Raw genomic sequence first — 144,179 nt, 5'->3', positions numbered from 1 at the left:
ACCCCCCACCTACCCCCAGCAAATACGCCTGTCGGTGCAGTGACACTGCAGGGCTTTACCATGTGACAGCAATGGACGTCAGAGCCATTGCCCATTAGCAAGCCTGACTTGCCTGTAATGTTGGCACCTTGATACGCCTGATTGGCTCTCTTACAGACTGTCCATGATATCATATTATCTGAAAGGTCAAGGGGGAGTGACCCCAATGAATGGCAAAAGGATAATCGTATGACGAACGGCACACCGTTTTGTTGCGCAGTTTTGAAAATCTTCCATCCATCCAGATGCCGGAGGAGATCAGGATACATTTAACTAAATGGGAGAATAGTCAGCAACAGGATGATTAATTAGTTAACAATTTATATTAATGTTCATTGAAAGTGCCTCCACTTAGAGCACAATTAATTCTAATTAAAAGAGTGGCAATGGTTATGTTGGCAGTAGAAGAAAAAAAAAAACTAACAATATAATCAAGCTAATTAAATGGGGGTGGTCTGAAACCCTGCAGTTATCAAGAACCGATGATGCCTGAAAATCAAGGGAAGTTGATCCATGTGCTTATTCACAAACAGCTTGTTTTACAAACAAGTCACAGTTACTTTATCAGTTCATTACAAGTGCATGATATTATACAGTGAAAAAAGGGGCTAAAATCAGGAAGAAAGCCTTAATCATCTCCTCCCTGTACTGTCAGTTGAGATAAGTTGCTGGCATTTTTATGTTGTTGTTGTTGTTGTTGTTGATCCTTCTGTATTTCTGTCTTGCCTCTCTGTTTTGTCTAAGTTTGAAATCCCCATAAGGCGGTCTGAGATTGACGTTTGTTCAGCAGAGTTCACAGCAGAGGAGCTACTGTGATGCACTGAGCCCACCCAAAACTGTCAAGGCCAACAAACAGCCCATCTCCTCGCCGATGCCAGCTGAGATATCACCACGCGTGTCAGTGCAAATGGACCATATCCTGTGTGTGTGTGTGTGTGTGTGTGAGATAAGGCCATTCACCTCCATATGACCTGATCTCTCTTTCTCCTGGCTTCCCTCTCTCTATCTCTCATCCTACATCCCGAAGTTTTGTCACTTCAATTCAATATGCCGTCCTTCCTCGCCGCCGCACGCTGCTGCTCCCATCACACTCACATATGCAAATGTTAAAACAGAGAAAAACTCCTAGATAAAACTCGCCGTGCCAATCACCCTTTGGTTCTTTTACTCGCTGTGACAACCTGCTGTGTCAACCACTACAATTGTCGCGTTGCCATCACCTCTCAGTCTGCTGGTGTTCAGTGTCACACACCAGCTTTAGCTTGTCACAGCACATCAGTCTGTCAGCCTGTCACCCTGTGGCCCTGCTTTCAATCAAGCCTGTCACTAGGTTTGTCCCCAAGCCTTCTTTTGGTCTCCCCGTCAGTCAACTGCCAATTTAATTTGTTCATCAGTTTGTGAGTCCTTTCGCCGCCTTCCTCGCGGTGTCGTGGGACATACTTGAAACCAACCGTACGCACATGCTTACATAACGGGGCGTCAAACTACCAGGGAGCTCAGAGCCAGGTAGCTCTGACTGACACCTCATGACTGAACCCATTCGGCACTGACACGTCCCGGGCTACCTTGATCTCGGAGCTGGTTTGGGAAATGATGGAAGTGGGTGGGAGGAAAACTCAACTTCATTCTCTCTCTCTCTCTCTCTCTCTCTCTCTCACACACTCGCTCTGTCTCTTTTTTAATCTAACTTTGCGTGTCAAAATGTCAATCCCACACCGAGGAGATGTGACAAGCTCTTGGGCCCAGGGGGGACGGCTCCGAATGGAGGGCCCTGTTGCAAATTGATTTTGATTTTCCTCCAAATCAGTCAAAGAGTTTAGCTTTAATACGAGCTGATCAGAGAGCCACTTGGAGCACGACAGGACGAGGAGAGCGAGATAGTAACTGGGGAGATTAGCCCTGTCACTCCAGAGATCAGTGCCCTTCACTGTTCCACACACACTCAGCTAGACACATACTCAGCAACTCACACACATCCATTGTCACACGTGAAATGGTAATCAGTTACACTTATGGCGTTGGCTCACATGGACATGCTTATGGAGACCCACTTACACACACACAAACACAACCAAAAATACTGAAGTTCACACAGCCACGCTGCTACCCTCAACACACACTTGTCCAAACACACACCTTCTCTTCTTATCGCTGTATCTGTCAGCTGTGTAGTACAGACAACAAGCACAGTTTCCAAAGCCCTGTTGGATCTTTTACATAACACCGCTGTGAAATGCAAAAGAGTCACGCGCACAAATCTACTCTCTCAGATGCGCACAACTGCCTTTTCCTGTAGATATTATCTGGGAAAATAAGTAAGGAGATAGTAGTGCTGCTGAAGCTGCCATACATATTCAGGGAGTGTTTACGATCACCTTTCCAGCACATAAGTCATCCATCCCAACCCACTCCATGGGAGCGTCTGCTAAAATAGTGTAGATGGTGAATTAGACTGGGGCTGGCAGCGGCACAGACTCTTTCTCGTTGGGGTTAGAATAAAAAGTTATGGACAGACACAATTCGGTCTGGAAATGACTTGGTTAGATTTGACTTTGGATGAAGTGAGACCAAGACAAACAAAGTGACCTTTCTTTCATTCATCCATCTTCTGCTGCTTATCCTTTTCCAGGTTGTAGGGAAGGGGGTCCACCCAGAAATCTTACTTAATCCCATACAGATTAAATGGAAATGACATTTTTGAAAACACTGGTAACTGGCAATAACAATAACAAATTTGTCATAAATTGATTGTTAAAAAGTCTTAAGGTATGTACACTGAATGGGAAACTAGACACCTTGATGCATTGAGTATAGACGTGCAATGCCGCCATGGCTCCACGCCACAACAAACACGTGTGTATGTATATGTAGCATGATTTGTAACATTCCCGTAGAACTCGTGGCACACAAATGAGTCTTGGCCAAATGTTAAAACTTTATTGTTTTGTACCTAGATAGTCAGCGGGCTACTTGAATCTCTCTGACACTTTGACAAAATCTGACAAATGTTTTCAGCATCCTCATTTCTTGAAAGTTGATAGCCTTGAAGTATCCTGAGTGGATGGGAAGTGACAGTATCAAAGCCTGTGCAGAGCCAGTCAAACTTCACAGCCCCACCTGACAGCAAGAAAATCCCACGGGTAGGGTGGTAGGCAAGGAAAGAGAGCGAGAGAGAGCGAGAGACAAAGGAGAAATTTTCTTGGAGGCAAAACAGCTCAACCCATCACTGCAACCCTTTCCCATAACCACAGACCACGCCGCCTTAAGTCTTCAAACACTAAGAGGTAAAAAGCCTCTTGTGTGATGGCAACAGTGATCTATGAATATATATATATATATATATATACCTAAACTGGCATATATTCATGCCAGTTTAGGTCTTGTTATGATTTTTTATGGACTTTCTAAGGCTGGAGAGAGGATGGTCGGCCCACTACCAGTGCGGTCAGCACTTTTCTCCAGCGCCACGGACGGGCTTTAAGGTGCCTTGTAATGTACAAGGAGATGGGACCTAATAGATAGACACACAGCTTTTGACATGCTATTTGAGCTTGCAGGCCCACTGTAATTGGTCACGTCATCATGCATTAAATTAACGATATATAGAGAAGTGCCCTGAGAGGAGTGTCTTGGTCCGATCCGTCAGCCATCAGTGCAAAGTCAATGTGACAGGTCTCTCTGAGAGGAGGAAGAGGGAAAGAGGGTATCGGGGCACAGGAGGGAGGGAGACGCTTTTGTAAACTATTACTCTGATGGACGTCGGAGCTTAAACTCTCCATCTCTTTCTCTGCTCTTTGGCTTTATTTGCAGTCATCTAGAAGCCGTCCATCTGCCAGGGATTCATTCACACCTGGTATTCCAGAAGAATGCACTTAACCAGCTCGCGTGGAGCACTTTTGAGCTTTTAGTACTTCTGATGTTTACGTAGATCACCCTCTCACCGGGTGAGAGATTATAGATGGCACAAACAATCGTCTTCACTATCAGAGCAATGTGTGGTGTTTTCCGTTTCTGATGCTACATGCCTTCTTCGTTTGCATCTGTAACTTTCACCTCTCTTCTTCGACTGAAGTTAAATGCTAACCATTTACCCCTTGTCCTGTCTCATCACGTTCAAATACCCAGTTGCTGCCCAATCTGCACTGAAGAGAGACTGCTCCTCCAACACCATATTGGATGGCTGAAGCTTTTGGCAAATCTCATAAGGACACAGCTGGTAATGTTGCCTATAATTTTTCATTTTTGAAGCTCTGGCCGTTGACGCATGATATGATATCATTCGCAAAAGTCAAGAATGAAGCGACAAGCGTGCAGATTGAGCGCAAAGCCCAAAGTGAGTCTTAATTATAAAAGGAAAAAAAAATTAAGACAGACTATAAAACAGTGAAGTTCAGCATTCACCATCTGACCTTTATTGGTATGTGACTTTTATAATTCATGGTCACTTTTAACAATCAATATACCAGTTCATCTTTGATTCCAAGTAAATGACGCCTAAATAAATTCCCAAGAAATGGTCTTTAGATATCTTTTGTGAGGTCACAAAAGAGAAACTTGATCTTTGATCTTGGACCACCAAAATCAAATAAATGAATTGAACAAGTGCCTTACAGAGTTGAGATCGACTTGTGATTACACAAGGAGACAATGCAAACCAAAAATAAGGAGCGGCGTCTTTGATTTCTGAAGGTTAATGCTTTGAGCTAAATAAAAAAATGTAATTCTTATTGCACAAAAAAGGCCTGGTGATCATTATAGGTGGACACTTCATCCACCAGCCAGTGAGTAGTCCTCAACATCCTACTGGATTGTCCAACGGCTGCGCTGCAACATTTCCTCTGAAAGGATGCTTCAAAGTCAACAACATTTATCAGTCTTATATTTCTTACATAGATGTTTGGCTTGATGCTCTCAACATTTTGAAAGTATCCATTAAGTCAGTTTAACAATCAATAGTGTGGTCATGGAGTTGATTTAACAGTTCTTACATAACCTTTGAAACAAAGCACAAACTAAACGTCTAAATGTCATCCAGTTTGTGAGGTCAAATATGATATTTACTCACCAAAAGCAGGGAAGGTGACACTGGCATCTGTTGATGGAGTTGGAAATACACTGGCAAGTATGAAGTGATCACTCTGTGCTCTCTCAGCAAACAACAGAAAGTGGTCACTCGTGAAACGAAACAACCACCAAACACAGACAAAGGGATATCAACACATGAAGTGGGACATTAAAAATATGAACTGGGGACTTCATCTTTATGAAAGAAATGAAAATGAACCTTCTTGGTCTTATTACATGAGTCATATACACTCCCCCTCTCTCTGTCACTTTGATTACTGGCTTATTTCCTGATGGTTAAATGTCTGAATTTGGCTGTCTGTCTCTATTTATCTCCTGAACAAGAATGCACCAATAGCTCAAATAAACATCTATAAGTTGAGTCTGAACAATTACATTTTGTAACACAGAGCTGTGTCTATGTGGGCATTAGTTTTTTCCTTTGTTTGTTGTTCAGTTGACTGTTGTGTGAGGCTTTAATTTGTGAATACGTCATTATATCGTCAAATATATAGTCATGTGTCATGTGATTTATACGTGTATTCATAGTTTTCACGTGACGTCGCGCCATTGTGGGAACGCCCCCCTGGAGGGCAAAAGATGTCACTTCCTCTGCCTGTCCGTTTCCCGCCAGCTACTTTCTTACTTTTGCCGGATAGTTGCTGTGCAATTGGCTGCACAAATCGATGAGGAGACAAGCCTGGGCTGTGCTTTTCCAGAAGCCCGTCTGAGAAAGAAAACCCAGAGGGGAGGAGATTGTGGAAATGTGCCTTAAGACGTGCCTCCGTCCCTGAGGAAGGCAAAGAATGGCAGCCATGGCAGCGAATATTTCATTACAAGGTGAGGTTTGTTCACAGCTGCAAACAAAGTGCAGAGCAAGGCACCTACATGTGGACACACGTCCCCCAAACCTGCCATACATGTGCACCAACATCTCAGCTGATGTCAACTGTGGGTCATTTAAACCGTAGGAATGGTTTACCTGAAATTTGATTAGATTTGTTATAACCTAACCAAAATATTCACGCATTGTCACTACTGTCCCAGAGTGCTGACTGAAGGAGTGAACTGACACTAGCGACCCATATCAACGTTAGCTAACGTCAACTCTCACCTTTGCTTTGACAGTGAAGACGATTTTGTCCTTCACCTTCCAAACAGCAGCATTATTGACCCATCCACATTGAAAATCCTTATTACTGGCCATACCTTTGCATGCTCTCATCATGGCAGCAGTGTAAGAGGAGGGATTCTCCACAAGATAAATGGAATGGAAACATGGCTGAATTGGAGGTCGGGCAGGGACTTTGCTGTTTTTAACGGCTGAAATACGGCGGAGGGTGCCGTGTACGGGTGGCAAGTGCCCCTAACTTGCAGTTTAATGTTATATCTTGTGTTATCTTCTTTAGAGAGATTATCTAAATATTCGTGGGTTGAAAAGGTTTCCATTGTTGCTCTCCAGCGTTTCCAGTGTTAGCCGCCATCTTGAATCCGTTTTTCATTGCGTTTTTCATCGGGTCATCGCGAATCACTGAAAACCATGAATCGAGTTTGTGTTTAATCATTTAATTATCCTCTTTCTGATTATTGATTATTGATATAAATATAAATTTAAAAAGAGACAGTTGCTGCAAAGCTATTTTGGGCCATTTATAGAGAGCATTTTTTTCTTTTTTCCTCCCCTCATGCCTTTTCTACTTTGGTCTCTGCTGCACTGACACAGCGGGCATCGCATTCATCAGGCGCTACATGCCAAAAGACATGCACATGCATACACACAGTGAAGCTGGAGGGAGTGATCATTCCACACTGAAGTCAAAATACATATATTTATGTACATTATTATTGAGTCACGGCCTTATGAACTACAATTCCTAGTATGTTTGCACATACCTGGAAATAAAACTATTTCTGATTCTGATTCTAAGGATGTCTATGACTCCATTCAGTTCCTGGTTGATCACTGTATCTACGATCTCTGTATTGTTGCCATTTGATTTGAAAATAAAATGGTCTGAAAGTTAACTGATTGAATGTTATGTGCTCTACTGTAACACACCACAATGGAACGAAACCATAAATTTGAAGTTATTAACTTTGTTGGCAAAATGACACATTGTCCTACTTTATGAAGCATAGCGTCAGTTCGTGCACTGCAGTCGGGCTTGCGCTGGCTGATAAGCACCAGCTGTTCCTGCTGAAAGAGCTAATACCTTCCCAAATAAACACTCATGTGAACATAAATCTTGGTTAAATGAAGAACATGAAACGCTAAATAAGGAGGCGATGCCGCAGTGCTGGAGGAAGCTGCGATACCAAAATGGCACCAAAAAGATTTTCATTTTTCGTCTGATAGGAAAGGGGGTGTGGTCTTTTTTTCTGCTTGTGAGCATTTTCCTTAGAGTACCCAGTTTTTACCTTTCCTTGTTGCTCCAAACTGGCAACAAACATGACAACAGTATTCAGGAAAAAGCATGGCATAAATTTATTGTAAGCCGGGTTTTACTTCGTCGAGCAACACAATTTAAAAACTGGTATACAGTTTGAAGTCCGCGCTTCCAACACATGTTCAAACGGCGACTCAGCGAGGCTGCATCTTGCTGATACATCATCTCAGATAGGTCTTGTGATTTGGATGCACCAATGCGTCCTATGCCTCTAAAGGGTTAAAGGTGAATGGCTTTTGTAAAGGATATGTTTGACAGATGAGGATGGAAAAGATAAGATTATACTTAAACATGTGCCATTATCATTTCTGCTTTTCAGTCCAAATTGAATATACTTTGATGCAAGAGGGATTCTGGGACAATCTCTGGGTAGGCAGGGCCTATCAAGTAGATATGCACTGGCCTGTCCCACTTGCACGGTGAGCTCTGACTAACACTCACACATAGAAAAAGGAATTGATAAAGCTTGGCAATGTACTATTCAGATAATTTGGACAATTTGGAACTGCTTCACAACTTCATCTGGCTCTCTCTTCAGTTCCTAATTTTTGGTTCTGATTGCAAAATGATATGCAAGATTTGGTATTTCTCATGTTTTATGAAGGAACGACTTGGATATATAAAAGAGAACCAAATACAAAGCAAGAAGAAATAACATACCTTCATCCATCATCATCTCACAAAATAAAAACCCCTGTATCAGGCATTCAAGCCACGTTACTCTCAAGAATTCTTATATGTAAATATAGTCTTAGATGTCTTGTTATCCATTTTGGATTTGATTCAAAGTGAGCTGGACAGAAACTACTGGGTGGCACAACACAGTCAGATAACTTTAAACCTCTGTTTAGTGAACACTAGCCGCTGAAATCTTCAGTCGGCCCGCGCACGAATTGGAGACAACATCTGGAGCCTCTCAGCGTGAGTTGCTCTAAATGACATTCTAATCTGTCAAACAGGGCTTTGATTCAAAGAAAAGAATGGAAATTGAATCATTAGCTGCTTTGGGAATTAGAGCTGGACTTTACTCAGCTATGTGCAAATGGCATCCGGATCAGTTTCAACGAGTGAAATGATTAAAAAAGTCTCACCTCGGGACCTGGCTCACCTAAGGCCAGGTGCTTTTTATGAGTGTCATATATTTGTGTGTGTGTGTGTGCATACGCTCCCCCAAAGTGTGTGTGTATGAGTGTGTAAGTGCGATGGAAACACTGAGTCTTCTAATCTTTAAATTACCTCTGAAAAAGAGAGCACTGACCTTTACACAGAAGTTATATAAATTCCAATTTAACAAGCCTCTCTTCTCTGTGATTTATTAACCAGAAATCTGAAGTGGAGCTCGTTTCTGTTCTGCCGTGCCACTTGGTTCACGGTGAGAAGCCACGAGTAGGAGAGAGGAAAAGTATCACCTGTGGAGGGTTTCAAGAGTTTGCCGCTTTCTCCGAGTTTGTATCGGTGTGCCTTACACGCTGTCTCTCTGTTTCGTCTCAGCTATTCCCCAGATGAGCATTAGTGCTTTAACGTTAGCTCGAGTGGCAGCTCAAAAATGACTCTGGCATTGAAAAGCAATCATGAGAAGTAAGTCATGCTTGTGTGCCACATGTGTCAGTTCATTTCCTCCTCCTTTGGTCTACGGTTTTTCTTTGGCTGCTGGTGTCATTTCATCCTTTCACTCCTTTACCCACGCCAAAAATCCGAGCTCAAAAAGGTTTGTTTCCCTCAGGCGAGAAGAAAGGCGGGGCAAGTTGTAGAATCGAGAAAGAGCGAGCGGAGACAGACTGAAAGGACAGAGGTAAACAATTGAGATGAGAGGGTGAATGACAGAGAGAGAGAGAGGGATGGAGGAAAATGGGAGGAGGGAGCTCTCCGCAGAGCAGCCAGGCTACGTTTCAAGCAGGAAGCTGGCGAGACAACAGAGGCAGCTTTATTCCGCAGACACAATGAGCAAACGCCACAATGGGAGTCATGCCGAGAGCAGGCCCTCAACTACACCGAGCTGCACACACAGGATTAAAGGCAGCGCACACTTCGAGATCCACCCCTTGAAAGGGAAGGGAGGGGAATATATCTTACACGCAGACAGCAACACAGAAAACAAAAAGCAAAACGCTATCTGCCGCGTTTCTTTTGATGGTGACATTTTGTGAATAGTGTAATGTTTGTGCACCCTTTTATAATAGCTGTAGGTGCTTTGTGTCTGCCAAGCACCTTTTTGCCATTGTGAGAGATGATCTCAGCATTAGGCTGAATGAGGGGGGGAGGGAGGGGTGGAACAAGGGACAAGTAAGAGAGCAAACATCACCGGTGCAGCGCCGCTTGAACAAAGCCCTCGTCCAAATCGGCTGTTTGTCATTTGGTGAAGACTTTATTTATTTATTTATGTTTTGTTTTTTTTTTTGTTTTTTTTGGGGGGGGGGGGGGTTTGTTTTGGGTTTCTTTTTTTTTTTTTTCTTTTTTTTTTTCTTTTTTTTGTACTCCGTCCCTCTGTACACCTGGGCCTTGAAGCCACTCTCTCTGCTCTGTGTGTCTAAAGCTGTCAAGGCAAATTTGCATAGAAAAGCCGTTTGCATATCAAACAGCTGGGACGCAGAGCTCACATCATCTTTCACTGATTTACAGGGAGATGCATGTTGCGCTGACACGCTGGAGTGCATGTCCCCTTTGCCTCCATCTGCCCTTTGTGGGCATATCTTAAACGATCACTGGGGGCTGTGGTGAGAGTGTGTGTTTGTGCACGCGTGTGCAAAACTGCAACAATGTGCATTCGTTTGCAAATTCTGAATGTGTGAATGCTCAACAGTGGAAACACACTCTCACACACACGCACACACACTCCCGGTCAGCCCTCTTCTTGAAAGGGTGCAGCGTGGCTGCTAATAAGGGTATTCGTCACGCCAACAGCTCGCTGTGACAGCGCTCTCCAATCGGCTGCCTCACAATTGTCCCTCAAATATGAACTTATCATTTAATTATACTTGGGGAGGGACTTGATTGCCTTGTCAAGATGCTGGTTAGTTAAAAGGAGCGAGATCTTGGCTGGCAACGACCTCACTGTCCTGACAAGCGCTCAGCTCATCATAGGATCATCTAAGCTTCACGTCCGCCCTGCAGTGAAATCTCATTTCTCCACCTCCTCCTTCCCTCCTGCTCTACAGTCCCCACTTTAATTGCATGGTTTTTATCACACCACCCTTTTAGCAGGCTTTGCTCCAAAGACAAGTTGCCTTCAGGACATGAGGTCAACCAGTTGTGTTTTCCATTGTACTTTCCTGCAGTTTTACATCTGCACTGGTATGCGTGCCGTGGCGTCCCACTGTGACGTCGTAGGACATTGGAAATCATATTTGGAGAAGGTAGCACGTTGGTATAGCGGTTAGCGTTGTTGCCTCACAGCAAGAAGGTTGTGGGTTTGATTCTCGGGCCTGGTGCCTTTCTGTATGGCGCGCATATTCTGTCCGTGCTTGTGTGGGTTGATAACTGTAAACATAAAGTCATTAAGGAAGCATTTACTGAGCAAATAAATCAAGCGAGAAGCTGGGCCATTATCCCATATATTTCAAGGCAACTTCACAACAACTCTCCCCCGATGGTCGTTAGATAGAATACAGGTTTAAGACATTTCACTTCACGGAGTCTACATCCACTTTCCTATCCAGTCTGTGGTTTTGCCCACATAAATGCAGTTCAGTATAAATTCACAGTGCTGCAGTTTACTTGTGGGTAAGTGCCTGCTGTTTTGCATGTTGAAATCCTATTCCTTCGCTTGCCTGAAATTTGTCCGGTGTCTGAGGTAATGAAATCACTCACGACATGAGGAAGTTACTTGGCATCCCTTTTTATTTCCTGTGCATTGCTTAACAGTTCTCCTGGGGGAAACAGGCTCTTGCCAATTAAAGTTCCACCCTGGCATAAGCTGAGCCTTCACAAATGAAGACATATGTCATTAAGAGAGAGACAGGCTGGAGCAAAAAGGCCTGGAGAAGTTTTTAATCCGACTCATACCTCTCTGTTAACAAAAAGGCCTCATAAATTTAACCTTTCCAATGAGACACAAATGAAATTGGGAGCCTGAAGTTTTGGCCGTTTCTCTCCAGGAATGAATATGGGGTAGTTAAAGTTTAATATCCTATTATGTGTGTCTGTTTAACTTGCCTGGTTGCCTGGACTGTCGGGGACCTTTCCCTCTCTCTCTCTCCTACTTTCCTTCCTTGTCTCTCGCTCTGTGAGGTTTTTCATTATTTTCCAGTGTGTATGAGCATTTGTTACTGACCAAATCTGCCTTTTCATTTAAAAAATTTCTGTCTCCAGAGGAAGAATTGTGTCTTTCAGCAAGGCAGAGTCTATAGTAATTGACGTAAAACAACTGAAAATGTCCATCTACAGGCATTGGAATGGATAAATGAAAACAATACACCAAAATAGACCATGCATGAAAATATAAATAAACTGTAATCTTCTTCTTTCAACAAGTTAACTAGAATAAAGCTGGGCTTTAATTGTATCACACTTTCACAACTACTTTCTAAATCTCCTTCACCTTTGTGAAGTGGGACTGCTCATGATCTGTGGTTGAGAGCTAACCATAGACAGTATGGGACCAAGGACATCACACAGCTCTTCATGCTCAAGTCAAAAGTCAAAAATACTGAACTTTGAGGCTCAATCAGATGTAATCATATTACTTATATGCAAATTATTAAAATTATTAGAGTCTATTTGGGCTGACCTGCTTTTGGCCATTCGGGGGAGAGCAGTTTATAGCCCTTCATTTTTGAGAGGCAGACAAGAAGCAGTTGCATATTCAGACGTCTTACACTATCACAGGCCTGGTAGCAGAACTGTCTTTGCATTTGTTGGAATAACTTAATTCATGTCTTTCTTTCTTTCTTTCTTTCTTGTATTTTCTTTTTTTTTTACATGGGCCTTTTCTACACCATGACTGTGATAAACCTGGTTATTAACACATTGAACGCACCATACACACATTCCACATCTGCATCACATTCTGATGTGACAAGCATGGAGCATTAATTGATTATATTAATAGCTAATTGCTGGCTCATAATTAGATCTGGCTCAATTAAAAAACCTCTGGGTGATAGTAATGAAACAGGGCGCTGCGGCCGAGTGACTGCCTGACCACACTTGCTGGTGTGTCAGGCAGAGAGCGAGAGTGAGGGAGAGCAAGTTCTTGATACACGCAATGCTAAATCATAAGTACCCTGCTAGATGGGAATGCTTTGTGCTGTTTTTGCAAGGTTGTAATATTTCACCAGGTGTGCAGCGATGGGAGTGCACACGCAAGGGTTTGGAGTGGGGGGATTGTCGGGAGGGTTGGAGTTGCTGAAATACAGTATCAGCATATATTGTAATTTTATTTTGATAAGGCCATGCTTATAACTTCGTATGGCTAAGCTGAGCAGGGTGCAGTGGGAGTTATTTCACGTATTCCCCCATCTCAGGGACCTTGTGGTGCCATCATTAGCTTAGTTGGTGCTAAAATAGGATGGGCTCTGCAGATTAGGGCAGACATTCAACACAATTGGGTGTTGTGATAACACGAACCGAGTTTAAAGTCAGTCAATCACCAAAAATGCAGATTTGACGCGAGCTGATATCTGTCTCTGTTTTGTGTTTCGTTAAGTTGTACGCTAACAGGTACATGTTAATATTCCTGTACAAGTGTGTATCCTGTGTCTGTAAATGTGTGCGTGTGTGTGAGTGGTCGTGTGCTTTTCTGCATCTATCTGTCCTCCATTCTGTCTGCATGCCTGTGTGTATCCTCCCTACCTCCACCGCCCTGTCAAAATTTCCTTTCAACGCCATCTGATCGGGTCGGGCCTCGTCAGGCTGTCACCGAGGCCGGCGTTTCATTAGGGCTGCCGCTCTCTGTCCGTCCGCCTCGCCGAGCACAAGAGCTCAAACACATGCGCAAATTAAATCGACATCCAAACTCACTCCCATACACAAAGCAATTTAAATGATATTCATTAGAGCGATGACAAGTCCTGATGAGCCTTTCAGTACTGTAGAGAGGAAGGGAGAGGGACTGAGAGACAGAGTGAGGGGATGGAGGATTCTTTTTTTTTTTCCTCTTTTTACATCAGCTTTTTTGGCAACTCTGTTTCGTAGGCACTCAAGCGTGGTGCCCATCAACACACCTCCACTTAAATAAATGAAGAGCTAAAATAAGTAGCAATGATGCAAATAACTTTTCCAATCTGCCCAGTCTACCTCCAGCTGCTCATTTAGTCTTAAAACCGACTCATGTACATTTCCTAAAGACAACAAGGTGAAACTTGCCAACCTTCGAAACGATACATTTATTATACACAGCTATGAAGTGGGCATGAAACAATAAGTTTTGTTATACTATGAATTTGCATTCTAAGGAATTCAGCATGAAGAGGATGTATCAAGGGTAGAAAGCATGTGTAAGAGCTGTTAGCAGCAGGTGCAGCCATGGAAGGTTGAGTACGCTATATTTGCTAAACGTCAACACAAAGTATTCTTATAATCCTATTCATGGTCAAGGTCACAAGTTTCAAATATGGCTGCCAGTTAGTCTGACGACATATAAGGCAAGGAGAGAACGGTTGTCATTTGTATTCCATGAGGTAATTTGGAAAAGAAGTGATAGGCCACTAAATTCTATCAGACCAGCCAAGAAACAAAAAATCTTTGCTCAGCCAACACCAGTGTTACTTTACAGCGAACAGCCTGTGAAAATTTTACCGAGGATTCTTCTAGCTGCAGATAAATCCAAGTGTTATTTTATTATTTGTTCGGTCACTCGGGCGTAATATTCATGTCTGCGTTTTTCAGATTGGGACAGTTATTTTGTCTTTACCAAGTAGCAATGGAAAGAAATAACTTCAACGTTATTATAACATTATTTCCATCACTTTTCCTCCTCTAGACTGGATGCTATCAACATCGTGTTACTTCTTAAACTTCAACCGTGCATGAATCGTGCTCATCACAGCATCCATGTCCAGAGCAATTAAATTAATATAATGTCCATATTTTTCCTAGCTACAAACCTTTGATTGGCAGAGTGGTTGATGCAACTGGAAACAAAAGTCTGCGAGAGAAACAGCGGACACCATCTTCATAAAAACTCAGAGAAGACAGCTGGAATTAATAAAATTGGAGTGTATATGTTCCATCACACGTGAAGCAGATAACAAAGCTCAGACTCTTTCTGCGTAGACATGCTGTAGGACGGATTAGGCTTTGAACTCATCCCACTGAAAGGTATTGTCTTTATATCGCATCCTTCCATTGGATTTACAAGAGATTTCTTCTTGGAATGTTTCTAAATAAAATCATAAAGACCATTTCCATCCTTCTTATTTAACATCTGTACATTGTTTACCTTCAATCAAACCCTCAAGGCAATTGTTACATGTACAGTATATGTCATTGCAAGTCAACACTGTCAACTGATTCTGATTCTGAAAACGCCGCAGCTGCGCTCTCTTCACCCTCAATTATTTTCTGTCTGAAAAAGCACAAGCCAATTAATTCAGGCCTCTCCTCGCAGCCCCTAATTAACCCCTTCAGGACTGAAATTATGCTTAACACTGGTGATTGAGGCCAAGCCTGAAATTACCCATCCTGCTCTGTCATAGCGACAAAAAATTCACATTCTCACTTTGTGTGTGTGTGTGCGTTTGTGCCACCATGCAGACACTTCTCTTTTTGTGTTTGCGTCTCATACCTCTTGATTATCATAGTCCTTTTGTTTAAGCCGCTACCACCGCTCCCTCATTAGCATCTACAGAGGGGACATGCGCAGCATTTTTCTTTTTTTTAAATATGCACACACACATGCACTGCTTGTGTAGTATTAAGCTATACGTTGTGTGGCACATGTAATATGTTTCTGCTGCCATTAGAGGCTTTGCTGGCCCCACTCTGGGCCAATCGCCTTTTGTTCCTGAAGTGGCTAGCCACGCACACACACTGACTCTGATGTTGTAATCAATTTGTGCAGCCAGACGTGGTGTGGACGTGTGTGTTAATTAACGTTCTTGTGGGAGGAAATAATTTAACCGTGATAATGAGCTTGAAGAGGAGCAGTGAGAGGGGTTTGATCTCTGGGCTACCAGGCAAATAGAATAGGGAGCGCCCTAACCCTGCTTTTCTTTACTTTAGCTGGCTACAAAGAGCAAATGAGAGGTGAGTTTGGCAATTAGTTGGGAAGAAAAACTGGCAGTATCAATTATGAGTTGTTTTTTTTTTTTTTTGTTGTTGTTGTTGTTTGTTTGTTGGTTTGTATTTTTTCTGGTCAACATCAATAAGTGTGCTCTGTAAGAGTTAGGGGTGTGCCAAAAAATCAATTCATGTAAGAATCGCAATTCTCATTTAGTACGATTCAGAATTGATTCAAAATGTCCCAAAATCGGTTTAAAAAGAAAATAATAATAATGGAGAAAAGAGAGATTCAACTGGCCCCGTCCACGTTGAAAGCAAATATTTGTACTCATTTTGTACTCAGTCTTTTTTTTGTTTTGTTTTTACCAAATTCCATTAAAATTTTTCCTATATTGGTTTTTTCCCCAGTTTTACATTTTTGAGAATTCCATTTTTAGCATTTTACGCAAATTTAACCATGAGACAGTGTTTTAAGTGATGAAATATAGACAGTGTCTTCAGTTATAATTGAAAACTTTAACGTTTCCACACATTTAAGCAAAAGCATCACAATAAAACAATGAAACATATGTTCCACACCTTTGGTGGAAATATCGAATCCACTGTAAACTTTAAATTTCTTCTATCCCCATGCTCTTTGGTTTTCCACCAATTACTGAATCAAATTGTTTTGAATTGAATCATGAGATTGTAAAAGATTGCCACCTCGCTTTTGTTAAACAAGAGGTTATGATATGGCCATTGAGCTGCACTTTCTCTTCAGGAGGACGCTGGATGAACTCGGTACGGGAAGTGGACAAGACAGGGTGGCGGCGGGCTGCTCACCATGTTAACTAAAAAAAGATTTCTCTTTCATTCAGTGTGTGAAACATTTTTTTTTTCAACACATTGATAAAACAAACAAAAAAAATCTATAATTATTATTTTTATAGAACATTTTTTTAATAATCATTAAGATATACTTTGCTTATTTTTCCATCCTTGATTTTATCACTCATTGTTGATCAACTTCAATTATGAAATAGCCATAATTAGATTCAAATGTTTTTTTAAGGAACAACCTGTGACCTCCAAACTGTAAAACTACTTATCGCAGCTGCCCATCCATTTCCTGTCCGCCAGGCGAATTCAGGGTTATTGTAATCGCAGGCAAAGCAAAATAGCCCACTTGCAGAGCGACCTAATCAAGCAACTTCCACGGCATGCTCCAAGGCAAGATATTCATTCCCTCCATGTGTTTTGTGGGCCGGGCTAAATGACCTACCAGACAGACGCCTCCAGAATACCAACAGGAAGGCGTCAGAGGGCTCGTGTTGAGAGCAGCAGTTCCACCTTCAGCTCCTTTCAGAGCTGGCCTCACCTTGTCCTTTGGGTCAGAATGGATTTCCTGTGAAAAGCACCTCATTTTGGTTGCTTGAAAGAGTCATTTCGTTCTCTACGTAAAGCTGATGATCATTGATGAGGGTCGGAATGTAAAATTGATTCAAGAGTACTAGAGAGTACAACAGTGGTGCAGACACACTGCACATTGATTGTGGATCTCCTAATCTGGCTCATGCTTAAGACATCTACATTTCATTTAACCATACCAGCATATCAAAATAATTCATCTACAGACTGAGATGGTTGGCCCCTGCTGCTGAAAATAAAGTGTTTAACCTTATTAACAGTTCACATTCATATTTTTCGACATATGATAGAAACCATGAACAAAGTCAGCAGTGACCATTATGACTGTGCGTTTCCGCTGATGGCCGTGTGATATAGAAAGATTCAGATAGCCAGGAATTCATACATCATATAATCGAAGGAACCAACTTGAGGGGACGGGAGTTGAAACGGACACCGTACAGAGACTCAGGGTTAGCATTAGAACAACCGCTAGCACTGTGTCAACCTCTGCCAGTTACAAGCTTACAAACCACTCCTACACTTACAACTCACACGTCTGCTGACTCTGGGTCTAACTGAACCTTAAACCTATGGCTGAGTTCCTGTGCCATCCATCTTGTTGCTCTCTGCCCTTTTACCTGTCAATCTAGCACAAACAGCAGCGGCGCACAATCGGAAGTAAGTGTGTGTGTGATTTCTTGTTCACTTTTCAATTACAACAAGCCACTTTAAACAAATTATTAATCTTAGACCATATTTTTACATGTCTAGACAGGCACTTTGACTGCAGCAAACGTTTTTTGGAGGCTGACGTTTTTCTTTTTTTTCCACATTAGCCTTATCATTAAAATGTTGCTAAACTGCTCAGATTGCTCCCTTGGTCAGTGTTGTCGGGGCGAGTGGCTCCTCTCGCATTATCAAACCTCGGATAATTTGCTGAACACACCAAACATCAAACTAGTTTGTTTTTATGCTTTTTTACCTCATGGCTATCTGCTAATAGAGTGATCACAGAACCAATCAATAGCCACTTAAATCTTCTCTCCACCTTCAGATGAACTGCAATAAAAGCAATAGTGCATGCTTCTTCTATGTTCATTTTAATGCACGGATTTCTTTAAATGAGAACTTTCTTCACTGGCTGCTGCTAAGTGATGCTTTTATTTTAATTCACATTAACCTGCTTATATGACAGAAGGCCAGTTTACACATGAAATAGATCTCTGCTGTGTACAGTGAAGGAAAACATCTCATGGGGGTATGATTGGGGTCACAAGTTTGACTTCAAGATGCAGTTTCACTGCCTGTGCCTGAGATTCTGCTGGTGGAGGTCAAGACTCCTCAAGACGCCTCTGGACACACAAATTCATTTTCATTTGTGTGCAGATTCACACGTGCACATAAAGCACGTTGGCCACCTGAGGCACATTTGAAAACACAGAGCATTTTTCCCATTACCGGCGTCAGCCTGTTTCACCTCTGACACGATGAGACACCACATTCTCAGAGGATGAATGGTGCCTTAACAATGCTGAGCAGAGTTTGAGATCCAAGCAGCTTCTGCCCTGACTGCAGAGATGTCAGTGTCAGTGGATGAAAATAAATAACAGCGCTAACGTTTTTTACTACTTGAAAAGTATTAAAGTGCAAATAAGCGGAGTAAATATTGGCGGACCAAAAAGGTACAAACCAAAGAGTGATGCGTAGCAAAAAATGCCCCATACCTGACAGAAAAGGAAAGGTAAACGATAATTACATATGCAAATTTTGGACCACAATGTTGTCACTCTCCTCTCCTTTGGAGAACAACAACAGAGAGGGGTAAAGAAAGGATGCCCTACTTTATAATGGAAATCCTATAAAAATACACATACGCACACACCCTAACCCTATAAATCTATAGAGCGTTTAAACCCTAACCCTACTGTTTAATTCACAGTCTCACACGTTAGTACAATGTAACAGACTATTACACTACTAGCGCTGCTTTTAATAGAATTTTCTCCATAAGCAACAGAGACTAGGAAGCAAGCTAAAAAAAAAACAAAAAAAAACCCAAAACAAAACCCATACACACACACACACAGAGTGACTTTTGTGAAAGTAACTGAGATCCAACATGAAGTAACTTTATTTGATCCTATTGTTGAAGTACTATCTCTGAACAACCTGAAACGCTTTACTTTCAAACAAATAGGAAAGTGCTCTGTGGATGTCTACGTCTACAGTTTAAGGTCCTAAAGTCTACGATCTCAGTACCATTATCCTGAAATGAGCCTCCAAAATGTTGATTGTAATTTGTCCAATCGCTGCTTTTTTAAGTATCACTGCGTGTGATAAGGCTTTGTGGAGTCCTGATTGTACTATATATGCTTGTAGATAAAAGTCACATTATATTACGTACCTGTTTTAGGGGTACGAGGAAAGATTCCCCCGGTGATAAAGGGTCTGGCTACATGCACAAACACACATCTACAAACCTTAATATGGTATATGTGAATCTCCAGGGAGTGACCTGGCTTATCTGATGAGCACCATCGCAAACCAATCCAACAACAACAGTGCTAGCACATCCTCTGTATTGTTCCTGTAGGTCCTGGGGCAGATAGCATCTCCACAGAGAATAGATTATATTTGGTAATGGATATGCTCTGAACTCACTTACCTGCAATTCTTCCTCAATCAGCAGAGCTCTATTCCTGATTGCACAATATCCGCAAGCAAAGAGGCACACGACGGTGGACCATGCAACCCCTCAGTTGAGTGATTTTATTTAAGATCTCTGCAAATGGAAGACACACTTCTACAGTATTGCATTTGTTCATTTATATTATTTATATTGTGTTGTGTGTAAACCTTTTTGTGCACTTTCTCAAATGTGTGGTATTGATAGCAAAATTTTATATTCAGGGCTTTATAAATCACTTATTTAATATTTATTTCAACTTGTGGCATGTGTACTTGTGTCTATGTGACAGCAGCCGCAAGTACGTATTGTACATGTTATAAATCAGTCGTGTTTTTCACAATATTGTTGTGCATTATATATCAGCATTTGCTGAAATTAAAGTGCACATGTGAGCGTAACTGATGAAAACAAAGTTGATTAAAGTTTAATTAAATGTATGAAGTTGATCTCAAATTTCAACTGTGCATGAAATTTTACCTCGCCTTTGCTATGCTTTATTTGATTCGACCAAAAAAAAAAAAAAAAAAAAAAACACCTGTTCAATTAGTTGTTCAGGTCCTCAAAAAGTAGAAATTATTTACCAGATAGAATAGTTTGAATATTCTGTCACTTTAACTCACATTAGATGGAAGCAAAGGTACAAGTTACCTGCACGCCGTTGCTACCCATTGCACCTTCCGCGGTGCTCCAGGTCAGCTATAGGGGCATCAGCTGAGAGCCACCCAGCACTGGTTGTGCAGCGGAACACTACATCTGACCATCGTTTTCTCTCTTGCATCGTTCCATCTGAGCCAGAGAAATTAGCTCCCTCTCTCTGCCTCCCCGGCCAACTCCCCGAGAGCTTTGTTTTGCCTGAACCTGGTATTTACAGGAACACGTCAGGAATCGTTGGGTACATTTTTCAGTGAAGCCTCAGCAGAAAACCTCCACTGGGAAGCTGGATGCCCTTCAACCTGCCTCCATACATGCTGCAGAAAGCTCTCTTTACTCATCTTTGCTCCTTTCAAAGGCTGCCTCCGTACCTTCTTCTCAGGGCATAGTAAATTCAGCCATGACCCCTGTCCAGGCAGAGCTAGACCACAGGATGATGTCTGGCCGCAGCAAGGATGTGGTTATCTCATGTGGGAACTTGAGTTGACGGTCCAGGTAAACTCTCATGTTCCATGCCCCAGCGCCCTTGCTTGACAAAGTGTACCCTCCGTTGGGTTGATGCATGCCTCCAAAACATCGGCCAGTTTTTCACAGTTGATGTTGATGGTGATGAAGCGATTTCACATAGCTTCAGAGGGCCTGCTACAAGGTTAACTGGTACCACCAGACTTTGAAATTTCCATGGAGTTTTGCAGGCTTTGGTCAGCCATTCATTTATCTGAACGATCCTCCCAAAGTGAAATGACTGCTTTACCAACATAGGACCCCCCCCGCCCCAACATAGAAGGATATATTGTCATTCCTGGCTCCTTTTTCTTTTTGGATTAATACGTTCCAAAGTTTTCATCCTCACCCAGGACTGGTAGTCCTCTGATCTTTTCAGTAGTCTGTTCGTGCAAGCCACTACTTGTTTAGGTGTGGTGACATCATCCATGTAACTCCATAGGGCTGGAAGACGCTGTCCTCACTTGGCTCTTAGACCCAAGACCTCGTGCTTTCAATCAGTTAGGAGAATCTTTGAACACTGCTCTGAACTGTATGGACATTTAAACACTAAGATAATAACGTTGCCGTCATTATCCATGTCACAGATGAGGACAAGGAAGTCGTTGCAGTGCTGATTTCATCTGCTGAAGGAAAAAAAATCTACTATTACTATTTCTACTATTTCTACTATTTTATTACTATTTCAAGCAATACCTGTCAGCAGGCCGGAACAGTGCTGTTAAACCAAAAACAGAGGAGCTGTACTGGGAACGGGGAACCATGGCCCCGAAACAAAAACGTATAATCACTGAAGGCATCTCCGAAGAGGGCATCAGGTGACTGTTTCTGGCTGATGCCTTACCAAACACACTCGATATGCGGCATTTGCATAATGGCTGCCCATCGCCTATCCCACCCTCTCTCTCTTTCTCTCTCTCTCTCTCTCTCTCTCTCTCTCTCTCTCTCTCTCTCTCTCTCTCTCAACCCAACCGGTTGAGGCAGATGGCTGGTTCCGCCTCCTAAAGGAAGTTTTTCTTTGACACTGTCACCAAGTGCTTGCTCATCGGGGGATCTGTTGGGACTCTTTAAATAATTTTAAAAAGAGTTTGGTCTAGACCTGCTCTATATGTAAAGTGCCTTGATGTAACTTTGTTATGATTTGGCGCTATACAAATAAATTTGATTTGATTTGATTTGTGGTAAAATTCATGGCTACTTGATTTTGGAAATTGTGTAAATGTCATTATTTTTATTCATTTACATACATTTATTATAGATATATATTAGACTGAAAATCCAAAATCTCTCTTCATACCCGGCTCCTAGAAATGGTTAAATGTCTTATGTGGCATATGTATCATATTTAGCCTGAGATTGTAGTGGAAAGTGTCAGTTTTGTGTAATGATTCCGGTATGACGTAAATATTATATTGGATAGGTCTTTTCTCTGGGCATTTTTGCTGCTCCGCAGTCAAGGCCAGGCACTGAATCTCTGGATCGTGTGACCGAAGGGGGTTAGTCTGCTCTAAATCCGTTAACATTGATGGCTCAGTGAAAACCAAAACATTCCACAGCTGCGACACACACACCACGTGTCCCTTGAGTCCCTGGCAATAAATGGCAATACTAACCATCTGACATTTCTACCACAATTTCATGTGAATCAGAAACTGTTTCATCATGTCTCCCAAGCAGATACACATAAATCAAAATCAAATCAAACCAGATTTATTTGTATAGCGCCAAATCATAACAAAGTTACCTAATACACATTATATACTCTGAAATCCAGGTACTGACACAAAACACAAAAAATTCAGAAGTATATTACACCTATTACTTGAAAAAGCCCTACAAAAATATCACAACAAATAAATGCTACACACAACACCTGGAAATATAGACAACACGTACACACACACACACACATACAGATTAAATTCTGTCACTATATCTCATCATACACATTCAAAAGCACACATCCAGTATGCATTTTCTTGCGTGTATGTGTGTCAGAGCAGGCGACTAGGATCCTATTTGTGTTGGTGACGTGGCTGAGCTGCATTTAGAGGAAATTACCCCGCAAGCATGCCTCGGCCACAATAGATAGCAAGTACCCTTTCTTGCCTGCATGGCATATTGATTTCTTGTTGTGAGGAGTGCTGTTCATGCCCCATTTAAGATTTCCATCCAGCCCACAGTCCTGAGTACAGCAGCCAACCGTAAATTAGGGAAATTGCACATTTATCACTGGCGTTGTTTTAAGATACTTTCGAATCATGTGGGTCCAGACGAGATCTAAGGTGTTGCAGGGAACAATTACACACAATGACTTAATGACTCTTCATCGGCAGAGGAGTGGTCTGCTTTAAAGTTCATATCCCAACATAGTTTGAAACACTTGGTAAGGAAAGTTGAAGCCAAAATGGCAGATTATGTAACAGCTGCGAAAGGAGAAATATAATCTCATCTCCTGGAGTTGATCAGCGTGAAAAAAGCAAATTACCATACAAACCAAAGAAAACCTCTTCCTTTCTGGAACAATTTATCTTTTCATAGTTAGCTAGCCACCAACCACCCTTATTAAAAAAACTATTTTAGAAATCTTTAAACACATTATGTAAAAATACTCCATTGACATTTTATATTAACTTTCCCCACCATAATTATACATACATGTATTTGTTTTACCATTATTATTTAGTCTTGTTTATTTATTAGTTGTTGGGTTTTTTATAGGTTGCTGACAAGTCAAAAATCAGTGTCAATCAAATCGTTGGTAAGAAAATATTGCAGGGACTGAGGCACATTTTAGCCCACAGTCAGAGCAATAACATAATTTGCATATTCTCTCTTTTTTTGTTGTTTTTTTTAATCATTGAACTGGCATTGGCCGACACAGGTGCATGGAGGTGCAATACCCAGAGGTTTTTCTGTCCTTGGTGCACTGTCAGAGATATGACGTAGATATCTTAAGTTAGGCACTGTTTGCTTATTTTTTCTCATCTGTCTTTGACTGCTTAAAAATGCCAACATTTTTAAAAATGTCACCTACATCAGAAAAAGTGCATCACTCAGCAACAAAATGTGAAGTGTTCATTGGTTGACATTAAATAATCCACAAGTTGCAGGGTTTTATGTTGTTCCCCCATCATATTTAATGGCAAAGAGATTTAAAATTCAGGGAAATGATTACGCACCTCATACAAATATCATCACCATGAATATGTTGACAGATTGTATTGATAGGTCTGAGATGATGAAGATACTAACTATATTTTAGTGCTTGTTGAAATGATAATGAGAAATTAGATTGATTTGGGTGTTTTTTACGTTATTTTAGCTTTTTTGTTCATGAATGTGGCTATGTTTATTCCTCCTCCTATATAAAGCGAAAAAAGCACTTGAGTATGAAACCCTAAAGTTAACCCTTGTAAGGATTCTGTAAATATTTCATTAAAGAGCAAGTAAATGTCATGATTCCACCTTCCAGCTGCATCTGATGTATGACTTTGATGTGCAACTTCTCAGTCTCTTAGCACAGTTCCCATCGCTTTCTTAAGGAGTCTGGCCCAAGAACCTGCTCAGACAGAATTTACATATGCCATTGCTATGATCTGAGACATCAGTAGCTGTGCAAATGAATAGCTTTCTCCCAAAGCAATCAGACCCTAGCAATGTTAGAGATGCTCTTGTGAAAGATTTGTTGCTCCTCAAATGCAGTAATTGTTATCTACTCCTGCAAAGTGCTCATCATTATTGTAATCCTTGTATGGAATGTGACCTCACGAGGGAAGCGTTCTGCGCACTTCATCATGGCAGGTACTACGGCAGGTATGTGCAGACACTCCGGCCTTAGCCCGCTTTGTTCGTCGTTCGTCTGCTCAGTGCTTTAGGAAGGGGTCACTCCTCACTCACTCCCTGCTACAGAGTTCTGAGCTCGCTGTGACTGAGTGCCTCTTGCTGCAAGAAATGTAATAAACAAGACACCAAAGTCTCCTAGTGTTATTCTCACCAAAAGGGTTTTGTGGTTTTGCCTTCACCACACTCTGGCAAATTTATGACTGAAAGACTTGAAGACAGAGATTCAGCGATTGATCTTTTGGCTTCATAGTTTCTCAATGTTTTACACCCAAATGAGCTAAATTTGGTTTGTTTGCATGGAAAGATTCTTTTAAGGTTCTCTTTTCTCCAAATGAAAGCCTGCATTTTAACAGCAACGTAACCCATATTTCCAAAACTTCAGTGAAGGGGCCCGAGCATTTGTTTCAATATTCTTGTCCAGTTTTGTTTGATGGTAGAACCCATGGTTAGAGCCACAGCAGCGGCGTGCAATTACTTTTACAGATTGGAACTCTTCATCGTGGCCACAAAGGACCTCTTTACTACACTGACAAGAAAGAATGGACGAAACCAAAACATAGTTTTTCATGACAGTGGCAGTAGGAAATCTCTTTTACTTTCAGGACCTGTCCTGTCTGATTTTTGTCATCTGTTTTGCCTGTACTTAAAGTCTCTCTCCTAAATCTTGCAGCTCTCTGTCTGAGCATTTGCTACCTTTCTGTAATCCTTCCTGGCTGAAGAGGTTTTAAGGATTATTCCTTTGAACTGACAGCAAACATATGTCATGTGCATTATAGTACCTGTTATTGAGGAGAATTATTGAGGGGGGCGTCCCTTTCATGGTCATCTTTGAAATATTTACCATTAACAGTGTTTCAGTGTTTAGCAGAGTTCCCCATCAGTCAAACAAGTTGTTAGTCAACATAATAACTGTAACTTATCAAACTCTAATCCATCACATGTTGGAGTACCGGCGTGATTTTGGCTCTGAAGCCGCATGATACTGATTAAAAACTGAGTAAACTGAAACAAATTTGAGGGTGGAAGGCCCCCAGTTTCACATTGTGAGTGATGGAATCTTTATGTGGGCAAAAATTCTCTTTAAATTTAAACAAACGAAATGCTATTTACACAACTGTCAGCATGTTAATGTGCTCACAAAGGAATACCATGCTACAACCATACATTATAAAGCAGACACAGTGATAACCATGTTCATGGTCTTAGTTCGGCATTGCACGTGTAATTTTTCTGTTTTGTTTGACAGTCACAAGACCAGTGGTGAATCACCCGGTAATTTTGTCTCTGTTAAAGTGAGATAGCAAGCAAATATATGTGGTTCAACCGCTGACAATATGAAAGTACTTACCATTAGATGACCACAATATGAGGCTTAACACAATAAACCAGAAATATGTATATGTATTTTTCATCTTCCTGAAGTCATGAATGTCTGTCCTAATTCTCTCTTTCAATAAGATAATTAGACATTTTACCGATTATGTTTTCTACAGGTTGGTGGTGCAGGTACTGCTAGAACATTATTATTAATCATCAAAGAACTAAGAACATCTCTGCTAAAGTTTATCCACTAATTCTTTCAATCTGTTCGGTGGTTTGACTGTAACCATTGTATTTTTCCATCTCTAAGTCATCTAGCAGACATGGCTCTTAACAATCTACTATGTTTCTTGTTTGAAAAAAAAAACAAAAAACCACAACATCTTTTTATCGAAATTTATCTGGAGATGCTGTTTCTATTTTAAAGTTTCTGCCAAGATAATGGAATTATTCATTCATTCATCCTCTACCACTTATCCGTTTCCGGGTCGCAGAGGATGCTGGAGCCAATCCCAGCTAACTTTGGGGCGAGGGCCGGGTACAATCTGGACAGGTCACCAGTCCATCACGAGAAAATGGAATAATCTTTGGTTTCTATGCTGACAAATAAGTCAATAATATATATTCATACTTGACAGAGATAGGGCCTCCTTTGAAAAAAATGATTGTTTGGGTACGAAGCTCACTTGGGCAAAATATCACCAAGATCTATAAAATGTTTAATTGGAAAATGGCATGTGCAAGGCAGATGCCTAGTCTGCCTACAGGTAGCATTGTGTCTGTGTGACTATGTGTGCAAGGGAAAGAAAGAACAGGAGACAGAAGAAATGGGAACAGAGAAAGAATTCAAGAGAACGTGAGATGGACAGGGCACGCTCCCTGTGTGTCTTTGTGTAAAGAGCATGGTTGCTTGTACCTTGGCTTTATTTATGTTATGCCGTGTGATTCCATTGTGAGGAGCAGATCCACGGAGCTTGTATCCTCACCCTCCCACAGCCCCCTTCTTTAGATAAAGCTATCTGGATCTGCAGCACACCTTCCTCAAATGTGAGCAGCTTTGCTATTGTGGAGGCTCTCTCCGTGTTCCTGGGGGATTCTGACGGTTGCATTGTGTGCGCTACAATGAGGGTGTGGTATGTTGGCACGTAGCTCCAAAACCACTATTAAGATGTTAATGTTCACTGGCATAGCTAGTTTCAAGCAGTACAATCGTTTTACCTTTCCACAAGACTACTTTCCATTGACGTTTTTACATAGTACACAGAATAGGGCAATTGTGTTTCTTTGATATGCATTTTTCAGACAGCTGGGAGGCCCATGTAAACACAACTGCATCTAATCATATTATATGTTAAGTCACTCTGCTTTATAATGGCAGCAATTACATATTTTGGTCAATAATGTGTTCTAGTGGATAGATAAGGGTTGTATTGTTTTATGGACTTTAAATCTATTCAATGTTGAAAAGTCAAGTGAAGTTAATACTTTAAAAATGCATTATATCTAATGAGCATGAGTTTTCTGCCAGTTGTAAAACAGGGTCAGATTGTACTGAAATCTATGGGGAAATGGCCCTACTTGTCACTTGTCTTATTTGCTCAGTAAACATTTGTCTAATGACTTTGTTGTCACAGTCTTGTTTCAGCCAAAAACAAATGGCTGACTTCACCTTGGGTTAACGCTCAGTAGCAACTCAAAGCGTGTAATTCAGGTTAGAGCAGCCTTTTCACATTTGCAGGGGCTACAAAATGAAATGAAAGCAAATAAAACACCGTAAATACACTTTGGATGTGTCGCTGGCCCACACCCAGACTGAAGTAACCTCATTTTGGTAGTTTGCGCGTTCGCACATGATGCACTTTGCCAGCTTCATGCAGCTATCTGAACAGCTGCAGGAAGATCACATTGTCAACTGAAAGTTATTCTATGAGACAGCTGCAGCCTACAACTAAAGTTTTATTGGCATTTGTTGTTAATTCTAAATACAAAGAAAAAGTAAAAGATGTGCTTACAAAAGGTAGCAAACTGTAGGATTTGGTTCACTTGTTGTGGTTAAGCTAACTTTAAATCAGTTAGTCTTGATAAAGAAGGTACTTGTTATGCCATTGCTCCAGGGTTAGGCCAATATTAGCCAACATTAGCATTAACAGTGAAAGGACACATTGTAGAGGAAGGCATCATGGCATTGGCAGCTCTTGTCAAAAAACACCAACATCACCTCAGCAAGAATCCGCATTTAGTGATGATGAAAAAAATGCAAAAAGGCCCTTTAAGCCAGAGAGTATATGCATTTTTTTATATAGCAACAATACCAATTGTTGTTCTTTTGTGCAACACAAGGATCTCTTCAAAAGCGTAAGAATGACCCCACTTTTCCTAAAAAAGAAAAAACAAACAAACAAACAAAAAAACCTTTTTCTCAAATTCATTGTGTCTTCATTTGACTATTTTGGTTTGTCTCAACTTAACCAAATAAAAAAGTGTACAGTCATTCTAGCATTTCTTTTGGGCTCTTGCTTGTTTGCTCAACATCATGTCATTCTCAGATCATTTTCAATTTCCTCTCACACCTGCGGGAGGCGTCTGTTTCTGTGCTGCTTGTGTTGTCATTAGTTGTGTTCGCTTGAATTCTCTTGAAAATGCAATTACTTGGTTTGCCCTAAGTGATGTTGGGCTGCTGCCTGCACAGTAGATATGCATTCACTTGAAGTGCATGTGTATTCATATCAATATTTGTTTATTCAAATTATGTTTATGCTGCAGTTGAGCTTTCTTATGATGCTGTCTTGCATGTGTTGCCCTAGTTTCGAATACCTAAAGTGATAACTGAAGTACTTTTGTGTGGCTGAAACTGCAACGTGCATTACACCTCATGTAGGTGAGGTACAGCAAGTGCAGAGATTATTTGCATTGAATCAAGCCATTGTAGCAGCAGCACGGCGGTTAGCACTGCTGCCTTGCAACAAGAAGGACGTGGGTTGGATTCCCAGGCCTGAGGCCTTTCTGTGAAGAGTTTGCATGTGCTCCTTGTGCCTGCGTGTGTTTTCTCTGGGTACTCTGGTTTCCTCCCATCGTCCAAAGACATCACGTTTGGGTTAACTGCTGACTCTAAAATGTCTGTAAGGTCTCTGCCTGTCTCTGTGTGTTGGCCCTGCGGTGGACTGGCAACCTGTCCAGGGTGTGTCCCACCCTGACCCAGTGTGAGCTGGGATTGGCTCCAGCACCTGGAAATGGATAAGCAGTCGAAGATGAATGAATAAATGAATGTTCTAGGTGGTAATTTTCAGTGGTTCTACTATTTCTTAGGAAGGTTTCTGTGCTCCCTGCTACAACGCATTAAACGGGAACCAATAATTTTTGCGTTTTTGGATTAGCTCTCACACTAGAGTTGGCAATGCTGCTTAAATTCAGTTCAGGTGCTCCCTGCAACAGCAGAGCTTTTCCTGCCAATACATTGTAAATGGTCACTTCCTTAAGGTAGATTTTGCTGACTGAAAAGACGTGTACAGGCTTGTACTGGCTCATTCTGTGTGGCAAGCTGTGTAGCAAGTTACATCCAGTATTCATTCAGGCGTACATTGCAGACAATATAACTGAACACATTTCTACTCTTATCCTGATAGTCACACCCATGCCAATGCGCTGCTTCCTTCAAATTAAATTTACAAAAGTCTTTCCATTGTGTTTTCAAAGGAGCTGAGCTATTCTGATATCACTACGTAGCTTGTGTTAGCATTCACAGCCGTTTACTTACCAGTCTCAAAAACGCTGTATGCTCAGCGTCATATTTCACATGGTTAGTCCCCAAGAGCTATTTCGATCAATGCAAACCAACACTAATGTTGACTCTACGACTTCTTGTCTCCAAACACAATGACTGAAGCTCTTGCCGAGCGTCAGTCACCGCAGGCTCATAGCCCCTTTTAAAGGAAAATGTAGACTACCAGGTAAAAGTATATCTTGGCTTTCTTAGCATGTTTAAAAGAGCGTTGGAAATGTTATATTCAAAAAGAGAATGCCTTATTGTTATCTTTTGTGTTCATGGGACCATCTCTGACGCCAAGAAAAAGCCCCTCATGGTGAAGCGTCAAGAAGAATCAGTCACACTGATATTTTTTATTTTGATGATTCCTCCATTTCAATAAAGGAAACAACAGGTGACTGACATGCTTAAACAGTTCTGTTGTTTTTAGAAAAACATTTCTTATCATACAAGTAGTTGTCATTAACTTCATAGGTTGACGTCGTGTGATATAGCTGGACATCCGATTGCATGCAATATACAGTTTCCTCATTCATTTGAATGTTTTTGTGATTCATGGCAATGCAACATTGTGATCCACACCACTGAAGGACAGGATCAGTGCATAGATAAAAGTTGTCTAATTTATAATCAGGTATGTGTGCTGTTGTTATGCCCTCAAACAAAGGCATAAAAAAGAGTTGCAAGGCACAAAGAAAAAATGTTTTAGTAGATTTTTAAATATTATTAACACAAATGTAATAATCCAGGCAAATACTGAAACTTTGCAATAATGGTAACGATGAGAAAACCGATATGCTCCCTTTTTTTGATAAAATTACATTCAGAGTAGCAAACCATGAACAAAATGAAACAATACACTTGTGTAAAACCGCACGGCTGAAATGATCCTCAGAAAGTAAAAAGATATAAAACTACTACTATCACTATTAGGGGAGCGTATTGTGAGCTTAACTACAGTGTCATTAAATTATTGTTGCTCTCAATCTTTGTCGGTATGAACTGTTGATACACTGAATGGAATTTTCATAAGAGTCTTCTGTGGACATGTCATGTTTGTGAAGAAAAAATATTAACCCACCTGCCCATGGATATAAAAGATAGAACAAATTTCATCTTGTTGTATTGTTTTATTGTGTATTTAAAAACATCTTTTGATCTTTGACCCTTCAGCATAGGACATAAACTGTGAATTATATGTATCCATCTACATTTTTACCGGAAGTGAAGGCCTCTGTAGTTGATCATTCTGTTAGTTTCTGACTATTTTGAGTATCATGATGAGCTAACCCCGACTAATGGAGTTTATCTCACATTGTGATTACACTGAAGCACATAGTAAGTATATGAATGCGACTACTCTTCTTTTGTGTGTCTGTATGTGTGTGTGCTTGCACTTTCCAGTGGTTTTAACCACTGTCTCCTGCGTGTTAGTTTTGAACCTTAATAAGCCTTTGCCTCTGCTCGCCAGAGGCGAAGGCATTGAGAGAGAAAATGGCTTTCTTACACTTGAGTTTCATGCATATTTTCTTTGAGGCTAATGAGAACTTTAAATTTGGTGCCAGTCTTCAGGCTGCACTGTTGAAGGCTGACATTTTCACACACAGTGGCACCTTGTCACAGCGGATGAAGTCCTTCTACCTGACTCTTGAGAGGTGTGTCTGTGTGTGTGCGCGCAATCCTTTTGTACATCTACGTGTGCATGCGTGCAGAAAAGAGCAGAATTTGGTATCCTTGTCTGTACCATTCAGAGTTGTTTTCGCTGTATGCCGGAGTGTGTACTTGGCCATGTATGGATGTTTTTCCTCAGCATGGTATATTAAGTGGCAGAACAGACTTGCTCTCACTTTGCTATCTAATGCGAACTCTGTATGTTTGTGAAATGCACTTAGTTGCACATGTACTGATGATGTGTATATATATGTTAGTTGTTGAGCAGCTAACACCTAACTCTCCCTCCCTTATCTGTGCCGAACACGTACTGATTCTCACGTCGATCTTCGGACAGGGTGCAGCTGTCATGGACCTCTTCCCCTTGTGAGCTTTAACTCCTCACTTCCACGGGCTTTATCTATATCAGCCCGTCGTGTAGCACGTATCATGAAATTGATCGCATTTCCATTCCCGTTTAATCACACGTGAGGAAGGGGGAAAAATATGAATAACTAAACACTTGAAAGGAGCCGCTCATCCTGTCAGCACTGTTGTTATCTCCCATAAAACCTAAACAAATATGTCTGTCAGGTTCCTTACCTCTTTGAGAGCAGTCGCAAAATGGACGTCGGAGGTAATTATAGAGACGGAGATATGGAAGAGAAACTTTGAGTGTGTGTGTTTGTTTTTGTACTTCTATATTCCAGGTGGGAAGTAGAAGAAGCTGTGTGTCGAACTCAGTTGCTCTCTGTTTGTTAACCAAATGACAGTGTGGCATGTGATTTCAAATTGGATATTTGTTGAAATTTAATTGGCAAGATTTTCAAAATCCTGAAAGAAAATATTAAGACGTTTTTTGTTGTTTGTTTGTTTTTTTTTTCCAGACATAAAAAACAGCATGTTTCCTTATAATCACCATAATAACCATCTGCTCCCTATATACGAAAGTAAAATTACTTTTTGTCATTTGATTGTTTACTGTTTGGGAGATCTTATGCTGCACACTCAGCGCTATAGATGAGGTATATTCCTTAGTCCAAACCACTAACGTGACAGAAGAGGCTATTCAAGTGCCCAACAATGATGGTGTCTCTTTGCATGTCTGAATGTCTGTGTGTGTGTAGACGCGGCAGTGTGTGTGTGTGTTTGCCTCCCACACGGACCCACTGCTGCCACTCACTGTAAACTAGTCTGCAGCTCGTCATAGACAGACGTTGACATACTCCCAGTCTAATATGCTCATTAGGGACTGCACAGCACACACATAATTGATAGCCATGACACACACGATGCACACACACATTATTGCAAAAAAGAGTTTCCTTTTTTTAATGCTGCAGTAGAAAACAAGGTTATATGAAGTCATATAATGGGGGTTCATTGTCAAGAACAACAACAACGGAAAAACGAAAGAACGAAATGAAAAAGACTAACGGCACAGAATGCATAACAGTATCTGTGCTGTTTACATGCCAATATTTTACACATAAGTTTTTTTGTTGTTGTTTTTTTTCCTCTACACTGGCAGCTGTCAGTTACTTCAGCAAATTAACTGACAAAAATGTAGCAGAACTTGTCACTCAAGGGGTTAGTGTAACCATGGTTACCTTTCATATCCCAAAAAGATAAAGCTGCAGGGTGGAATCATGGCAGAGCAATTAGACAGAACAAAAAAACAAAAAAACAAAAACCCCAACATACTAATAAAAAAAACAGAAATACAAAACAAACAAAAAAAACTAAACAAAACAAAAAAAAGAACACAAATCAAAAAGGCATTCAACAATATGAAACAACCAAGAGTGCTTATAAATAACAGTTTACATGTGAAATATTTTCATAAAGTAACATCTTTTTTTTTTGTACAACCTTTAATATCTTTTTAGTGTTCATACAGCGGCACATGTAGAGTAGTGTCTGGTAAAAAGAGTCTTTAACCCTTTGAGCACGAGTCAGGAATAAAAAGATTCACCTGTTGTCATCCCTTTGTTACCTCCCTTTTTTTTTCGTATCCTTTGATTAAATAACACATTTATAAAACTATTGTGCAAAACAATTTTATTTACGTCTTCATATAGTGTGCACCAGCAGATAGTCATAATCCTTTTAAATTAAAAATATAGAAATGATGCATAATTTAGACAGGAATTACTTAATATGTTTTTATGTACATATTTTACACAGACCTGAATTAATATAGGTCCCTGATCGACCAAAGTAAAAGACTTAGGATTCCCTTTCTGTTTTCTTTTTTTTTTTTTTCTTCTATGCCTGTTCCTTTTTTTTCTACAATGTTTGTGTCAAGTTCTGTGAGCATCTTTCAGACAGGAAGTACTTCACTTTTGGAAGTATTACGCTTGAGGTGAAAACTTGAACGCACTGAATACAGCATTTTCTAGCTTTCATGTGGTACCATTAGACTCCACGTCTGGAATACAGGCATCGCAGACACAACGCACACATTGTCCACCGAATTCTCACAATCGCTCCAATAATTCTCAATCTCAAATCTTTCGGTCTATAGCGTTTGGATTTTAGGTGTAGAAGTGCTTTGACGTACTCAGAGGGTTAAATTTTAAAATGCTGACTCCAGCACAAAAATCGTATTAAGAAAAAAAAAACAAACAAAAAAAACAAACAAACAAAAAAACTGAGACGAGAATGAGCAGGAGAGTGAAAACATGACGAGAAAAAATCATGGAAAGTGCACCAGATTTAGTAATAAAATGTTTAACTAAACTGTTTCATTATGCATGCAGCTTATCACACCCCAGTGATGCCAAAATATAAAGGAACTTAATTTTCATGTACACAAAATACATACCACTTCATTTTAGAATCTCTTTTTTTTTTAAACCCTCAATTACTGTTTCTTCCCAAGACAACAGCACCCGTCTGCACATTATGAAAAAATTCACTAGTCCTATCAAAGGAGATCACATCACACACTCAGATCATAAAATCGAGTGAGCTGGACCAGAGTGAGTCTACCTCACGCTGAAACAAACAAACAAATAAACAAAAGCAAAAAAACTGCTACAAAGCAAAATTTAAAACCATGTGCCAAAACTCAAAGCAGTAGTTGTATGGCATCTTTGTGCAGTTCCATCACATTAATAATCCTTTCTTTTTTTTCTTTGAAAGAAATGTCTATGAAAAGATAAAGAGAGACAGAGCAAGAAATAGTACGCCATTATGAAAGGGTGCGGCATTGTTCTCAGCCAGTGCTACTGTTTCTCCAGCTCACAGACGTACATGAGATGGTCCTCGGGGGACTTCCCGTGAGTCTTGCTCAGGTGAAGCTTGACCGCATGCTTGCTCGCAAAAGTCCGGTTGCAGAGCTTGCACTGGTACACGGCTCCACAGTCGTCATCGTCTGGGGAAGGGGATGGGGATTTGGTTGGGGGCAGAGAGGTGGTTAGGGACGAGGGCAGGGAGATGGGTAGGGAAGAGGGCATGGACGTGGGTAGAGAGGAGGGTAGGGGTTGGCTGGATGAGTGAAGGTTAGAGAGCAGTTTTTCAGATGGACCTTTGGTGTGGCGTTGTTGATGGTGTTGCTGAGATATCTGGCTGAGCAGCTGCTCTCCAGAAAGCTTGGCCAAGTCTCGCAGACGGAAGCCCAAATGGGATTCCAAGTGGCTGACATAGGTGGATGGTGAGCGGATCTGAGAGGCGCAGTCACTGCAAAAGAACACCGGGTGACCAGAATCCAAGTTTTTCAAGAACTTGGTGCCACCGGTTCTCCTCAGCTGGTATTTGACGTTAGCCAACCAATGGGATATTGTCGTCATTGATAGGCCAGTGAAACGGGAGATATGCATTCTCTCTTGAGGGCTCAGGTCCGACATTATGTACTTGCCATCATTTGTTTGTCTCAGACTGGAGGCAAACTGGGCTTGCAGGATGAGGAGGTGTTGCGGGTTCCAGTTGGACTGGCGGCCTTTACGTTTCTGGGCTGGTGAAACATCCTCCGTTTCCTCCTGTGTGACACCTTCGATGTCGGATCGCTCAGACTGGCTGGTCGGTGTAGAGGACTTAGAGACCACCTGGCTTTCTGTCAGGTTCCTCAGCATGTCGGAGATGTCTGATAGGGCGTTTTCCCTCAAAGGGGAGGTGGACATGAAGGAAGCTACTGCAGCTGAGGCTTTGGTCATAGTGACAGTGGAATGGGGAGGAAGTGAGGATGGGGTGGATGCAGTGGAAGAGAGAGCCGACAAGCCCAAAGAGCCACTACTGCCATTTTTATCAGCGTTCTTGCCTTTGGTGAGATCTATAGGCTGGTCATTGTTAAGATGTTGCTGGTAGAAGTAGCGGTCTAAGTGGTTATTACTGGGCTTTTTGGTCTGTGTCGGTGGGGTGGAAGTAGCCACAGCTGCTTTCTCTGCCAGACTGTTGCTCATCTTGAACAGCATACTCATGGGGTCAAGAGATGGCAGGGCAGGCTTAGCAGCCTTCCCCAGGTGGACGTTCATTACTGACTGCAGGGCGCTGAGAGGGTTGACAAATGGCTGTTCTGGAGGTGGATGGTCTGTGATGATAGCTGTGCTGCCAGTCAGGGAGGCAGGCAGGGGTGATGTAACAGCAGCTGATTCAACTCCATTTTCCAAAGGCTCTTTTATGGAAATATCACCATTTGAATCACCATGACTGGCTCCATTTCCGTCGCCTACTACCTTTTCAGCCCCATTTGTATTCTCTGGAGTTTTACAGCCACCTGCTCTATTTTCTTTGGGGGACTCCCCTCGGGCTGAGTCCCCTGCTTCACTGCCACAGGGCGAGGGTGTGGTACGTCTCAGTGGAGACTCCCTCACAACACCACTGGGCTCTCTCATTTTCTCCTCCACCTTGGCCACTTTCTCGGTCACTTTCTTGACCAGTTCTTCCATTGCGTGGAAATTGTTTTTGGGTAGCGGAGATGTCTGACGGCTTGGAGGGGAGATGAGAGGCTGATTCTTACCAGTGGGAGAGAGGATCTCCCCTCCAGGGAACATATATTTATGGGGAGAACTCTTCCCAGAATTCCCTAGGGAGAGCTTCATTATGTTTGGAAGCTGATAGGCAGCATGGATACTGGGATATCCACCCCAGCTCGGAGCGCCATTCTGTGCTTTGTTGATGGCTGAGGTTACTGTGTTCTCCAAGGACTTAAGGATATCAAGACCCCCCTTTGGACTTTCATCCAGATCCTCTTCTGTCAGATAAGTGTATTTTGAAGAAATGTCAAACTTCTCCTCAGCCTCTTCTTCAACCCCTACCTTCTTCTCCTTGTTGAGATTGGTGCCATTGTTGATGACAAGTTCTTGAGTGCATTCTTCCTCCTTCTCCTCCTTCTTTATCTCAACAGCCATGGCACTTGGCGAGATGCTGGTTGGAGGAGGTACCGGGGCAGGTGGCGGGGAGAAGGTTGTGGCAGCCAGGGGAACAGACTGCACCTTTTCTTCAACTGTTGCATTGGCTGTCGGAACTGAGGTGGACGATTCGATGATGGGTTTGCCTTTCTTAATTGCGGAGTTGGTGACTTTAATAAAGTGTCCAGTCACCATCATGTGAGCAGTGAGCTCTTGCAGTGTGTCATGAGAGCTGCCACATTCCATGCATTTGAGGATCTGGGACTTCCTGGACTCAAACTGCCAGGCATAGCTGGCACCGTTCTGGTGTCCGTAGCGGTTGTTTGGTGTGATGTAAGGGTTGGTTACCCTCTGTAGTATGTCATTGGAATCGTTGAGAGAAGTGGGCTTAGGCGTGGTCCCTCCATTAGAGTCAGGTGAGCTAGGGATATCTAGGTCAATAGGAGCTCTCTTTCGAGCCGTGGAGATAATCTTAGCCGCAACTGGTGTAACAGGCTCTTTCAGAGGCACTTTCTGGTAGTGTTTTGTCTTGATCATATGGACACTTAAGTCCTGCAGGGATTCAAATGAGTGCCCACAGTACATGCACTTCAGAACTTTTTGTGCATCCTCTTTCCCTTCCATCTCTAGCAAGGAACGCTTTCTAGGTTTCGACCACCGTTTGGTACCCTCGCCATCTGTCTCATGGTTATCGTCACGGTAGTGGCCTGTCTCATTCATGTGTACCGTGAGCTCCACTAGTGTGTCATAGGCTGCACTACAGTCCTTACAACGGAATTTGCTGGCACCAGTGAATATTGAGCCATAGAGCTTGGAGCTCTGTCGGTACAGCTGGACGGTACTGAAAAGGTTGGGTTCTGTGGATGCTGCGGATACGGCCACGGTGGGGTGTTGAACCAGGCCCAGTCTGTTGTGGTGGTTTTGTGAGGCTTGTTGGAGGGTTTTAGCCATAGCTGTTTGGTGCCAGTCGTAGCCTCCGCTTCCACAGCTACTGCTACTGCTGCTGCTACTGCTGCTGCTGTGACTGCGAGGGGGTTTTTCCGCAGGGGGCTGGCTCAGGTTGAGATTCAGTGTGGACCAATAGGAGTTGGTCAAGAAAGAGGTGTAAATTGCCTTCATCTTTTCTAGGCTATCAGCCACAGACCCTGTTGTGGCTAATATAGCCTCATCTCCACTTGCCGGGACAGTGGCGTGGGCAGCAGCCATCATGGCAGAAGAGGAAGACAGGGACAGAGCGCTTGAAGGGTCTTTAGAGAGCACATCATCCTCTGTTTTAATCGAGGAACTCTCAAAATCAGACATTCTGTCACTGGATTCGCTCACGTGAGACTCACTGTCCAGCTCCTGACTGGAGAAGTCAGCAGCGTTTGGGGAATCATGGAAGCCAGTGGATCCTGGCCTGTCCTTAAGAAGGAAGTCCTTGTTCTGACACAGGAACTTAGCAGCAGGTTCCTCCCCTTCCTGAGCTGAGTCCTCTTCATCGAGGTCCTCATCCAACAGGGCTGCTTCCTTCTCATCTTCAGGGACATACGCTGTTCAGATAGACAGAATGAAAAACAGAGAGAGAAACAAAAGGAGATTTGTTAGAACCACATTGACACTAAGCATATCAAAGGTACATTCTCAATTCTGTATTCCTTTTTTCATCCCCAGGTAGGGAACTAATAGAAACACAAGAATATGGCATTCGGCCTTTTTCCAGAGGAAACAGAGGAATCATCCATTGACATTCACAGAGTATTTTCTCCCACAAGCTTAAGGAGTAATTCTGTTCTAACTTCCCAATTTTACATTGACATTGCTTTCAAATTGGAATCAAGTTGCCACCCCCTCCCATTCTCTTTCCACCCCCAGGTCCTTGTTCCACATTGCAGAAAACCAGAGACAGTGAGAATGAGAGAGAGAGAGAGAGAGCTGGAGGATGGAAAGAAAAAAGGGAGAGAAGGAAAGGGGAAAATGTGTCTTCAAATAGAACTTCCCACCTTATTCTTCTCAAGGGGCAACAGCTTGAAATTAAAACTAAATTTGAAATTAATGAAGCACATTCTGGCGGTGGCATTCGTTTCTGAAGTAATAAATTACTTGTATCAACCTCGGAGACAGCGGTTCCTGTCTGTCAATTAATATGTCTTACGCTTCTTCTGCAGACTCTAATGCATTCCCTAACAGACACACTCGCCATTTAAATTAAGCATGCATTTTCACTCATTACACTGCTCAGCCCTCGCCTCCTCGTAAATAAAAATGAATGCATGTACGTTTGCCTGCAACAAATCTCTCCCTGCAAAACCCATTTGCTTCAATTACCAAAGATTAGAAAAAGTTTAGAGTTATTATTTACAGTTTAGCTTCGGGGACTGGGCTTGAGGCTTTCAATTTATATTCAAATCCCTGTAGTTTAAGATTAATACAATGGAAATCATACAGAGAAAAGATGTATGAAGACAAATCGCCGTCTTGCCTCTCTGTACATCTATGAATGTTTTCTTTTGTTAATGAGTCTATCAAAAGGATAAAACAACATCAGATAAGAAATGCTGCATGCTCATACTTGGAGATTAAGGCTGGATTTCTGAACAACAACTCAAACAATGCATGCACACAGGCACAGCAATGGGTGCCGGCGGAGGAGATGAGTGTAAGTGTGAACACTAGTGAGCTTGTGCTTGGCATTCCTCTTTGTATCAGGTCATCACTCATTCAGCATGGTATGTGAACACAGGGGGAGCCAGTCAGTGGAATGGGTGAGGCACGGGACACACAAAAAGACACACAAACGTAAAAAAAAATAGAAAAGAAAAGAAAGGAAGAAAAAGTGTTACCAATTGTGAGAATGTTTGGTGAAAATCACACAAACAGCAAGAAGAGGAAAAATATGTCCAAGGTTTAAAAACAAAAACACATCGAAACAAAAAAAAAAAACAACAACTTACAATAATGCCTACAGTTATGTGAGAGAACAGGCTTGGAAACGCAAGCAACCAACACACTTCGGCTCTTGCCAACTCCCATCTATTACCCAAGCAGGGCAAGTTCTGTGTGTGTGAATGTTTGTGTATGCATGTGTGTCTTTTGTGTATGTGCTAGCACTGCATCAGCAGCAACACAGAGAGAAGTCTCTGTCATTGTCAAGCCACTGGTTGCCATCGGCGATGATACGACACTGCCGTGGGATAAACAGATGCACAGAGACACAGATATCCCAGAGCCCATCACAGATCGCACACACACGCGCACACACACACACACACACATACACACACACAGCTGTACTGTAACTGCTGTAGTATAACAACTCTCTGCCTTCAGGCAATCTCAGGAGCTTCTCTGTTGAACATGCAGTCTGATCCAGCGTTCAGTACAACAAAAACACATCCATTTGAAACAGTTCAGATATGTTGCGTTACACACTATAATATACGATTAAAAAAAATTGTTGGGTCACCTGATTCCACGGCCCCCCCTCACCCCAACTCCCGCCGGTGCCACAGCAATCCAGGCTGCGCTTGTAACAGTTGTTTATTTTTTTTACTTTATTCAAGTACAACTGTCTTAAGAACTTGATGATCCATTTCAGCTGTAGGTTTTCATGCACATAAAACACATATACACCCTCTCTATCCCTGTCTCTCTCTCTCGCTCACTCGCTCTCCCCCATTCTGTGTCTGAGACACTTCCACCCACCCGCACATACGTGCAGCCAAGCAGACCCACATGTACATGCCATCTGTTCTAAATCAGCCAAAACGACAGCTGTTTAAGAGAACAATGCTCTGGCTGAGGAAACAGACGAACACAGCAGCCCAGTGCTCTCATCAAGGCCAAACATCAATGTGAAATCTCCTTTAAAACACACCACAAGACAACACAACACACACACACACACACACTCCACTTCAAATTAATTGCCTTTGTGTGATAAGAACAGCATGCGTAGTTGTTTTCGTGTGCTGATTTGTGTACCTGCGTGTGGTACGTATAGAGCTAGATGCAAGAGAAAACAGCAGAGCCATTGTACGTTGAATGAAACCTCGGTGTGTAGGCTACAGCCACCTACAGGAAGTGAACAACTGATTTCTGAATGGCGTTTAAAAAGGCTTGGTGCCTGAAAATATTGATACGATGACCTGTATTCAATCGGCTGCGATCACAGTTCAGGTTCAGCTACAACTGCATGCATCGTTCATTCACATTATACAATATGCATCCCCTTTAATATAAATATCTGCCTCACCATGCTATTTTTTTTTTGGATAATTTGGCTTGTGTCTTCTTTCAGCATGTCACCACCCACCAGAAGCCTGCTGGCAGTCGCAAATGAGAGTATAAACTAGGTGTTATTCCACTTCTTGTCCCGTACATGAGACAGCGATGATGTCTCTCTCTTCACTAGGCTCAGTCACATTTAAAGTCATACCTTCATACATTCACAGTCGATCATTATTCAGAAAAAAAGTCATTGTAATCTAATTGAAATAGCAACATGGTCAAGTGTAATATCCATGTTTTCTTTCTTTTTCAATCAAGGCTGGATGTGTCACAACAGACCGTAAATTTTGTGTTTTGGTGCTACCGATATAAAAATAACCATTCACATTGCGATTGTGATCTCTATCACAATATGCCAAAATAATCCACTTTTTTTTTTTTTTTGTTTTTGGAATTTGATAAGCTCCGATATCAGTAAATATTCTAAAAATCAACTTCACACAAATCTGTAATCATATTTGTGTTTATTTTTATCCTTGGCACAATTCTGAATTTATTTACTTATTAATCATAACAAATTAGAATTTTATTCTTTCCATGCTTTGCTGACTTAGCCCGATCTCCCCTCATATCCCATGATATCTGCATTAAGGCCATATGGAGGGTCACTACTGCTCATTGGGAATACCTGATGTAAATCTCACTCAGCGGCAGGCGCATCAGAAACTATTATTGGATCCAAAAGTGTGGTTCATCAACCGATTCTCCCTTTTTTCTTAAGCAAAAATGATTTCACTGCATTTGTGTGTGTGTGTGCGTGGACTGGGTCACTCCACACCTTTTCCATTATTGTGTTTATTCTTGTAACATATGCAGTCAAATAAAGCTGCAGCAGAATTTATGGTGCGAATCAAAGAGGAGAAGGAGAAAAGAGACACAACATTTATTATGTGCTAGAAGGAGAAGAGACTGCAGGGAGTGGAGGAGGAAAAGCAGCAAGGAGGGGCTTGGAAGGAAGTCAACACTCGGGCCACACACACACACCAACATGCTCTGCACATGCAGAGATGATCCCTTAGGCCTCTGGCTTCTGTCCAGGCTGCAAGGTTCACACTGCTATGACCGAGGATACTGAGATAAATATGGAGGGAACACATCTGCAGAAACGCACACACACACACACACACACACACACTCATGGATACAAAACCAGTGGAGTAGGAGAGGCCAGGGCCAAGCACCACCAGGTATGCAGGTGCTCTTTTAATTAGTGGAGAGAGAGCGAGGGAGGTAGAGAGAGTTCCAGATGAACTGTCAGCAGGGAGGAAGAGGCGGTTTGATCTCGTTTGCTGGGGAACGGGCCGGGAGAGGCTGAAACCGAGGCAAGAAAGCAAACACCACAGCGCTCTCTGAGTGAGGTAGAGGAGCTCAAAAAAGATTCTTGACACCTGAACAAGATTCCAAATCCATCACACAATAGCAGATTGGAAGCGAATTGTGTTTAGTTTTTTTTGCTGTTTTCTCTTTATGTAAAGCTGCATCAAGAATATGTGAGAAAGATTATGAATCTGTGATTGTGATGCGTGTTCCTGTCTGCAAGGAAATGCTTGTGCACTCTGCAGATGTTATGATGTTAGGAAACAGTTTATCATGCTTATATAACCACTTAACAGCCCCATCAGATACACAGGCAGTCAGCACTGTTTGTTTACACTTATGCTTAGAAATCGCAGTTTCACCGCATGCGCGTATGTCTGTGTGTCTGTCTGTGTGATAGAGGGACATGCTGTCCACATCAGTCTCAGGTAGGGAGACTTTTTTGTTGAGAGAAAGATGCATACAAGTCTCTTGGCCCAAGATGAAACATGAAACTCTCCACTTCCGTCGTAATTGTTGCTCAGTGTACTTATGCATTTTTGTGTGTGACATGCATCCACCCCGCTGCCATTTCCCACTTAATGAGATCCTATAATCTCCACCCTCAACTCCCTCCCGTCCTCATTTCCATCCCTCCCCAATCACCAGTGCAGCCCACGTTAATGAAGTTAATTGAATCTGAGATCGATAATGCTTAATTATTGTGATTTGACATGCACAGACAAATTGGCGGGGATGTTGTGTGTGTGTGTGTGTGTGTGTGTGTGTGTGCAGACAGAGTGGTTAAAGGGGCATGTCTGTCTGCACTGAGTACCATGGGACTGGTGAGGCATGCCATTGATCCCCCAGAGGTGTTCGATCGACCCAGACGCCTGACGAATTGAGCTGTTTCTTCAACCGGCTACTGCCTACCAGACTCGCGACATATTTACGGTATCGTCGGAATATGACACATTAATTTCTTCTTGCTTGCTGGAGATGTACAGATACTGTGTAAGATCCACCATCATAATACTCAAGGAAACTACCATGTGCCTGCAATAACAAAAAGTAACATTCTAGCTCCTCTGTTTCAGGGGTATTACCTTAAATTTCAAAATGGATAATAAGTAAGTACATGTATACAAAAAATATAAATAACAACATCTTTCTGTGTAATAATACAACAATCGTATTTTCTTTTTGGTGAATATAAGTAAAAACAACCTAAATTACTTAATTGTTAATTAATTGTGATCAGCGCTGTACAGGCTAGAAAACATGAGCTGCGTGTAACAATCCTGGGTCATTTATAGGTTTAACATCAAGATAACACAACATCGGGATCCAGATCCAGACTGTGGTCAGCCTACGTCTGTAACTGCCATAGTTGGACAACCCACCTGATTCTTTACAGGTGTTTGCAGAAACATTCGTGGCAAACACTCCAGTCTCCGTGTTGATGATAATGAAAATTAAAAAAAAAAAGAAGCGAGATTTATAGCTGTTATGTGTTTTTTTTATTTTTTTTATTTAAGGTATCCCCTGAGAATATTTTTCACGTTCATTTTTTCAAGTCTGTATCTATCTGTGCTATATGTGAATTATTTTATATGGAAAAAGCTCCATGCTGATAAGTGGTAATGAACAGCCCGATAGTCCAAAATATGCAAAATGCCTCTCAAAAAAAGCTGAGATAATATTAGCATATACAGCACATAGTGGAATCAGTGATAGAGAGAGAGAGAGAGAGGGAGGGAGGGAGAATGAGAGAGGCGGAGATTAGATTTAGAGTGGCAACATTTAGTGTGTCTGTCTGTGTCTGCAGCAGCATCACAACACACTGGAAGACTACAATTATTCAGAAACACAGATCAGTTGTAGCACATTTGTTAAATGTAAATGTGAATGTGTGTGTGTGTGTGTGTGTGTATGAACAGTGTTAGCTTGGCTAATCATCTCCCCATGCCACTCAGCTGGGGAGCTGCTGACAGTGTATTTACATGCTGCTGCTACAGTGCCAATACAAGAGTGTGTGCCTAGGCTGGAGAGCTACTGACACACTCACTGATGCGTGTGTGTGTGTGTGTGTGTGTGTGTTTGCTGTATTTATACATATGTAGTGCAAACTGCTTCTAGTGATCGCAGTTACTGTGATCATCTGTTTATATGCAACAAAAAGCTTTGGGTGGAATTATTCAGAGATGCTGTTTAAATACTCGGCTCGCAGTAATCCAGCTGTAGTCTGTCTCCAGTCTACCTACTCTTTTCATGTCTCAACATTTGGGTGTTAAAAAGGTAGAACTTTCGTTGTCATCTACTGCACGCTGTCTAATGTTTAGGCTAATTGTATGAGGTGGGTAACAACCCAGAAACAACCATCCCTGCCTGATCTCACGACATGTAAGCTCAGTGTGTTTGTATCAACGTATGGCTCTGGGAGGTGTTTGGTGGCCTTTGGTGTTTGCTCACATTTGCGGGACTTTTTACAGTTCGTAATCATCATCCCTGCTGTTTCACAGCAGCAGGTTTCTGTTCTTTTCACTCCGGAGAGTCAGACCAGGCTCTGCACATCTTATCTTACTTTATCTTTAAACCTATAAACAGCAAAGTTTTCCTTGATAATTTGCAGAAGAATTAAAGGAAACAAAATTGCTTTCAATAATTATGTGCTTATGGAGACCAATTGGACCCACTGTGATCACTAGAAGCAATTTCTCCTGTATAGATTGAGTGAAAAGGTGTTTTATTTTCTATTTATCAAATGCAGCACCACCTCGAATTATTTTGTTTGTCAAAGTAAAATGAAATTAATTGGCATCTTACTGTGAGAATATGGGCCTACATGCACGTGGGTGTGTCTTTGTTGAAGTTGTTGTGACTAAAAAAGTTATTTATAAAGAATGGTACCAAAAGTGTAAAGAACTGTGTGCCAACTAATTATCAAGTGAGTATTCCCAGCTAAGCCTGACTCTTGGCATCGTACAAGCATCAGAGAGTCAGACATTTTACACCCACACTCACAGTCATATTTCCATCACTTCAGGGAATATTACATTGATTTACATTGACAACACTGTGACCAAATCCACTGCTTTGTTAATCTAAACCTAAATCCAGATTTAATCTAACTTAATCCTAAACTTATGCCAAGTCTTTTTCCGAAGAGACAACGATTTACGTTCTTCGTCTTTGTCCTTTCAACGAGGATGAGTCCCCACAATGTAGTGATGCAGAAAAGATAGATGTTCCCGCAATATGAGTAATACACACAAACACACATACACAGACACACTGCTGCAAAGTTGACCAACCTCACCGAGAATTGTGCGAGGAGCAGTAAAGGTCATTCATTCATTCATTCATCTTCTGCCGCTTAATGAATGAGGAGAAAGGACTGGTTTCGGGTGGTTTTATGGTGTCCAAAGACGGTGGAAGCCGGTGGAAGCCACATGCACAGAGAGCACGCAAACGCCACACAGAAAGGCCTCAGGCCTGGGAATCGATCCCACAGCATTCTTGCTGCGGAGCAACAGCGCTAACCCCCCTTCTGCCATGCTGCACTTGGATTAGATAATAAAAAATAAAAAATATAAATAAATATATATCATTTGGTGGGTTGGCATCGTGAATAACTCAGGACAATACTGGATAAATTCAGTTGATTTATTGTGAAAGCTGGAATAGTGACTGAGTCAGCACTTAGGCATTATTATGCATATATGATTTATATTGATAAGAACCCCCCTGCAAGCCCAATAAAAATTAAATCTTCATTACTAACTGGATGAAATGAACGGGAAGAGGAGTTAATGTGTGCATTAAACACATTTTGAATCTGACACTCTAACAACCAGCAGGCTACTTACAGTATGTTATGTTAACAGAGCAGTCACTTCACATTCTGTAGGAAGCTGACTGTTGAATTTATGTGAAATGAGTACTGACCCTTCAAAGACTGATTTCATTCACCGTTGACGACTTGAATTAATTACCCCCCTTTTGTAGTTCATATTATATCTTTAGCGATGCTAAATGTTGTATGCTAGCCGCAAATTTAATGCTTGAATTGGAATAAAAAGGTGAGTAACTACTCAGAATTATTCAGAAATACTTATATATTATGCATATGATCAATAGCAATCAATGGGATATCTGTGATTTGTTACCTGACATCTGTGGAGGGGTCCCTCGGCTGTGACTATTTTATGGAAAAATCCAAATTGTTTTCCAGCAGCTTTACAACTGAGTGAACGCAAATTATACAGCACCTAGCCCAGGAGGAGATGGGCCTTTTTAACCAGACATTTACATTTCCGTCTCTGTTCATTAGGGAAATTGGTGGTCATATTCGCAATAACAGTATTTACTCTGACCAAAGTTGAAACGCTGCCACTGTTCATGGTTGAGATCTGATCTAGCTGAGTGTAAAAAAATACGATGCAGTCTGTAGTTTTTACCTAAAAACTCACACAAGGCAGGCCAAGCTGAGATCGTCTTGGCGTTTTAGAGGACAAGCCAAGAAATATTCATACATACACACATACAATATCTTCACAGCATATCAGTTGGTGAGTGTCAGTAAATAATTCCTCTGCCTGTCCTTTGTTATTCAGATAGCCTTCCACTTCGAGGAGCCACACTCTCAAAGCCTACAGGGGGGCCTACGGTCATGAGTTCTCATCCCAGGGGACATGTGTGTGTCTGTGTGTGTAGGTGTAGGTGTGTTTGAGTGTGTGTGCACAGCAAGAAAAACAGTGGGGTGTTTGGGTTAGGTTTGGCAAGCCACATCTTTTATTTCCCAACTCCCATTTGAACTGGGTCCATCCTCATCTCCTGCTCACCCGGTGCCATTCCTCTCTCTTACCACCATTTTCTGCCCCTCGCCAGCCTCGCTCTATCTCATGATACCTCTCTAGCTCTGTGTCCATCATCTCCAGTCTGCCTCTCTCACTCACATAAACAGGCTCACACTTATAGCAAGTCATTCCATTATTTTAATTCTGTGACCTTTGTCACAGGCCGGCATCAGTCTGACTTGCCGAGCAGGCAGAGCGGCTGATAAGAGGGGGAACGCAGCACAAGAAAGCGCTATAATGTACAATACAGGAAGTCAAATAATAAATGCAACGCACGCACACACACACACACATTGCAAAGGAAAATAAAGCTGCGTGCCGCCAACAATTCTGCAGCAATGTCGGTGCTTTTGCACTTTGAGCAAGATTTGCTGAAATAGAGAGTATCCTTGTCAGTGTTCTCCATTTCCATGCACAAGCACACATGCACACTGTCAGAAACACACACAGTCACACTCTCTTTGCAGTGCAGTCTGGTTAGTTGCTGGGTATCTATTACCTGACAGTCTGCTCTGATCTCTTTGGACAGCTCTGATCAAAAGATGTCATCCGACCTACTCGACAGGGCTCGCTAGGGAAGTTAGCAATGGAGAACATTTGTGTATTCCTGTGTGTGTGTGTGTGTGTGTGTGTGTGTGTGTGTGTTTTGGAGTAAATCACACAGTGGTCTGGGTGTAAATAAAATGACAGGATCACTTTAAGGTCCTGTCAAGTTGGCAGGAGGCGATTATGATAACGCCTGCTCTGTTCAAACGCAAACGGACACACTTAAATTCACTGGCCAGAGCTTAATATACATGATATAGCTCTTTTTCTGTCTCTTCCTGCCTGCCTGTTTGTCTCTTCTTTCTTTTTCCTTTCTTTCCCTCCCCATCACTTGTGCAATAATGCTTTTTTTTTTTTTTTTTTGCAGTTTTTTTCCGCTGAGGTGCATCTGACAGAAACTGATAGACAGCAAATGAGACTCAAAGACGGTTTAAATCAGTTTAAAACAACTGTGTGTGTGTCAACTCATCATCTGAGCACATATATTTACACACACACATGCTAAAATCTCCTGCATCCAAAAATTAAATGCCTCTTGTCCGCAAAGAAATGTAGAGAATTTCCAAAAATGGATTACTAAAGACAAATGAAACACAGATGTAAAAAAAAAAAAAAAAAAAAAAAAAAAAAAAAGCGGCAAAGCTCTATCTAAACAATAAAAGGTGTGAAATGTGAAGGGGTCTTAGAGGGGGGAAAAAAAAAACAGTTGGCAATAAAGCTGGAAAACAGCACTGCTCCAAGGCAATTTAGACTGCAAAACACAAACCATTAAGTTTGTGCATTATCTTTTAATTTAATCTTGAATGATTTATAATCCATCACGCAAGGCTTCAACCATATCCAATTATTCTCTGCTGCTTGATTGACAACAAAGGTGATTTATTAAGCTAATAAAAACTGATGTGCTCTCCACTTGCTCTGAAAATAACCAGCCGGACTGAGGGCCTCAAGATACACGCACACACACGGACACACACACATGTGCACTCACCTCTTTCCTAAGAGGTATGGGATCAATACCTTCTTTGTCCATACATGCTCACATATAAAAGTGTGTGCTTATTGCTTACATGGCTTAAGTGTGTGTGGGAACCCCATTTCTGAACAATCACTGAAGTATCTGTTCACTTAAAAGAGAAATCAGTCTCCGTCTGTCCCTGCGTGTCCTCATGCTGCGCCAGAAATGGTGGAAATCAAAATGTCAGGCGTAGTGACGCACGATGGTTTCTCTTTATGCAAGGCCAAGTGATTATATTAGGCTTTAATTCCTCCATCCACGGCATATATGTCATCTTAGCCTCCGCTTTATCTGCTAATGTTACGCTCAATCACTTGATATTAATGGAAAAACAGGGAGCTTGGGGGCCCCCATAATGGTGGCAAGTGTGTATGTGTGTGTGTGTGTTTGTTGATGAGGGGAGGGGTGGGTGGTATAGAGGGGGTTAACGGTCCAGAGTTCACATGCATATTAATGTAGGAGAGTGCCATTAAGAAATATTAGCATGTTTACAGCGCCAATGCCGTGTATGGGGCTCATTTAATGAGGCTTAGAGTCACACAGGCTTCAATGTGGCCATGCACAGACACAGACACAGACACACACACACACTCTGGGGCCTGTTTTCACTGGCTTTCCAATTCCTTCACAAAAATGGAGGTATGATTGCCGTTTCTGCTGACAAGTTTGAAAACGTGGAATTTATGAAGCTGGGGTTTAAGGCGACTGTCCGAATTAGAGATGTAATTCTATATTTATTAGAAACAAATGTTCTGAGGAGCAGTGGAGGATAAGAACGATCATATGAAGGGGGGACGATTTGCTGTACACTTTAAGGTAAGGATACTGGTTTAGCAAGGTTAGATATGCAGGTGCCAGTGTTTTAAGTCAGCGTTAGAATGTTGTCCTATATTCAATATTTCCTTGTTGTTTTATTTTGAATGGTTGATATCAGCAAGATACATGTGCTGTGATAAGGACTAAAAAAAAGGCATTTTGCTTGCACTTTCTCAGGCCACTCTTTAGCAACAAGAGGTCAGTCAGCCAATCTCAAGAGACAGTGTGTTCATTTCTTCTAATTGGCTGTGGTCAAATAAGAACATAGCAGATTTTAAGTATACACTCAGAGAAACCAAATCCTGCAGGCTTGGATGGTGGATCCAGGTGGAAAGGCCAAAGTTGGTGACAAGTTCCAGAAATCTGGGCAGCTGGTTTTAATGTTCAGTTTCTGAATACAGACTGTGAGCATTATCACAGATTTCACATAGAACCTTATAAAAGGGACATCTATCTTTAGACTATATGGGACCTTTAAGGAATAAATGTGATCAATGGACTCATAATCCAATAACAATGATGAATGTGTTCACGTGAATGCAAGGCGTAGTCACTGTTTCTCTGTGTAAAGACTGTATATGGAACATGACAGACCCAGACCCAGAACACAGTGGACAGTTCTCAGCTCACTGCATGACACACACACACACACACACAAAATCACAAATAAAAATACTATGACATGCTCCATGGATTTCAAAATAAAACTGGAAAATGTGTGTTAAACTGGGCGACAGCAACAGAGACAGAGAAGACGGCCCAGAGCCCCCAAACACAGCACACCTCCATGTCTTTATCAGTGGCTTACATCAGCTGTTGAATTGGCTCATTTTAACTGTCATTATCACCCTCGCATTTATTTTCCAAATATATCATATGTAACTTCAGTTCTATTTGTTCACATTGCAATGACTTTTCCTGTGCTTTGCTTTGGCAGCAAACACTGCAATGTCCCATGCCAATAAATACATCATGAATCAAAGAGAGGAGAAGAGAACAACACGGACAGTGAATATACATATCGAAGCACATGGAAGCAAGCACGGGGAGTCATTTTGGACAAAACGCTCCCCGGCAACAGCATTTAAATCTCAAAATAATTGTTTACATTAAAAGCAGTGCTACGAGATCTCTGCCATTTCAATTTGTTCCACTGTGTAAAAAACAAACAAACAAAACAAAGAAAAACACTTCCATTTTCCAGGTTCCATTAACCCCTTAACGCTGACTGCCGCGAAACAGTTTCCATTACAGAAACAGCTGAGATAGCGTGTGTATTCCCCCAGTGCCGGTATGTGCGTATATCAAATAAACGTATCAAATGTGCCTGTTTTGTTTCCTGTCATTGTTATGAGTCATTCATTTTAAGTTCTACACGAAAAGCTTGAGCTCTGTTTGAAATTAGATTATGAAATAGTTAGAATAGTTGGTGTTATAGTCAGGACACTGAAAATGATTTTGTGGCATCAATAAAACTTAGATCTTCATCTCCTGAGACGGGAAAATCTGTTTTATTACTTTCTCATTTCTATTGTCCGTTATGGCCTGTTGTCACAAATTTGCAACATACCCAAATTATTATCCTTTTTATGTGCTATAGTCAAATTAACAATCTCCACTTAATTTAGCATCTCCTTGGAAGCAAAAACACAATTAGGTAATTTTTTTTAATACACTTGTATATATATTCAGGCGTCAAGGGGTTAAATATTGATTGTGAAGCTTGCGGATAAAGCTTTCCATCAAGGGCCACAGATCATAAACTGTAATTTCTTCCCCTTTGCCATCGTTATAGTAACATGCAATTAAAACGCAACTTGAGAACTATGGGTAGTTTCTAAACAAGGGATTTCCTTGGCTTTGATATGCAGTTAGCATGTTAGTTGATCTGTGCACATGCTGCATGATGGATCAAGCCATCAGCACGTCCCCTCCTGGTCATGGGGCTCAGTGTGTGTCGACTTGGTCGGGGCGAAGGACAGGTTTTTAGTTTCAAAGCACTGGATTCGTGTGTCTGCGAGTGTGTGTGTGTGTGTGTGTGTGTGTGTGTGAGTGTGTTTCTACCGGCGCAGTAAATACACAAACAGCAATGAATTATGTCTTGAAGGAAATTTCCATGTAATTAGGCCTGAAGATCAGCAGGAAAAAGAAGAAAGGTCTTTTTATTGTCAACAAAGTCAGAAAGGATGTGTGTGCGTCTACGTGTGGCTGTGTGTGTTTGTCTTCAAAAACACCATGCTATATAAAAGAGCCCACAAGACATCGCCCAGGCTACAGGTAGAACAACGAGGCAAACAAGGCCTTGGCTGACTACACAACCAAAGAGTGCTGTTATGGCAACCGTTGCAGTCAGTCTTTAGGTAGGAAATAAACAGACGCATGCTAACAAACAGACACACACACACACACACACACACTGTACAAATCATATCAAATCAAATCAATTTTATTTATATAGCGCCAAATCATAACAGAGTTACATCAAGGCACTTACACATTGAGCAGGTTTAGACTAGACTCTTTATGGAGTGGTAAAAGGGATACATAAGAAGAGGGGGGAAAAAAGAGGTGTATCGAAATGAAACTGACGAGGGATGAATCGGCTTCTTTGTTTTTCATTTCTGGACAGTGAGTATTTGCATATTTGCTAATATCTAACTGGCTAATTAAAGGAAAAACATACATATGAAAATGTACACCTCAACCATATAAATGACTTCAATCAGCAAGTCTGAACGCAAGCACTTTCTTTTTAAATTGAAACAGTTTGAACACTGACAGATTTGCAGAACAGCACATGAGAATAATTTGCCACCGACTGGACATCACTACTTGTTAGTTTTATGGCAGGAAGACGCAAAATAATTTTGAACTATTATGAACTGAAATAAATAAATAAAATAGTGCACGAAGATCAAGGTTTTTGATCGTGGGTCTAGATTTTGTATTAAAGGATAAAACACATTTTGTTGTCTGGTGTTGTGATTTGTTATGTAACCGCTATCGCCATGGTAGCAGGTTTACTTAGAGTAGAAGAGCTGACTTTAACTAACCACAGATTTAAATGTTAGGCTAACTTCATAAACAATGTTGCTGTGTTCTCAATGAGACACAGCAGCCAACCAAACACCCGGCTAATTAGTGTTATACAATATACCATGGACACAGTTGGTTGTAATTAGTGTTGCACTAGGCAAAAAAAAATATATAGGACAGCAGACATAAGAAAATGCAGCTACATTGAAAACATTCATTCTGAGCAAAGGAGAAATATGCCTTTTCACCTTAGTTAGCCATCACTGGCTAAGATAAAAATTAAATAATGTTTTAACTGAGCTCAGCTAAATAGCTTTGGGCTATTTAAATCTGGAGTGTTACTCAATGCATGGACTGACTTTGAGAACCAATCAATACTTAAATGTCAATATGACAACTTTGTTTTTATTACCTCCTCGAAATTGGCTTTAATATAAATTTTAGACAGATCATTTCAATTTAATCACTTCTATGAATACATATTATAACTCATATAAGATTCATATATATATGTATATTTTTAATAAGGTTTAAAAGCCTAAAAGATATGACTGATGTGTCATAGAACAAGAGGAAGCTACTGGAAGATGGTTATCACTTTATATATTTAACGGCTGAACCCTTGCGCAAGCATGTGAAGCCTGAATGGAGAAATACGGACGGGGATTGGATGTTCATGCCGAAAGATGAAAATTCAAGCCTCGGTATCAAATCAAACCATTTCACCGCTGCACCATAACACAAAGAATATCCACATTTCATGTTTGCACATCACACACGCAAAACAAACAAACAAACAAACAAACAAACAAAAAAACAAAACTGCACCATCAGGGACGCATGTCTGTGATCTGTGACAACTGTGGGCAGGAGGTTTGCCATGTGTGGCATGCTTTGACACAGGCTACAATTGATTAGTGTGATTTACAACGTAACTCCTACACACACATATGCAGCTACTCCTCTGTCACTGTTTCCACATGTGTAATCACGCATACACACACACACACACACACACATCTACATTTGTTTCAAGTTTATGGAATCCACAAACATTCAGTCTTATTCAGACTGCGTGTAACATTATTTCCTCTTTTAAAGGAAGAGACTAGCTATCAGTGTCTCTCACACACACTCACCGACACACACCTCCACACGGATACAACCCGAGGAAGATGATGCTTATAAAACTCAATTCACGCCTTGATTTAAATACAAAACTAACTACCTGACCCTAGTGTGCTTCGTAATCACAGACACAGAAATGCCCTGCACAAAAAAGAATTCAGCTACAACAGTCGAGGAACTTTTTGCAAGCGTGTGAGGCAAAAAAAAAAAAAAAAAAAAAAAGAAAAAAAAAGAAAAGAAAATCGAAGCAATATAAATCTGTACCCGATCACCGTGGGCAGTGGGAACAAAACAATAGGTCACATTAATATGAAGAGACAGCTTTTGAAAAATGCATGAAAACCAAAAAAAACGAGACCATTTCCAATAAACTCAAATTGAAGGGTTGTAAAGAAATTACATGATTTACGTTGCAGTATATCATGTTACAGATGTTGAGAATTAAGATTTTTTATTATAAACCAAACTTCTTTTTTTTTTTTTTTTTTTTGAAGGGAGCGGTGGTTGACATCGGCTAAAACTCTAAAAAGTACTGGGGGGTACTTTTAATTTAATGCTTTGTGCACTAGCAAACAAAACTACCACATAGTCAATGCTCATTAATTTTTAAAAACAATATTAACAACCGCATTGAAATTAACACTTGACTGTGAGTCTTTTTTTTTTTTTTCACTGTGATCCAATGAGTCAGTGGAGGTCAGAGTGCGATGAATCTATCAGTCCTAATCTCAGAAATTCTTCTCTGTGATATGTAATGGTTGTTTTGGCTTAAACCATGTGGTGATCATTCATGCTGCACAGCCAAGTGAAATGAGGCCCATGTGACATAAGGGAGTTATTTAACGTTTGACCAAAAAATGCTGAGACTTTTTTTTATTTTTCCTTCGAGTCTTTCGAGTTCAGGAATGCTTAGCAATTAATTTATCAATATTTCTCAGAAGCACACACTCAGATTATACTCCGCTAGATCTGTCAAGAAGTAGATTAAAGATTCAGTCTAAATAGAAGACGTAAATGAAAATCGTAAATCTATTTTCAGGCCTTTGAGTGTAAACGTTTCAGAGCAGATTCAGCTCATACAGTTGCAGCTTTTCCATGTATGGTCAGGTTGCTTAACACCCTTATGCTTATACTAGTCAATGAATCAATAGCAACATGTTAGCCAATCAAGTGTCTATTGACTAGTTTATAAGTGCTAATGGAAGCCGCACATGCACTTAACTCTTTTCCTTCACTGTTTACCCCCGGGGTGGGGGTAAGTTCACTTGTGATTCTGCGGTGCCCATGTGCCTTTAAATGTCACTTAATTCAATCAAAACAACTTCTTTCATTCCTGTGACATGCCCATGTGTGAATGTATGTATGTGTGAGAGAGAGGCTGAGACTGGATACAACCTGGGGCAAGGCCTGAGGCTAAATCTTTCCTGCAAGAGAGCCAGAAAAAGGTAGAAAGCAAAATGTTAAATGCTGACTGATGCTCTGTCTGCCGTTCCACCACCGCTGCTGCTGCTGCTCTCCGTCTCCCTCCGCCCGTCTCTGTCTTTCTGTAGCTCCATGTCTTCCTTCATCACTCTCTCTATCTTTCCTAACTACCTGGGTAAGTATCTTTCAGTCTGTTTAGCCTAACTATCTGTATTCATATCTACCCCCGTCGTCAGCCTTCACTGCAAAATGTACGAGACATAAATTAGTCTAATCACCTCACTTACACACGCACACGCACACACACACGCACGCACATAAATGTATGTAGTTATTCTGAATCAGAAGTCAATAATGTATGTCAGAATTCAGTCTGGTTTGATTAAAACAGTCTGTTGAAAAAACTATTTGCACATCATTGTAAAATCAATAGCAAAATAACACATAAAAAGTAAAATAAAAAAAATAAAGTAACTAGAAGCAAATATGACACCGTAAACATTGAAACTGACAGGTTTTAGATCTGTCTTATATATATACATATAGTTATTCTTTTCTATGTTTGTTTGTTTGTTTTTGTTTTTTTTTTTTACAGAACTGATCGTTTCCAAAACCTACAGCTCGGCTAATATCTTCACTTTGTTCCCTGTTATGTAATTGTTCCTTCGACCACTGATTTTAGGATTTGTTGCTTTAATGCTTCTGTAACAGGTAACAGGTAAGCTAGACAGTTTCTACCTAACAGATAAAAAAAACTGACCTATCAGGACTAACCTACCTCCCGCGTCAGTAAATTCCACAACATAAACTGCCAAACAGGTGATTTGTCTCTACTCCTGAAAATGAGCCACAAGACATTACCAGTCGCAAATGCACTGGACTGCTGTCACCACGGTAATAACAACAACAACAACAATGCAACCTGTAGGAGTGTACCAGCCAAATCTTTACTCTCATAGTAACAATGACAGCGGACATCCTGGACCTTTATCTTCATGGTAACGATAATACAACCTGTAAAAGCGTACTTTTTTGTTAATAGAAACAAACCAATCACAGGTTGTGTAACGGCCGTGTGTTGATCAGGTTTAAGCTGAAAGTAAGTTCTTCCTCGAGGTTCTTCCCAACAGACACTACAGATGCTATGCCACCTGAGGTTTGCACACATTAGAAATACTACAGTCGATTAGCAGTACAACTACGACAACTACAGACTATACAGACTATGCATGATAATGAGCTGCTTGCAGTGACAGACAACTCCTTATTTTATCTGCTATTCAAAACGTCTGATACGATTGTGTGAAACATTCCTTTAACTTAGTTGTGTATTGCTTTTCTCAAATCCTTTAGTAGTTCGTAACAGTCTAAAAAGATGGTTTAGACGCATGCATCATGATATATTTTGGAGGTATTTCATAGAGTAACATCAGATCTCTGTTATTTGGTACTCGAGATATTGTGATTTAAGACAGCATCCTTTTCAGTTAAGGTCTTATAACTAATTCAGAGACAAATCTCACATGATCTTCTTGTGCAGTGTGACCGGGCGTCCTACAATGAGCTGGATCAGTGAAACACGAGTTAATCTCTGCGTGTCTTCCTCTCCGTCTGTGTGTTTCTCTCCTGTGCTGTTGTTATGTCTCAGAGCCTGGCTGGTTGTGTGTACAGAACATTTGGTTCCATCGGTCTGCTAGCTCTGTGTAAACTCCAGATAATAAATGGTGGTGAGAAAATGAGGGATGTCAAAACACGCGGGGACCCGGTTTGGGGAGATCAAAGAAGTGACACTGAGGAGAAAGCTAGAGATCCTGTCTTATACTTCACCACTGTTGTAAAATGCACGAATGACGGTCGAGATGAGCGAGCAGGAAGTCTACACGCATCAGAACAGGGAGATGATAAATTTCTTTTTTTTTTTTTATTAATTTTTACTGGAATTAGTTTCTTATAAGGTAATATCGCTAAGAAATAACCATTCCCGTACTTGTGAATAAAAAAATATACTAGCCTATACTCAGGTTTCTATTAAACCATGACTCACAGGTCTTTATTACAGCATCCTGATGTTCCTAAAGTAAAAAGCAAACAAAAAAAAAAACAGAAGGGTCTTCTTTCTGCAGGACATCAAACTCACTAAAAAACTACAAAAACTCCAACCTTAAAATAAAACCTTGGACCAGGGACAACCTTGGACAAAAACAACAGCAACAAAAAAAAAAAAAAAAAGAAAATTTGTGGCCTTATATTTAAGGACACTTTATTATGGAGGCCTCATTCACACACATATACAGAGCTTTTTCTACATTTTAAGCAGTTTTCTAGTATACAATCTCTCACACACACACACACACACCAATGATGGGGGGATGGGGTTCAGTATCTTGCCTGAGAACACTTTGAAATGTGGACCGGAGGAGAAGCGGCCCAGAAACAAACGAGGGGCCTTTGGATCAGCGTGCCACCAGCCCAGGCTCCTCACCTAATTGTAAGTAGCTTGATGGTTTTAATACACATTACATCAGAAACCAACACTTCCAACGACCTATGACACGTGTGATGGATGGAATGATTGAGGTTTTTTTTTTTTGTTTGTTTTTTTTATTGAAGGTGAAGGGCAGCGATGGTCTCTGCCCAGAGACAGCATCACAAAAACATCAGGATTCGATTCGATTGAGGCTGATCCCCAAGCTCTGCTTCACGCTTTATTTGTCTGAATCAGACATCAGACTTCTGTCTCATCATATTCGTGCTTTGTTTTGTTTTGTTTTTTCTTTCCCATTTGCCTTCTTCATAGTAAAACTTTCCGGGGAAAAAAAAAATTGAAACACACCAAAAATAAGTCATCTATGAAACAGTGACAGAGCAGGTGGTTATCACTCGGTCCCATCTCTGCATATATCTGCAAGTGTGACTCGAGCTGATGGATGAATCCACGCTAGTTTGAAGAGATCTGTCATTATTTCTCTCTCTCTCTCTCTCTCTCTATATATATATATATATATATGTGTACCCTTTTACTGGGTTTTTATGCATACAGTTTTTTTTCCAGCAGTTCTCCTCCTGATTAATTAGAACAGAGCTGGCGACTAACAGCAGAGCTTGTTTTATCAGCATCCACTCATTCCGCTCCTTGGTGTGCTGTACCTCTGATGGTTTGAGGGAGGAAGGGGAAGGGTCCAAAATTACTGCATAAAAAGAGAGGAAGAAAAAAAAAAAAAAAGCAGTCACCTTTTCTATGTCAGCCTCTTCCTCCTCCTCTTACTGAGCTCTTACCAGGACCAAGTACCAGCGAGGGTCATATCTTTTTAATTATCTTTCTCCCCTTTGATTAATTATTCGGCGTGACAACGGCAAGCTCGTAATGCCTTTCACCTGCCGCCGCTGACTGACGGCCCCTCTGTCGAACTCAAAAGCAAACAGCTGCTGCCATGATCGCCTAGCAACCGGCCGGTGATGGATGAGTACGAGAGATGGATGGCCACAATAAATCACCACATCTGCCTTGGTGCAACAGAAACCAGTGTGGGGGGGGGTGGGGGGTGGGGGTAGGTGGTTGGAAGAAAGGGTGCGAGGGGAAAGAAAAGGCGGGAGTGGCGAATGAGCACACTGTGTTTAAATGGTTACACACACATGGAAGGAGTTTAAGGAACGAGCCACAAGTTTGTTGTTGTTCCGTTCACTTTCACTTCCTTTCTTTACTCTTCTCATTCACGAGGATTCAACTCAGGAAGAAGTGCTTAGACGATCAATAAGGCGTTCAAACAACTGAATGGGTGAAAAAAACCACTAAATTTAAAATGGAAATGCAGAATTTATTCAGTCACTATTTCTCGTCAAGGAGGAGAATACCCATGACTGTATAAACCAAAATGCTGTTTTACATCAGGGAACTTATATTAATTTTTATAAGCCATAAAGTCTTCCAAATAAAGTGCTAAAATAATCGAAGTTTTCCAACTTTTTCCCACCTAACCAGTGACTGTGACATATTGAACACAACTCCACAAGTTATTTACTACGTGTACATTCTTATCAAAGGGGATTTGACATTTCCTGTACTGTTTGAGCGGTGAGGCCTTTGTGTTATCAAGGCAAGGTCCTTTTTTTTTTTTTGTTAAATCTTAAACTTAAAAACTTGCTGTTTCAAGGTTCATTCATTGCCTCTTTCAGATTTAATAATAAATAAAGCCCTTAGCTGTGAGTGTGTGTTTCACTACTCCAGTGATGTTTTCGGCCTAAATCGGCTGAAACAATTATATGAAATGACAAGATCCAAAATAATTGCGATGAAAGAATTTCACTCATGAGGTTGAATAAAAAACTATGTTCAGAAATACCAGCCATGGTTTGCCAGCCTGGCCTAGTCTCCCTTGCCTCTCTAACACACACGCACACACTTGTATGGACACACACTCACGCACTTATTGTACATCATCATTACCAATTTGGTGTTCAGCATCTTCTCCCAGGGCGCTTCGACAGGCACCAAGGTCATTATATTAAGAATGGACAGTCAAAAATATCAAAGAAAAGTGATTCAACAGGATCTTTTTTACTCTGCTTACACAACTTTCGCTACACATGCTGTACAACATCGACATTGTATGGCTTTGTGTGCCATACAACTTTCTTGTTCGACATCTGTTTAGTCGTCCTCAGTGAAAACACGAGATTCCTTAATATTTCTTAATTTAATTCCTGTAACTAATCAGTGTTTCACCTTACATTTCAATGTACCTTGACTGAAGAGAAGAAACTGGAGTGTTAACATCCCTCACCAACTCCAACATTTGACCTTTTGTGACCCCGATTCGTTGTTACGTCTTTAATGTCGCTCTCTCGTGTTTTTACTTGGTGCACAATTTTGATCTTTTCACTTCATCTCCGCTGTTGTTCTCCTTCTTTCCCTTCCTTTTGTTGAGACCCCGACTGTTCCCCCTTTTCCTCCCACCCCCATTCCTTCTACTTCACCTGCCGTGTCCTCACACACATACGCACATAAACACACACATGCACACGAAGCTGGAGCTCAGGTTACAGCTCTGTAGTGATCCAGTCTAAATAATATAGCAGTGATGAATGGCAGGGCCAGATTCATATCCATCAACGGGCTTTTTTTTTAAGGAGCATCCATCTTCTATAAAGCCTCCCTTTGAATCAGGGAAAAGTGAAGTGAGAGAGATACTGCACTGCCCGAACCCTTGGGAGAGCCTTATGCGCCGTTGTGAGGAGTTATGTACGTGTGTGTGCGTCTGTGTGTGTGTTTACGCATTAGATAAGACATTGTGACTGATACGCGGCTGCAAGCCGCAGCCCCTTTAACACACCAACACAGGAGAGAGACATATACAGATTGTAGATGACACACAAACACATATGCATTTCTGAATAAGCACCAAGGAGATTAATGATGGTGAGATTTACAATCTACACGTATCTATCATTTGAAATGTGAGTAATTGTGTGTAAAATGGTATTTAAAGTTGCTCTATCAACATCACATCCTGCAGGGTTCCTCCCAATCAGGATGGAGATGGAGAGCAGCCGAGCCAAAACATTAGTGAAACTAGTCTGGCCTACCCCCCCCCCCCCAACTTCTCAACACACTCACTCTCTCATTCAACACAACTGATCCCCTCTCTCTCTGTTTTTCTCTCTCTTCATCCCTCACTCCTTCCCCTCCTTACTCCCCCCCTCCCTGGAGGACCTCAGAGGCAGAAGGGAGGACTCCCTCAAATACTGAAACGCTCACATGTCCTCACCAACGCGCACCACCGTGCTTTTCCCGCACACACACACGAGGCCCTGGCAAAGCCCCGTTTGATAAATGACACACGTCATTGTGTCAGGAGAGAAGGGTGGGTCTGTGATGTATGGCGGGGACAATGAGAAGGGGGGAAATCGACTGTTTGGCAAGTGAGACGGTGCTCGTCTCCTCTGGTTTCTGGAAACCTCCGAAATCACGCGCCACATGCACAAACGCATCCATACATGTGTGCTTAATGCACGTTCCTGATGTGAAAGTGCGGGGCCAGCACGTGTGCTCAAGGCTCCCGTCTGGGCGAATGTGTTTGGTTGTCCTGCTTTTCTGTTTTCTCCCGCTTTCTCCTTTTGTTTCCTTTCTCTTTTTTGCTCAAGCCCTTTGCCTTCCCCGACTGAATTATAGAGAGGAAGAGTTCTTCAAGGAAAAAAAAAACAAAAAGAAAATAAAAGGAGAGAGAAGCAAATGCTGCTTTTTTTTTTCTTTCTTTTTTTTTAGGGAGGAAAGGGGGGTGGGTCAGAGACTCAACGATATCAATCACATTCCCGTTTGGCAACAGAGATACTAGTATTTCAAATAAAACAGCCAAACCTAGACAAATAGCCTTAACATGGGGCTGTAACCTGAACTCCCCCCCGCCCCCCCCAGCACCACCCTGAAACTTCTCATAAAGTGGAGAAACAGAGAGGCTTCTGCTTTGTATTTTTTTTTTATTTCAATCTTCCCTGCCGACTATCTTTCTCCTGCCTCTTTTCTCTCTTTGTCGTTAGCAGGCGAGGTGGCTGACATCTGCAGAGTGCATTTAAAGAGAAAAAAATGTGTCAGAAGAGTGTGATGCACTATTTTGCACGCATGCACACACACACACACACACACACAGGCGGCCCCCCTTGCTCGGTTTCATTAGCTCCCTGGCAGGGTGGCACTTCTCAAGCTCATTACTGAGGAAGAATTTATGGTGCGGCAGCCAGTGGCGGAGAAAAGGCATCTGTCAATAATTGCAGGGAGCAGCAACTCCCATCTCCACCAGCTTTGAAATCTCATTAGGTATGCAGTTATCAGGCATAAAGATCAAAAACATTACTCAGCTCCGACAGACACCGACCAAGAAACATTAATTAGCAACAGGCCCTTGCAGTATAAAATAAAACAGCCTTCTTCCCCACTCCTCTCATCTCTCTCACTTCCCTCTCTCTTTTCGGCATGGCCGCCCCTCTCTCTCTCTCTCCAGCTATCTATCTGTCTATCCATCTGTCTCGTCTCACCTGCCTCTTTGCTCTTAACCCTCTTTGGGACCACACACAAAATACACAGACACACACACACACACACACACACACGTGAGTGAGTGACTGCACTGGTTTATACACACAGTTTCCTACCACACCCTTGTAAGATCAAACCATATCAATCCGTGCACTTCCTGCACGCAAACCTTCAGACAGACGCGGTGTGCTGTAACTCCCGGCATCTGAAACTGATCAGGACATGAAATAAGGAGGAAGGCTAGGAGGGCTAAAGGCATGTAAGACTGTCTTCTGGCAGTGACTGAGTGAGTGGTGACCATTCAGCCAAGTGTGTGTGTGTGTGTGTGTGAGGAGAGAAGAGGAAGGCGCTGTCAGCCTGAGAAGGATGTCAGCTCAGGCTGGCCCTGATTACCAGGGCCTGAAACGGGTCCTCACTGGCTCCCATGCCTTTTATCACTGCCATCGTCTCTCTCTCTCTCTCTCACACACACACACACACACACACACACACATGCATACAGTCTCACACACACACAAGACTGATGGCTGCCAGTCTTGACTAGGTACAGCCAAAGCCTCCGTGGGAAAGGGAAGCGAATGGCGCTGATTGTGTGAGCATGCACACAAACACACTCACACACACACAGGCTCACACACACACACTTTGCAGACATAAAGGCAACCCCCACTGAGGGTAAGAAGAAACCCAGACCTGGAGCCAAGCCCAGATGACACTCAAAAGATGTACACACACACTCCCACACAGAGACACACACACACCTTGTCTTGACACTGTCTCATCCTCCTACTGGGCCTGCAGTTCCCTACATGACACAAGACCCCTCTTACACACACACACACACACACACACACACACACACACACACACACACACACACATTATCCTCTGTCTCCTAAACATGACAGGAAATACAACTGGCTGTACACGATATAGAAATATAGCTAACCATAAACAGAAGCAGAGAAAAGCCCTGACTACGAGACCGACTGTGAGACATTTCGCTCTAAAGTTTCTCCACTTTTTTTCGAATGACTGAAGTCATCATTTATGGTCAGAGGATTTTTTCTTGACCATGTGGTCAGAAACACAGAGGCATTTTCCACAATACATCAGATCTGGTCTATAAACTTGCAGAGGATCATTGCATGCACGTGCATGTGTATCTGCCTTGTGTCAGCACAGAAAATGTGTGTGCATAAAAGGGGATCTCTCTCTATTTACTCAACTTCCTGTTGTAGCTGCTTTCCCAGGGTACCTTGGTACAGGTCTGTCAGCTAATCAAATTTTACCTTAAATTCCTGTTGGTTGGATTAGGATTATTATCTGTAAATCTATGATACCTGTTAACAGTTACACATTTTTTGTTTGTTTCGCTTTTTTCTTCCCTGACACTTTAATCCGCTATTCACTATTAAAACCACATCTTATGCATTTCCACACTGTTTCCCTTGGGCCGCACACAATTTAAGAATTGCTTTTCATTATATGATTTTACAGTTATCTTATGTTTTTTAAGTTTAAATTTGCATCCCTTCTATTAATTCCACATTTTTCTCTTTATTGCAGACTGACCTGATGATGACTCCTTACATTGCTGTACCCATGTCTCTCATTTTTTGAGAAATGCTCTGGTGTCTAATATATATATTATTAATATATAGAGAGAGCGAGCGAGAGCCAGAGATCTAGATAAAGATTTCTCTGTGTGCTCTGAAAACCACTTTTGCACTCTTTGCACCCACACAACTATATGCTCTCTCCTCACAAATTCATCTTTAGGGAGAAAGAGTGAGAATAGGGGCTAGATATACAGAGAGAGGGAGAAGAATGGGTGGGTAGTTTGGGGTAGGGGGAGAGCCGGGGGCGGTGGGGGGGGGGCATGCAGGATGCAGCCTTGTGAGCCAATTTAAGAAATAACTGCTGATGCATCAGCTATTGACTGTTTGAGCGCTCGTGATAACGCTCAAGGCAAAACTGGGAGCGAAATGACAGCATCAACTGCCTGCAATAAAGTGCAGCGCGCCCGACCAAGGGAGCTCTAATTGACAGCTGTCAACCTAATGGGAGCCATGACGGAAGATTCTGGGAGAGGGAGGAAAAGAAACAGTGTTTATAAACCATCAGCCACTTATCCTCAAGGAAGCTCGAGCTCCCCTCCCTCCATCCATCCCCCTCCTTCCCTCTTCCTCTCTCTCACTCTGATTGTCATTTGTCTACTTGCTTGCTTTTTCATTCACTTCTACTTTCTCCTGCCCGTGCTCATAAGCTTTTTTACAATCTCATTCCCTTTCTGTCTTTCGCTATGATAGAATATTTAACTATGCAACAGTTCTCCCACTTCATACATTCTCTGTCTCTCTCTCTCTCTCTCTCTCTCTCTTTCTTTCTCTCAGTTCATTGTGGTGGCGCGTAGTGGGCTAGGAGCACTGAGAAAAGCAGAGGAAGGCCATAACTAATCACAATGTCAGTTAGCTGCCTGGGAAAGACTCACTCTGCACAAAGTAATGCGGGGAGCAGGACTGAGCCCGGAGACACAGACAGTGACTGGAACAGAAAGTGTTGTCGGCTTAGCATGCTTGCGAAAGTTAGGAAACACGGTACGTTTTAGGCAGAGGCAGGTTAGAGAGGACAGAGACGGGTGTTTCATATCCCACCGCCTCCTCCATGCATGAAAATAAAACAAAAATCATGTAGCTTCTTATCGTGCTTCTTTTGTTTTCTCATCCGAGGGAGTTATAAGGTTCAAATTATATCTGAGAATCTAAAGAAAAAAAAAGAAATGGCCGACTATGTTTTAGTTGAAGTCAGGACACGAGCAGCACCTTTCAGATTAATGGCCTGCAGACGGGAGAAAAAAACAGCTCTAAGGCTGCTATTCGAATACATCCACTTGACGAGAAATCAGGGAAGATGACTTTTGCTTCAAGGATGAGTAGCCTCTGAATTTCATCTTTCACTGAATGACACGGAATAATTTTTCAACCATGTCTTATAGGTCACTTCATGGTGACCTTTCACAGGTAGAAGGGTGATAAAGATGGGAAAAAAAAAGTCTTTGAAAGTTTAAAAGCACATTGTCCAATTGTTTATTAAAACCAAAAGGTGCAATTATCAATTTACGGCAAAAAAAAAAAAAAAAGTTAAATTATTCAAAGAAGCCGTTACACACTTACATATAACAGAAAGGAAAATAAACAGGACCATTTTTGTTTACAGTGGCTGCCTGAGATGATGTAGCGCACGGTGAGCACAAGCATTTTAACCCTCTGAATCATTAATAGATTTATCAAACAAAGCTAATTAGCTTCATTACGCTGACCTCTTTCATTAGATGCTGTTGCCTTCGACTGGACAGGACTACAGGCTCTGACAAATGGTGCCAGTACATTACAACACTGTTCACCTCACACACACACACACACACACACACACACACACACACACGCAGTCTTTAGAAACAGCTCCACATTTATTTCAAATTCATAATATCCCTGCTCAAAATGTTTGCTGAACAATGTGAACACGTGCACAGCTGCATTGTGAGTACGTGCAAGCGTATCCGCAGCCCTGCTGTGAATTTCTCTGTGCGTGTGTGTGTGTGTGTGTGTGCGTGCGCATTTGTGTCTGTGTGAGTGAGTATATTTAAATGGGCCACTGCATCTCAACTTAGATCCACCGCGAGTGCAACGTTAACACACATCAAGCGTGATTAATCTCTCGCTCTCATCTACAATCAATCACACACACTCACAGACATACAAACACACACACACAGAGGCAGAGAAATCACAGAAATCAGCTGGTTTTCCTCCACGGCTCCCATCTATCTCCTGTTGGACAGAACCAGATCTGTCTTGATGTTAATATTTACATAAATCATGCTTAGCCTCTTTGGACACCGCACTGATGATAGGTGTTTCTAAAAAATCAACTCGGGTGAAAAATCCTCCCACTCCGGGAAGGTGTCATTGAGTAGCTAATAATGACCAGTGTCGATGTCATCAATCTGCAGTAGGCTCCTCGGAGGACAAAACCTTCACACACACACACACACACATAACGCTATGTTAACATCTCGCAGCTGCTGCTTTCTGCTAAAAATCATTCATTTAACATAACCCATGTGGCTTTCAAACAATAGCTCGCATGTAGGTATAAGTACACAAACTATCACAAAACAGACTTGTTTGATGTTCCAGCTTCCTGCCCTATAACAATGATCTGTTTGGTCTAACGAGGCTTTGAAGGCAAGAGACAAAAGCCCCCTGCTCGTCTGAGCTTCGTCCTTTCCTGATGTCAGCAGTCCTGAAAAAATAAATACCTCAGAACGTGCTCTGCGTGTGGGCACATATACACGTGAGTGTGAAAATTTGATTTGTTTTTCTTTTTTTCTTGTTTGAATAAACACACACAGCACAGTACACACCTTCTTTTTTTTTTTCTAGATCGCTCAGTGAAACACCCCAACTGGAGAGGATTCATTTCCTACCGTACCCATTACCCTGCCATCACTACTGCCCAAAATCTCACCTGTGGTGTGTGGGACGAAGATGTGAAGGGGGTGAAGGGCGGGAGGGAGGCGGGGGTGGTGGTGTTGGTGGGGGTGAGGGGGCAAATGAGGACGGTGTAAGATCAAGTTGATTACATCCAGCTACGCCGCAGACCTAATTGGCAAGCGTGACAGTGTGCGGGACTTGTCATCTCCAATCATTAGGCCTGTCAGAGATCCATCAGATGCTCGGTTAATTAGGAGAACGCTAATGAAGCTGGCAAAACAACTCCTCTTTTTAGACGGCTGAGCGCGCCGTGTCGCCCGGGTGGGAAGTGTTTGCGGCGGTGGGCTGATGGAGGTGGAGAGGTTTGTTGGAAAAGAAAGAGGGAAAAGTGCGTGGGATCATGGAGAGGATGGATGTAGATGGAGACCTGACGGAGCTCGCCTGTGACAAAGTCCTGTAGAGGAGTTCCGCAAAGGGGGTCGTGTCCAAGTGGATCAGTACATGGCCTGCTTCCACTACGAAGACCACATGAGACGCTCCAAATCAGCAGACATGAAAGGAACTCTTCAGTAAGATCACTGACTTTTAACCAGATTTACCAGTTTCCGTCATTTGAACAAATATGATGGGTGAACGATTCACTGCCTTTTACTGCCACTACCTCAAGGACGCCTCGTTTTGTGAAGGCCAACTAAATCATGAAAGTGAGGAAAAACTGAAGAGATTTTTTTTTCTTTTTCGGTAAGAGGGGTGGGAGGGACTAAACAAAACAACCCCACGACCCGCAGTTCCTCCTCCTCCACCACCCGGTTCCTAATCAAGGCCTATCATTTACCATCCTTCCCATAAGTCTTGCCATCACTATGGCGCAATCAATTTGTCATCACTTTTTCGTGTGTGCCATACAGTTCCCTTCAACCTTATAACTTGCAGCTGTGCAGTGGGGGAGAGGAGGGAAGGCGTGAAGGATGGTGGTGGTGGACAGAGGATGAGGAGTAAAAGGAGGAGTGGGAGGAATGGAGGACTATGGAAAAAAGGAGGAAGTTGCCAATAAAATGTAGTGAAATGAAACTTTGCCTGCATCGTGTTTGTTCTTGTCCACTCATCAAAGAAATAAATGCCTCATTTTCTCTCCAGTCCACACTGCCGGCACACTCACTCGCTCGTTCCGGCTGAATAAAAAGGCTCTCAGTCATCCTACTACACATCCATTCATCCATCCATCCATCCAACCATCCATCTATCCTTCCATCCACCCATTGCTTCCATTAGCTAAAACATTTTGATCAAGTGAGGCCCTGGTTTTAGAATACATAAGACTCTCTCTCTCTCTTTTGCTCTTTTGCTCTCTCTCTATCTCTCCCTCTGCCAGCCTCTGATTGACCATTAAGACCATTGATGAATGTGGCTATGCGAGGCCAGACAATTAAATCAAATATGAAACAAAGTCTCTCTGACGGGCCCTTCTGATGGAGCGAACTAGTCTTTTGCCTCACGATTAGGCTAATAGTTACATTTTTCATACCGCTCCATGTGCATGTGTGTGTGCACAAAAAGCATTGCATTCTTGTTTATATGTACTTTAGACTCATTGCAGCATATCTTGTGTGCATGCACCACTGCGCCAATGTAATTATGTGTTAGATTGTGTGTGTATGTTTGTGCGTTTGCGTGTGTGCACTACTAGACTGTTGGAAATATTGTAGACTTTACTTGCACGAGAGTTAAAAGAAAAGTTGCAAACATGGATGTAGTTGGCTGAAAATAAAACAATAAAGGTCATGAATAAGTCATCACCAATCCACCCAACAAATATGAACAATAATTAGTGATTCAAGACGGATAACTACATGCTGCAAAGAAAAGCTACCCCCCCCTTCCCGAACTGAACTGAAACTATTTTGAAAATGAGCGCAGATGATCAGACCTCACCGGAGACAAACGTTTCCCTCCCCACTCAGTGGGAAGATTCAAAAAATGTTTGAGATTGGCTCAGTTGCACCAAATCTGAGGCAAAAGTAGAAGAAAAAAAGTGAGAAATTTACGTAAAAGGATGCAATTAAACAATGCCTAAAAGTTTTAATGCGATTTTAGCAGGCCCTGCTCTGCACCCAGAGTGATTGTGTTGGGGGGGGGTGATTTATTGACACTCATCGGGAATGAACAGATCAAAGGCTCGGCCCAGATGACAGGCGATCAATCAGGCATCAAATCAAAGATGGCAATTGTCCATTAAAGCTCTCTTCCAGCACTTGCTGCCTCACCAAGCTGAGAGAGAATCTTTAGACCAGAGGAAAAAGTCTTTTCCCAGAAACTGGAAGTGGGAAAGAGAAAACACACCGAAGCCTGATGAAAAACAAGCGAGGTCAATCTCCAGAGGGGTTTCTATTTTAACGTCTCACTGAGGTAGAGAAGACTAGATATGTGTGTGCAAGAAATATACGGAAGTAATGGGGGATAAAATACATAAGGAAATTAAATTAGCTAATTTAATAAACCTAATATTGTGGTTTAAAAGACATTAGGGGGGCGGGTTCTTAACGACAGCATAGTGGTGTCATAGCGTCACTGGTGGACCGAGAAACACACCCTGTTAGAAACAGTAGACTGACATTCCACTGAGAACCCAAAGAAAATAAGACAGAAGGACAGTGACCATGAGACAACAACAAAAATCTGCCTCTATGACTGTCAGCTGACTCTGAGCTTCCACCAAACCTCCACAGCACGGATCCTTAATCCCACAATCAATATGGACAATCAGAGGAGGAGCAGAGGGAGGCAGCGTAGAGGAGTGAGGGGAGTCAAAGAGAGATCTATGAAAGAGCAAGTTCTCCGAGTCGAGGAGAAAACCGAGAGAGTGGGACCTGAAAGGATTTTTCCCATCGAAAACTCTCTCTCTCACACACACATTTCCCTCTGCTCACTCTGCGTCGTCCGGCCTGTGATATGGTTTCAGAGGCAATAGGATGGTCCCTCTGACCACCGTGTCACAGCTATAAACCACCAAATCTCCTCATCGCTTGACTGTATTAAAAACACATTACCGGCCTACTGACTAAAGCAGATTTGCTCTACCCATCAATCAATCACAACATTATTTTCTTCTTATGATTATTAGCCTGACAGGGGAAAAAAAGGAAAAAGAGTCAGGCACAGTTTCCCTAACCCTCAGTTGACATCCTATGTGCTTCCTAGTTTGCAGTTATGAGCAGCAAAAAGACAAAAGCACAGAAACTGGCTGACAGCTGCATGTCCGATGACATATTTTTGGAGTGCAATGGCCTAATTAATTATCAGATTTTCCGTCAATTAATCGAGTAATTGATGAATCGATTACTCTCCAAGGCAGTTCACGAGAAGAGGATATTTGTGCAGTTTACTGAAATGAAACTGTGTTGTCATGTTTTCTTTGTAATCGTGAGAATGCCCGGTGAGATAATATAGCAGAGGTGTTGTAACCATCTGATAGCAATAGTAATAATTATGGCAGAAATTACAGTGTCAAGGAGAGGTCAAAAGTTGCGTTCAGGGCAGCGGAGATATGATGAAAAAACCCAACGCAGTGGGCTTTCTGCACCGCTTCCCTGTTGCTTTACAGCAGATACAAACCAGACGGATGTTGCCGTCGTCACACAAACGTTACTATGCGGGTGACGGATATATCAATGAAAAGTAACTGAATGGGGGGAGGCGGGGGGAGAGGGGGGTACAAACAGAGTGCAGGGAGTTATGGGGTAGGGGGGGGCGAGGGGGGGGGGGGGTGAGAGAGAGTTAGAGAGAGAGGAAGAGAGATGTAAAATGCATGCAAACCGATGCCAGTGCGTACCTGCGGCGCGCCGAGGCGCTTGCTGCTTCCTCCGCGGCATGTCGGTTTCGAGGAGCCCGGCAGGGAATTTCTCTGGCCCCGGTGATCCGAGGCTGCCTTAGGGGGAATCCGCTGAGCTTTGATACACAGTTTTGCCCCCTGGGTGCGCTCTCAGGGCTCCCACATAGATTGGGGAAGGGTATGCGTAAAGGGAAGGAGGAGGGGCTGGGGTGGGTGGGTGGGTGGTGGTGGTGGTCGGGGGAGTGTGCAGTTTTTGGAACACAAAAAAGAAATCAAAGGAGGAATAGCCAGTAGATGCGAGGATAATTAAAAAAAAGGAGAGGAGGGAGGAGAGAGAAGGGTGAGGAAGAACCAGCGTGACTCCCTGGTCGGTCGGCTGCCTGCAGGCTGCTCTCCGCTCTCTCCTGGCGGTCGCTCGGTCGCTCTCTCGCCCTCTCCGACACTTGGATGGACGCGGTGAGGGCAGGAACAGATGGGGGTTGGAGGGGATGGGAGGGTGGTAGTGTGGGGGGGGAGAGGCTCTCCGCGGTACAAAAACACAATTAAAAAAAAAATAAGAAAAAGAAGAAGAGGAGGAGGAAGAAGAAGCAGAAGAGAAGCGCCCCGTGTTTCCGTGTGATCTTCTTTTATTTGGCGTCGGAGGCTGCAACAGGCAAGCTTGAGGAGATAAAAACCAAAAGGATCGCGTCAGTCAAAAGTCCGCAAACAAGGGGGACAACACATCAAGAGCTGACACAACTGAAGCCCTGCGCCTCCTCTACGGTTCAACCTCTCCGCCGCTGATAGGCGTCACGTAGCTCCCTGTCTCTCTCTCTCTCCCTCCCTCTCTCTACCTCCCTCCGCCGCCGCCGCCGCCGCCGCCGCCACCCCCTCCTCACCCCTCCTCCCCCCCCTCCCACCACCACCACCACCCTCTCTTACCGCTCTCACTCCTTCTGTCATTCACTCCCTTCCCTCTAGCCCCCTCGTTTATTCCGAGCGAGCGTGTAGTTCAAATCCCGCAGCCTTTTTTGGCGGATGCTTTGAAATGTGCAGTAATATTGTATCAGTTACACTGCAGATGGAAGGAGGTGAGGAGGGGCGGGGGGGAAGAAGGGGGCAGACACGCAGCCACATGGCTGTCTTCAACAAAAACACACACGCAACATATACAGTATCAGTTATAACCAAGCGCGCAACCTCTCTCTCTCTCTCTCTCTCTCTCTCTCTCACACACACACACACACACACGCGGGCTTGACAGCTCGAGCTGGAGCGGAAACGCATACTTACTTTCCGGGCTGATCCCAGTCCATGAGCTTCCCCTCCCGGTAATCACGCTCAGTTCAAAGCCAAGAGGTGGACCGGCTGAAACGTGCCTGGAACCATCTCAGAAAAAAAAAAATCCATTCGCCTCTGGCAAGTCCTGTCGGCGGTGTTGGAGGTGGGGAGGGAAATGATCGAAGAAGAAAAAAAAAAAGTGAAGCCACATGCGGCTTTTTCAGTTTTGTTAATTCTCAGGACCGACAGCGGAGGAGGAAGAGGAGGCTGCCCTGCCTTCGCCTTCGCCTTGTCTTGCTTTTTGCCCGGCACGGCGTACGTTATTTTGTCCGAGAGCGCTTTGAGAAATCCGCTGAGGGCAAGTCACTCAGTCAGTGTGTGCACAAACACGCTTGTGTATGCGTCTGTGCGCATGCCCCGCGCGCGCGCGCACTCTTGCATGTGCGTGCTCGAGTGTGTGTGTGTGTGTGTGTGTGTGTGTGTGCGTGTCTGTGCGTGAATCGATGAGATACGTGCTTGATTGGGTCTCCCTTGTTGTAATAATGTACATGAGGAAGAGGAGGAGGAGGAGGAGGAGGAAGAGGAGGAGGTGACGGGCTCAGGCTGCTCCCATGCATGCGGGCTTCGCCGGAGCGCACGGATCAGCCGAGCCGAGCTCTGGCCGCCACTGCCAAACACTTTCTTGGCCGCCGAAGGTACTTTTCTTCTCTCCCCCCCCCTCTTTTTTCGTGTGTTGCTTTCTTTACGTGGCCTGAGCTATTTAAATCAACCACGCAGCGAATCAGATGTGTCTCCCCACACTGCGCTCCGCACTCCTTCCTGCGCCTCAAAGTGACCGGGGGAAGCGCAAAAAAATAATAATAATTAAAAAAAAAATCCACCTGCAAGCTATGTCCCTTCTTTATTTGGCGCTGGATGGAATAAAGTACTTTTTTCTTTCTTTTTCTCTCACAGGTAAGCTTGACATGTGTAAGTTATTCAGATGTGTTCTTGGTGATGCTCCACTTTTCTCTGACAGTGAAGGAATAAAAGTTTTGTTTTTGTTTTTGTTTTTTTGTTTTTTTGTTTTTTTGGCTTCAGCTGAATTGGCAAAGTACATAAATTAAAATCAGAATATGTTATCCTGTGTTTTCCAGGCGATCCTCGGCTTCCCGAAGGGGAAAAACAAAAGGATAAAAGGTGCTCGGAGAGGAAATGGAAGAACAAGGGAGGGCACTAAGGGTGAGTTGCCAAAGGCTTGTCTTCCTCTCTTTCTCCTCCTGTTTTCCTCTGCGCCAGATGTGGTGCTGCTGCGCCTCGTCTCGCCTCTCACGGTAGTCAAAAAAATAAATAAATAAATAAATTTTAGAAAGCCGGAGAAACAGCTTTTTCGCGTCGGTTCCGTCGAGGGAGTCGGATCTCCTCCGCGTTTCTCCGCTTTGCCGGTGCGATCCGGGAAGTCTGTTGGTTTCCCCTCCCCTCCTCCGTTCACCGGGGCTCGGTGGGGGACCGGGATTGATGATTTTGGTGACTCTCCGCCGTTCGAGGATGTTTTCGCCCTAATCTCGCCGAGACTGTGTGCGCCGCTCCACCACTGCATGCCGTTAGATCCGCCCAAGCATCTGTCCGTCTTTCCATTGGCGCATCCATCAGTGTCACACACACACAACCACACACACACACACACAAACACACGCACACAGCTGCCGTGTTCACATTCCTTGCGATGCTACAACCCCCCCCCCCCCCCCTTCCTCTTTTTTCCCTCCCACCACACAGTGTACAGTCAAACACAACACTCGTGCGCGTCCGTGGGCGGCGGAGAGCTTTCCTGACAGAGTCTCACTTCTCAGGAGCTCATCAGTGCCGTTTGACATCACCACCTAATAACAGCCTCTCTTTTTGTTTTTCAGCTTCTTTTTCCTTGATTCACTTTGTTAAATATTTTAAAGAAGGAGATAAAACCAAACGACTTCTCTCAGTTCTCTGACTCTTCTCACTTTTATTTTCTTGGATGAAAACATTTTTAAAAATTCCATACAATACAAGTCTCAGCTGGGGGTGGGGGGTAAGACTATTTCAGTGAAATTATTAAAAAAAATAAAGGATATGGCACAGGTATGTTTAATATAAGCGGCGCTGAGGTTAGTTGGGGGGGCAGGTTCTGCATTTTGGTCACCAGCAAATCATGTCATAGCTTCTTTTAATGCTGAATTGAAAGTGACGAAGTTGCTCTTCAGTCTCTAAACGCCGAGTACAGATTTAAAAAAAATAAAATAAAATGTTTCGAACTGAATTAGTCTAAAATCATAAACCTGTCACACTTGCATCAGAATGCCACTTTCACTTTCATGAAACGTCACTCAGGCTGAATTATATTTTCAATCAATCTTTATATTTTTTACCTTTATTTAAAATTATTTTCATTTGGAGACATCAGGTTTATCTTTGCTCTTCTCTTCTCTGGCTGCATGTGTGTGAATGGGGCTCATCCAATTCAATTCATGCATAGACGATATAGACGCACAGACACGACCCACAACGCCTACTGTAGAGGACAATGTCTGGAAGTAGAGTGTGTGTGTGTGTGTGTGTGTGTGTGAAGGGGTATTTTCAGGTGCTGCCAACAATTGCCAAACTTTCCAATACGAATGTTTTGCCACAGAAAAGAAAAAAAAAAGTGCTTTTCTCCTGAGGGGTCAAACGACTTTAGTGGTAAACATAGGAAAATAAGAGAAATAACAACAATGGTGATCACAATAACAGGAAAAAACTTCGACGTTGTTGTGTTCCAGATGGAACCGGAGAAAATGAATCCAGCGTGCGCCTTTTTCTGGGCCACATTTTTCGCTTTTAGCTCGACTTTTAACGGGAGTATTTGAGGCTTAGCCCCTCGACGTCTGAAATATAATCACTATGTCAAAGTGGGACCTGAGACTCGTGCATAAGCGTGACTTATGGAAAAAGCAGCGTGAATGTGATACACACAAAAAAAAAAAACTCAAAAGGGACCAGAGTTTTACGCTTAAATTCTTTTCATTTTCAAGACTATGGCTCCTCTTATTTTCAAATTAGAATCATCATTTATCTACATATAATGTGTGTGTGTGTGTGTGTGTGTGTGTACAGAAACAAAGTGATTATGTTCGAGTGAAAAGAGAAGCGTTTTTTATTATACAAAGAGAGTTTATGTACGTGCACGCGCGCACGTGTGTGTCTGCGAGAGACAGAGAGAACAGCACTCACGTAAAAAAAGGAGACTCACATTGATCTTTCATCTGTGACTCATGATGTTAAAAAAGCTCCCATAAAACTTTCCCAAACATTTTGTGAAATTCTTGTGAAAACGGCGGATTTGAAGCTGTTCTCCTAAAAAAATGAAATAAAAAAAAAAAAGCTGCATTTCATCTCGTGAGCTGTGTGTTATTTAAGAATCGTTTTCTTTTTAAAACTCCTAATATAACCCAATTGCTAGTTTGTATCAAACCGTCAGGAATCGAAATGTGCAGTTTTGGGAAACCAGCGGACTGATTGTGTGTCAGATGCTGCAGGTTACTCCAGCTCTCTCAGAAGTGAATTATATATTTTTGAACTTTGTCTTCATGGTTAGATCAAAACTTGCGAATATGTTTTTGATGCGATTCCTGTTTTCCGCATATGTATAGATATATATTCATATATAAATATATATAAAATACACAAGCAGCTTTATGAATGTGCCGCACATTAAAACCCCAGAATGACCAAATAAAAAACATCAGTTTCTTGTGTAGTACATTACCGTCAAAGGGCCTTGTAGGGTGAAAATCACGGCACGTCTTCAGACTGTCACTTCTATTAAAACTAAAGATGGATTGAGGAGATTTACTTCCTCCGTCATAAAACGACTTGGTTCACGCAGCGAAGTCAATCTGTGGTGGCACGTGAGGCTCTGCCGGGGCGACGGACTCACGCACTGGGGGACGTTTTGACAGCCGCGTGCGTGGCTCGTGTTTTTGGTGCGTTCGCCTCAGACCCCCGAAACGAAGAGACTGGAAGGAACAACCCGAATATTGATCCCCGCCGGCGGTTAAAGGACTGGTCTCACTAGTCCTTTAATTTCACGCCACCGGCGTGAAATGCGCGCGCACATTTCGGTCCAGGTTCCTGCTGGTTTTTGCGGGGTGCAGTTACCGTGTGGTGCTGTGCGCGTGCGCGTGGAGCCTGTGTTTCGCTCTTCGGGTCGGTATTTTGCGTGGTGTTCCCTCGACGTCCCCGCGTGTGTGTGACGGTGTGTGCGTGCGTGTGTGTGTGTGTGTGTGTGTGTGTGTGTGTGTGTGTGCGTGTGTGTCTTGCCTCCCCTGTCTCCTGCAGCCGCTGCCTTTACGCACGTGTCGGTCCTCCAAAAGCTTCCTGGCGCGGACACACTGCAAAAACACGGCCCGGAACGGATTTGGGCGCGCGCTTTGAAGGGAGCGAGTCCAGACTGGCTTCGGTTATTTTGTTCTTGTTGCTTTTTTTTTTTTGTTGTTGTTGTTGTTTTAGCAAACAGCAGAGTAAAGTCGAAATCCACAGCATCAACAGCACAGACAAAAAGCGCACAGACGCACGGTTTAATGCCCTTTTTCTTTTTAAGAGTTCTTAAAGAACAACATGAACTTTATCAAACGAAATTTATCACACGAAAAAAAAAGCATCCTTTTAGGTTTCATTCACACTCTTTCTTGCCAGAGTTATAATCAGTAAATGCGAGTTTTAAAGTTGACCTCCCTTCTTCCGCTCACTGCGGGGACTTTGTCACAGTCCGGATTAGGCTTTAGTCAATTTCTGCCCCCTCCTCAACACGCAAATAGATGCGCTGTGTTCAGCCGAAACAGGCGGGGGGGTGGGGGGGTTAACGCACAACCACTGTGATTTATCTCTGAGCTCCACCACTCTACACCATCCGTGATTTACCCCCCCCCCCCCCTCCGTCTTCTTCTTCTTCCTGATGATCACTTTGGCATGGACAGGCGGAGTGGCGCACCGGCTTCACGGCACGCTGGTTTCTAGTAGAGTGGATAAAGAGCCAGAGGGAGGGACAGTTGGCAGAGCAGCCTGAAACACCGCAGGAAAATGAAAAAAGGAAAGGAAGAAAGAAATGGTGTGATACACTACAGAGTATGTCTCCCTCGACGCAGAGCAGCAGCGCAGCCCCTGGATCCTTCTGCCCGCTCTCAGACTCTCAGTGTGGATCCCGGGGCAGAAAGTGGGGCAATGACCGATTGATACGCGAAAGATGAAGAAATAGTACGTTAGGCATCAAATTAGAGTGCACGTAGAGATTCAGCAGGAGCCTGAAGTAGTGATATTCTTTTAAAATCATCCCCTCTTTTATCTTAAAACACTTGAAAACCCCTTTAAATCTCTTAGTGCAAGAATCACACACTTACTAAAGAAGACCCTTCTACTGCTGGAACAAGAAGTCCTTGAGGGGGGGTGGAGGGGGGGATTACAACCATTTCATTTTTCTGATAGACAATTGAAAAGGAAGGGCCCACGAGCCTGCTCCAAACTGTTTGTTTAGTTTTACATGTAAAATTTTTCTTTTCTTTTCTTTCTTTCTTTTTTTTTTTGACCCTGTTTTTGATTTTCTTCATCTCAGCCTTAGGCCATGCCTGTGGCTGTTAGCCAAACCCTCCTACCTAGCCCATCTCAATTTGAGACAGACTGTTTTACTATATCGTGTTGAGGCCTTTGCTGACGTCTGAATGACCTCCAAAGGCTAACGCTGAAAAAGAAAAGAATAGACGTTTATTTGCATGGAGAGAGAGTAGCGTGAAAAAGGAGGCCAGGGTTAGACTCTCCTCAAATAACCTTAAAAGTTACAAACTTTCAACAGAACCAAGATGAGCATTGACACGAGAAGCTGAAAAAAGATGGAGTGGATGTTCACTCTCTCTCTCCCTCTCTTTCTCTCTCGGTCCCTCCCACAGTAACCCTCCCTAGTGTCCTCCCTCCCTCCTGCCTTGTTGGGTGTGCGGAGCTAGCAGGGTTTAGAGGGCAAGTGCTGACCAGCCCTCTTTCTTTCTCTGTCTGCTGTTACTAGGTCACCACACACACACACACACACACACACACACACACGTAACACAGACATGCACACACCTCTCCTTGCGGTCAGTGTTGCCACCAGGGAGAGGGGTAATTTAAGCCCTCCTTGATGTAGCCTATTCATCACTGTCCCGTGGCCGGCGCTTCAAAATTAAAGTCTGATCTACAAAGTTAGAGTGAAATGAGATAAAAATTGGCAGAGGTCACCGGGGGCCAGGCCAGTCACAGCACAAAGCTCTGACCAGCTGTGGTGCTGCTTTTCTTTATTTCTTTTTTTTTTTTTTTGTCGCCTTTCCCTCTCTCTTTGTGAAGTTGCTGGTAGTGAATTTTATTTATTCATTTATCTTTTTGTTAAAATCAAGTCAGTTTAAGCCAGAGAGAGAACATTGTGTGAACTTTTAAGGATCTCCAGTCATCTTAACTGATGCCTCATGGCCTGAAGCAATATGGAACTATTACCAATACAACTAAATCACATATTATGAAATGGAACATCTGACAATTCTGTGATAAAAACAAAAAAATAAGAATCAACCCCGGAAGGTTCAAACAGACAGTCTGAAAATGATGGGATTGTTCTCAGTTATGGTCATAAGAATGATATTAAAACACCCAGTCTGGCCTTAATTATGGCCTTAATTTCATTGAATCCTGTGAGCAAAACTACAAAATAAAATACCAGGAAAAGGCAGGTTTTAGACCTTGGGAAACTAAAGTCTAATGATGCTTTTATTTAAAATAGCTTTACCTTATGTCACCCCCCCCCCCACACACACACACTGTAAAAGCAAAAACAACAATAATAGTAATAGTTAAAAGACTAAACATAAATTTCAACATACATATATTTTTTAAAAATAGAACAGTCCGATTTTGTTATAAAATCATATTAAAAAAAGCTGACTGAAGTTTTGATCATCTGCGCTTTTGATACAAATTGGGCTTTTACATTTGATGGCCAAAATATAGTTGCAATGTCATTACATTCTGTTAGGAAACGGGGCTTCAAAGTGCTGTGAACGTCGGAAAGTCTGTCTACAGTCAGGTGACCCAAACAGAAGTACTGCGTCATTTTTAGAAGCCGATCACAAGCATTTCAAATAATATTTTACAAGGAATTCTTAATAAATGAGCAGATCTAGCTAATGAAAAAGGCTAAGTTTGTTGAGCTGTTGCAGCCTCTTTTTTTTTTTTCTTCTTCTTCTTCTCTCTATTTTGTTGCCCGAGGTCTCCAGCGCCGCAAACAGACCATCAGGTTTAAAAATGCAGTAAAATGTCAGAAACTTTTACCTCCTTCAGCTGGATTATTAGATGCAGGTGTATGGGACATGGAAGAAATTAATATATTACAAGGTGATTACATATCTTAGGAAAGTTTTTTTCTTCCTGATTTCCAAGCACAAATTTACAATTTATGGATTACAACTTGACTGGATGGATTGATGGTTATGTCATTTAATGTAGGATGAGGGGTGGAAACCCTGTTAAAGAAAAAGCAAGGTGGGGAATTTTCATGTGAAAATCCTTATAAAGGCACATTTTACATGTATCTGAAGCATCTGAAGAAGAACACGCTGAATTAATTTTTCGCTCTCATTGCGAGTGTTAAGTGGGAATCAGTGTGTTTTCAGTTGTATCACAAATCATAAACTGAGTAAATTCACAGACAGATATTTTTAGAAGGAGTAGGTATTTCTGAGGAAATGTTTGTGTCGAATGTCTGATGCAAGTCAGATGAGTTCTACTGTTTATTATCAGTGTACAGTGTGATGGCGCACTGCTGAGTGAGTCACTGCTTCCTCCTCACTCCATGCATGTGTGTGTGTGTGTGTGTGTGTGTGTGTGTGTGTGCGGAAACCACGCTGACAGCTGCAGCTCATTACAGGCACTATTACTGATGGAGACTGTTGGGGGAAATTCCTTCTTCCAGAGAGCAAACCACCCTGTTTACCACACACACACACACACACACACACACACAGGTCTTGCTTATTCATAAACTAGAGCTTCAACATCTGTAAATGGAACAAAAACAAAAAAAAAAAAGAAAAAGAAAAAGAAAAAGAAGGATAGGAACACTCAGGAAATATTTCCTCCTGATTGAAAAATGAAGATAAAGAGGTGAAACTGGTTTCTATCAAAGGGGGTGAAATGTGTCAACATCCTCTCAGGTGCTTCAGAATGAAAGTCAAACCTCACCTCTTCACAAAATGCACTCCATTACAAGAAGCACCATAGATGTGTAAGCCCGTTAACACAGATGCGGACACGTACGCACAGCCAAGGGGTAAGCAAACTTGAGATGAGATCACCGAAGCACTCTAAGCTTTGGTATATTGGCAAACAAACACACACACACTCACGCAGACACAGCAACAGCGTACACAGTGTCCAGTGATGTTAATGAGAGGGCTGAAAGCCAGACACACATGTGCTAGAGTCATTATGGAAGATTTCATAGCTACACTTCAGGCCACCACACTCCATTACTGTACTTCATTGGTTACACTGCTTGAAAATAGCGGTTTCTTAAAGTCAGGTTTAAGGACCACCAGGGCTTCTCTGACAGCCCCGGGGAATTTTCCTTTAAATAATAATAAAAGTAAAAAAAGACCAGTTAACTGTTTTTCTTGATGTTATTTATTTCAAGCGCTATGCTAAAAGAAAACAGGAATCAGCCTTTATTAACTTACACAGACTCTGACCGCACAAGAAATATACACAACCTCTAACTGCACCCATTTAATGTATCCATGCAAAATTAGGACAGAACACTATTCTTTTCTTCAGTTTTTTTATTTTTAATTTTTTTATTACTGTTCTGGTCTGGTGGCTGTAAGAGCAGCAGAAGTAAAAGGTGTCTTTTACACAGACAGCTGAACCAATGCAAGTCACTTGATCCAGCATCGCAAAAAAACAAAGCACAACAATACACAAATGATAGCTTGCTCAAAGAGTCAGATGTTCTTCGGTTTCATATTCACTGTAAAGCGCTCACTCACTCATCTCCTACCACTTAACTGTTTGTGGGTCACGGGGGGTGAGGGTTAGGGTTAGCCTAACCCTCACACTGGGCCAGGGTGGGGTACACCCTGGACAGGTCAGCAGCCCATCGCAGGGCCAACACACCGAGACAGACAGAGACCAACAACCACTCACACTCACACTCAGACCTATGGACAATTTAGAGTCACCAATTACCAATTATCCTGAACATGCATGTCTTTAGATGGAAACCGGAGTATCCGGAGGAAACCCACACAAGTATGGAAGAACGGGAGAAAGGCCCCAGGCCTGTAACTGAACCACGACCTTCTTATTGTGTGGCAACAACACTGACCACTATGCTGCCGTGCTGCCCCCATTGTAAAGCAATCCAATAAAAAAAGCTATAGGTTACTTAATCTCTGAATAACACTCGACCCCAAACCTTTTGGTTCCTAATGTGACCTCCTTTTTTTCAAGTGTTAAATACGTACAGTTCATTTAAAATTAGAGAATTCTTGGGAAGGCTCTTGGTTTTTAGAAAATGTTACTCAAACTGACAATTACTGAATGTGTTGGCAGGATATAGTATAAAACATAGCACCAATATTTATTGCAATAAAAATACTTGCAACATAGTCTTAACTAGACTTTGGCTAATCAGAAGTTTTCTTCTTCTTCTTTTTTTTGGACAATGACAGCAAAAATTTGAATCAAACAAAAGCCTCTTTCCCTCTAATTCGAGAGACTTTAAATTCAATTCAAATAAAGTAGGCAAAGAGAGGGAGCTTTTTCTCAGGCTGATTGCCATTTTTGACACATCGTTGGATCACAGATAAGAATGGCAGAAAATACACCTTCTTTATTATTTTACCACCAAAGATGAATTATCTCTTAAATTATATTGTTATATTCACATTCACTGTCATTGGTTTTTCCAAAGTCTTTCTTTGGTCCCTGCTATCACACTGGTGAAAAACATCTTTCAAACAGATGGAGTCTTCAATAAATCCTGGAAATGAAACATAACTAAACTTTACATTAATTTGATGGAGTTAAAGTCATCGATAAAATGTAGTTTTCATTTAATTTTCATTTGAAATTCATCAGCGGCTTTTACAAGGGCTACAGCATGGCGCTAAATGAGAGTATCATCAGCATAAAGACAACAACAACGGAACTAGTGTTCATTTTTTCAGGACTGCAACTATAAGACTAAGGCCGTGTTAATCAAAAAGTAATTAAATAAGGAAATAAAAGTCTGTCTGGAGAGATTTATTATAAGCACATTCTGTCATAACCTAATAATGCCATGCTCTGTCTCAATCTTTTCATGAAGGGAGGAGGAGAGATAGAGAGATGGTCCACTCCATGCTGTGATGTATCTGTTGCATTAATCAGCCTCTTAAATTGGAACGGGCTGCTTTTATTAATTATGTTCAGCGTGAAGATGATGGGGCCTCTCCCAACCATCCCTCCCTCCTCCTTTAGAGACACCAATCACTTTCAGGAAGATAGAAAGACAGGATGGAGCGAGAACATCATTACAAGCAAAAGAGAAAAGGGGACAATGCAACAGGGAATACAAGCGTATGATGCACAAAAAAAAAACGAAGAACTGAATAAAAGTCAAAGCTTACGGATGGCTGCGTGATGGATGTTTAAGTATTATTGGCATCTTTGACATTAAAACATAAACACAAAACCTAAAACCTACCCAATCCTATTCCTGCCGAGAGACACTCTATTTGTAGTGTAAGAAAACGTTTAATGTCATTATTGCCCTCCCATTAATGCATTTTTTCCCCAAATATTTTTTTAAAGCTCTACCAAGATGCCTGTGTTCAAACTCTTAATGATTTCTCAAAATCTTTTCTATTTTCTCGCTACAAGCAGCTTTCGTCAGCCCAGTGTTTTTTGTTTGTTTGTTTTTTTAACATTTATTTTATTTTCTCTTGTGAGTTCTGCCAACTTGCAGGTCACTGAGACCGCTGTAAAAATAAAATAATGACTAGTATAATGAAACCCTTTTAAAAGGCATTCTTGGTTGTTTTGCTAAACTCATCTATTTGAATAAGAGGATTTTACATTTTAAATCTAATCATGTTGAACGTAACAGACTGTGGGCAGATGCTGGTGAAACTTTTGGGGGGTGGGAGGTGGGGGCTTGTAAATAATTCAAAGTAATTGGAAAAGTTTCTTTAATGTTTTGAAACTGTCTCAAATTTCATATTTGCGAACATTTACATGAACTTCCAGTTTCAGTTCAAACTATTCAAAGTTGCAACGGAGAAATTGTGATTTGAGTCTAGGCTGGAGATGTGTAATCGTTATCACGCACCAACACTAAAAGTGTTGTGTCTCTATGCTCAGGTCTGAACCTCTATATACATCTGAATTATAAGTTGTATGTGAGTGGTGCACCTTTCAGGCCATGATGATGTACTGCACACTAACACAATGTGCTGCTGTTGACTGTAATTGAAGTAATTTGTGCTTAGCTTTGAATTCAGAAGGTTTGCACTTCACCTGCTTTGGTTATTGTGCTGATGCTTTGTGTATTTCATACAGTAAACACAAATTTGCCACTTCACAAACGCACTGTATCATGAAAGCACAAGAAATTAGAAATGACTCGAGGAAGATAAAAATACTTGCAGCAATATGCAAAAAAATGACTAACACAGACAGGCGGCGAAAGTCGAAACTATAAAACACACGTCAGTCGTAATTTTTTATTTATTTATTTATTTTTAATTCTGCAGGCACACAGGCTAACAGGAGCTGAGACTGCTGCCTGGCTTGCCTGAGATGTAGTGCACAGCCACAGGAAGCACAGTGGGTCAAAGTTTAACAAGAGGGGTGGGAGCTTTGGTGGCTGTTTACAGTGTGAACTTTCGGTTATAGCATAGGTTATTCATGCTTGCTTCCTCTTTGAAATGAATATGTAAATAACCAACCAGGTTATTGTCTACCTGTTATACCTTTGACTTGTCATCTGACTTCATTCCCAGTGGCTGTAGCTCACACCTGCATGCCATGCATGGCCAAAAACTGAATACTATCAAGAAAATCGAACTCAATACTCCCTTTACAATTACAATTCACATCAATAATGTTAAGTTACTGAGGTTGTAATGCATCAGGTGTAGCATTAACAATCCCCAGTTTTAGCTCCTCTGACTTATGACCTCTCGCAGCATCACTATAATGCAGTGTATACAAAAAAGGGTGATCCACTAGGTTACGGAAATGCTCAGCAGTCTAAAAGTATATACTTTAAGATGTGTAGAGTGTGCGGGAAGTTCCATTCACTTCCACAGCGTTGCGGCCTGACTGAAGCCAGCTAAATGTAAAGAGAGACAGATGAATTTAAGTGTGGTCAAGAGATAGAAAGAGAGTGAGATCGTAAAGAGAGACTAAATCTGAATACATTGGCGATAAGAAGACATGCGGAGTGTGTATGTGTGTATCTATACAGTATATGTGTGTATGTGCATGGCACCTGAAGAACGATTAGCAATATTATGGTGTACTTCTGGGAACTAAAAGCACCAGACAAACCAGAAACAATGCGGTACCCCTCTGAAGCCCCTACACCAAAACGAAAGATTGTTCGTCGCCTGACGTGTCCACAAGGGAACATGTTGGGGAGAGGAGCGTAAAGCATGGCTCCCCTTTTCATAGCTAACTACACCAAACATCTAATGAACATGGGCGTCAAACCCACAGATGCTAAGCTGGCAGCAGTCAAGCTAGCCAGTTACTGATGTGTAATTTGATTTAAAAAAAAAAAAATAAATTCTGCTTGATCCAACAACTTACTTCTGGTTTATTAGCAACAAAAAGTCAACACGTTTCAGCAATATCTGGTATGTTATCCGAAATGCTTGCTGAAAGAACGGATGCGGTGCTTGCTGTTGCTAACAAGCAATGACCTCACATTAGAATTGCTGACGCGTGACGATGGTGAATGTAGGCTTGTCTCGAAATTATAATTGTTTTGCACACCAAAATTTTCCGTGATGAGCGCAATGGTGGCTGGTTGAAGAGGAGCGGCCCTCGGTCGAGGGTGAAGCACGGGAGGAAATGGAGGCTGAGGATGGGGAGTTGGGTTTTTTTTTTTAATGATGCTGTAGGCAGTAAGAGAATGTATATGTTTATTTCTAAATCGGGATTATTTGTCCTGATGTTTTCAAATAAAACCTTCATGACAATCAAGCCACTGCATTTATTATCTTTACAAGCAGCACGCAGCGCAGGAACATATGTAGTTACCATTTAGGTTTATACACGTATAAATGGGCATTCGATGCATGTGTGCCAATAGTTTTGTGGAGTCTTGCTTCCAAACGTAGGTGAGCAGTGAATGGCAGAGGCTGTGCATGTGGCATCAAATGGGTGCTACAGCAATCTTTTTCTGTTTGCCAGTGATTGTCCTTTAGAGAGAATATCACTATATATCTGACAGTAATTACCACATTTCAAAGACACCCACATTACTGTCAAATACCTACAGCTGGATTTTATGCACTGACAAACATAACAGTCTACAATCTCATACCTACTGAGGAGGGCAACTGTTATTTCTCTTTTTTGTTAACTTTTTTTATTGGCTAGGAATAGGAGTAAGCCTCTGTTGTTTAGCATTTAGCATTTAGGGTGCTTGCTCTCCTTTCACATGCTTCTGTAACAGCTTCTGGTTGGCTGGGCCAGGGACACACGATTGACCACATGTTGACCGGGATGATCAGGACTCATGGTTCCTGTTCATGGTGCCCCCTTAGTATCGAACAACCTCCGCAGGATTCCAAAATAATTTTCACTAATGGCAGAAATTACCTTAACTGTTATGATGGCATGTGAATAAATACATACGCAATGTGCATGTAACAAACAAAGGAGGTATAAACAATAGCGCTGCGCGCATACAAATGCTGTCCAACTTCAACGCAGACACCAGTGATATGAACACACATAATGTACCAGGTACGTCTAAACATAGCTAAATAGTCTTCAAGCCAAGGCTTATAGTGTAGCAAATATGATGCTAACACATGAGGTATCTACCACAATAGCTAGCTAAGATGGCTATTGTCTATAGTGGCGATAATACAGTATACATATACCTTACTCTTGCTTTAGAAGCATGTCTAGAATTGAGGGTGCCAGGTCCAAGAACAATCCAATAATTTCATTAGGGCTGAATTCAGTGATAGGATGGGGTCATTACAACCACGCAACTGTCAAAACCATTTTCGTTTTGTGGCCATGGCCATGGCGTTCGATTTATTGGTAGTTGTTGGGATGTGGAAAGAACTCAAAATAACAAAAAATATAATACGTTTCCTCCCATCACCAAACCGAAACAAGCAAAGACATAAAGATTCTTAACTGAATGGCCTCGTGAGTATGGTTTTTCATATTTGTCAAACGTGGAGGTGTTTGCAGTCACCTATGGGAGATGTCTACCTTCATCATCAAAATACCGAATAAGGGAAGACCATCCTCCCTGTAAATTTCCAAGGAAATCTATGAGCGGAAGCATTTTTCCGTGTGAGCGTCTCTATAAAAGAGTAACAGGAAATAGGGACGTCATATCTGAGTAAATCCGAACTAATGTATATATCTCACATTTGCAAGTAACAACGCAAATATTTTTTATTTAAAATGAGCATAAGTATTTCAATTATTTGAGCTTTTTGTATGTCTGTGTAGGCATGCTTTCACTCTCCACACACACACACACACACACTCTTGTTGACCTCACGTTCAACCAACATCCATAAGCTCTATGTGCACAGTAAATAGGATACTGTATTAAATGTGTGCACCCTGGGGTGCATTGGCCACAGGTGCCCCTGGGCTTTGTGAAGATGTGAGCTGACTTGACATTCATGTTAGACCCACGTCTGCTCCACGCCTGCCTGAATTAGTGCCTCAATGCCGGGCTCAAGCGGCCAGCAGACTGCTTCACCTCGAGGGAGGGTCAATATGCTCAAATGATTTTCCACTTCTGCAGAGAGTGAGTTTTCTTAGCTTTAGGATATTCAGTGACACAGTGGATTGTTTACTGCTGTGATTTTCTTGACGCCTCTCCTGCACCTCAGATGCTGAGATGTGGATTTTCGTCAGTGCTAGTGATGAATGATGGTTGAGGAAATAAGAAGCAGCGTCCTCAACAGCGAACAGATGCTGACCAGCAGATCAACATCCACAGACATCTGAAGTTTGGGACTCTGAACAGTCTTCCAAAGTGCGCGTGTGTGTGTTTGTGCGTGTGAGTGTGTGTAATCCAAAGGAGTTTGTGAAGGCTTTCTCTCTGTAGTGTCAACCTCCCAGAGAGAGGATCAAGTGCTAAGCTGGGGACTCAGGGACTCAGGGACTCACTGTGTGTGTGTGTGTGTGTGTCTCCAATCGCCCACACTTGTGGTCTTAGGGATTGAGAAAGTGATGTATCCTTTTATCTGTTACTGTGGATGACCACAGGCCTGACCAGAGCTGGCCCTGCAAAGCTAAATCCACACACTCAAAGGCTGGATCAGTGTGTGTGTGTGTGTCCACGTGTCTCCATGTGTGTGTTTGGATATTCAAAGGTGCTTCAGAGAGCAGGTCTTTTCCCCTTAGGGGGAAGCAGAGAGTTGAAAGGTCAAACACACATGTGGGGGGTCAGTGAGCAGCCTGGCAAGCGGAACAGAAACCTTATAGAAACAGAAACACAAGGATCAGTTACTGTGTGTGTTTTTTGTTGTGTATTTGTGTGTGTTTGTGTCTCACATGTTGTATGTAGTAATAGTGCATCATTTAATATTAACGTCTCAGCTTGTTTGTTTGTTTGTTTTTTTCCTTAGATGTAATTAACCTGAACAGAACTTTAGGAAAGATGAAGAGCTCATACTGTGACATCTTTATCGGGAACATCTGTGCACCTGCTTATTCATGCAATTTTTGTTGTTGGTGCAAGACAGGCGGGTCGCAGCATTTCTTAAACAGTTGATCTCTTGGGGTCTCCACACAACTGTCTCTTGAGATTTTTTTATTTTTTTTTTTAAACACAGGACAGTGTCGTAATACAAAAATAAATAAATAAATAAAAATATGCAATGAGAACACTTCCTGCTAAAGGAAATTCCTTGTTAATGAGAATGGTCGGACTGGTTTTCACCTTCGGGGAGGCTACAGTAACTCAGACAACCACTCCTTACAGCTGTGGTGAGGTGGATGGCCAACAACAGAGACCGCATCGGGTTCCACTCCTGTCAGCCAAAATCAGAAATCTAGTCTGTATTATTCCAAAGAGCAATAACTGTTAATTAAATCATTAATAACCATTTATTTTATTAAATGAATCTATGATCTCAGTTTCTAGTTTTCAGTCTTCGATAAAAAATGATGCAAATTTTTTCAATGATGGGGGCACTTGGAGGAAAATAGACCACAAAGCAGCGATTGGCTGAGGGGGTGTGGCTACGTGAAAGCCTGTAGATAGATAGACAATCAGGACAGAGTGCAGAGCAGGTCGGATGGTCGCTGCTGGGGTCAAAGCACCGTGGGCGTGGCAAAGGCTGTCACATACTGTGCCATTCAATAACACCGATGACACCCTTATTTTTCTCTGATGTAGAGAATGATTGCATTATCTTGTTTTCCACTACTATGAAGAAAAATCTTCGATCAGATATTTACATGTAACTTTTGTTTTTGCTTCATTGAAGATTTGGATGGGGTAACTTTGGAGGGATTGGAAACATTGGGGCTCGCCATGCTTGCCAGTTTCATGGGATGTGATTCTGTTGGTGGCAGCATAAGTAATTATCACAGTATTATGCTTTTCCTCACCTGGTAAATATTTTTCTTGTTCTGAGCAAAAATATAAATATAAAAGTGATATCCCTGTTACAGACTTACAGCAGTCTAATATTAATGCCAACGTCCTCTTCCACCACTAGCGCAGGCTGTATAAATAAGGTATTGTTTTAGTTATTGTAACCAAGTGAATACTACAGCGGGAATACTCTACATCCTGTCTTATCTTTTCTGGATTTATGAATCTCAGTGCGCTTAACATGTTCGGCTGCACGGCAGCGACAGAAGCATGACTTTCATTTACACTTTGGATGAGGCCACTCTCTGTTCAGGAATATAATAATGTAAAATCGATGGGATTTTACCACTCAGGATGTATTATACAGAGGTTTATAGCGTCACAGTGGGAGGTGCATGTCGGTATGGCTTCCTTACAACGCAGTGAGAAATGTGTTAAAAGCCAAACCGTGTTTGTTGTTGTTGTGTTTTTTTTTTCCCACAGCTGAGCACTAAACTACACAAGTAGGTGTTACTGTGAGGACGAACGCTCGACTTAGATTGGTGCCTGGTTGGTAACATCTCATCTCCTGCTCGCTCTTCTTCTTTGTCTTTTTTTTTGCAGGTTGGTGCAGAGATTTGCCAGATCTTTCACTGCCCACCGCCAGGACACCCCAACGGAACAAAAAAAAATCTGCCTGGGTATGAGAGACCACATTCATACACACACACACACACACACACATAGGTGCAAAGAAACAGTCAGCTGTTAAGAGGAGCGAGCACATCACTCTTTTGCAAAGTAGAGCTTCACTCATCTCTCTTTCCATCTCCTCTCATCTGTTCATGTCACTCCTCACTACTTCACTTTCATATTAACCTTCAGCTAGTCTCTCTCTCACTCGTTCTCGCTCTCTTTCACACACACACACACACACACCTACCTCTTCACATCAGCCATCAGTTTGTCCGACATACACATAAATGTACAACTTCACATTCACCAACCCCTTTGCATCATCACATGTCAGCAGATCACCCAAGAGTCACTCATACAAACCAACACAGACACGCACACACACACAGACACACACACATAGACACAAACAGAATGCATCACACATCAGTTATATCTTTTAGGCTGAAAGAGAGAGGGGTTTGTTGGCAGCGGGGGGGGGGGGGGGGGGGGGGGGGGGGGGGGGGGGGGGGGAAGAGGGAGAAGAGGAAGTACACAGGAAGTACATTAGTTATCACTCCCATGTCCTCTCTCCCTTTTCACGTCTTATCACCACCCGACGTCTCAGGCCCCAGCCAAGCTGCTTCTCCTTCTCTTCCCACCCCTTTCCTTTTCTCTTTCTGCCTCTCCCTTTCTCACACACACAGCTCTAAAAATGACTTCCGTGCTCCACTTTAGTGTCTGGCTCTGGAAACTAGATGACACTTGGCAAGCCACAGAAGCCGCAAGACAACTGGATGAAATATTTAAATGAAAGACGGCAGGGGTAGAAGTGGTGAAGAAAGGATGGGGGGGAGACTAAGGACAGAGGACGGGGGAAGGAGAGTGACGATACTCAGATGGTGAGCAGAGTGTGAGGGATTTCTTGGCAAAGTCAGGGATGTGTGACAAGAAGTGCAGATGAATGAGCCTTTACGTGCAAAGCAGCCTGAAGAGAAAAATTCAGATATTTTCTGTGATCATGGAATCATAAGGAAGTCCCAGGACATATCAAATTGCACATCTTCCATCCACATCAGCTGCTTATTGGGCATCAAATCTAAGCATGCATACTTTTTTTTTGTTTGTTTTCTTTTTAATTGTCATTGTTTGTTTTTTTTACTTTAAAAAGAAGTTCGATCTGACTTTTGTAAACATGTATGGCTAACAAATGCTCATGTTACTATGGCAATATGCTCAGTGACAGAGCTAAAATGCACATTTAGCTGGTTTAATTTGTGCTACATTCATGGTCTTAAGTTAGGTTACAATAACAATCTCAGACATAAAATATTTGTAAGTAATGCTTCACAAAATAATGCAATTCTAATAATGATGCACCAAAATGCAAATTTTTCCTCTGGGGATTAAGGCGATATATGCATGTAATTTTATATAAATATTAAAATTTTAATCAAGGTTGGTCACAAGCATGATTGTAGCATGGCTAAGAAAACGCAACACAGAGCTTGTTTCCACAATTCGCAATTCTATCTCCAGAATCATCATATAACTGGACTGATAACAATTTTAAATAAAGTGAGAGTATTTTTCTTTTATACTGTTTCAAATTGGTGAAAAGCAAATTGTTACACATACCAATACCTTAATTTTACTACTATGTCAACACATGACAACCTTAAAGCCAAACTTTTAATAGCAGGGTTCTTGCCCTCTTGCCACGCATCTTCTGCAGCATATGCAAAATGATGATTCAGAGCTCAGACACAGACAGTCATGACCTGATCCTGCCCAGGCAGAATAAAGAAGCAAATGTAAAGAGCCCAAAAAAAGAGAGGCAGTAACGGTGGCAGAAAATGTACAGCCTTGCATCAGTAATCAATTCCTGTCTAATTTATTTAATTTGAAAATTAGCACTAGTTGTGTATGTAAAAATATGGTATTTTCTATCATGTTACCGATTGATTGTTAATAATGAAAACAAAATAAGACTAATTCAATCATTGATTTCTTCTTTTCTGTAGTAGACTGGATAATAACTCCAAACAGAAAATTAGTTCCTCAGAATTAGAGGCTTACGCTGTGGAACATTCTGGCTTTAAATATTATGCGACGATGTAATATTATTGATCCTGAGTGCCATTTTTCAAACGTAAAACTCCAGCGCTAATAATTCAGGCCTTCTTTTTTGAGACGTTGTTTAAAACTAGGATTTCAAAGAGAGCCCCAATATTTTCATTCCAGTTTGATTCTATCTCAAATGAAAGAAGGAAATGTGTGTGTGTGTGTGTGTGTGTGTGTGTGTGTGTGTGGTTCAATTGCTGTATAAGCTTTCTTTAATTATCTTCCTAACCAGTCATGTGTGCAGAGCTGCATGCTGGTTGTGCAAAAGCTTACTTAAGGTGCATGCATATGTTTGCCACTGTGTGGATGTGCGTGTGTGTGCCAGTGTGTAGGCCTTTATGCATATTCTGTATATACATACATTATTATATTGAACTGAACATCTGCATCATGTGTGCATTGGTTGGTGTTTTCTGGATAATTCATGCCTTTTTATGCTGCGTTACCGACTTGTGCAGCCCCATCGCTGTTCCAAGTCCTGCAAAGAAACTCATTCTTGCTTATTACAAAGCTGGAGATCAGGCCTGTGTGTCAGAGATGTGAAGCAACTCACTAGGAATGAAAAGCAACAAGATAAAGTGTACTGTGTCCTGTAGTGTTTCAATCAACTGAAAAAAAAAAAAGGAAATTCAATAAAAATTAAGATTTGATATGAAAAGTGTGTGATATCCTTTGTATTCCACATTCATCCCCGCATAAAATACTACACTGGCTGCAAACCTTTCAATGGTTTCAGGAAATGCTCCCACTTTTTGTGACCACAAACACATCCTGCATCATACACTGATGAAGGTTAAGGTTTTCATAAATTGTAAAAAGAACAGAAAACAAGACAAATGTATATCCCATGGTTGCATCATGAGAAATCAGAGCTTTTAGACCAGCCTTAGGTCGGAGAGAGCAGAGTGAATGACACATGCGGAAGCAAACCGGAGAAAGGGGGGAAAAAAAAAAAAAAGTGGCAGCGTGCATATGTTTTGCATTCATGCCATTTTCTGGTATTGTAGCAAAAAGAGAGAGTGCGGGGGAAAAAAAAAAAAAAAAAGGTTATTCATTACTCTCCCGAACAGATTATGTATGTTGTAATGAAAATGCTAACGTATTACCATCCAGTAGTTCAGAGTAAAGTATTACTTCAAATAAACATTCTGTTTCCCAGTGCTAGGGGTTTTTGAATAAATGGAACAGAAGAGGAACAGAGGGGTTTTCTGCTGTGCTGATTGGGTGCAGATGTGAGCTCCAGTCTGGGTTTGGTTAAAGTCCCGCTGCCAGGAATATTCCCTAGAATTCAATAAATAGAGCTGTTAGGAGCGAGGCATTTCCTTGTCACCATGTCAGGGCTTCGGAGCGGATGTTTCACGCTGGGTGTTTTCACTGTGTCTGTAGCGTATTCAGTGTTTAACTTACACACCCAGCTCAATTTAAAACGGCGTAAGCGGAGACCGGAAAAACTCCAGATTAAATAATGAAATTTAGACTTGGATTCGTAGATGCGTGTATTATAAAGACAGCCATGGGTAGTGTGGCATGTAAAACTGTTCCAGTGAAATAACTTCAGACCACAGGCCATCGCACACAGTCGACACTGCAGGTCACCAATCATTGTATTTTCTATGTATTTAACCCCTATTAGACAACATCAAGGCTTTCCCATTTTTTCAACCCTTTGTGTTTCTCCTTGTGGGGTTAAGTTTTTAAAGATGTCACCAAGTGTCCGGATATTCAGAAACAGCGCTTCAGCTAATATATGTCTCTCAAATAAAACTCTGCTCTTTCTAATAAAAGAAACAAAAACCTGACGTAGCATTTTCCCTTATTTTTGTGGTTAAAAACAGCCTAAGCAATAATAACCAAGGAAAAGCTGAACACAGAAAGTTCCACATATGCACTTACGTTGTTCTAGAGGTGATTTGAAGTTTCTAGCTTTATCTGATAAGTTCTGCTTCTTCTTTTGAGCAGTAATGATTAAAGAAAAGGTTCCAAAGCCTGTAATGCTCTAAATATCAAATTGCTCAGATGCCTCTGTCTTTATTCCGTCATTACAGTAATCTCAGACCAACCTCACTCCCCTGACATCAGAAAACACAGTAGATTTAAAATCTCTACCAACAGCTGACAGCTAGGCCTCTGAATGAGACGTTGATGGGCTGTGACATCATCAGCCGGAGCCGAGATTTTTACTTTGCATCAAATGACACTGTACTGCGTCTGGTCATCTACACCGAAATTAATCTTACACACTATATTTAACGTTGGTTGTGGTGTTTTCATTTATAAACAAGTGGTCAAAATTCATGGTGTCCTGTTTAAATAAGTTCAGATAAAGCGGTGTTTAAAGAACATGAGACGAAACCTATAATTGCTGAAAATATTTTTCCTTTGAGTTCGCACACTGAGAAATTCAAGCCGACCTATTGAACCAACTGAATAATCAGTCTGTGCTACAGTATATACGTGAGAATCACATGGGGGGGGGGGGGGGGGGGGGGGTGGATAAAATGTGCAGAGAAAATAATCCACTGCACGTTTGGTGGCCAGTAGGAGTATTTAGGGGTGACTTCATCACTTCCTCATCTCCTCCATTTCTCCACACAGCTCCCTTTTCTCTCACTCGTCCTCCCCCGCCCTCTTTTCCTTCTCCTCCCCTGTGCCCATCTTGCGAGGTGATCAAATCATCGTATGGAGAAATCCTGGTGATCCAGGAGGGCCGGGCAGAAAGGTCACGGAGAGAGTCCGTAAAATGGATGAAGCCTAATGATTAGCTCAACCTTTGCCTAATCAATAACCATTTATCCAACAATATCACCGGCAGCCATAGCCCCATTTGCCATTAACCTCATTGGTGAGGAGAGAGGCAGTATTGTTTCCTCTGGCAGCTTTATGGCACTCAGATGAGTGGTAGAGCCCTGGAAGGAAGCTTAAGGTTGGATCTTGATGGCTCAGATCCTATTAAGGGACTGCAGGTATTTTAGCGTAGGAGTGTCATATAATTACCTCTCTGAATGATTGACTGTGACACTGGCCATCGTGTTGAAATGGCCAGAATACAACAGCCTTTTATATGAAAGGATATGATGACAAAAGAGTGTCTGACATTCGAAGGATGTGCTATTTATGAGATTATATTAAAAACATGAAATTCGAAAATGTGTAATTTGACTCCTTTGATGGAGTTCAAAGAAGGAAAAGGGATGTTTTTGTCTAATTTAGCTTTAACGTTAAAACATGTTTCTGCGACGTGGAGACTATTTCTCCACGCACTCTCTCTCTCTGTCTCACACACACACACACACACACACACATATGCTGCAGCAGCAGCAGCAGCAGCGTCTGTCTCCTCTGTGTCTTTCCATGATGCCATCTTCATCATAACCTCTCCCTCTTTATTGCCTTTAATGACTCCCCCTCTCCTTTCATTAATTCTTTATCGATTCTTCCTGACGTTGCCTGAATTATTTTCCAATTACAGCAAATAAAAGAAAAGGGAAATCTATTGCAAATACATGCCTGCGTACGTGTGAGTGTGTATAAGTGTGTGTGTGTGTGTGTGTGTGGAGTGATGTACCTACACCAACGTTACATTAAACGCAGACATACAGAAGATACATAAAACACTGGGTACTTTTGTAGGAACGCTTCTGTTTTGCTGAATGTAGCATTTATTTATTTATTTGTGTTCAAACACACCCACACACGTGCACACACACACACACACACACACACACAGAATGTGAATGTGACGGCAGAAAGAGTGGTAAAGGTCATATGAAGCTAATGGCTGCAGTATCTTACATGGAATAGGCTCAGACACTTTGGACAGGTTTGTGTGTGTGTCAGAGAGGAGTAGACCTGGAACGTGAGAGGAAAACAACGCGTCACGCACACGCACACACACAAACGTTAAGTGTTTGTGCAGCAACAGAAACTACAGAATCTTTTAATATGCTGTTTTGAGGGTGTGAATGATGATGATCCCGATACCAGATAGATTCAGTTGTGCAGTCGGCCACTGAGGTCCATCAGATGGCTCTGCTTAATACCCACAGGTCATTAATTACAACAATTATTCACCCTCATATCGCAGACACATATCGACTCTTGTTTTTACGCCTCGGCCTGGCCTGTCTGATGATGCACCGAAAAGGCTCAATGGGAAAATAAAGTAAGCGCATTAGGCGTGTGTGTGTGTTTGTGGCTGTGTGTGTTTTGTGAGGTGAGTGTGTTGAGAATGGAAATAGATTTTTACCTGCATGGGGGAACCTTGAGTTGTTTATTTCATACTGTACAGCGCGCTGGCCCCTCTGTTGCCCAATTAGATTATATTACTTTGAGGCAGTGTCAGAGAAAGTGATGGTTAATGATGTAAAACATGATTTAGATGCCCCCGATTCAAATGCACAAAGCACAAATGTGCATGTGAAGGTTTTTTCGCTATCAGACACATTACTCTCATGACTTGGAAACGAATGGCGGGAGGAAATTAAGTTAACTTCCATTACACACTTACCTGAGAAGTGTTGTTGTTTTTCTGCTGCTTCCTCTGTTTGCACAAATGAGAGCCATGTGTTATCTGCTTTGTGTTCACATCTTATGTGCAAAAGCAGCAGGTATGACCTGATTCCTCCAGAGTGCGGCCATGCTTTTATTTAGAGTGTATGTTCACCGCCATGCATGCCTGTGCATTGTGTATATATATATATATATATATATATATATATACATATATATGTGTCCATGTGTGTGTTTCTGTGTGTGTCCTGACCTCTCCTGCCCTCTCGCTCCCATCCCTCCTTTGAGAGTGTGTGTAATATATAGAGCTCTAATTGTCAGGTCTGGCCCCGACATTCCTCGCCTCAACCAGCCTACCAACACTGTGTCACTTTAACAACCGCAAATTATCACCGCCATGGAGATCTCGGTTTCACAGTGGCTCTATGAGAATATAGATACTTTTCCTTCAATAAATTACCTCCTCCAACCACCAGCACTACCAACACACACACACGCACGCACACACACACACACACACACACACTATTCACTACCTGTCCACCACCCTGTCCCTCCTTCTCCTCCTCCCCACTCACAGTCTCCACTATTTTGACTGACATTTTTACCACAACATTACTGTGTCTGCCTCAACACGGGGTGGGAGTCATCACTGCACCAAACGATGCTAAAGTATCCGGCTAAAAGGAGACGAGATGAATCTCAGCTCCCTCTTTGTCATTTGACCGGGGTTATTGATTCTCACAGGACTGAGCTGGATCGGCGTGGGTTTCCCATAAAGTCGTCGGGGGTGGCTGGGAGCGCAGAGGACGGAGCATAAAGAGGACGATGATACAGTACGTATGCATGTTCAGTGACTGAATGTTTGCATCTGGTCTTCCTTAATCTATCTTTGGCCACAGTCTGCTTCATATCCTTTCATTTAGCTGGAGTGTATTCAAAGAGGATGTGTTTTATGTTGTGCATTTATTCCTTTTCCGAGATTGTGACATAACATTTTCTGCTGAGGCAATAAAATTTGAGGTGAAATCAAACCACATTTTTTCCCCCCTTCAATCCCAGCCATCCACCATAACGAGACAGATATCCTAAATTTCTCATTACAGCCCCCCCCCGCTCCTTTTTAAGGTTTACAGTACAAATGGTGAACAAAGTCATTATCAAACTGGGGCCCATTAAATCCCAGTCTGCCATGTGGTTCATTTTTATATCAGTGCTAAACAAAAATAATTCCAACCACCCAATCGGATGCAGGCCTAAATACTTCAGCATGGCCTTTGCGAAGCGAAGCAGTCATCTTCTCCAGCAGATGGGATGCCACGTAAGTGTTTCAGTCTGTCTTTATAGAAGTCCAGGCCAGCTCCGCTACAGGCGCAGCCAGGACCGGGGGTTCAGCTTAATGAAAGGCAGATTGAAAAAGGCTCTTGATTGATTTCCTACATCTTGATTTGATATCCTGAATTAATTACTTGAACTTGAATAATATATAAAGGAAAAATAAATGTAAAACACTCGGGCGAAACAAGGAGAGGGGTTCAGTGTCGCTGCAGTGACTGTTGCAGATACCATGTCCCTCGGCCAAAACCTTAATTCCCTGTTGCTGTGCAGGAACACTGTGTGTGCGAGTGTGTCACGTGTGTGGTGGTACACACAGCTGTGCTACATGTGTAAGACGCGGTGTAGTTTTTGTCCGTACATATGCGGCTGGGGAAAGAAAATGAAGGTTTATGTAGTTTGCTGCTCACAGTACCAGTTCATTTATAATTTAGAATGAAGTTACAGCTCCATTAAAAAAAAAAAAAAACAATCTTAGATCCTCTGTTGTGATGAAACTAAATTTGGATGCAAAAATGCAGGTAAAAAATAAGACGTGTTCTCGTTGAAGTCCAAAATGCATTAGAAGAATGTTTTACGTGCTGTCATACCATTGTTTATATGAAGGAAATTAACGAACAGCGTTCCAATGCTAGCAAGGTAGGTGATCAGATGTCATAGGAAAAAAAAAAATAATCTAAATATATGAATTATTTTTGAATCAACTATGGATCGAATAGCTGTGCCTAATGTCAACATTGTTGGCCAAGGGTCTGACAGAGTTATCACTCAACTGGAGCAGCTTTTTAAAGTCTTTTGACTCGTTGAAGTGATTTTATCACTTTATAATATGACAACTTGCTCTGATATTTAATAGAGAGCTGAAGGGAGAGTGAGTACTGACCTTCTGTTTGTCAGAGTGAACGGAAATATGATTTCAGATGAATGATGATGATGTTCTGTTTTCTAATGTGTTTTCCTTTCTAACTACTTTCAGAGGTGTTGATTAGTCACAGTTGTAATACACTCTCAAGTTAACGCCTCACCAGCGGTAGCTCAAAGTTCAGTTCACACAAAATTCAAAAACAATTTTTAATTTGAACTTTTTTCACAGTCCAAATACTGAAAACTGAAGTTCATGTTCATGCTCATTCCTTCTGTGTTTTTAAATCCTTTTTTAGAAGAACCTCCTTCGAGCTCATTACAGTCATTACCACTTGATGTAGAATTGTGTAAACATGTGTATATATGTATGTGTTTCTCAAAAAATTTGGCAAATTAGATTTCTTTTTTTGTTGTTGTTTTTTTTTTCACTATCTTGGTTTTGGGAAACCAGAAGAAGCCATTTTGGGAGAAGAAGTTGGAGCTAATGAGGAGTGAGCGCTGAATCTGAGCTCCTCTGCACGTCATCCCTGTTGGGGCGCACAGTCTGTCACAGTCCGCCCCCTAATGCTTAGTCTACGTTTGATACATTTACCTGTAAATCATTTCAAAATGAATGAATAAATCAGGTTGCATTGACGACGACTTGAAACGAAGCACCATAGCCTCACTGTGAAAATGTTTACAGAGTAAATAAATTAAGTTAGCAGTAGGGCAATAGGACTTCAATACAATCGGACTTCTTCAACCAAAGGTGTCGCCCCATGATGGAATTCCATCTTATGCAGGTTTAACCCTAACCTCACATTACAGACCCAGAGTGAACGCCCACTTTCATACACAGTGCAGCCATAAAATGCATTTGTTCTTCTTTTTCCTTCTTTCTTCTAATGTCTTTTGGCTGTTTTTAAATGACTTCTTGATGCAGTACTGCAGCCCGCTGATTATCTCGCTTATTAGTTGCGATGTTTTAGCATAGTGATGCACAAACAACAAATCTGTTAGCGTCACTTTGGTTTCTAAAACGTTGACACCATTCGAAGGTTTGTCACATTTAATTTACAATCAGAAACATACAAAGACACTCAAGAAAGAATTTGACTTGGGTTGACTGGAATGCACATATGTGCGTGATACTCGACAGCAGTTGTCTTATTAATGAAATGAGAAATTTCATTTCCAACACCAATAAAATATTACAAAACTCCAGTATCATCGGCATATGGCTGATCCCCTGGCACAGGTGCCCAGGGCCCAGCTCATTCTGTTTTGGCATCAGAGGAAACATTAAACACTCTTACTGCTCATCTTCTCCTCTCAGCCACCAGAAGAAAGATGAAGGGAAGGTGAGAGATACTGAAGGAGGGAGGGATTCCATCAGCCGAGTTCAATTGGACGACTGCACCCCGCCGCCTTCCCCCACTGCCACCTATTTTGTTCTCCCTGTTTCGCAGCTGACACCCAGATTATCATAAAAGAAGACGACCGCCATGCAGGTGCTGATTTACAGGGAGCTTGAACCAATCAATCTGAAAAGTTAAGATTAACAGTAAAGGCTTCCAGCTCCCTCGCCTTTGTCCCTCTCACTGCCTCCTCCAAGCTTCACTCCTGTTCTGTTGTCTCAATTTCCATCCCTCCCTTTTCTCCTTTATATTTTAATCTGAGTGAGAAATAAAAGATGGTGGAGAGGAGGGCTCTAAATTTCATTGCCCAGGTGAGACATCAAATTTTTTTTTTTTTTTTCTTTTGCATTTCAACCTCGGCTAGAGGTCTCGGTTCATGAAGACTTTGTACTCCCCGTTCTCAGAATGCCACCGATGCCTTCAGACCCTCTGATCTTGGGAAAATAAAAACACCCCTCAACGCTCACTAAGATAGGAATCAGCTGGTGCAACTGCCAGCCGCAGCCTTCACTCATCTTGTCACATTAAAAGCACCTGCACTGAATAAACTAACACAACCATAATTATTCATTCATTCATTTAATTTTTTACCACTTATCTGTTTCCGGGTCATGGGGGGTGCTGGAGCCAATCCCGGCTCACACTGGGTGAACGCGGGGTCGCCCTGGACAGGTTGCCAGTCCATCGCAGAGCCAGCACACAGAGGCAGACAGAGACCAACAACCACTCACACTCAGACCTACGGACAATTTACAGTCACCAGTCAACCCAAACATGATGTCTTTGGATGTTGGGAAGAAACCCACGAAGCAGGGAGAACATGCAACCTCTACACAGAAAGGCCCCAGGCCTGGGAACCGAACCCGCATAGTGGGGCAACAGCGCTAAGCGCTCTGCCGCCGTGCTGCCGCAGGCATAACTACTCCCTAGCTATTTTAGGATAATGGTTATAACTTATGAAAAACACTTTTCCTCCTCTTTTTCCACCTGTTTCGTGGTTAGGATCAGTAGTGTCATGGAGAATTAATCATCAGGACAAATACACCATTAACTTTTCCTGAATCTGCATCGGATACGGTAAACGTGTCCCCATTACAGAAGCGGACGCTTTAAAAGCTAGACTGGATGGGATCAAAGGCCAGAGAGGGAGAGAGAGCAACTGGCTCCCTCGCACGCTGCTTTAGCTCATGTTCATTATCATCCACTGCCTAAAACATCTATTGCATTATGCATTAACAGTTTAAAAGCTCCTCTTTTCTCTGGCTTTGAACACCTTTTCTGTATTAGAGGATGTCATTGTGGCCAAAGCGTGGCGGAAAGGCTCACATCAAGTTGATCAAATCATCTCCACTAATAAAGACAACTCTAGGTGAGAGTGGGTTTGACGGTGGGACTGTCATGCACACACACACTGCGAAGCGACACAGTTGTTAACCATTTTCCTTTAGCAGCCATAGAGTAAAGCTATGCAGGAGTGTGTGCAACATATGTATGTGCCTGCGCGCTGGGCAAGGCCGGAGAGCCGTGGAGGCTCATGGTAATGTATTTTTCTCCAAACAAGAAAGATTGCTGAATCCCTGGCTCCTGGAGCAGAGGTGTGTGTGTGTGTGTGTGTGTGTGTGTGTGTCTGTGCGTGTGTGTGCGGGGGGTGGCGGGGAGGAGAGGTGGGGGTTTGCCTCTTGATGCCGGGGATTCAGGTTATATGGATGGCCTAAGGAGGTTTCCATCATTCATAAAGTGCGGCTGCTGTATGTGCCCTGACGCCGAATTGATCTTGCAAAAGAAGCGGGGTGGCAGAGCGACCACTTCATTAGTCTCCCTGAGCCACAAATCACCTGCTAGCACTGTGGCACTCAGAGGCACTGGTGTTACCTACACTACATTACTAGACTAAAGTGACCAGCCGTTCACACAGCCATTATGAGTGAGTTATGTGGCAATGCAAAAAAATATTCTCTATACATCTGGTATTACTGTTGGTCACCGTCAACGCTTCCAGGATGAATGTGCTAGTGCTAAGTGTTAGCTGTAAGCGGCGTAATCTGCAAAGTGAAAAAAAAAAAAAAAAAAGCTCTGCAGGTAGAGGGAAAGAAAAAAAAAGTGAAGAACGACACATGGAAGACTGTACCTGAACCACATGCGCTATGTAGGAAATGATCTAATTAGATTTTGCATGATTTTGCATATTTAAGGAGGACAATAGAAAAGCAGCACGCGTTTTAATCGGCCTTTTGTTCACATCGTGGCACAGACGACCAATGAAATGTGCAAACTAGGCTGCATGGGATGACTGAGGGTTGACATATTCCACTAGGTTGGTCGGTTTAATCGTCCTATTAATGTCTTTCTCCGTCATTCCGGACTTTCTACTGTTCTACTGCATTTGACAATCACTATGTAAATTTAATTTCTCTTTCCCGCTCACATACACACACACAAATCTAAATCTTGCAGCCATGATTGTACTATAAAATGAATGACTTGTAGATTGAGCCTGATGCACTGTTGACCTTGCCACACGTTGCACAGCAGACTCTTATGTTTACTTGGTGGTTGCAGAGACAGTCGTTCTCAAAGAGGTGAAGGCTACCGGTGCTTCTCGTTTTTTCCAGGTTGTTTAGGGAGCTGGTCTTGCTGGTTTGGGATACACTAAGAACTTCCTATGCACATTAGAGAGAAAACTTGGGTCCTGAGGGTAGATATCTTCATGTTAACCCAATTAAACCCTTGGAAGTGTACATGCTGTTGCTCTGCAGTGGTTTGAGCTCGAGGCCTGCTTTTTGATTTCAATTTTTCTTCTGAAAAAATATAATCACCACAGGCCTGACTTGTCGATAAAGTCGATAAAGTCTTGACCAACATTAGTTCAGATTTAGATCAGTCTACCTCTGTGACTTGAGCTTTGCTGTGTGTGTTTATCCACTGATTCTCCTCTGCTAGGGACGTCTAGAGTCACGTCTCCACATTGGACACTCCTATTGGCTCCTGTAGGTGACGTCACAGCCAATGAGAGTGTCTCATTCAGAGGCCTAGCTGCTTGTATGGTTTACATAACAAAGATAGAGAGAAATAGACAATCAGATATTCACAGTAGAGCATTTGAGCAGAACTCCTGATCTGATAAATATAAAAACGTAATATCAGCTCCAGAACAACAGAAACACTCGTGTGGAACTTGCTGTAGTTATTCCAGTTTGCAATGTTTTTACATACAGTGAACTGAGGCTGTGCTGAACCCTTAACCCTAACTGTAGCTACCTGTGAAGTGATTTCATATAAATATATATATGTATATTTATGTCTGCATTTCCATGAAAAAATAAATTGAGCAAAACAATCTTGGCGTAGGTCCTATTGAATCTATATACACTTTTTTTTTCTCCCAACATGGACATCACCCGCACAGTAAAAGCATTGGCAGATATCAGAGTTCGAAAGCGGGACAATGAGTATAGAACATCACAGAGAAAATACCTGGGAGCAGAGACCTTGTTCCGGTCACCTCTCTTCCCTCATGACATCGTCTTACAGAATGTTATAGCGAGCCCACAGCCATGATCCAGAGGTTCTCCAGCTGGCAGGGGGATGGCTGCAACAAAAAAACTTAAGTCAGGAAAAAAAAATGATGTCACCATCCCCGGTCACCCAAACACACACACACACTTACACACAGGCTAATACGAGCTACAGTGTGGCAGCTGCAGAGGATGTTTTATTTCAAGACAACTGAAAAAAAGCACTTGAGCTTTCATGGGTGAAAATCGTTACCTTGATTAGCTAATGCAGGTCATAGGTAGTGCATTAGTATACATGATGGCTCAAACCTATCAGAAGGTTTCTAAACTGCCCTGACAGAAGCCGCATCTATTTGGTATTTCAAGGATGTTAAAACCAATGCCATGCATTACTATATTACTAAAAGGCACAGAGAAAAAGAATTACCACTGTAATTAATAAGTGACGAAAAATGGTGAGAAACTGATTCAGATAGAAACATTACACAAATAATGTTATTCCAGCATTTAATCATCACCTCATGGTATTTTTAATTTGGTAATTTCACATTCAACCCTTCCACACTCATGACCCTGAGCTCCATTTCCAATATCCGCCATGATCCTTATTCAGGAAGCTGGGGGGCTTTGATGTTATCCAACACACACTTGAAATGGCAAACAGGAACATGGTTTAAAGCATCTCATCGTTCAACATAACAACGTGGTTCAGCAGCTTGAGGGTGAAGCTTCAAAACATGCTCTTCAAAATGGCTAAAGTTGCAAGGAAGGCGATGGGCAAGTCACAAAAGCAATTTTGCAAAGCATTGGTAGAGCCGTACACATGAAAGGTAAACAAATAATTCCGGGCCGCCATTATGATACCTGCTTTTTCCGTCTGGCTGTGAATTTCGGGGCCCACAGGGTCATACAGAAGAAGGAATTTATTCCTGGTGCTGCACCGACATTCAACACATTTATCTGTTAGTCATCTTTTATTTCTTTAACCTGTCAATCAGTAAAGAAATCTTCAGCAATGGTGCGCAAGGTGAGATGACCCTCCATGACTTAATGGCACTTAAAGTTAGCTTCTTTTTTTATTATTGTTTTATTTGTATTGACAAATGAAACAATAAAGGATATAGACAATGTTTGACTTCAGTGACTTCTGTATCTTTCACTTGTCCACAGTTTTTAAGACATGCGAAAAATGCAACAGCAACAATCAGTTACAGTTAAGGCCGCAATTAATGCAGTGATTTCTTGTGTTATTCACATTCTTTGCATTTTCTAGCAGTGTATTTGCAATTAAATATGTATACGTACAAGCTCCCCACTGCAGTGCATTATTACAAATATGAAATTTAGTGTGTAACAAAGAAAAACATCCAATTCAGAATTAAAGGTAAAATGCTGAATAAGCTAATAAATACAACCATCTGCCACTGTAACTGCCCCGACTCTGAACTTTAACTTTGGCATTACAATTCAAAAAGAATTCTAAATGTGGAGTGAATGCTGCAGGCCCATTACAGCTTTGTGTCACACTACCAAGCCACATAATTAGTCCAATATCCTTTTCAGAGTGGAGGGCTGAGAGTAATGATGCCAGGCAGTCAGAGGGAAGATGGAGCACTCACCGAGGACTTGCTTTGTGATCTCAGAGGAGGCAACTTCACAGAGGCAGGGCAGAGTGAAACAAAGTGCGAAGGCCTTCCATGTACACAAATCTTGTCAATGGTAATTGATCGCAGCTGGTCACCAGCACAGGACCTGGGACGAAATCAAGTGGCTTCTCCATAAAACAATGTCAAATATTGATGATATTTCTCTTCTCTGCCTCTAGAATAAATAGCCTCATCCTCCCTGTAGTTTTGATGAATGTTTGTTATTGCCTTCCCCTCTTGTCTTTCTGTTGTCATTTTGGCCAGCTGCTTGCTGCGATGGAGTGCTGTTATTCTTTTGGGTCTTTTCACCACTTCACAGCAAACTTTAGTTTCCCGTGATAAATCCCTGAACCATTTCAAGGGCATAGCCAAATTTTGGAATAACTTCCTGCCATCTCTTCGCACTTGCCTGGGTTTTTTAAAGTCCCTTCTTGTTATGGCAATCTTCTCCCTCAAAAAAGACACAAACTCAGTTTCGCCACTACAGAGACAAGTTGGTGGAGACATTTGACTTGGAAATATACAAAGTGAATTCAATACCCCCCCAGCTCATCTCTGCCTTTTCTCTCTGTTTCATCCGTCATCATCCACCCCCCCACCCACCCCGAAACCCATTTTTTAAATCCTCATTCTTATTGTCTGTTTAAACTTGCATGCTCGTACACCCATGCAAAAAAACACATACACACACACACACACGCACTCCCACACTCTATTCTCTCATCTGTCAGTGTGAGGGGTCTAAAAGCTCGTCTGGTCCACTGTTTCACATCAGAAAGGGTTTGTGTGGTTGTCAGTTCTGGGTCTTTGGCAAATGCAACGAGAGAGACAGAGAGAGAGAGAGAGAGGGGAGAAAAACAACATGTGGAGTTTATGATGAATGTTGGAGGGGACAGTACATGTTTTCTGTGATGATGTGAAGGATTGTGTGTGTGTGTGTGTGTGTGTGTGTGTGTGTGTCTGTGTGTGCGCGTGTGTGTGTCAGGGTTGGGGTAGGTTGGAAAACACACAAAATATGATGAACATGAACATGAACATGCTCGAAGATGCGCACTCTGACAGCACTCTGTCTGACGTGTGCGGCTTAAACTCATCAGAAGACACATCAATTATTCAATCTTGGTTAAGAAAAAGTGTGTACCTGTGTGCATTTGCGCATATGTGCAGTCAGTGGGGGGTGAAAGGTGTTGTTGTGTGTGTGTGTGTGTGTGTGCGCTCAATAATGGGGGGGGTCCCTGAAGGTTAGGCCCATTTGGGAAGTGAGGTCGGACTAAACAGAAAACAATGGTGATGCGAGCACAGCGCTGGTCCGAGGGGAATTTGGACTTAGAATTGATTTGCACCAAACACTGCAGGGCTGTGGGGTGGGCTGGGGTGGGGTGGGCTGGGGTGGGCTGGGGTGGGGCGCGTTGGGGGGTTACTGGGTTACAGAGGTGGACGCTTACATTGTACTGATACTGCATCGAGGGAGAACATTAAAGGCCAAAGCGTTTATTAAATCATCACTGCAATGGAAGAGAGCAGCTGCACCATTAACAGATGAAGAGTCAGGTTAGGGTGATTTGAAATCTACTGCCATCTCCATTGCATTGTGGGATTTTTAGGAAAATAAGCATTAGTGTTAGTTTTAACAGCTTCTTTTGACAGTGGCATGAGCGCTGACATTGTAATTCGGATTGCTGGCAAAATAGTCACCAAGTTAAAATAATGAAATTTGTGAAATTTGATTTTTCAATATATCTCAAAATTTTTTAAGTGCAGTTTATAATGATAATAATAATAATAATAATAATAATAATAATAAGAAGAAGAAGAAGAAGAAGAAGAAGAAGAAGAAGAAGAAATAAAAAGAAGGATATTGATGGTCTTGGCCGTCTGGGTTCACCACAGAGGCTAAGCCTGCAGTACCATCTGAACCACAGCTATCACCAAACACCATCAAATCCCACTCTGACAAGAAATGTTTCAGTCCTAATCTTTCCCTCAGCCTGAAAGTGATCTGCAATCACCTTAAAGAATCATCCTAACATTAACACATAAAGAAATCTTCATTTCTTAATGTGGACTTAAAATAACCTTTCTTTCAGGTTGTGTATATCATTCCAGATTATCTCTATTGTCTAGTCAGATTGTGTTTATAATTATCTTCAAATGGCATGTAAAGACTTCTGAATAACGGTAGTCACATTTTTTGCATGAAGCAAAGTATTAATGGATCAGATCTACCAGTTTTCGCCCCCCTCATACACACACACGGAGATGCACTCACACAGTGATGCCCTGAGACACATTTTGCTAGGACACAGGCACCAAAAGTGGTAGTAAGCTGTCTTGTTTGTGTAGTGTATATATTTATGAGTGTTTAAGTATGTGTGTGTTTGTGTGTGTGTGTGTGTGTGTGTGTTAGAGTGATAACCCGCCAAAGAGACTCAAAAGAGGCAGCTAATGGACTCCAACCGTGGAGCGCTTGTCACACAAACATTTCTGCTGTCACAGCAGTTTATCACACATAACACAATGAGACAACCCCCTGCACACACACACAGACACACACACACACATGGATACGCACACGCACACACATTAGGAGACAAACACACACATGCACACACTGTCCCAAAGCACCAATTTGTCCCAGCTTGCAGAGAGTGGATGGGAGGGGAGCAGGGATGAGAACAAAGGAGAAGAGACAGTCAGAGAGAGCAGTTGTGTTTTCACACTTGTTTTAGCAAATCTGATGTGACAAAGTAAGGAGAGAGGGTTTCTTGGCACCACACCGCTCCTGACTGAACACATACGTGATCCTGTGTGGATCTGGTGTGCACATGGACAGACGTTAACCCTTTTATTTTACAGTTTTCACCGGAGCCAGATAAATGTCAGCCATCAGAAAACTGCATCAGTTGAATTTATGCATATACATGGGTGTCTCTGCGTGTGTGTGTGTGTGTGAAGTCAATTTTAGAGATAGATGGACACGCACAGTATCTCTCTCTCTTTCACACAAATACAAAGACACTTATGAAAAAAAAAACTAATGAAAAAACAAAACATGCTTTTCAATTAGCTGTTAAAGCTGGTAATTGTGAGATGAATTTGACCGGGAATGGCCGCACTTCTTCAGCATGCCATTTCTGCAGCAACTACATCAGCGCCATAATGAAAGTAAAGATGACACTCAAAATCCAGCATCCAAACTCATCCACCCTCATCCACCTCCTCCGTTGCTGGCATCAACGATGGAATTTTGTAGGATGTTTTGATGAATCTTCATTTATTAGTGAAAGGCATGAAGCGTCTTCTGTGTCAACATCTGTGAATAAAGCACTTTGTACCTTTCTAGTTGCCTTCATTTTTTTCCCTCATGTTCACCAAGAGCCCTAGTCCAGAAAAATATAAATAAATAAGTGAAAAACAGAAGGAATTGGCTATCAGTTTTATTGTTTTCTATTCTGCCCATTTGGAATGTGACTGTATTTCAGGCTGGTACTGCAGTTGAGTGCCGTTTCCATTCAAATACAAGTGAGTGGAAAATGGTCTCAGAATTTTCTGAGAGGGTCCTTTGAACTCATCCCCTCACAATACTCATCTTTTCACAGCTATGTGAGAAGACAACCACAAACTGGAAGTCCAGCTGCTACTGGTCACTTTAGCATATGATACAGGTCTACAGGTGTTCCTCTTCTCACTCTCTTTTCCTCGAGGCTCTCGCTTCCCTCACACCAGTTTGGGCCCCTCTCTCTTGATTCCTGGATCCTCTCTGGACTTGGATCATCCTTGGTCCTCCCTTTGATTAGCTCTTCTGACTCGGAGGTTGGCCCTGACCTCCTTTGCAACTCTTCACTTTGACATGGTCCTGCCCAAGTGTTCTAAGAGTGGACAAACTGAAACACCAGCAGACTTGCTGCAAGATCTCCCTGCCGTTTCCTGCAAACAACGAGCCTCAAGTTAGCTTCAAAAGCTAACTTAACTGCGACGCCAGCAATGCAACCAGCTTAAGGAACTAAGGAGGAATTCAGCTACTCAGACCTGCAGCTCTGGACTCTGGACTTGAACAAACTGTAAGGAAGGACAGTTACATATCCAAGAACTTATCCAATGTACTGTTCACAGGGCCAACCTAGCATAAAACAAGCACAGCTAAGTATAGGAATGTTAACCCTTTGTACATGCAAATATAGATTTGGTTACTTTCTCTGTTGGGCTTTCTTGTATGTGCTTCTGTGCCTCCACCTGCAGAGCAGAGAGAGAGAGAGAGAGAGAGAGAGAGAGAGAAGGCACACACCAACCAGGCCTCCACAAAACCAAAAACAATAAACAGAACAAAATACCTCTTTGAACCCCCCCCCATTAACCCAACTTCAACCGACGCGTCCTTGGGTCCCACCAGGTCTCCAAGGATGGTTTGGGGATCCAGGATCGCTCCTCTGGTCCAGAGCCCTCCCAGTCGGCCAGATACTGTAGGCGTCTACCCCTGTGCCTGACATCCAGGATGTGGCTCATTGTGTTAGCCGAGTGGTCGTTGGCATTCCGGGTGGAGGGGTATTCCCGGCTGACAGCCAGACACTCTGAACCGGTGGATGTGGTGATGGAGTTTTGGGCGTTTGTTTCCATACTTGGGAGACAAACTGTGGGCCTCTGTCTGACACAATGTACTTGGGAATCCCCAGCAAGGGGAACAGGTGTTAGGCGAGGAGGCCGTCTGTTTGAGGTTCAGGGGACACAGAAGGCCAGAGGGGGACTGATTGGATGCTTTTCCTCGAGCACAAACTTTGCAAGCAAAAGCCCAGCTTTTGGCTTCTATTCCCGGCCATCAGAACCATCTCTTAAGTTGGTAGAGTGTGCAGATGGCTCCAGGGTGACAGGTCAGACAGGAGGAGTGTCCCCACTGTTCCAACACTAGTTGGAACAGAGAGTCTGTTAGCGGAAACGTTACCTGGGTCTGGCTCTATCTTCAGCCCCTCCTGGATTTCTGCCTTGATGACCCAATGTGCAGCCAGCACACAGGACAAGGGAAAGATGGGCTCCAGGTCACTCCCCTCCAAAGAGCGTAAAAACTGTTGGGAGAGAGCATCTGATTTTATATTACAAGAGCCAGGTTGATACGTTAGGTTGAAGTTAAATCTGTAAAAAAAAAATAAAAATAAAAAAAAAATCATTTCCCATTTGGCTTGCCGGAAATTGAGCCATTTATCCGACTGAATGTAGGAGAGGTTCTCGTGGTCGGACCAGACCACAAAAGGTTGTTCTGCCCCCTCCAGCCAGTGATGCCACTTCATGGCCAAAATCTTCCCATTGCCATCATAATTTCTTTCAACTGCAGTCATACTTTTGGAGAATAAAGCGCAGGGATGCAGTGGGTCCTCCTGATCTGATTGTTGCAAGAGGACTGCCTGTTAAGCTTGTTCAGACCAATCGAAAGGGATCTTGGTGGAAGCGAGTCTGGACTGGACCTCTCGTCTAGCCGATGCATTTCCTAAGTGGTCTGAGTGGTCAAACACAGACTTTACACTAGCAGAGAAAGTCTCAAAAGTAACGTCTCCTAGCACATATGCTACGGAGCACATAGCCATAGCCCATGCCAGCCCGCTTTCCTGAAGCAGCCCCATTACATAATAAATCTTGGCCTGATCTGAATTCAAGGTTTGCTGCCAGTGAGCAAACACCAGTCTGCACCTGAGCAAAAAAAAAAAAAAAAAACACTTATTGAGCTCACCTGAAAATGGTTCTGGGGCTGTAATGAGTGACTCATGGGGGGAGAAGGCATCCGTGTGGCAAGAGGCTGGTTCCACCAGAGGAGGATCGGAGGTGGCTGTGGATGGGGGGTTTGGTAACGGGAGTAGTAAACCTGGAGACTAATGAGGAGAGCTGTTGGAGGATTTGTCGGTTATCGTCTACCAATGATCTCAGCACTTGGTCACGTCAACAGTACACCTTGCTGCTGCAGGATGGCATAAATGTCCGAAGAAGCCTCTGCTGAGTCCAGTGCCAGATTGTTCTGTCAGGGTTGTAGATGCACCCACATATTTTCTTTTAGATTCATATGCCAAGACAGGCAGGACAAAATACAGGGAGGCCAGGAATATGATAATTATTACTATATTTAAGAATAACACAAAATCGCTCACGAGAAGGAAACAAAGCCAGTGGAACACTTTGTTTGCTTATTTTGTAAGCAAATAGAAAGTGTCCCACAAATAAAGAGCATACTAAGGAGGCATGCAGGCAGGTTCAGATAGGTCAAAACACTGCAGCACACTTCAGGAGCACACACAAGTCTAGAATCCTGCAGACAACGCACACCTCAGTAATCCACCAGCAAACCAGGAGACCTCTGATACCACACATGGCGGAACAATGATCTGGCAACCAGAGAAGGAAACCTGATGAGTATAAGTACAGTGTGTTTCAATACAGAATGACAGTCAGCTGTGCTGCCTGCTGATGCCAACCCATGCCCGACCATGCCTCCACCTGCACAACAGAGAGAGAGCGCGCCAGCCAGGCTCTCACAAAACCAAAAAAAGTAAACAGAACACAAAACCCCCTAAGAATAAGCACCAATAGGTGTTGTGAATTTTTGATTTGAGCTGAATATTTAAACAGTGAGTCAAAACATACACACAGTTGTCATGATTTTGGTTTAATATAAATACAAAGGATTTCGTTGAAACATGCCCATAATGTTTCTCAAAGATAACAAAAGCTTAAACGTAAGCAGGTGGCAGCGAGGACGTTGTCGTTAAAATCGACATCTTTGTGAAAACATTGTTTTTTTTCCTCCCCAAAAAATGTGACAGCTTTTTTGCCCACACAATGATTTCATGACTCAGTAGTGGACCCTATCCACAAGTTGGGAACCTCTGATTTAACAGGTATGGATCTTATCTTCTGACACCAGAAAGACAATTCCATCTGATAGCTGATTTTAATTGTGAAAGTACTTGAAAACAAAAGGCACAAGATCGACACAGGATGAGGACTGCTCAGTGTTTGCTGCAGCTTGCAACAAACGTCGGAAGATGATAATTGTACATAAGTTGGAGACAGCATCACCCCTGCATGAAATCTGCACCAAGCAGTATTCCCACCTCACTGTCGCTTAGTCCGCCCGTCTCCTCTCCCCATTTCGTGTCTCCCCAGTTTCATTCAATCCCTCTCTTCCTTTCCTGCACCCCCTGCCCCCTTCTCATCTTCCTCCCTGACCCTTCATCTCGCCGTCCTCTCTCATACAACGAGCTTTCTCTGTACCTTTCTCTGCATGGCTGCGCTAATTGAGTATCTAAACAAACTAATTAATCATGGGCATCCAGCAAAGACGGACAGGTCCAAGGAGGTGATGTTCATCAACACCCCCCCCCCACCCCCCTGCCGTCCCCTCTCACACCCTCTCAGCCCCACCGCCAACAGTTTTGTTTCCTTAATTCCCACTTGCAGTTTATTTTGCTGAATGCGCACAATCAGCCCCTCCCACCCCCCCTCAAATCTCTTTGCAACAGCCAAGGTTATACTGGTATACACACTCATTCACTATTTATGATTTTGCATAGGGGATAAGTGCCCCCCACCCCCCTCACGCCACCCCCGTTTTGCCTCTTTTTTCCACTTCTTTTAGAGTCAGGGTATCTGGGTACATTAATCAAAAATAATGAATAAAATGATCAGCCTGACAATGTGGCCAAACCTCCCTCGGTTTCAGGAGAATAACCGACCAACTTTATTAATCAACATTTCCTGATTAATTGTTACAAAGTGTCATCCATAAATTTCCCTTCATTTTAATAGTACTTTGGCCAACACTAACAATATCCCCTGTGACCACAGATTTATTGAGGCCTTGGCTGATTTGAGAGAGGGGAAAAAGAGAGAGGGAGAGAAAGAGACTGATAGAAGACGAGGTAAAGAAAACAACATCCCCTTTAACAATGCTTTGAATGCACGACTGAGACTGCGGGTAGATTTGCAGTTTCCGAACACTTAGTCTTCAGAATTGGCACAATGGCAGTTTGGTAGCTACAGCATGGCCCCATGGAGCTCTCTCTCTCTCCCTCCCTCTTTCTCTCCTTCCCTTGATAAGGTGAGGCGGCGGAGTAAACCATTACGGGTGACAGTTTCACTTTTCTCCCCCTAATTACTTGTTCCTGCCCATGTGGCATTTCTTAGAAAAATTTGTTGAATAATGACCGGCATTAAAATGGAGGCTCTTAAGAATTTATATGCACCAGCTTAATTCATCATGTACTTTCTTTATCTCCTGTGTAGATTTATATCCTGGTGTGTCACAGGCCCCTCTGCCTTGTGACAGGGGCCGTCATCTCCTTAAGGGCACGGCATGTATATCAGGGGCTGCACCCCCTCAACCCACCCACCGCGGCTTTCCATTAGTGGGCCATGCTAGGCAGGTAGAGCGGTGACTGTTTAGGAGCATGTGTTCCTCCTGTCATTCATCTGTTCAGATGAATGGAGAAAGAGCTGCGTCATGGATTCTTATTTAGCAGTGCTCATTTTGTTGGTGACTCATTCTCTCCACTCCTGGGAGGACGCTGTTTTGTGCAATTTATGTGCCAAATTGTTCTGTTTTCTTACTTTCATCATCGCTACTTCTTTTTTTTTTTTTTATAGCCTCTGCACTGGACAAATCATTAGAGAGGGGGAAGGGAAACAGAGGGCATCCTGGGAACATTTACTGTCTTCCATATATTCAGACTTGAAGAGTTTTTAGTCTTACGATGAGATTTTGTAAAAAAAAAAAAATGTAGCTTGATCAATATTTAGAAAACCAGTGCAAGATTTGTTTGAGATTTCCCATCATGCTTCTGGCGAAAAGGAAGAAAGCTGCTTATTGGGACCCTTCCCTAAAATAACAAAATAACAGACTTTTTATTTCTAACACTGTGTTTTTCTATCGTTTTTTGTTTCCCTGTATTCCTTATTTGCTCTAGGGTTAGGCTTAGCCAATAAGGTTGCTACCAACTTACTTCCTGTTTGTTGCCAGAGAAGTCACTGGTTATTATGATAAAAACCTTTTAAACATAACTCATTTTGTCAAAATGTTAGGATGAAAAGACAGAAAAAGGAACCAAAAATTGGGTGACAGGAATGCACCACAACTTTTTAAAGGTGCTATATGTCAAATCATGAACACAGCGCAAATAACAGTTTTTCATGTCAACGACTGAAATGTATTCTACAACATTCAACAGCACCACTGTTGCTCACTTCAGCAGACCACAAACCTTGGCAGTGGCAGAGAAGTGGAGTTAACGTTGGGGTTGTTTTCCTCTGCTGGAGTCAGATCTTCGAGGAGGGAATGACGACACTTGTTGTGTTAACAGCTGTTTACATCATAACCGTCTACACTAAAGTGGTCGTGAATGAGAATATATAGATTATCAGCAATTTGGGGTTTTGTTCTGTTGTGGAAGTGTCAAGTTTCTCTTGAGGTGAACAAAAGTAATGACAATGTAAACAGGTGACTTTTGTGAATCAGTGTCCTTTACTTACTAAACAGTAAATGCCACGGGCATGTGTGTGTGTGTGTGTGTGTATAAATGTCCCAGACAAGCTGCAGAAGCCAAGATTAATACCATCACAAACACATGCAGTGCAAGTGTGGAGTTCGTCCTTCTGACTCCAGCAGAAGTGATGAGTGTTTTTTGTGGGCTAAAGACATCAAAATGGGATACAAGCATTTCCTAAATATTAATGCTCAGTACTCAGGAATTCACATGCATCCGCATGCTCGTGCCCCTAACTTTAAACACAATGCATCATACATGTTTTGTATTTGCATGTTTATTATACCCCCACCTCCCTATTTAAATATGCAGAGTTTTTAAGTCAGGCATTAGGATGATTAATGTACAGTAGCAGGTGAAGTGTTCTGAGAGCCACCCACAGCTTTGCCTTTATTACTGTTGTTTTTCTACCTTTTCCTAAGAGTAATTTACAACACGCTCTCTGGAGCATACCCACTTAGGACAGCTTTCCACTTTCAAGGGCGTCACGGCAGGCATCTAATATGCACCGTGCAAATGTCAGAATGGCATGGTGCGGTATGGATAGCAGAGACAAATACACCCATCCATTCAGTGTTGGAGGCAACGCTTTACTATTTGTCAACAACTTCCATGCTAACGTGTCAGAAGAGGACAGTGGGATAATTTCAGCTGCTGACACTCATTGACATACTAAACGCACTATTAATACTACAATGAGCTCAGCAGCAAAATAGTCTAACCCATACTTAAAATAATGGTCTGTGTACATATTCCGCATCACACCATTTATGTGTTGAATCTTGTGCGTATGATCGAAAGTCCAGACGGTATTAATGCAGGTAAGTAAAGTTCGTATCCAGTCACGCTCCGATTATTAATTAATGTTAACAGTGTTAATTGTTTGTTTGGGAAATCTTGTGAAACTACTGAAAAATGTGACTCTATATTGCCCGGTTATTAGTCGTACAACATAATGCCTGAGGTCATAACGCAGTGTTGGATCAGAGGCCCCAGCCTCGGCTTGTGCCGATCCCAAGCAGGAAGGGCATCCGGCGTAAAAACCAGAGCCGACTTGCTGTGGCAACCCCAAATAAGGGGAAAAGAGAAAAAAAAAAAAAAAACACAACAAAACAGTACAACACAATATAATAATATGACAAAATCTACAAAGATTACAAGCAGGAAACGCTCACACTGGAAAAGTTGGAACCATAAATCAAATCATTTTAGCTCCAACTGCATAAACTGTATTTCAATTGAAAACATCTGGCAACTTTAACTTTTTAATGCCACCAAATGGGTGAATAATCATAAAGACTGACATATCTCAGACCAAAACACTGCAGAAAGCTGCGGCCATTGTACCATTATTCATGCTATCAAACGTCTACTATGATTTCCACCTTTGTCTCGGAGTCCTTAGCAATTCTCAAAAATCCAGGCTCAACTGTCCGAGTCCATATAAAGCACATATGTAAATTTTACAAACCGTCCTCAGGTAAAACCAAGTACACGGCGTCCTGTCCAATTAAAGAATCCCTCCAGTGAATTCATTCATCTCTGTGCTGAATGTGAGCTGTGATCTGATCCAGTGTGGCTTCTCCACACCGGGTGACCACAGGCCCTCCTGGGCATTTCTATGATAAATGAATTTAAATTACCTAACAGCCAACACACTTTCAGATGGGAAGATGAATGAGTGACATTGTAGATGTGCGCAAAAAAATAAACAATATGACTTGAAAGTTAGCAATGACCTTTGACCACCTACCTGCCGTCATTTTCCTTTGTAGAGCTGAACAAATCTAAATTCATGACCTCAAGGGAATTGCTAAAAATTGATAAAACGATATAATGACAATACTGGAGGTGGTGGACAAACTGTGGTGATAAAAAAAAAAAAAAAAGTCATCAAGTGTACTTGCGTGTGTATGGCCCCTAGGACATACGCACACACACAAACACACACACAAATAGCAGTGTTGTATGAATCAATCAGGTATGACAGCATTTAAGTGTGAGGCTGTGACATGACAGGAGTTTTCCTGCCAGGAGGCTTGTCTTTCTAATGACAGCCACTGCTCTGGAACGAAGACTATCTGGGAGGTGCGCGCGCACGCACACACACACACACACACACACACACACACACACACTCGGCCTTTGCCTCGATCTCTCTCTTTGATAACTATCACTGTCAAGGAGAGACAGTGCCCGATGTATGACAATTTGTTCATTATCATAGTGAATAGATTTTCACAGGCTCCCCCGCCAGTCCGCCACTGGCGGATAGATGAATACCAAACAGGCCTCTCTTTTGTCCTAGGGGCCAAATTTAGGAAATAACATCTCATCCTACTCTCTCTGCCTTCCTCTGTCGCTCTCTCTCTTTCTCTTTCTCTCCACCTCCCACCCTCCAAGACACACACACCTTTAGAAGTACTCATGACACCTCAAGGACCCGTGTGTGTGCGTGTGCGTGTTTGTGTATTGGAGAGGACAAACTGGGGAGAAGCTGAAATTAAAAGTAAATGCTCCAACACCATGAGACAGAAGAAGACCCCATTTTTGCAAAGAACATTAGAATATGTTTGAGCTCATAAGAATTCAAATATAATGATACTATCGTAATTTCTGTATGTGTATACTGTGTATTAATTCAAAACTTTGACTGAATCTTTTATGTTTGGCCTCAAAATCCATTTAATTTCATATCCTGTGGGTTTGTAAGACATTGGACACGTTATCAACCAAATCTGTCTTTAGTCCATTGAAAGGATTTAGCAAATTGGTATTCACTTGTCTTGTTCATTGCCAACGGAAACAGATGAGAATATATTATTTCATCAGGGCCACAGCATGTATTTCATTTTTTTTTTGAGTTTAAAGATGGCTAGCATTAAAAAAATACACCTCGATCTTTATTATAAATCAGTCCTGTCCATGTTAAGAGAGACAAAAACCAGTTTACATTTAAAGTCCATAGAATAATGTCTCAACTAATAATTTTTCTTGTCTATGTCTTATTTAAAAACATTTATTTGCTGGATATTACGATCTACTCTTCTCTCATTGTGTACAGTGAATATTTGGATTCGGCTAGCGGTTAATTGGCTTAGCATAGCAACAAAAGCATCAGGATGTTCTTTTGTGTTTGTTCAATTCATGCAAACATAGGTGGAGCGACTTCAAGAATCAGGTCAGCTGTTTCCCCTACTTCAACTCTTTGTCCCAAACTAAGCTAACCTGCTCCGCAACGCAACGTCTGAGTATTAGCGGAGATGCTAATATGTGTCTGAAGCTTGCTCAGTAACAGAATCACTTTACAAATTAAAAAGTTGATTTATTAACAATAAATTTGGTCTCGTTATGGCTGAAATCCAAAAATCTTTTTAATGTGTTAAGATAATATTTGTTTGACTAATATTGAGTTGCGAACTCCAGATCACTTTTACTGAAGCTGAATTACAAAAGCACCATTTTGGAATAACAGCTTTTTTTGTGTGTGCCTTTTCCAGACTCAGCTGAAACAGTTTTTTAATAACCAAACACTGCACTGTGTATGTACTGTTTTGTATTGGGTACTGTTTTGTAAGGGGAAGCAGAAATGTGCGCATGCATGTTCAGCCCTGTCCGTTCTGTTGAAGCACACTCAGCGGACTGTGGTGGCATAATTAAAACCTCTGCCAGAGAGGTCCAAGACCTGTCAGGACCTGGCAGCACAACTATACCTGATTCTCTCTCGCACGCACACACGCGTCGAGCCGTGAGTCTCTTTTGCTTCTGCTACTTTCACTCACGGAAATACTGAAGGGATGGAGAACAAACAATTCATTCTCCGTTCTCCTTTCTTTGCTTTAACTTACTGCTTTCCTGCCTGTGTATTGCATGTGTGCATTTATGACTGTTGTGTCTTGAAGTAGCACATTGTGCTCATATAAAGGGCAGGCCAACAATCCCTTTTTACCTACAAAGTTTTTTTTAGTATGAGTTAATTTATGAAAATGACTTTTTGCTCATTTTGTTTAATCTATGCACTTTAACAATTAATAACCCAAGCGCTGGGAGATTTTCTACTAAAGGCCATTAATTTGTATAAATCTGCCAAGCCCTGACAGCAAGAGATTTTTTAAACTGATCTGAGAGAAAGTGAAATTATTCTCTAGCCTCGGGTTAAATATTACTTTTCTCCAGGACTTCTTCAGGTCTGGGCTCCTCCTGACCTTGTCATTGATCTAACTCTCCCTCACTTGCTCTTTGTGTCCTTTCCTCTCACCGTGTTATCTGTTTGCATTATTTTATTTTATTTTATTATTATTTTTTTTTTATTTCTTTAGTTATCAGGGAGAGATGTGTTTTGTATGTGAGTGGCCTCAAGGCCTTTTGAAACAGCACCACGTGAATCTGAATGTTCCCTCTACCATAGCTGACGGAAGGCCAACATCTGCACAAACCTCTCAGGAAAAAAAACAAAACAAAACCCAAAACCCTTTATGAGTGCAGAGCTGATCTCTCTGATAAGATTTCTAACGGCAAGCCAAGTTTAGCCTGCTAAAGATTATTGTCATCTTCTGATAGAAGATCTGACAGGAAACATGGTCCAATTCAAACATGTGTTTGCCATGTTTCCCCTGAACTTGTAGTGAAGGTGGCTGGTGTGAGAACCTTGTTTTATGAATGCTGATGGCAGTTTTGTATCGTAACAAGGAGAGTTTTTGGTGTTTGTAACTGCAGATTGGGCTTTTTTTTTATGTTGATAGTAATGACATACATTTTTACTTTTGTAAAATTTAAAGCAGACTGTGATCTTTCCTGACCTTCACCAAGTGCTTTAAGTGCCTTGGAATAACCATAAATATCATCAGCTGCTGTCATTACTACGAAAGGATGCTGTATTGCAGGGGTGAGTTTATAGCATGTTGTCAGTAAACAGTACGTGTGATCTGCATTAAATTTGCATCGATTTTGCCACTCAGCAGAAATATCCTTTTACCTGTGATGTTGGTAAATGGCGGCATTATATATAGATACATGTATGGAGCACATCTATTTATTGCATATAGGATTTGGTCTGAAAGAAATGTTGAACACATCACGAATGGCCACGGTGTAAATGTTTCAACACGTGTTCTGAACAGCAGGCAGCCTGTAGTCATTTTCAGCGGAGAGAAGAAAAACCAAAATGCACCTGACTGATGTGTTTGAAATGTGCAGTTTGCTTGGAGTGAAGAGATTAAAGAATTTTCAGTCACATCCAGCGCTGTGATGTTCAAGCAGACATCCGAACTAAAGAAGACAAAGAGATTCAGATTCAATATATGAGATCACCTGTTTGCATGAAACAACCACTGGATAAATATCACTTCATTTCTGAAGCGTTTATCGATACATACAGTTGTTGCATTTCCTTCTAACCTTAAACTCTGTGCTCATTCCCTAGTTTCCTTGTATTTTTTCTGCTCTTCACTTGCTTTCTTTTGCTGGATTTGTTATCTAGATCACAGAAATTTAGTGCCCTTCATTCATCATATATGCCAGATTTGAAACGAGGCAACGGCAGCACCAGGTCCTCCCGCCAAACACCTACGCTGTTCTAGGTCAAGGTCGTGGTTTCATTCTCGCAACCAACTGCTGAAAGACATTATTGTTGAAGGACAAACAAAATGGGGGAGGGGGGGGACTAACTACAACAGACACAAAGAAACATTCGTAACAATATTGAACATATATGTTGTACATCATACATATACGTTTTTAATTGCTGAATGGCAACACATGATCATTTAAATAATGCTGAAACATTCAACAGTTTTCTCATTGTTGATCTGAAGCGTCATTTTGTATGGGTTTATAGATTTTTTTAGCATTCTACTTACCAATAATGGAGGAAAATCATGAGAACAAAAAAGCGATCTGTTACCCAGCAGAACTTTCTCTATCTTCAAATTCATTAACACAATTTCTTTTCTTTTCTTTTCTTTTTTTTTTTTACATTCCCTCTCCCAATTTCCGTCCATCTCCCTTCATCCAGTTTTCTTTTCCCTCCCTCCATCTCTCGCCCTCACCTCCTAGTGGTAGGTTTTTAAGTTCAGACTCTGAGAGCATGTCTTCATTAGCTGCATTAACATTCACAGGCTGTAGTAAATTCTGACAGTGAAAAGGTCCCCGTAACCTTTAGTTGTGCAGAAATTTACTTCCCCAGAAAATTACAGCTGGCACTGTCTTAATTAATGCCCGCTTTCTTCTCTTGAAAAACCAGAGCCTGTCATCTGGAAAAGAAGTGGAGGAAGAAGAAATTAGAAAAACAGAGAGTGGAGAAAGGAGAAAAGAAGGGGGCAGAAGTGGGGGGGGGGGGGGGGATCAGGACTGAGAAGAGAATCTGGTGGGAAATTTGAGTCGATCAAATGGTTTTACTTACAAACATGGGGGTGGTGAGGGTAAAATAAGAGAGTGAATGGGTATAAAAAAAGTAAGGGGGGGGGGGGTCACTGCAGCTTTTCACAATATTGCTCTTTGTTGTGGTGCATGTAGTGTGGAGTTGTTGTCACATGAGCACTTACTACACCCCCCTCCCCACTAAGTAGATTCAGTAGATTCAAATCTATACTATCTCCTGCACAACTCCCATTTCCTCTCTCCCTCGCATTCGCTGCTTTTTGTCATCCAAAGTGGTGTGTGAGAGAGAAAGATGCAAGAGGATGGTTATGCTGCTGGTGGTGATGGGCTTGGTGGGGGGGGGGGGGGGCTGCAGGAAACTAATACATATTTTATCCCAGGCTATCTCCTGGGTGCAGATGCAGCTTTGTTCCAGGCCCTCAAAGGAAGAGAAAAGCTAAAGAACCAGAAATCTATCTTCACACTGGGGAAGCCCAGCATCACAATCCTGCACTGATTCCGCCGCAGACAAATTAGAATAAACGCCAGCATGTGTATCGCAAACACAGAGCTGAACATTAAATGTGTGTGTGAGTGTGTGTGTTCCTTTCTGTTGTGGGGGGGGGGTACATTCTCAGTGATCGTTCCTGTCCCTAATTGTCCAAGTGAGCTACACTCATGGTTTGATCATCTTCATTTCTCAGCCTGAGTTTCTTTTCCCCTCTTTCTTCCCCCTGTCTGTGCTCTCTTCCTCCTTCCATCTCTGCAGACTCTAATTAGAGAAGTGAGTTGTGGCTCTGTTGATAGACAAATGTCAGCGAGCGTCTCCAGTCACTTGGTAATTGCCCGAATCAAAGCCGTCGGGAGAGCAAAGACGGCATGGAGACAAGATACTGTTACACCCTGAGGGGTGTCCGTCTGCCTGTCTTCTCACATCTGAAAGTCAAATTGTCCAGGAAATCACAGACTTTGCAGTAGCGGCCTAAAGGGCAAATTGTTGTTTTCCCCTCTCTGTTGACACCTTTGTGAAGCGTACCTGGCCAGCATTTAAAAGCTGAAATTTGTATTTATTTATTTATTTAGTTAGTCATAGCAAGCACCTATGGAGCCCAAATGTCCTGACATGAGTATGGTCCCGTACCGAAGCTGCTTTTGTCTCTTCTCATGGTTGCTCCCATGGCAAGTGACGCCATAAGTAGATTATAGTGACCTCATCCTACCACCCATGCACGTGCGTGTCATGCATTCTTAGCATGTACACTACAGCCCACCCTCTCTTCAAAGTGCTAGTTGTGGTTATTTGGCGTAGGGTTGTGACTTGCTGTAGCTGTCAGAGTTTAACCTGCAGCGTTGTGTTTAGCTGAGCAATCTGTTGCTATGGAATAGGACATCAAGAAAAATGTTTTGGCTGCTTCAGGAAATGCCCATGGAAAAAGTGTCCGCTTTACCCCCCCCCCCCCCCACGCCACAATCAAACAAACTGACCTTTCCCTTGAGAGAGTTGCTGTACTACTGTGCAAACACAACCGGTGCACATTGTGCTGCTGCCGAATGTGCGTTTGAGCCCGAGTTAAGCACACGTGCACAGCTTGTGTACCAGTGCTGGTGCTGGTGCCTGAAGCAGGCTGATCTGTATCTGCTACAGGTGATACACGGACTTCAGAGAAGTACTTCACACAGCTCCACATCAAATAACCCAACTCCCAACTAGCACTTTGAACAAGACAGCTTGTCTCTGACAATAATCGAAATTTTGATTCCATTTCAATGCCCAAAAACTGCTTCAGTCACTGTATATGTATATATGTATTAGGGCTGTTAGCGTTAACACGTTGATCGCTGTCAGTACAAAGCCCACAATTGTTTTGTTACTATTTTTATCCGCCTTATTCTCACACTGCTATCACGCTGCAAGCTGTCAACAGTTTCCTTCTTCCGAATGCTGCATATATTATGGAGGTGAATGAGAACGATTTGCTTCCAATGACTTGTACTTTACTTCAAAAATAAATAAATAAATAAATAACAAGTCCCCCCCAAAAAAACCCAACAATCACTCATCAGATGAGACAAAAGTAATGAGCAGGTAACGTCAAGCGGAATTAAAATATTTTATTTTCCATATTTAAGCTTTATTTCTGATGTAGACTTTGTGTTCCCCGTCCACTCCTTTTGATTTTAAATAAATCTGAGGAAACTTCATGAAGTTATTTTCTCTGAATCCCAATCAAGATACATTGGTGAGAACTCAACCATTGTGAAGTTTCGTCAGTTCATCCATTGTAGTTTGACTGAAAAGGAGCAGTTGCTCTTAATTTGGATTTTTCAAGAATTAAAAAAAACAAATGTACATATGCCTCTCTTGTAATTTATATTCTGTTTCAACGATATACAGAAAAATTTTTAATTGTTCAGTTTGTTCAGGAATATATTATATTAAGGAAAGTGCTTAACTGTGGTTAATCAGATTCCTTCCAGATGAACGTAATGGGAACATTTGGAGCTAATCCGGTCGCCCTTTACATCAACAAATATGGTTATCCTACAAAATTAGCAGCCTGGCGGCTGGTGTGAGCGGGGTGGCGTGGGATGGAGTCAAACTTGTCTGAATTACTGCCTCAGTCCGCCCTGGCATTTGGCCCCTTTCAGAATACCTCCCCTCGGCTTGAGAGAGAAACTAATGCACTACAAGGGGCTCTGACTTTCCTCACAACAAATGATTAAAGTATGAAGAAAAATTTATCATAACACATGGGCTCATTTGATGAAGAGAGCGATCCGTGCACTCTGCAAGCCACTGGTCATTATTTTGTAACACATCATGAAATTTGGGGGGTGTCTAACGTCAAGTTGTTAGGACTTTATTTTTAACAAATGGGCAGCAGGCTTCAGGCTACTTGTTTCGCAGTCCACATGTGACACCTCCATTAGAGGAACACCCTGACCGCGCCGCAGTAAATTCTCATGTCTCCTAATTATAAAGGTTTGACTCAGGCCTTAGTTAGAACCACGAGAGTCTCTTATCTAAATAACATCTCAAGCCACACCATCAAATATCTTCATCTCATTTACAAAAGAGCTCCCTCTCTGTCTCACATCTTTTTTATTTTGCCCTCGCCCACCCTCCCTTTGTGCGATTTGGTGGCTTTATGCAACTTGCACACATTACCATCACTCCAGCAGCACAGTTAGGTATACCAATTATATCAGCTAATCAAAACAGTTAGGAGATCGAGGGGATCTGAGGCTTCCATGTCAAGCAGGGAGTCAGGTTATTAAAATCGGTGCCTAATGAGTGTTAGTTTAACTAACATCTAGTGTGTTGTTTCTGTGGTTGTATGTGTGAGAGATGGTCTGTGTGACTTACACTCCTGTTGCAAAAGAAAGATGGTACAAACTTTCTTGTTTTGTTTATGCTCTCATCGATGCTTGTCAGCTAACATGAAAAATTCTTTACTGCGCAATGAAGCCACGTGATCCCGCCAGGTTTTTCTGTGTTGTGTGTGTGTGTTGTATGTGTGTGTGTGTGCGCTTCTTATCACCTTGCACTTAAGTCTTTACAGTGAAGGAAACTTAGATTATGCTGTGCCCCTGAAATATTTTCTCCACAAACACACACACACACACACACACACACACACACACAGCCTCCCCTGTGTTACCTGAGATGATAAACGGCTGCAGATTTTAAGATTCCCATTTCTAATTTTCTGAGTGGAGAGGCAGGACTATGGCGATTGATCAAATTGGGCAGTGAGTTAAACTCGACCCCCACCCTCTAACACCCCCCCATCCTTTACCTTCCTTCCTCTCTCTCCCTTTCTCTCTTCGCTCTGTCTCCTTTCCCTCCTTCTCCTGCCCAAAGACCCTCTTAAATTATTAAACTAGATTTATGGTGACCGCACCTCAACTATTAATACCTCCAAAATTGACAAGAAATTATATATTTCCATTTAGTGAGGGAGAAAAATTAAAAACTTGGTTTGTCCAAGGAGCCAGGTTTAATGGATGTAAATTGCTGCCTTCACCTGAATGACAGTACTTGCTCTGACATTGACACTGATGGACTCACAAAAATGTGCTATGAAAAGCTGGATATTTAGGATGAATAACAGTGTTAGAAAATCATTGTTCCATCCCGGCTTTTGCCTGTCACATAAATATCTATATTAGCTATTTAAGTTCATACTGTTGTTGGAAACACTGGGATCACCAGGATTAATAATTAAGGTGTGTGCATTTGAGTGAAAATGTTAGCCATCTATTAAGAAAAAAAATTAACAATAAATGAACTAGCCAACAAACGATATGATCATTTTGTCTGGGGTGTTGTTATTCTAAGTATTATGTCATTTGCAGTGATATCACTGGGGTTGTACAGTAAAATATATTAATAATATTATTATTAGATAATGAGGCAATAAAAATATGGAATGCAACAGTATTGATATTGCAATAAAATGAACAATAGTTATAAACATTAGATAATATACAGTAGTGTTATTAATGTGAAGCATATGCCTTTATAGCTATTACTGTAACACTGTGTTGGGTTTTAAAATAAAGACAAAACCCTGCAGAATGTTTAAGACGTAATGTGTCTTTTCATGTGTCATGAGTTTCAGATTCAGGTTATCGATGATCCTGTCATTACACAAATTAACAAATTAACACAATTTCCACCATGTAGTTATACTGCTATAGAGTGTTACAAAAGTAGTTTGTTTTTTTTTGTTTTTTTTTTGTGCCAGACACAGCTGCAGCAAAAGAAGTTAAGGGCTAATACTGCTTGTTCGCATTTAAATGTATGCCGTAATGAATCTCTATAAACGTGATCATTTAAAGAAGTCTCTTAGACTTAGTGTGATTCTGACCTGCTTTCCACAAGAATATATATTTGAGCCCTTTCACTGCCAATGTCATGAGATAGGCCAAACAAAATCTGCCATCAGTGCCACTGTGAGTGACCCTAGCTGATGTTGACATTTTTTATTTAGACGTCTTCCAAATGTCTCACGCAAATGATGTATTGATGTAAAAAATACTGACATAATGGTCGTGAAGAAGCCCCAACGCCTGCACAGCCTCACAGTGTGACTTATCCAATGCCAGGTTGCTTTTTTTTTTTTTTTTCAAGTCCAGTCTCTGCTGGGTAACTTCCTGTTCTTCTTCCCTTTCACCAGCTTCAACCAGCAGTTAAGTATTTAACTAGCGTGAAATTGAATTTTGTGTTTACTACAACTCACTGAGGTTTTAAACCCCCCCCCCCCCCCCCACCCCATATGTGACGAGGCGTGCTGATTTGTACGCGTGTTGCTCAGATTATACATTCATACACAAGTTCTCAGCACGCAGTCATTTGTTGAGCATGAACCTCACTCACAGGAAGCTGTGAGTGTTCCCCAGTGAAGTTGGCGGAGCACGGAGAGGGGGATAGAGTGAGAAGGGAGGGGGGAGGTTGCAGGTGGGGGTGGGGTTTGGTGGGGGTATCACTGTAGCGACTAAAGCGACTTTGTCTCAGGAGAGGAGCCTCCTTCGATCTGATTATTTGGGAAGGACAAAGTGCTTTTGTTGATGAAGAGTCACTGTGATATCTGGGAGTTGGGAAATCGATGGGACGCACAGGGCTCTGGCACATTGATCTTGGCCCCAGCATTGACAATCCATGGCCTGGTTAGCTATGCGAGAGAATGAGGCAAAATGAGCCGCTTGTGGAAGTGCTTCCCTCTCTTTTCGCCGCGTGTTGTAGTTGCAGAGCTGTTATTTGTATCATTTGTATTGACAACCTTGCTTTGCAATGATTAATAATCACCCACTAGAAAGTTTGAGCACTTGTGTGTGTTTGTCTGCACGCATGTATGTTTGTGTGTGTGTGTGTGTGTGTGTGTGCGTGTTACAGGAAGGGAAGCCTTATGTTAATATGTATACTTGTCTCTTTTTCCTTTTTATCAGATCCCCCTCTCTCGCTTTCTTTTAAAAGTACGAACAAAACTTAAAAAAAATAAAAAAAATAAAAAAAAGACAAAAAAAATTGGGTAAACGTGGAAGTGCATATTTTGTACAATTTTTCAATGCAGGAAGAAAGAGAGAAAGAGAGAAAGAGAGAGAGGGAGAGAGGGAGAAAAGACAGGGAGAGAGACTCAAATCACTCAAATGAGGGCCTCTCATTATTGGGCCCGGACGTTGTTTGTCCAGGCAGCCTTTTCTTGGCACCTTGTTAGAGATGTCCACGGCTGGTAATTGGATCCGTCTTGCTGTTAGAGAGGAGCCTCAGCTGACAGACGCTCAGACCGGCGAGATGCTTAAATGACAAATGTTCCCTCTCCTTCTAAAACCTGAGTGTAAAGCTGTGACGTCTCGTTATCTTCTCTAAGATGAGGTTTGAGGGCTCTGGCAATCAAGCGGGCTGCTTAAATCCTGCAGCCTACAGTGGCGGGGAGGTGGGGAGGTGTTGGGGGAGGTGGAGGTGGGAAGGGGTGGCTGACGCCTTAAGGATGCTCTGAGTCAAAAAAGTTAGGAAAGGAAGGTTTTATTTTTTGATGTTTTGTTTTCTTCTTCCGCTTGTTTCTGGGTGTTCGGCAATAGAAGCGAGCTATTTAGTTTTTCTTTTTAATCAGGGCGCATCATCACCTTGGTTGTCCACTGGCCAATCTGACAATATGGCTGAAGTAAACCCTGCCAACCACAGATATATGCAAATTTAACAGAAGCTTTCACACATCAAAAATGTGTTTAATGAAGCAACATTATCTAAATGGCTTTTGCAGTGCGCTTTTTTTTTTTTTTTTTCATGAGATGATGCATATGATGTTCTGTATCGACGCAGTGCTCACAGTTTGTGTTTGTGTTTGTGTTTGTCCTTTGTGTCCTCCAGTGGGGTTCAGCAGTGTATTGTTTATGTAAGGTTTTGAGTAATGTATTTTATATGTAAGTTGTCTGCCGACACACAATACAGTGTGAACACAGTAACAGTGGAACGATGCTCCTAATTAAGAAAAATGTGTAATTTGACACAAATTTGCGCAGGACTATTTATTTATGTAGTTAGCATGTTGATATAATTTTTTATTCATCATTTTAAAAGCCTTGTGATTTGCCTGACTAAAATGTGGACGAGAATGATGCAAAGTGCAACAAGTTGCTTTTTTTTTCCTTCTTTTTTCTTTTACTGAATGCAAATGAACATGGGAGAGAGAAAGGGTGTGTTTGACATTCATCAAACATGCATTGCTGCAGGAATGGGAGTCCAGGGTTCAAAGTATACAACCATTTCCATACGGTTCATGGATGAATCCCAGAATAGTTTAATGTGATTGGCTACTCTAAGAGATCTGAGCTTTTTCTGTGTGTGGACCATTTTGAGTTCAATGAAAAGTGTTGATCGTATGAAATCGTGGTTGGCCTTTTTGCTGTGCAGGGAACATGGAAGGCACGTGGACAAACGTGAGAGGTGATTTGGTAATTATATAACTATAGTTTGAAATGCATCAAATCTCTGGTCATAGTATGGTTCAAAGGAAGCTCATAGTTCTTGGTGGAGAGCACGGGGAAGCTCCTCCTGATGTCTATGAAGGGAAAGTGGAGCGCTTACTCTACAGCAGGATTTTTAGCTAAAGTCAAGCTGAGTTCAATCCCCTGACATGTTAATCGTCACTGGGGGAATGAATGTGAATCAATAAAGTGCAACAACCTGAACAGCTAATCTTCAACCCTTAAGAGTGTCTCTTAAAATAAGGTCAGACGTACTGAACCGCAGGCGTCATGGCGCCTACCTTTATCACCATGGCGACCGTGATAACAGTCATGTTTTGGTTAGGTAAGATGGTGATTTGGGTTCAAACCATCAGATGACCCTTGTTGCCAAGGATGCAGGAGCAACAACACGGCTAATCATATGGAACTGTCATTGATAATAGAAACAACATAGACCGCTGCCACCTCATGGGAATCGAACGCCTCGCTCCATGGACTCTGTGGCTCCATTAACAAGGACACCGCACTCTTCTCTTTCCTCCAGTCATAATTACAACAATCACGTCAGCAACAAAACCAAGCAATGGGTCATTATAACCTGCCCATGTGACAGATAACTTGTGGGCACAGAAGAATCAAAAGTTTAAATCTATTGGCATGCTCTGGTGGCTCACCTCAACCCTGCATCTGGGTCTGGCCGGCACCGATAAATTTTTAAACAACAACAGTTATGTTAAAAAAGTGAGAAATACATCTATCTCTGTATCCATATAGATTTAGATGTAGATATATGTATGCGTGTGTGTGTGTCATTAATTGCATTTTGATTTTGATCTGCTTCTTCTGGCATAAAACACTTCCGACCAAAGTCTTGGCCCCCTTTTGGAAGTAGGAATTTACAGAACCTACAGCAATGACTTGAGAGGCAGGTCGGTCCAGGAAGCAGGTGTCCGTCTGGTCCTCTTCCTGTAGTTGCTCTAGGGTTATTGCCCTCCTCTCCAAAAAAAAAAAAAAAGAAATCCAGCTATGGTTCAGATTAACATAACTGTCAGGGCTGTTTACATCCGCTGTAATTAAACCGGGTGCTGTAAGCAATGAGTCATGGCTCCATCTGCAACATGTCATCAAATGAGAGACTGAGATGCCTAAGGTGAAGAAAAACACGGAGACACGCAAAAAGAAAGAAAAGGATAAGGAGATCGTTGTCAGAAAAATGAGCTTCACTGAATTTGAACTGTATTTAAACTCTAACAACCAAACCAACTTCCTCCTCCCAAATTAACTCCACATTTCCAGACTTTGATTATATTATGTATATTTGGATACAAAGTTTTAAGATGATTGACCCAAATCCCGTTTTTACCTGCACCTCATATAAAAAGTATAAACTTTTTCCAATGCTCTGGGCAGGGGCCCGGGTACATCCTGGAGAGGTAGCGGCCTATCGCAGGACCTTCGGTGTAATCTAGATTTAATATTATTTTAAAATTGAAGGTCAGTACTCACATCGGTGTCATATTTAGTTATGTCATGAATCTTTGCCCTCCCCCAATGTTGTACACTGAGAAGTTCAGGCAATGACAGGTCATACCAGCAGGTCATCCATCCATTCCATTCTAACTTCGAGGATCTCAAAAAGTACCTGGAGGACCTTCAGTGAAACTGCGTAGAGAGTCATTGGTCCGCCTCAGTGGGGGTAATTCTTCTACAAATTCGCAGTCGGGGGTTTCTGTGTCTTTACGTGAGGTCAAAGGAGGTTTATAGTTGATGCTGCTTCATTTATACACATGCACAACTTGGGCAGCCATCTTCCTTCCTGTAAGAGCTGGAGGTGAAAATCACAGCATGAATGTTGTTATCATGTACTGCTGTCCCAAAAAACTTTGCACTCGCTTGGTAACCTTTTAAATGCCTCCATTCATGCACATCTGTCCGCTTTCAAACCTGTTCCCTTTTCCCTCCCTCCGTCCCTCTAATCACAGTCCCTCCCTCTCTTTTTCTCCCCCACGCACTGATCATAACTCTTGCGTTACACTCCTTGTTGTTACTATTATCTGCTTTATTGAGCACAGTGCAGTGCAGTGTCCACAACTAACCCCACAACTCAAAGCCACGTTCATAAGGAAGAGGAAAGGGGAGGTATTAGTTGAGCAGCAAATGAGTCATGACTTAGGAAGTATTGGTGGGCTGAGATGGAGAAAAAGGGGGGCGGAAGGTTTTGGGGGTGGGGTACCACGACTCAACCCCCCCCCTTGTCCCATCTGGTGCTCTTACACCTCCACCGGCCTGCATCATGATATTCTCTCTCCTGCCTCCCTTCTTCCTCTTCTCCTCCTCCCCCCCCCCCCCCCCCCCCCACCACCCCCCCTCCACTTCTTCCTCCTCTCTACCTCTGCATTGCAAACTCCAACATTAAATTGTGATAAATGAAGAGCGGAGGGCATTCATACAAATCAATGACTTTAGTGTATGTGTCATTAGCCTGCACCACGCAGCCAGCGGTCAGCGTCATAAATCACGCCATGATCGGCTGTCGGCCGTCCGGCACCGCAGCTGCACAAACTGCATGCATTAGCCCACACTGACGTACCAACCCGAGCTGCTTACTTTAAAACAAGTAATAAAGCGAGGGGGAAGGAGAGGTCCTCTGTGCAGCTTCCAGTTCATGCAGGAGTCTTTTGTGACTCAGTGAACTGTGGCTGGTGACTCAGCTGCACTACATTTTGTGCACCACTGCAGCCATATAATGATTCGATGATGTTTCAGGGCATTTATCGCAAAATGCACTTTGTTTATTTCTGAATGTGATTCGGTTGAGGTGGAGGACATCGAAGTAAAACTCGTAAGGCAAGTCGTAACACAGTACGCCAATTTTAAGTTTATAAGGAGACACAGAGTAGAGGTGGAAACAGCAACCTCATCCGTAGAGACTTCTTTAGCCACATTGGAGCCACATTGAGGCTTTTCTGTTTCCTGATGCATTTGTGTTTTGTCCCATAAAATTGTCATAAAAAAAAACAGAACAAAAAAACAAATACACTCATTCTCAAAGTTGTCGACAGATTTTCCAAAATGGTCAAAATTATTCCTCTCCGCAAACTACTTTCAACTAAAGGAACCATTGAAATCCTCCTTCCTAGAGTCTTTGTCCAATTTGGCTTCCCAAAATCCATCTCCGACCGTCTGTCCGACCTGAGCCTTCAATTTATCTCCCAATTGTGGTACGTTTTCTGTTCCCCCGTAGACGCCCAATCCAACCTCACGTGCAGTTACCACCCTCAGTCCAATGGTCAAACAAAAGACTTAACCAGGACCTAGCAGCTGGTCTCCGCTACCTTACAGCCTAAAACCCCAACGCCACCAACACTCTCCCCCAGGCATCATTGTCTTCAGGTAACAGCCTCCTCTCTTCTGGGCCCTGAAGAAGGAAGTCTCAATACCGTCGGCTGCAGCTCTGATCAGACGGTGCCGAGGCATATGGGCCCGGAAACCTCAAGTTTCCTGCCTTGTTGATTGTTCGCACCTGTGTCTCATTGTCTGCCCTTCCCTTCCAAATCAAATCAAATCAGATCAAATTTATTTATACAGCGCCAAATTATAACCAAGTTACATCAAGACACTTTACACATAGAGCAGGTCTAGACTAAACTCTTCATGGAATTGTCAAAGAGATCCAACATATCCCTCCAAGAGCGGGCTTTTTTATTTAAATAAATAAAAAAGTTAATAGATTATATCTGAAGACATTCAAATGAATCCTGGGTTTTTCATTATTGGCTGGACTGAAAAGGTGCAAGCATGCCAAAAGTGAACAATAAATGTGTCGCCCTCCTCCAAAAGGATTAGTCACAATGTTTTTCCAAGGACCATGTTGTAGTTTGTCGTTATAAAGTCCATGTTGTCAGAAAAAAATGATAAGCACTTTTTCCCTTGAAAGTGTGATTTATATATGTTAAGGAAAACAGCATTTGCTGGAAAAGGTTTGGGGACAATTTCTTGCTGTTGGAAATAACAGATAAATATGAGGAATGAGTGTTGCTTGATGAAAACTCCACAGTGGAGTGGTTCTACTGATCTCAATCTGGTGAGGCTGATTTTATTTTGATTTGCATTTGGAATTCATTTGGCGTTCACGTCATTTCTGTGTGATGTTTTTTCTGGGTGATGAGGCACTTCTGTCAGAACATAAAAAATTTTTTATTATTACAACTTTTACGTCTTTTTCATTTGATATTTTAAATCTCTAACCTTGAAATTTCTTTTTGTATTAATTGTCCCTTTTACCTTATTAATTATGTTTATATAACTTGTTAGTTCTTAATTATGCTTTTGTATGTTTATCAACCTAACATTGTAATAAACGAGGGCTTCACCCTAATTTTTTACACATGCTCGATAAATATTTAATAAGCAACTAAATCAACAGAGATGTTTTGAAATATTTAAATAATGGTAATAATGAAAGGTTTCAGGTCAAAATTATAGTATAACAGGATGAGCTGTGAGGTCAAAATACTGAAAAATGTATTCACATATACAAGCTAGGGCTTCACAAAGGATGGGAGACAATGCGACCCCTTAAAAAAAACAAAAAAAAAAAAAAAACAACTCTAAGTGTAATAAGCTACAGCCATTACCTCATGCTGACTTCTCTCCAGGAGGCCTCTCATGCAGCATTGCTGCATAAAAGTTTGAGTTCATGGCAGAAAGATTGGGGCTTAAGGCATCATTAATCAAGGCCAGTGCTCAATTAATCAAATGAGGAGAGTCCTACTCCTGCGACCCTGCTATCCAAACCAGAACCTGGGTGTCAATACTAGCCTCAGGGAAGCAGCCAGCCAGAACTACTGCTCCAGTCCCAGTCAATAGAGAAGCCTGAAGATCAAGCTGTCCTCCCACACTAGATTTCCTTGGGTATCGGTCACTGTGGTCATCCCACAGCGGGACGAGACACCTCACCCGACTGGAGACGCACACAGGACACCAGCAGGGATACTGCTGTCGATTAATTATAATGTCTTTTTTGTGTTGTGTGCATGAAACAAACTTGGTGACTTTTTCTTAAGTACTGGCAGCGGAAGGTTGTCAACCCCCCCCCCCTCCCAAAATAGTTTGATATTGCATGAAGAATAAATGTCGTTCATGACACAATTTATGTGTAACTAAAAACTAATGAATAATATGAGCACAACCTCTGTTATAGTAGCTCTATACTGACCAACAACCGCTCTGGTTATATGCCACTGACATATATAAACATATATTTGATGTTCATCTGTTCCAGTACTCCCATACTAGGATCATTTTTACACTTCAAACAAAAGGCTGTTTGTGCCTCCCCAGTCAGCTTATGTGGGAAAAATGAAGTTTGTTTACTCAAACTCAATTGTATAAATAAAAATCCACAAGCTTTGCAGATTAACTAATCAAGCATCTCTCATGGGAGACTATGCATTTCATCTAAAGAAATTAAAAATAATCACCTATTTATGAACAAAGAGGAGATGGGGCTCTTTCTTCATGAGTTTGTTTTACAATTCTCTATCTTGTAAGAAAGTCAAGGGATCAATTATTTTTCCTCACCCTCTTTTCTTTGTGAAATTAAGTGGAAGTCACTCATTTATTTGATATCCAGAAATAATTTGCTCTCTAAAGACTTGGGGAAAGGCTGCTGCTGATGATGAGAATATCTTGTTTTAACTCTCAACATCATGACATTTGCACCACGAGCCCAGCTCCATCAAGACCTCATTAATATCTGCCTTCATTCACAAGCAATTGATGCCTGTGGCTGCATCATGCTGAACCTTGTTAGGGACTTGAACAGTCGATTTCAGGGCCAGTGTTTATGACTCTTAATTTAATGGATTTATGCTGGCTGCTTTATTAATTTATTTCTTTGATAAGCATGTGGGGAAAATTCATGAAATACCTGATAATGTGCTTGTCTTTTTGGTTTGGTTTGTCCCCCCCCCAACGTGATGCCATATATTTCTTCAGTCTTGCTGAATATTTTCGGGGAATATATTGTTTCTTCAGCCATGCCAGACGGTGTGTTATTCAATGTATCGCCACCACTATCTCTCTCTCTCACAACCCCCCCTCCCACTCTCTAGTCCTGGGGTGATGTATAGCCATTGACACCATTAGACAAAGGTATTATTAGCAGATTAGGCAGAGCGAGGGAGCGGGGATAGGGACACGGACTGGGGGCCATGTTTCTAAAGATGCCAGGCCCGTTTGCTGGAATAACCCAGCGGCCCCCTTAACTATAGTCCCAATTACAGCTGCAACGCGCTCCACACACACGCAGCAGGTCATGGAGGACAGTGAATAAATATTCCAACATTATCTCCTTTGGTTGAAGGGAGCAGCGAACAAGCAGGCCCACGGGGGATACGGCTGCCCCCACTGGCCCGCAGGTCCGGGAATATAATGCGGGTTATCAATGAGAAAAAGCGAACGGACCTGTATGAAAATCTCTGTCAGCTGCTTTAAAGCAGAGGATCTTAAAGTTGAAAACAAACCAACTACTTACTAACTATATTTTAACCTTAAATATTTCTACAGTATATATTTTTTATGTAATTTCCTCTCCTTGGTTGAGTTATGTTGGATCTCAAGACCGGTATGTTCTGTGTTTTGAGGCCTATTTAAGGTAAGTGGAGCGGAAAGCAGGGCAGCGTGCTTACACAATCACACTGTGCTAACTAAAATTCTATTTTTCCCTCTAAACACAATTGCACTAATATATAATCTTTAGAATACACCATGGACTGTGGTAGTTTTGTTTTTAATTATTTCTAAAATGACATTTTGTACATACAAGGCTTTCAGCTGACAGCGAGACTCTGAAAGTCTCTATTCCTTTCTTTCTCCCTCTCTCGTTGGCTTCCTCTCTCTCTCTCCTTGTTTTGCTTTTATCCTTTTAGTCTTGAAGGAGCCTAATGAGCGTGTGCAGAGGGCCACTCTCTCCCTGCCCTTAAATCAGTAATTGGTTTCAGCGCTGCAACTGTCAGGAAATTAACACATCACATGGTGACAGCTGTTCATTTTTTCAGTGGCATCCTTTGTCATGTGATTGGCTGCTGATTTGTCAGAGAACATCACAAATGAGTGGTTGCTAATCAAGGGGCCACTGTCAGGGGCAGAGTACTGCCCTCTGCCTCCATTCTCTCTCTCCACGTTAAGTAAGCGGATAAGTAAGAAAAGAAGTAAATGTGCTGTGTGTGCATGTGTCTGTATGAGTGTAGAGATGGGTGCACCTTGGAGAGACTGGCTGTTGGGCGTCTCGAATCTCAAAGCCTTTTTTTTTTTTTTTTTTGAAGGTGACGATCTTAACAAAGTTCTTTTGCAAACGTCTTATCATTTGAACGTGAAGTGGGACTGCGGCCTGTAGTGAAAGGACAAACACTTCCACAAACTGCTGAACACTATTTACTCTTCCTTATGATTGTGTGTCACAAATAAAGCGAACCGTCGACTCTCTGTGGCTTCCTTCTTGAATGCTCTTAAAATCAAAATGTAATGTACATATACCACAATTCCAAAAATTAAATATACTGTATGTGCATCTAAAATAAAAACAAATACACATTTAAACGTGTTCAAAATCATATGTGAAACCAATTGGAACATATTCATACTGATATACAGGTCCAGCCTGTATAGATAGCGTGCTCATTTCCTGAGTGCTTTTACATTGCAGACATTATGTTATCAATAACAAATTCATAATAAATAAATAATAAATAAGAAAACAAATATAAAATATGGAATATTTACATGTAGTTCAAATAATATATATGAACAGATTTGGGGTGTTTCATATTACAACATATATATATATGTGATGTGGATTTAGGTATTTCATTATGTATCCTTCGCAGTTATATTCCTTTACAGGTCAATAACAAAACATCTTGAAAATTACATTTTCTTGTAATTATTTAGTCTTTCAATATCACTGAGGGTTTTCCTTTAGACAGTTGTATCTGGGTGAAACTTTGATCTGATTGTGTTCATTATGACAAGTCTGGAGAACTGTGGGCTAACTCTGCTGAGTGTTCCAGTGTCTTTCAGTTTCGGTTTTCCAACCTGTGACTTTGTTCTTTACGCGCATGCATTTGTTAATTTCACCTCATCCATTCTCATGTCGTCCCTCTGATACAGAAGCACCGCATTGATCTGGTTCCTTTGCATGATCACTTAGCCAATGATAAGACTGGCTTTGCATCACTGTGACAGTATCAGAGAAACACTTGAGTTCATGCAAAGGTTACATGAAGACCTCAGTTTGTGAGGTTCATTCGTATGCTGTTAGCATGGTCAGGAATTAGTCAGTGTATTGATTCAAGGAGATAAAACTGAGACAGGAGATAAACCTGAATCACAGCTGATTCATTGACAAAGAGACAGTCCAGACAATGCTAAACTGTATGCTTCAAAAATGATTTGATGTGTCCGCTATGCTCACTTTTACATGATCTAAACACAATGAAGACAGAGCTGGACTGATGTCACGTTGCTGCAGCACATTCTCTCTTGAGGAACTGCAGCACAGTAAAACCATGCATGTGGTCTCTGCATCAAGTTTCTAAATGTTAAAAGTTTCCTGTAATGGTTTCATTCCAATTAAATTTACTCACCAGGCACACACACACACACACACACACACACCAAGCAGTTCTTCCACATTTTTCGGCCCATGGAGCATTCACATTACAGTCCTTAGGCATGCAGTGCATAGGCACAAATGTCTTTCTCTTGCTGACTCTGTGCACACATGACTAGCAAAGATATAATGTACCCATGTGCTTCTTAAAAAACGTTTTAATTTGTTTAAAAAAAAAAAAGAAAAGAAAAGTAATTTAGCATCGAGATGTGGGCCAAAATCTGCATCCAATAAAAATTATTTATGAATTTCATTATGTGTCACTCTGCTAATATATTGTTAACAGCCAGATGGGATAGGTCAACGTGTTTGGGAAAACAGGCTTTTCAATATAAATCTCATGTTTGTTTCTTAAGTGAGCTGGACTTGATTAGCATTAGCACAAATGACTGAGGGCAGAGGGAAAAAGTTACTCTGGCTTTGTTCAGAAGAATAACGGCTTTAAAGCTGAAACATTGCATCCACTCTGCGAAAATAAAAAATGTGCAACCTTTTCCAAAATGCTTTCTATGACTTTAAAGAAGCTGTTAGTCATTTTTTGCTATTGCCATGTTGAGATAGCTTTCAAAGAGCTTCAGTCTTTATTGGCTTTTCAAAACAAGGACATCTGACACATGTAAGCAGTGCTATAAGCCTGAATGGGGGCTACACAGACTCTGTATCAGAAAGAGATAAAACAAACTCACTGTGCAGGAACTAGCAGGTTAACATGCAAAATTCATTTGGGGGTTCGAATTCAATGCTTGTCTCTTTCCGGGTTGTTCCAGGTGCTGGAGCCAATCTGAGCTCACACTGGACACCCTGGACAAGTCGCCAGCCCATCAGAGGTGAATGAAATTTTGCTAAAATCTTATTTTATCTTATTTTTTGCGTGTGTGCGTGATCCTTTGTGATCCTTCACTTTGGATCACACTCATCTTATTCTGCGTATGTGGACGAGTGTGTGAGGTGGCGTGCACTTGTGCATGAGAAGGCTACAAGTCTCAAACAGCGGGAGTGAGAGAGAATTCATCTTATAAATCCCTCAAAAACTACAGCCGGATAATAGCCCAATTAACCTTTTCATTCTTCCCCACTCGTCAGCACAATTCTTGCCTTCATTCTTTTTCACTCTTTTTTTCTTTGTGCTAAAATGAGCTTCCCTTTCACTCCTCTTATTCCTCTCTACCTTTCTGTGAGATCAGAGCAAAATGGAGTGTGCTTGACCCTTCACAGAATAAGGATCTCCGCAATTGTACAAAAATAGCCAGGTTTTATTCTTCTGATGTGATTTGCCAGCGTAACATCTCCTCTTTATGTCTGCACTGACCTTATTTATGAGTGTGACTTAGTGAAGGACCAGTGTCTGGATTAAAGCGCAGAGCGTAGAGGAGTATGGTACAAGGTTAGAGGGATCAGGGAGAAAAGATCTAAACGCGGGTCGCTACGTGGGGGAGAAGAGAGGGGAGGTTTGTGGAGAGGCTGACAGTGTCCTGGCTTGAATGTGAAATACAACCTGGACCTGTGCGGATATTTTAATGATTTTAACTCAGTGCGTCTGTTTAGTTCCTGTTGTTGTCTCACCAATGAAGCCAGTTATTAACACTGTGTCAACATCACGTGTGTGCTCATCTATTATCCTATACATCTTTAAACAATAAATGGCTGTTTGATCCAATGTTCAAAAACAAGTAAATATATTTCCCAATGCTGAAAACATGAAACCAAATTTTCCTTCATTGTATTTCATTGGACCCCTCAGAAACAAGTAAAGCCAAAAACTGTTTCCGAGCTGTATGAGACAAAATATATTCTCATCTTTTACATTTACTCTTAAGAATCCAAAGGCACAACTAAAAAAGAAGGTAATGGCGCCTTTGAGTGACAGTTGTGTAGTCTAGAAACAGAATTTAAGGCTGCACTAAATTAAAATGACGCCCCGCCAAAGTTCATTCAGGAACGCTATACCCATGACGCATGCCTCCATCCTGCTATCTATAATCACCACCTGTTTCCATTCAATCATAACCTGACACAGTGGCCTAATGCCAATCACTTCTCAGCTATCAAAATTTTAAATAGTCCCTCTCCTTCCCCACTGTCATTTCAGCGCCGTGTGACCCAACTCCAGCCCTGTTCAACTCCTCAAGCGTGGACACCAGATCAGCTCCAATCAATGCATCCGATCAGATCCAGGCAATCCCTTTGTTCCTCATCACTCCCACCTGTTTCCAGGCTCCGAGGGAAGATTCTTCTAATTGGAGGGAATTTACAACCCTGGGCCCATTCCCATGGGAATCCACCTCCTGCTGGGGTCGAAGTGCCAAAGTGTAATTCCTTCTATTCACAATACATTTCTTTTTTAATTTTTTTTACCTAAATTACTCAAACTTTTGTTCCTCTATTAGTATTTCCAGATTGAAAAATAATCCAAATTGTGACATGGAAAAGTACAATATCCAAATTGCAGGAGCTGGTAAAATGTGTTCCAGCATCATTGTGTATTCTTGGTACAGTAAATGTAAGACCTATTTTCCAGATGTAAGGGAGTGTGATTGTTTGGTACAAGACCCAAGAAAACTGCCATAATTTCTTATTATTTGTATATATTATGTTGCTCTACCAGAATACATAGGAAAGCATGGAATAGTGCAAAGACCGATCATCTAAGGTGTCGCTCCCTCTCACAAATTAAAGGCAAAACCTTTATTTCATCACTCTTTTCTCCTGTGAGTAATCAGTTTCAAACCAAAGAAGCAGCTGTAATTTCTGAAAGATGCCAGGAGCCTACAACAACAACAACCTACTTAGAATTTAAATTATTTAAAAAGTTTTCTCACCTTTTCTTTTAATGGGGAATTAAAGCAGCCTAGCCTGAGTAATCGTGACTTTTAGTCATTAGTATGGGTCAAGTATCAATGCTGCTCGGTCCGACACTTAGAACTTGGAAAAAGGCTGCACCCTCAAAGAGAATACATCCTCAAGTTTTCCAGAGGTAACCCTAAGACACCATCACGGTTATTTTCTTCAGCACCTTTTCAAAGGCCGTTTAGCACCAAAAATGTTAATGTGGAAACTCTTTGGCCCTTTAACGACCAAATGAAGCCTGGGGACATTATGTAATTTGTCTCACGTGCATAGTTTTGTGCTAATACTACAATCTGAAAGTAGTCAAACAGTAAACTGTAACCAAACAGGCAAATATAGCAAAACTCAGTGTCATTATTTTGTTTCGTTAAGGCACACACAGACACAATTTATAACTTAAATATGAAAAGTGAAGCTTTGGAGTGAAAAATATTGCGGGGTCAATGTTTCAGTCACCTCGTGCACTTCTCTTCTTGTCTCCCAGTGCTTCATCGTCACCTTGCTCTTCGTCACATGCAGCTCCTGTTCTCCGCTGTCACCTCGCCTCAAGCCGTACTGCCGACCAAAATAAATACCTCATTAATGCACATCCACACAAGAAAAATCAATGCACAATTAAAACTTTTCATTTGGAGAAAATTACTGGGGATTTGTTATTTTGATATCAACACTTCACACCTGCCTGCTTTATTTGAACAATTGTGTGAAATTAAATACTTTTTTTTCGCCCTCACAATTCTCAGATGGTTGCTTCTGTGTCACAGTGAGTTCACCTCAGTATGTTTGACTTCCTTCAACGCTGATGCAGTTGAAATCGTCAACGTCACGGCTCGTGTGGAGCGTGTTAAGAGTTTGGACAGGTGAGCAGATGTCACCTCACTTTACTTAGTGGTGGCCTGATGCCAGAGCAGACAATAAAAAGAAAAAGGAAATGCTTTCGCTGGGATAATATACCAGGATTTTCACATGATTCCCCCAGCAGCATACAGTGTGTGTGTGTGTGTTAGTGCGAGCGCAAGAGTGACTCAGTCTCATCTAAAAATTGTCAGGGGATACAAAGAAGTCTATTTGGACAATTTCTCTGTGCGTGTATGTGTGTGTGTTTCTGTTAGCATGAAAATGTGTTTGCATGTGTGACTGGCACCCCAGAGGTTGGAAACCTAGTTTTGGTGGGGAAAAAAGGGAGGAAAGTAGAAAAAGCCCCCCCGCCCCCCCCCAAAAAAAAACAACAACAACCCAAAAAAAACCAAGCTGTGATATTTCTTGATTTTGACAAGAGCCCTGCCAAGGTGAAATTGCGTCTGATGCTCGTCTGTGGCGTGACTGTGCCTCTCCGCACGTCGCCCTGTACATGAAGTTAGTGCTGTTTTCAATCTCATCTCTTTTCAAATGTAGCGCAGGGGCTGCGGAGAGAGGTGGCTGCCGTGTCTGGCGTGTTGGGTGAAATTGGACTGCCTCTCCCCATTATTGTAAACATCATCCCACCAGACAGGTGAGCGGGTCGCGGGGACGCAGGCTGAGGGGGCTTTGCCTGGGAGAGATCTGCTAAAACACATCCATTAAGGCCCAAACTATTTTTGATTTACATGTTAAGACTCTTTAAAACTGTCACATCCAGTGCCACCCCCCCACCATCCCCATCGCCCTTCCCTCCCCGGCAGCTCCTTTGCTCTCCATCCCAACACACACACCAACACATGACTGCCTGTGTGTGACACTGAATAAAAAAAGAAAAAAAGAAAAAAATGTTTTCTTTTCTTTTCCTTTTTCCTCCTGCTTGCTCGTCCCCAAGCGAGGAAAAATCCCATCTCCCAGTATCAAGGGCAAAACAGCAGCAGCCAACATCAGTAGTGTGGTAAGTAATAGGCAGCCAATCACATGTGTTGGTGTCTACCTCATTACAGTGTATGCAGAACTTAATGACCTTAACGTCAGTACAGCCTGCAATCATCTGTCACGGCAGCAATTAATTTCATACAAGGCCAATGATGGTGGCAGACCATTTAAAGTTTCTCAAGTCTTACTGTAATTTATATCAGGGATGGGAGAAAAAAAATGCATATATGTCAAATACGGTATAATACTAAGTAGACAAAAGCAGAAAAGATTCATTAGGAGAGTCGAGGACAAAAATTTAACTAAAAAAGAGAGCGAGGTAGTGAACAAAGCCAAGGTTGAATCGTAATTAGAAGGATAATGTGGCTTAAAAGCTGGAATATATTAACCTTAACTCTATCTGGCAAAACAATATTAGAACAATAAAGACTTGAACATGAGCAACATGCATTATTATGACTATCATCCTGTGGCTCGACTATGCAAATAATTAAAAAGGAAAGAAGCGTAGCCTGTGAATGCTAAAACAGGGGCAAATTGTAAACCAGCGCCTTCACGGTATCAAACACAAACATCCCGTTTATTGACGATTTGTAGATTCAGCTCAACATCGTACATCAGCCTCCAAGTGTGCCCACTCAGAAATGGTCTAAACTTTGCTTTAAAAAAAGCGCCCAAAAAAACAAAACATTATTTAAAAAAAATAAATAAATCGAACTTAAGGTGTTTTTCTTTTCTTTTCATTTATTTCCTCGGTGAGCACACTATTCCGGCAAAGGCATAACCGTCCATCACCGCCGGGCAGGCACATGAGAAATGGAGCAGTAAGAATGTGCAGCTACTTCGATATGAAAAGGCGCTATCAGACAATTTTGATAGTAAATCCTTTGATTATGAACTACAGGCACTGTGTGGATCCATTCTTAAAGTTAGATCATGTAACATTAAAAAAAAAAAACAAAAAAAAAACCTTTTTTAAAAAGCGTTATAAACAAACCAAGCCACTTCTTCTACTGAAAGAAAGGGAACATAAAGGAGAGGGAAATAGATATCCCTTAAGTGCTCTTTAAATACATATGATGTGGAATATTCCCACAATCCAAAGATCTATGATTAGGTTCCTTTTTTTTTTTTTGCTAAATAATGGTATATTACACCATTTATCAAGCAGGGAGGAAATGGTGACGTGTCCTCTGCCTTCTATTCATCATGATTACAGTGGCATCAGTCCCAGTTTGTGTTTCAGGTCATGATGTAGTTGCCTCATCTGGATCTGCTGGAGTCTAAAGGCGAAAAAAGGGTGGGGAAATCCTCTCAGGCGCATGTGAGTGGCATGTTCAGTGTTTGGAAATCATTAGCTGACCCATATTTAACCTGAATGAATAATCAGGTAGTCATCATAACTTAACACATCGGTTTGGCCAGTATTAACGCCAAACAAATAAATATAGAGTAACAGAGAGAGAGAAGAAGAATGAACAAAACAAGACACATTTTCTGAAGTAATAACACACAGTATCTCACAAAAGGCTGAACTTGACCCAAAGTGCACAGACACGGTTTGTGGCAGCCGCTCACAGTCCAGCCGCAGTGATCCGGCTCAGATGCCGACACCATCCCAACTCCCTCCCTCTCTCCCTCTTTCTCTCTCCCTCTCTCTCTCTCTCTCTCTCTCTCTCTCTCTCATCCTTCAGCGTACCTGTCTCTCTGTCATGCTATAATAATCATAATAATAGAAACACAAACATCATACAAAAGAATTTAACTCATTCCTCGCTGTTGCAAGATTGCACATCCCTCTCCATATTCATATTTATCCATATTCATTTTGAAATAATATAAAATCAGAGGCAGCCTGACAGCTGAGAGGTGAGAGTGCATACAGGTTATACCTGAGCACCGGCTCCAAGACGAAGCAGACCCTTTGCTGTGGGTTGTTTAACTGCCCAATCCCTTTATTTTCCTGTCTGTTGCTGCTATCACAGTATCTAATAAAAGCATGAAAAAGGAACCAAAAAAAAAAAAAAAAGAGAGAGAGAGAGAAAGAAAATACGCAGAAAGCCTTCACATAACACAATGAACACACAATTTTTGACCTGGGAGCTGAAATCAGCTGTCGCCTTAAAGGTACATTCAAAACATTTTCAGATTTCAGTCAATATTGAACTCAGGCAAAACTAAAACCAAGTCCATTTTCCAAAGGCATGCACACCCAATGAGGCCCAAAGCTCCAAAAGTTATGGAACTGTTCCTCTGAGCTCCTAAAGAATATTATTCTGCAAATAATATTTAATAATTAAAATAAAAACCCAGCACAGACACATTTGGCTCTACCTTCCTACTGGTTAAAGCTAAATAGAGATATGCGTTACACTCCTCATATATGTGACCATAGTCAAACATGCTGCGTGGTGTTAGCAAAGGTTAAATGTAGTAGTGACACAGGCCCGTAGGCACCACCTAGTGACCATGACATTATTTTTACAGGGTGACAAACCAGGACTGGTGCTGAACTCTGGTAAAAGAAGATTAGACAAAACAGGAGGCTGCTCCATTTCCTCACAATAAAAAACAGGACGAAAACTTGAAAAGATCAAGGTTTGGGACATGTATCCACACAGCTGCGTGCACACACACCATCACTTCCAGGCCAAACAGCGCTGACTCCCTCCATCTCTGATC

At 42.0% G+C, this 144,179-nt stretch overlaps 1 protein-coding gene and 1 long non-coding RNA gene across 3 annotated transcripts; one reads left to right on the top strand and one right to left on the bottom strand.

The window, feature by feature from the left end:
• Positions 1 to 34,190: 34,190 nt before the first annotated feature.
• On the bottom strand, positions 34,191 to 72,018 carry tshz3b (teashirt zinc finger homeobox 3b). The gene is made up of 3 exons (XM_029498742.1): positions 71,897 to 72,018; positions 70,625 to 71,281; positions 34,191 to 38,408 (listed from the first exon to the last, which is right to left on the bottom strand). The coding sequence occupies exons 2-3, from the start codon at positions 70,662 to 70,664 to the stop codon at positions 34,756 to 34,758; spliced, it is 3,693 nt and encodes a 1,230-aa protein (XP_029354602.1). The 5' UTR covers positions 70,665 to 71,281; positions 71,897 to 72,018; the 3' UTR covers positions 34,191 to 34,755.
• A 386-nt stretch (positions 72,019 to 72,404) lies between these two features.
• Positions 72,405 to 99,854, top strand: LOC115041351 (uncharacterized). Of its 2 annotated transcripts, XR_003840602.1 has the most exons (5): positions 72,405 to 72,838; positions 73,021 to 73,105; positions 89,349 to 89,425; positions 96,780 to 96,868; positions 99,550 to 99,854. It is a non-coding gene; the product is annotated as an uncharacterized LOC115041351 (long non-coding RNA). The 2 variants fall into 2 exon arrangements; XR_003840601.1 differs by lacking the exons at positions 96,780 to 96,868; positions 99,550 to 99,854 and adding an exon at positions 90,138 to 92,275.
• Positions 99,855 to 144,179: the final 44,325 nt, after the last annotated feature.

The sequence above is a fragment of the Echeneis naucrates genome, chromosome 3 (assembly GCF_900963305.1).
Source record: "Echeneis naucrates chromosome 3, fEcheNa1.1, whole genome shotgun sequence".
Lineage (NCBI taxonomy): Eukaryota > Metazoa > Chordata > Actinopteri > Carangiformes > Echeneidae > Echeneis > Echeneis naucrates.
The sequence above is the reverse complement of the archived record's forward strand: the minus strand, read 5'-3'. Positions and strand labels throughout refer to the sequence as shown.

Coding starts and splice junctions, on each gene's coding strand:
- tshz3b (XM_029498742.1), bottom strand. CDS start 70,664: ATGCCGCGGAGGAAGCAGCAAGCGCCTCGGCGCGCCGCAG. Junction 38,409..70,624: donor AGCGCCTCGGCGCGCCGCAG/GTACGCACTGGC, acceptor CTATCTGAACAG/CGTATGTCCCTGAAGATGAG.